Source organism: Rhineura floridana, chromosome 3, assembly GCF_030035675.1.
Source record: "Rhineura floridana isolate rRhiFlo1 chromosome 3, rRhiFlo1.hap2, whole genome shotgun sequence".
NCBI lineage: Eukaryota > Metazoa > Chordata > Lepidosauria > Squamata > Rhineuridae > Rhineura > Rhineura floridana.
This window is the reverse complement of record NC_084482.1, coordinates 214198168-214340784: the sequence shown is the minus strand read 5'-3', so window position 1 is coordinate 214340784 and position 142617 is coordinate 214198168. Positions and strand designations below refer to the sequence as shown.

General features: G+C 45.2%; 5 protein-coding genes and 3 long non-coding RNA genes across 22 annotated transcripts in view; 4 read left to right on the top strand and 4 right to left on the bottom strand.

The window, feature by feature from the left end:
* Positions 1-3653, bottom strand: part of LOC133381538 (zinc finger protein 345-like) — a 14544-nt gene extending 10891 nt beyond the window's left edge. For 2 of the 3 annotated variants that reach the window (XM_061620756.1, XM_061620758.1), the window contains exon 1: positions 3585-3653. The gene's annotated coding sequence lies outside the window, so the exon portion shown is untranslated. Of the gene's footprint in view, positions 1-3520; positions 3559-3584 lie in introns of those variants that run through there. The other variant, XM_061620757.1, reaches the window with a different exon arrangement.
* A 15691-nt stretch (positions 3654-19344) lies between these two features.
* Positions 19345-36534, top strand: LOC133381544 (zinc finger protein 420-like). 3 transcript variants are annotated; one of them, XM_061620776.1, is made up of 2 exons: positions 19345-19467; positions 29915-36534. In XM_061620776.1, exon 2 carries the CDS (start codon positions 29956-29958, stop codon positions 31945-31947), a length of 1992 nt encoding a protein of 663 aa, XP_061476760.1. In that variant the 5' UTR covers positions 19345-19467; positions 29915-29955; the 3' UTR covers positions 31948-36534. The 3 variants fall into 3 exon arrangements, with proteins under 3 accessions (XP_061476760.1, XP_061476759.1, XP_061476761.1); XM_061620775.1 differs by lacking the exon at positions 19345-19467 and adding an exon at positions 21492-21565; XM_061620777.1 differs by lacking the exon at positions 19345-19467 and adding an exon at positions 23540-23612.
* On the top strand, positions 31954-37295 carry LOC133381553 (probable ATP-dependent RNA helicase ddx55). Its single transcript, XM_061620806.1, has 2 exons — positions 31954-32034; positions 36560-37295. The coding sequence occupies exons 1-2, from the start codon at positions 32000-32002 to the stop codon at positions 36990-36992; spliced, it is 468 nt and encodes a 155-aa protein (XP_061476790.1). The 5' UTR covers positions 31954-31999; the 3' UTR covers positions 36993-37295.
* Positions 37296-61623: 24328 nt separating this feature from the next.
* Positions 61624-79661, bottom strand: LOC133381549 (zinc finger protein 883-like). 7 transcript variants are annotated; one of them, XM_061620791.1, is made up of 6 exons: positions 79599-79661; positions 75709-75794; positions 73244-73326; positions 69685-69811; positions 67651-67740; positions 61624-65725 (listed from the first exon to the last, which is right to left on the bottom strand). In XM_061620791.1, the coding sequence occupies exons 4-6, from the start codon at positions 69713-69715 to the stop codon at positions 64095-64097; spliced, it is 1752 nt and encodes a 583-aa protein (XP_061476775.1). In that variant the 5' UTR covers positions 69716-69811; positions 73244-73326; positions 75709-75794; positions 79599-79661; the 3' UTR covers positions 61624-64094. The 7 variants fall into 7 exon arrangements, with proteins under 7 accessions (XP_061476775.1, XP_061476772.1, XP_061476778.1 ...); XM_061620788.1 differs by lacking the exon at positions 79599-79661 and adding an exon at positions 79261-79339; XM_061620794.1 differs by lacking the exon at positions 79599-79661 and adding an exon at positions 79261-79339 and having other exon boundaries at positions 61624-65722.
* LOC133381557 (uncharacterized) lies at positions 79445-86832 on the top strand. The gene is made up of 3 exons (XR_009761695.1): positions 79445-79678; positions 81111-81297; positions 84871-86832. It is a non-coding gene; the product is annotated as an uncharacterized LOC133381557 (long non-coding RNA).
* On the bottom strand, positions 83417-85891 carry LOC133381558 (uncharacterized). Its single transcript, XR_009761696.1, has 2 exons — positions 84847-85891; positions 83417-83836 (listed from the first exon to the last, which is right to left on the bottom strand). It is a non-coding gene; the product is annotated as an uncharacterized LOC133381558 (long non-coding RNA).
* A 21078-nt stretch (positions 86833-107910) lies between the features above and the next one.
* On the top strand, positions 107911-115509 carry LOC133378955 (major histocompatibility complex class I-related gene protein-like). Its single transcript, XM_061613567.1, has 5 exons — positions 107911-107977; positions 109980-110249; positions 112134-112352; positions 113494-113778; positions 115157-115509. The coding sequence occupies exons 1-5, from the start codon at positions 107911-107913 to the stop codon at positions 115507-115509; spliced, it is 1194 nt and encodes a 397-aa protein (XP_061469551.1).
* Positions 115510-124467: 8958 nt separating this feature from the next.
* On the bottom strand, positions 124468-141787 carry LOC133381528 (uncharacterized). 5 transcript variants are annotated; one of them, XR_009761691.1, is made up of 5 exons: positions 141683-141787; positions 132730-132820; positions 131907-131976; positions 130040-130156; positions 124468-124597 (listed from the first exon to the last, which is right to left on the bottom strand). It is a non-coding gene; the product is annotated as an uncharacterized LOC133381528 (long non-coding RNA). The 5 variants fall into 5 exon arrangements; XR_009761690.1 differs by having other exon boundaries at positions 131912-131976; XR_009761687.1 differs by lacking the exon at positions 131907-131976 and having other exon boundaries at positions 132616-132820; positions 141683-141786.
* Between the last annotated feature and the right edge of the window lie 830 nt (positions 141788-142617).

Below are 142617 nucleotides of genomic sequence, written 5' to 3'. Positions count from 1 at the left end.
GAGCATAATCATATTGATCAGAAATCAACACCACAATGCACCTGAATGAAACTTGGGGAAGGAAGAAATAATACACAATATATAGGTAAATAATGATTATGTGGAAAAACAAAACAGAATATGAATGTGCAACTTAACTCTACACAGAAAAATATGCATGATTAGAATCAACTACAACTTTGCTGTTGCTGAATCTTACACTGGCCAACCAGCCATCTAGTTAAAGCTTTCTACATTACCTCAGCTGACCAAACTACCTGGCCATTTAATAATAATAATAATAATAATAAAATTTTATTTATGAGTCGCCTATCTGGCCGAATGAACGGCCACTCTAGGCGACGTACATAACACAGTAAAATACAATATAAAAACAATGACCACAATCAATAATTAATCTAAACACCACCCTTCCAGTTAATAACAACATTAAAAGCTAATCTACCCCGGAGATCCCATAGGCCTGCCTGAACAGCCAGGTCTTCAAGGACCGGCAGAAACCTATCATGGAGGGGGCATGGCGAAGATCGAAAGGAAGGGAATTCCAGAGGGTGGGGGCCACAATCGAAAATGCCCTCTCTCTGGTCCGCACCAGCCTAGCTATTTTAACTGGTGGGACCGAGAGGAGGTCTTGTATGGCTGATCTCGTCGGGCGGCATAATTGGTGACGCTGGAGGCGCTCCTTCAGATAAACTGGGCCAAAACCGTATAGGGCTTTAAAGGTCAACACCAACACCTTGAATTGGGCCCGGTAAACAACTGGCAACCAGTGTAGTTCTACTAACACCGGAGTAATATGATCACGGCGACGGCTGTTCTTAATCAAATGTGCCGCCACATTCTGTATCAGCTGTAATTTCCGGACCGTTCTCAAGGGTAACCCCACATAGAGCGCATTACAGTAGTCTAAGCGGGAGGAGACCAGGGCATGTATCACCCGTGGGAGCAGATGGATAGGAAGGTAGGGTTGCAGCCTCTGTATTAGATGTAATTGATACCAAGCTGCCCGGCTCACTGCTGAAATCTGAGCCTCCATGGACAGCTGAGAGTCAAGAATGACTCCAAGGCTACGGACCTGGTCTTTCAGGGGTAATCTTACCCCATTGAACACCAGGTCTATATCTCCTAACCTTCTCTTGTCTCCCACTTGTAACACCTCGGTCTTATCGGGGTTCAGTTTCAGCCTATTTAACTGACGAGAAGAATATCCCTCCTGCATCCCCTTTCCCTTCCATATTCAGCAAACCTCTTTTCTCTCCTTTATTGCCCTTTACTTGTTATCCTGTTTCTCTCCAACCTACCCCAAAAATCCTCAGGCGCTCCTGGCCTTTCCAACTCATCTCTCAACTTTTCACTTAAAATCATTATTCTTTTAAAATAATTTTTTAAAAGAAAGATGCACCTTCCCGTCTGACTGCTGCTTCTTCTCCCTTCGCAATGGAAGTCAGGCTCCAAAACCCAAGTTTCTCTCCCTCTCAGCCTGAGATTGTTTCCTCCCCCCCCCGCCCTCCACGTTTGCCCCACAGCGTCCCTCTTAAGTTGCTGTCGACACCCAGGCGCATTCACCAGCTGAGCGCTGAAAGGGCCAAGCTGTTGTTCGGCATCTTTTTCTCTTGCTGCTTTCAGGGAAGGCCACCACCATAGGAGAAATTGCCCAATATTTTGAAGTGGTTCAACTCACAGAGGGAGGGGAGGGGGCTTCTTATTGGGTCGAAAGGCAGGGGGCTGATTGAATGAGAGGTGATTTTGGGAAGGGAGAGAGGCTACCAATTCCTGCTTATATTCTGATAGGCAGATATAGATAAACAGATAGAGATAAAATGGTGTTTGCATCAGTGAGCTACTAAGCTTTCTGTGGCTGTATGGGGGCAGTTGTTTTGTTTTATATTTATTTTGGTTTTAAAATGGAAATGGACTGCCTTCAAGTCGATCCCGACTTACGGCGACCCTATGAACAGGATTTTCATGGTAAGTGGTATTCAGAGGAGGTTTATCATTGCCTTCCTCTGAGAGGCAGTGACTGGCCCAAGGTCACCCAGGGAGCTTCATGACTATGTGGGGATTGGAACACTGGTTTCCCAGGTTGTAGTCCAACACTCTAACCACTATACCACACTGTTTTAAGTCACTTGGAAATCTTCTAGTATCGAGCGACCAATAATAATAATATACTGATTGACACTATAGCAGACTTCCCTGGCCACCAAAATGACTCACTCAATGCTCAGAAAAAAACCAAATCCTGCACAATCTTAGGACATGTGCCAAGTTCCAGCTGAAACAGGCTACAGCTTCTAAAGGACTAAAAAACATTGTAGGTGTTGTTAAAACCCCCAAACCTTTTAACATATGCCTGGCATGGGTGTAGAAGGATCAGTCTTGACAAAAAAATTTCCAGCCCTGCCCCTGCACCTAGCACCAAGTGTGGAGGCATTAGTCTTGCCAACTTTTTATCCTGGCCCTGCTCCTGCACTTTTAACACCAACCTGTAGTGGTTAGAGCAACGGACTAGGATGTGGGAGAGCAGGGTTCAAATCCCCACTTGGGCATGAAGCTCACTGGGCGACCTTGGGCCAGTCACAGCCCCTCAGCCTACCTGACCTCACAGGGTTGTTATGGGGATTAAATGAGGAGAGGGAGAGCCATGTACGCTACCTTGAGCTCCTTGGAGAAAAAGGCGGGATAAAAATACAATTAACAAACGTAGGAAGAGAAAGTGGTGAGTTGTTCGCATCAGTTTCAGGAAAAACTTCACTTTAAAGAGTAGTAGGCGTGGGCCAACTGTTTGCTTTGTTCAATTAAGCAACAACCTTAATTCTGGGAGAGATGAAAACTGAGGAGAGCTGGCAGGAATGCATGTAAATAATAGTCTCTTTATTAAAATATCAAGTCTGAATTAAAGAAGGCACCAAGGAACATAAAGACTCTGCCTTACACCAGGTCAGACCCCTAATCTGTCTAGCTCAGTATTGTCTCTTGTTGTTGTAATGTGCCTTCAAGTCGACTACGACTTATGGCGACCCTATGAATCAGCGACCTCCAAGAGCATCTGTCATGAACCACCCCGTTCAGATCTTGTAAGTTCAGGTCTGTGGCTTCCTTTATGGAATCAAGCCATCTCTTGTTTGGCCTTCCTCTTTTTCTACTCCCTTCTGTTTTTCCAAGCATTATTGTCTTCTCTAGTGAATCATGTCTTCTCATGATGTGTCCAAAGTATGATAACCTCAGTTTCATCATTTTAGCTTCTAGTGATAGTTCTGCTTTAATTTGTTCTAACACCCAATTATTTGTCTTTTTCGCAGTCCACGCTATCTCCTTCAACACCACATTTCAAATGAGTTGATTCAGTATTGTCTATACTTAGGGATTTCCAAAGAATACTTCAGATGGGACCCAGCAGTAGGGCTGGATTGCACCGTCAAACCTCAGGAGTCTGCTGACGGGGGAGGGTGCTTAAAGGGGGGTCCCCACTCTCTTCCAAAATCCTCTTCCTCCCGACCCACCGACCCAAATTGTGCACCTTGAACTTGGGGCGTCCTCCATGCAGACCCCATCTCAGCAACCAAAAAAAAAAAAATACTCACCAGCTCACTCCCTGCATTTCTTTGGGGTAGGCGGGACGGGAAAAGGAAGTCCCTCTTTTGCAGTCTTCCCTTCTGCTCTAGGAACGCCTGCTCTTTTGTTGTCGTTATTAACCATTAAAGAGCACACCGGCTGAAGCCCTCTTGGCTGTTTCTCACAGAGGGCCAAGGGGGTCAGCAACTTTCTGGACTGTGGCACTCCTCCACGTTAAAAAATAAAATAAATATCCTGTACACATTTTTTTTATAAAAAAGGAAGTCGGGGTAAAGTTTACGTTCAAGATAAGAACTTAAGGAGCGCTTGCTAAGAGGGGGATGTTGTAAAAGCCATAAAGGGAATGAAACGGACCCTTTATAAAAGAAATTGATGCCCCATATCCTGGGATGTCAGCCAGACAGGTGGGGCAGGGAGCAGCTCTCAAGGCCTGGGGCTGATGAGGGGCTCCTGCACTGTTGGGTATAAATACTTCAGAGCTAGCAGTCAGGGAGGGGATAGGGGGCTGTGGAGCAGAAGAAGGAAAAACGAGAGGAAATGTCCTCTCTAGGCTTTCCTGAAAGTGCCTTCTTCTACTAACTGGAAGATACAGGGAGGATCAATGTGGTCCCTTGATTATTGTCATTGTAATTATAATGTCATTGATAATGGAGAGCCAGTGTGGTGTTACATTTACAGTGTCAGACTGGTAGCTGAGAGACCAGGGTTCAAATCCGCACTCAGCATCATCTACCTCACAGGGTTATTGTGAGGATACAACAGAGTGTGGGGGGGAAACCATGTTTGTACACCACCATGAGCTCCTTGTAGAATATATAAATATTATAATGATGATAATAATAATTATTTCTTTGTAGCCAAGAGAGCTGCCTACTTCTACTTCAGTAAGTACATCAGCACAATCCTGACCATGCCTATTCTGAAGTAAATTCTACTGAATAGGACTGCAGTCGTACTTAGTGTTGGCAGGTCCCTACTGAGATCCTACAGGGAGGGGGAAAGAGAAGAACTAGTCAGACTTATGGCTTGCACGGTCATTTCCCCAGCCCCCTTCCTCTCTATTCCCCACTACCCTATGCCAGCACTGACAGCACGTGCTAGCCATAAGTCAGTGCAAATCAACCACACAGCAACAATACATTGTATTATTATTATTATTATTATTATTATTATTGAAGAAGAAGAAGAAGAAGAATTTACTCTGGATGACCTTCTACTTGCCTAGATATGAAAACTCTTTCGACTGGTCCCATCAAATACATCATGACTCTTGCCTGAATGGTTGCAAAAGGCCTTCATTTTCAGTGCTGGGGAAGTGGATCTGAACTATGTCACAGCTACCCCCATCCATCAGTCTGGACCCAGAAGGACCAGCGGAAGTGGGCTAGCTAGATGTTTTCAGGTTCTGCTGCTTCCAGGGAACAAGTACCTCCCACCCCATGCGCACCTTCTGAGCCCCCCCGGACAGTTCCAAGCCTCCTGCAGGCCAGGCTTTGAAAGATCATCCAGGAGACTGAACCACATGACTTTTAGGGCTATGGTAGCCGATGTGCATCATTAGAGAGAACCCTGCTTTTAAAGCCAGGGGGTGACCTATACAAAGTGCAGGCTGGTGCGTCTGTTAGGGTGAATGGGGCACTGCTCCAGCAATCTCAGTCTGCCCTTAGCCAACTCGCATCTGCCTGCCTACTTACTGACATCTAGCCCAGGGTGTGGCACTGCCTGTCAGTGTCCTCCTCCTTAGTCCCAATGTTGCCCCTTGTAGAACTCAGCAGGAGGGGGGAACTAGAATGAGTTGACTCCACCTGGCCACCTACTGTTTGGAGCATGGCCAATGGTCAGAGCTGATGGGCTCTGGGATCTCACAGCTTCTCTGGGAGACCCAGAGCTTGGAAGTAACTCGTTAGAAATAACGAGTTACTTGTAATTTGTTACTATTTTGCATAACGAGTGGGTAACTTCATTACATTTTGTATGTAACAGAACGGGTGGTAATTTCATTACTTTTGAGAGGCAAATGTAACTTTTTTGCGTTACATTTGGACGTTACTGGGGGGGAAAGCAGGGGAAATCATCTGCTGCTGTGATTGGTGGAATCATGGAGGAAAGATATGTGTCTCAAACTGGGCTTCTGTGCTGTTTAGCTCTTCCCTTGTGCTCTATGGAGGCACGAGGGAGGAAGTGGTGAGTCAGACAGCACTGGAGGGCAAGGAGCAGTAGAAGGCAGAAGCAGCAGAATGGAAGTGAAGAGCTGTGTAGGTGAGTGTATGTGTTACCCTTTCCAGCCTACTCTCCCTGCCCCCCCGCTCATCCCGCCTCCCTCAGCCTGCTCGCCCGCCCCCTCTGCTCTTCCTGGCACCCACTGCTTGTCCTCGCATCTCCTCTGCTTGTCCTTGCACCCCCTCCGCTTGTCCTTGCACCCTCTTTGCATCCCCTCCGCTTGTCCTTGCACCCTCTTTGCATCCCCTCCGCTTGTCCTTGCACCCTCTTTGCATCCCCTCCACTTGTCCTTGCACCCTCTTTGCATCCCCTCCGCTTGTCCTTGCACCCTCTCTGCATCCCCTCCGCTTGTCCTTGCACCCTCTCTGCATCCCCTCCGCTTGTCCTTGCAACCTCTCTGCATCCCCTCCGCTTGTCCTTGCACCCTCTCTGCATCCCCTCCGCTTGTCCTTGCACCCTCTCTGCATCCCCTCCGCTTGTCCTTGCACCCTCTCTGCATCCCCTCCGCTTGTCCTTGCACCCTCTCTGCATCCCCTCCGCTTGTCCTTGCACCCTCTCTGCATCCCCTCCGCTTGTCCTTGCACCCTCTTTGCATCCCCTCCGCTTGTCCTTGCACCCTCTTTGCATCCCCTCCGCTTGTCCTTGCACCCTCTCTGCATCCCCTCCGCTTGTCCTTGCACCCTCTCTGCATCCCCTCCGCTTGTCCTTGCACCCTCTCTGCATCCCCTCCGCTTGTCCTTGCACCCTCTCTGCATCCCCTCCGCTTGCCCTTGCACCCTCTCTGCATCCCCTCCGCTTGTCCTTGCACCCTCTTTGCATCCCCTCCGCTTGTCCTTGCACCCTCTCTGCATCCCCTCCGCTTGTCCTTGCACCCTCTCTGCATCCCCTCCGCTTGTCCTTGCACCCTCTCTGCATCCCCTCCGCTTGTCCTTGCACCCTCTCTGCATCCCCTCCGCTTGTCCTTGCACCCTCTCTGCATCCCCTCCGCTTGTCCTTGCACCCTCTCTGCATCCCCTCCGCTTGTCCTTGCACCCTCTCTGCATCCCCTCCGCTTGTCCTTGCACCCTCTCTGCATCCCCTCCGCTTGTCCTTGCACCCTCTCTGCATCCCCTCCGCTTGTCCTTGCACCCTCTCTGCATCCCCTCCGCTTGTCCTTGCACCCTCTCTGCATCCCCTCCGCTTGTCCTTGCACCCTCTCTGCATCCCCTCCGCTTGTCCTTGCACCCTCTCTGCATCCCCTCCGCTTGTCCTTGCACCCTCTTTGCATCCCCTCCGCTTGTCGCACCCTCTTTGCACCCCCTCTGCTTGTCCTTGCACCACTCCAGAGAGGGTGAAAATTGGGAACTGGCAAGAGACTAGGAGGTAGGTGCTGTCTCATACTTCTGTTTGTGTGTTTTGCTTCAGTTATGTGCCTCTCATAGAGCGACTCTCACTAGGCAGCAAGAGATGACTACCCCAAGCAACTAATTTGGGGCACCATGCAACAAATTATTAGCTATTTTAATTTTTGGTTGTTGTATATTTACTGCCAGGAAGAGGTACTTGTGAGATTTTCTGCCTCAAATGCCAACATAACTTCTCAAGCTATGGTACTCTGACCTTGACTTGGGGGCAGGGCACCATTTGCTCTTCTGCTTCAAGTAGCAAAATGTCTTGGGCTGCACCTGCTTGCAGTCATTTCACATACTGGACAACTAACATGGCTTTTTGGTGAAGGGCAAGAGAGAATAAGACTGTTATCTCAAAAACAGTTGTGCTTGAGGAAAAGATGGCAAACATATGTAGAACTGAACTTTTCTGCAATAATATAGACATTTGCATAGGGTATTTTTTTTCTACTCATGGAATATTAAATCTTTAAGTCCTAAATCCTTTGTCATCCCCTCCCCCTTGTGCACACCCTTTACACTGTCTTTCTCCCTATGCATGTAGGTCAATATGACAACTGGTGTAGTTTGGGAATTAACAGAATGAGAGCTGAATTACAACTCAAAAAAGAACTTCCCTGCTGGTGTCTGCTACTGATGTGGGGGGCATTTTGTTAGGGAGAAGTGATGAGAGGGGGTAATTTGCTGCTGAAACTTTTTATCTGCAACCCCTTCCCTGGCCACTTTCCCCTAGCTGATGGAGGTCAATAAGGAAAAATATGGGGCATTGCACTGGTAAAGTGGCAGGCATGGAAAACAGCCCCTTCCATCTATCTCCTACTTCACCTACCCAAATGCACCCCAGCAAATGCTTTGCACATTGACAGCACACATTTATTTTATTTATTTATTTTATTTAATTACATTTCTAGACCGCCCTATAGCAGAAAGCTCTCAGGGCGGTGTACAACAAATAAAATCACAATTAAAATATGAGCAAGTGTGGAAAAAATATATATATATAGTACAATTATAAAACATTAATAAAATTGCCATTGAGATTTAAATTAAGATCATATTAAGTTTAGAATGTTAAATTAAAATATTTAAAAATTTACAAAATTTAAAAAGCCTGGGCGAAAAGGTAAGTTTTTACCTGGCGCCGAAAAGATAACAGAGAAGGCGCCAGGCGTATCTCGTCTGGGAGGGCATTCCATAGTTCGGGGGCCACCACCGAGAAGGCCCTAGATCTAGTTGTTGATCTCCGGGCCTCTTTATGGGTTGGGACCCGGAGAAGGGCCTTCGACGTCGAGCGTAGTGAACGGGTAGGTACATAGCGAGAGAGGCGCTCCATCAGGTATTGCGGTCCGATGCCGTTTAGGGCTTTATAGGTAAGAACCAACACTTTGAATCTGGCCCGGAAACATATCGGTAGCCAGTGCAGCTGCGCCAGGACAGGTGTTATATGGTCAAATTTCTTTGTCCCAGTGAGAACTCTGGCCGCAGCATTTTGCACTAGCTGAAGTTTCCGAACCGTCTTCATAGGTAGCCCCACGTAGAGTGCATTACAGTAGTCCAATCTAGAGGTTACCATAGCATGGATAACTGAGGCAAGATGCTCCTTGCTCAGATAGGGTCGTAGTTGGGCTACCAGCCGGAGCTGGTAGAATGCATTCCGTGCCACCGAGGCTACCTGAGCCTCAAGTGACAGGAGCGGATCTAATAAGACCCCCAAACTACGTACCTGTTCCTTTAGGGGGAGTGTAACCCCATCTAGGACAGGTCGAACGTCAACCATCTGGGCAGAGGGTCCTCCCACCAACAGCATCTCAGTCTTGTTAGGATTGAGTTTCAGTTTATTAGCTCTCATCCAGCCCATTATCGCGGCCAGGCAGCGGTCTAGTACATCAACAGCCTCACCTGACGAAGATGAAAAGGAGTAGTAGAGCTGCGTATCATCAGCATATTGCTGGAAACGCACTCCAAAACTCCTGATGACCTCACCCAGCGGCTTCATATAGATATTAAAAAGCATGGGGGACAGAACTGAACCCTGCGAGACCCCATATTGGAGTACCCAGGGACTCGAGTAATGTTCCCCCAGCATCACCTTCTGGAGACGATTCCCGAGATAGGAGCAGAGCCACCGCCAAGCAGTGCCTCCCACTCCTAAATCCGTAAGTCGCTCCAGAAGGATACCATGGTCGATGGTATCAAACGCCGCTGAGAGATCAAGGAGAACCAACAGAGTTACACTCCCTCTGTCTTTCTCCCGACAGAGGTCATCATACAGGGCGACCAAGGCCGTTTCTGTACCAAACCCCGGCCGAAAGCCCGATTGAAATGGGTCTAGATAATCAGTTTCATCCAAGAGAGCCTGGAGTTGGCGAGCGACCACACGCTCTAGAACCTTGCCCAGGAATGGGACATTTGCTACTGGCCTATAGTTGTCCAAATTATCAGGGTCCAAGGATGATTTTTTTAGGAGCGGTCCCACCACCGCCTGTTTCAGGCAGGGTGGGACCACTCCCTCTCGTAAAGAGGCATTAATCACCTCCTTGGCCCAGCCGGCTGTTCCATTCCTGCTAGCTTTTATTAGCCATGAGGGGCAAGGATCCAGAGCAGAAGTGGTCGCCCGCACCTGTCCAAGCACCTTGTCCACATCCTCGAGCTGTAGCAACTGAAACTCATCCAATAAAACAGGACAAGACTGTGCTCTGGACACCTCATTAGGATCAACTGCTACAATAATGGAGTCAAGGTCCCGGCGGATGTTCATGATCTTATCACGAAAGTGTCGCGCAAACTCATTACAGCGGGCAATTGATGGTGTTATTGCGTCCTGGGGACCAGAGTGTAAAAGTCCCCGGACAACTTTATAAAGTTCCGCTGGGCGGTTAAGGGATGACTGAATAGAGACAGCAAAGTATTGCTTCTTTGCTGCTCTCACTGCCTTCACATAGAGTTTGGTAGAGAGCTTCACAAGTGCATGATTACAGCCGTCGGGAGTTCGCCTCCATTTGCACTCAAGCCGTCTCCTTTCTTGCTTCATCACTCTTAGCTCCGGAGTAAACCAGGGAGCCAATTGAGCTCTGCAACGGAGAGGGCGCACCGGGGCGATCGTGTCAACTGCCCGGGCCATTTCCATATTCCACAGCATGGCCAGGGTTTCGACAGGACCGTCAATTCTATCAGCCGGAAAATTCCCTAGAGCCATCAGAAAACCCTCAGGATTCATTAGTCTCCGGGGACGGACCATCTTAATTGGTCCTCCACCCTTGCAGAGGGGAGAAAACAGTGTGAGTCTAAACCTTAATAGGCGGTGATCTGACCATGACAAAGGAATAGATGAAAAATCCCTCACTCTCAGATCACCATCCCCTAATCCAGTGGCAAAAATCAAGTCCAGAGTGTGCCCCAACACATGCGTAGGGCCAGTAACAAATTGAGACAGCCCCATGGCTGTCATGGAGGTCATGAAGTCCTGAGCTGCTCCAGATAAAGCGGCCCCAGCATGAATGTTGAGATCCCCCAATACCAAAAGTTTGGGGGAATGCAACAATAGATCCGAGACCACCTCTGTCAGCTCAGTTAGGGAGGCTGTTGGGCAGCAGGGTGGACGGTACACCAACAGAATTCCCAGTCTGTCTCGCTGACCCAACGTTATGTGCAGACACTCTAGACCATTAGCCATCTGGATAGGGTGCCTAACAAGAGGGATGGAACTTCTATAGACCACAGCGATTCCCCCTCCCCGACCCTCGGATCTACCCAGATGCTGAACCGAATACCCAGGTGGGCACAACTGGGAGAGATTAATACCTCCCAGATCGCTCACCCAGGTCTCGGTAATACATTTAGTTGCTTTTCTGGTATTTGCTGCTGAAAGTGTAGTTCCATGCTGGGTGCAGCTGGGACGTTCTGAGTTCATATCTTACCACAGCCATGAACTCACTGGATGACCTTCTGGCCACACCCACACCAGACATTTATGCCACTTGAAATAGTCATGACTTCCCCCAAAGAATCCTGGCAACTGTAGTTTGTGACGGGTGCTGAGTGTTATTAGGAGACTCCTATTCTCCCGACAGAGCTCCAATGTCCAGAGTGGTTTAACAGTCAGCCCCTCTTCTCAGACAATTCTGTGACTGGAGTTCTGTGGGGGGAATTGGGGTCTCCTAACAACTCTCAGGACCCTTCACAAATTACACTTCCCAGGATTCTGAGATCATGACTGTTTAAAGTGGAATAAATGTCTGGTGTGGATGTAGCCTTAGTGGGTCATTTTTCTTTCCAGCCTGCCCATCAATCATATGGACATTAAAAAAATCTGGACTATTATAAAAGTTAGAATTTTATTTGAAACACCTTTCAACACTCAAAAAAGGACTGTCAGTCATTAGAGCAGGATGACAATGGAACCAATTACCTAGGGAAGTGGTAGGCTCTCCAACATTGGAAGCATTCAAGAGGCAGCTGGACAGCCACCTGTCAGGTGTGCTTTAACTTGGATTCCTGCATTGAGCAGGGGTGTGGACTCGATGACCTTAAAGGTTCCTTCCAACTCTACTGTTCTATAATTTTCTGTTAGCTGAGACATCTCTCTCTCTCTCTCTCTCTCACTCACTCTCTCACTCTCTCACTCACTCACCCACTCACTCAGCCACTGAGCATTCCATAACAGAGCATGCTCAGTACTCATTTGGGCTGTTTTGGGAGTCATCCCCTTTCTGTTTTCTCTCTCACTTTTTTGTATTCTGCAACACTTGGGGTTCCCTCTTGCCCACTAATACTCCTTATTATGTGTGGTATGGATGGTGATACCATGGCTACATAAGCAACAACACTTCCAGCCTGAGCTTCAGGAATAGAGGGAATGACACTCTGACCAGTTTAAGTGGTTAGTATTTAAATCTGATTGGAAACTGTTCCATTTGATACAAGGTGGCTATTAAGCATGACCTAAAAGCTGCAACTCCAAGCATACTTACTTGGAAGTAATTCCCATAGCAGTAAATAGGATTTACTTCTGGGAGTATAGAATCAATCCGTAAGAGTCTCCCAGTAGACTCCATACATGTAAGCGCATGGCTTTCCCCCAAGAATCTTGGGGACTGTAGTTTACTCCTCACAGAGCTACAATTCCCAGCACCCGTAACAAACTACAGTTCCCAGGATTCTTTTTGGGGTGGTGATGGAAATGTGCTTTAAATCTGTCATGTGTATGCAACTTTGGTGAGATAATAGCTGAAGGTAATCAGCCCAAAATGATAACAAATAATCAGTAGGCATTCCCAAAGAGTGGGTAAAAAAAAGTGAGAATTACAGAGGCAAACACAGAATGCAGTTAATCAATAAAGTATTCCAAGAGAGAGGAGACACCTTTGTCTCTGCTCTCTCCCTCCTGAGCCATGAGGGCAACTCCCAAACCTGAGTGTTGCGCCTCCAAGTTAGTTAGAACTAGGTATGCATTTCCTATCTACTATGTATTTCTATAAATGAAATAGCTTTTCTTATTTTACTAAGTCTTAAGTCTCAGTGATCTCAGTGCAGGGTAAAAGCCTGCCACTTAGGTAAACGCACACATTTGCACACACACATCTCAGACTGTTGACAATCTCTGCTAATATCTATACAAATTTATATAACATGCATCACCTGAACTCACATGATCTAGAGTTACCTTAGATCTTGCAAGATTTGCAAATGAGAAGCAATAGGGTTTTATATTAGTTCTGATTGTCTATTGGGCTATCATAGGGTATGTATTTTTTGCCTTTTCTATGGCAAAAACTCCAACTTCAGTGGAATTTATGTGATGTGTTCTAATCATTTGAATTTGGCTAATGAATGCTTTATTCTTTCATCAGAACTTAGCAGTAGTACTAAAATACTAATAAAAAAGGGAAAGAGAAAAAATACTTTACATACATCATTCAGCTGTATTGTTAATTATAGATATAGATATAAAGGATAAACGGCATTTTCCAAGCTTGGCATGGAATGCTTGTCATACAGAATTAATTTGAAATGCTGCATTATCATAATCATCATCTTTTCAGGACAGACAAAAGAAAGTCCTTCACACAGTTAATTGAGGAATTCACTCCCACAAGCGGCAGTGATGGCCACCGGCCTGTACGGCTTCAACAGCGGATCAGACAAGTTCATGGAGGAAAAGGCTATCTGTGGCTACCAGCCATGACGGCTGTGCTCTGCCACCATCGTCATAGGTTCTGCACACCAGTTGCGGAAGGCGCAGGAGGGGAGGGAGGCTCTTGCGCTCAGGTCCTCCTTGGGGGCTTCCCGGGGGGGCGCTGTGAGAACAGGAAGCTGGACTCTAGCTGGGCCAGGGGCCGCATCCAGCAGGCTCGCCTTACGTTCTCCTTCGTGTAAACTTTTCCTGGACAGCCTTTTTATTAAACTTGTGCACAAGATTTTATTTTTATTTTTTCACGTGTAGGAGGGACACAGTCCAGAAAGATGCTGAGCCCCTTTGCCCCTTGGTCCTCTGTGAGAAACAGCCAAGGGGGGTTCAGCTGGTGTGCTCTTTAATGGTTAATAACGACAACAAAAGAGCAGCTGTTCCTAGAGCAGACGGGGAGGTTGCCATAGATCCTGGACCTGATGTTAACTAACAGGGATGAATTGGTCACGGGAATTAAAGTGGTCAGTACCTTGGGGGAAAGCGACCACGTAATGCTGGGATTCGTGATTCTGGGGAAAGCCAAAGAAGAATATAGTCAAACATGGACCTTGGATTTCAGGAAAGCCGATTTTAGCAAGCTCAGGGAAATGATGGGTAGGATCCCGTGGCTAGATAGACTAAAGGAAAAAGGAACCCAAGAAGCGCCGGAGTTCATGAAGAACGTATTACAAAAAGCACAATTGCAAACAATTCCAAAGAGGAAGAAAAACGGAAGAAATCAGAAAAAGCCAATGTGGCTACACGGAAGACTGGTGGAGGAGGTAAAAGTAAAAAAGAGCATGTATAAAGAATGGAAGGAAGGACGCATCACCAAGGAAGAGTACCGACGAGCCGCTCAGGGTTGCAGGAATAGCGTAAGGAAAGCTAAAACCCAGAATGAGCTGAGGGAAGCGAGAAACAACAAAAAGGGGTTTTTCAAATATGTTTGAAGCAAGAGAAAGACCAAGGAAACGGTGGGACTGCTGCTCAATGAGGATGGCAAAATGTTGACAGATAACAAGGAAAAGGCAGAACTGCTCAACGCCTATTTTGCCTCCGTTTTCTCCCAAAAAGGGAACAGTGTGCAACCTTGCATCGGTAGCAATCTCAGTAAGGGGTCGGGATTGCAGTTCGAGATTGATAAGGAGATAGTCAGGAAATACCTAGTTAACCTAAATGAGTTCAAATCTCCAGGGCCTGATGAACTGCATCCCAGAGTATTGAAGGAACTTGCGGATGTACTCTCGGAACCTCTTGCCATCATCTTTGAGAAATCCTGGAGAACGGGAGAGGTGCCGGAGGATTGGAGACGGGCAAACGTCGTCCCGCTCTTTAAAAAGGGTAAAAAAGAAGATCCGGGGAATTACAGGCCAGTCAGTCTGACTTCAATACCACGAAAGATATTAGAACAGATAATAAAAGAGTCCATTGGCAACTATCTAGATGACAATGCTGTGATTAGTAGGAGACAGCAAGAAAAAATCCTGTCAAACTAATCTCATCTCTTTTTTTGATCGGGTCACTAGCCTAGTAGATGGTGGAAATGCTGTAGATGTCATCTATCTAGATTTCAGCAAAGCGTTTGACAAAGTCCCCCACGACCCTTTGATTAGCAAACTGGTCAAATGCGGACTACATGGAAATACTGTCAGGTGGATTCACAACTGGTTGGAAAACCGTACTCAAAGAGTGGTCGTCGGTGGCTCTGCTTCGGACTGGAAGGAGGTTTCGAGTGGAGTGCCACAGAGTTCTGTCCTGGGGCCGATACTCTTCAACATTTTTATCAGTGACTTAGATGATGGGGTGGAGGGAAGCCTTATGAAGTTTGTGGATGATACGAAACTGGGAGGGATAGCTAACACAATGGAAGACAGGAATAAAATCCAAAGGGACCTGGATAGACTAGAAAATTGGGCTGAAATTAATAAAATGACATTCAATAAAGACAAATGCAGGATTCTGCATTTAGGCCACAAAAACAAAATGCACGGGTAAAGGATGGGAAATACCCGGCTTAGCAGTAGTGCGTGTGAGAAGGACCTTGGAATTGTAGTGGATCGCAGAAGAGGGCAACCAGAATGATCAAGGGGATGGAGCGACTCCCTTACGAGGAAAGATTGCAGCATTTGGGGCTTTTTAGTTTAGAGAAAAGGCGGGTCAGAGGAGACATGATAGAAGTGTATAAAATTATGCATGGCATTGAGAAAGTGGATAGAGAAAAGTTCTTCTCCCTCTCTCATAATACTAGAACTCGTGGACATTCAAAGAAGCTGAATGTTGGAAGATTCAGGACAGACAAAAGGAAGTACTTCTTTACTCAGCGCATAGTTAAACTATGGAATTTGCTCCCACAAGATGCAGTAATGGCCACCAGCTTGGATGGCTTTAAAAGAAGATTAGACAAATTCATGGAGGACAGGGCTATCAATGGCTACTAGCCGTGATGGCTGTGCTCTGCCCCCCTAGTCAGAGGCAGCATGCTTCTGAAAACCAGTTGCCGGAAGCCTCAGGAGGGGAGAGTGTTCTTGCACTCGGGTCCTGCTTGCGGGCTTCCCCCAGGCACCTGGTTGGCCACTGTGAGAACAGGATGCTGGACTAGATGGGCCACTGGCCTGATCCAGCAGGCTCTTCTTATGTTCTTATGTTATGCAAGTTGAACATGACCCAGCAGTGTGATGCTGCGGCAAAAAAGGCAAATGCGGTTTTGGGCTGCATAAACAGAGCTATAGTTTCTTTGCTGCCTCTATTGCGTCTGTGGAGTGCTGTCCCAGGAGGCTGTTCCAGGTGGTCCGAAGCCTGGTCGGTCCAGTTGCTCAGGAACCCTTGGAACAGTCAAAGGCCTCCTGTGACTTATTAGCAAAACACTTCGCCGATAAAATCGAACACTTACGGAGCTCGATCCCGTGCGCCGTGGACACAGTGGATGAACCAGAGTTGGCCAGTTGCATACCGGTAAATAGGGATCGGTTTCGGCTTCTCCCTTCTGAGGAAGTGGACAAGGTGCTTTCATCTGTGAAGCCAACCACTTGTCTTACTGATCCTTGCCCTTCATGGCTCCTTGTGAGCTGCGGAGAGAAATTGGGCGAGGGGATCAAAGCGGTGGTAAACGCATCCTTGAAAGAGGGTGTGATGCCATCAGCCTTCAAGGAGGCAATTGTAAAGCCCATCTTAAAGAAGCCCTCCTTGGATCCCCAAGTATTTGATAACTTCCGCCCAATTTCAAATCTACCATTTTTGGGCAAGGTCATTGAGCGAGTGGTGGCCAACCAGTTGTCAGCACACTTGGATGAAACGGATTATTTGGATCCATACCAATCGGGTTTCAGGACTGGTCACGGAACTGAAACAGCCTTGGTTGCTCTGGTAGATGATTTGAGGAGGGCATTAGATAGGGGAGAATCCACCTTTCTTGTCCTCCTCGATCTCTCAGCGGCTTTTGATACTGTCGACCACAGTATCCTTCTGCTTCGCCTGGAGAGATTGGGAATTGGAGGCACTGTATTACAGTGGTTCCATTCCTTTCTCTCCGACAGGTACCAACAGGTAGCATTGGGGGAGGAGGTATCAGACCCTTGGCCTCTCAATTGTGGTGTGCCACAGGGCTCTATCCTCTCTCCCATGCTGTTTAACATCTATATGAAGCCGCTGGGGGCAATCATCAGGAGATTTGGGCTGCAGTGTCATCAATATGCGGATGACACTCAGCTCTATCTCTCGTTTAAATCTTCACCAGAGTTGGCTGTGGAGACCTTGTCCAAGTGCCTGGAATCCGTGAGTGGATGGATGGGAAGGAACAAGCTGAAGTTGAACCCTGATAAGACCGAGGTACTACTTGTGGGGGACAAGAGAAGGTTGGGTGACATTGACCTGAAGTTCAACGGGGTGAGACTACCCCTAAAGGACCAGGTCCGCAGCCTTGGGGTTGTGCTTGATTCCAGGCTGTCCATGGAGGCTCAGATTTCAGCAGTGAGCCGGGCAGCCTGGTACCAACTACACCTCATACGAAGGCTGCAACCCTACCTTCCTATTCACCAGCTCCCACTAGTGGTACATGCCCTGGTCACCTCTCATTTGGACTACTGTAATGCGCTCTACGTGGGGTTACCCTTGAAAACGGTCCGGAAATTGCAACTGATACAAAATGCGGCGGCTCGACTACTTACGAATAGTCGCCGCCGAGATCACATCACACCAGTGTTGTTTGACCTACACTGGCTATCAGTTGTTTTCCGAGCCCAATTCAAGGTGTTGGTATTGACCTTTAAATCCCTACACGATTTCAGCCCAGTTTATCTCACGGAGCGCCTTCAACGCCACCGATTATGCCGCCCGACAAGATCGGCCACACAGGGCCTTCTCTCAATCCCGCCAACAAAAACAGCTAGATTGGCGGGTACTAGAGAGAGGGCATTTTCAGTGGCGGCCCCCACTCTTGGGAACTCCCTCCCACAAGATCTCCGGCACGCCTCTTCCCTAAATGTGTTTCGGAAAGCCTTAAACACCTGGCTCTTTCAGCAGACCTTCGGGGTATCCGGGGAGGGTTAATTGTTATAACTGTAATGCCTCCTGCCCAGTTTTAATATTGTTGCAGATGTATTGTTTTATATTGTATTATTGTATTTTATCTATTGTATTTTAACAATTTTGTAAGTCGCCTAGAGTGGCCATTGGCCAGATAGGCGACGAAGAAATTAAATTTATTATTATTATTATTATTATTATTATTATTATTATTATTATTATTATTATTATTATTATTATTATTATTATATTCCGCATTAGTCAGGCCTCATCTGGAATACTGCGTTCAGTTCTGGGCGCCTCATTTTAAGAAAGATATAGACAAGTTAGAGCGGGTTCAGAAGAGGGCGACGAGGATGATAGCCGGTATGGAGAACAAGTCTTATGAGGAAAGATTGAAGGAACTTGGCATGTTCAGTCTGGTGAAGAGAAGGCTGAGGGGTGACATGATTACACTCTTTAAGTACCTGAAGGGCTGTCACATAGAGGAGGGTACAGATTTGTTCACTGCTGCTCCAGAGGGTAGGACTAGGTCCAATGGTTTTAAGTTACAGGAGCGTAGATTCAGACTGGAAATTAGAAGGAACTTCTTGACAGTAAGGGCAGTTCGGCAATCGAACCAACTGCCTAGGGAGGTGGTGGGATCCCCTTCGCTGGATGTCTTCAAGCAGAGGCTGGACAGCTATCTGCGGGAGATGCTCTAGCTGTGGATTTCCTGCTGTGAGCAGGGGGTTGGACTCGATGGCCTACAAGGCCCCTTCCAAATCTATGATTCTATGATTCAAAATAAAAAATAAATGTACTGCCTTCAAGATGATTCCGACTTATGGTGACCCTATGAATAGGGTTTTCATGAGAGGCAGGGACTGGCCCAAGGTCACCCAGTGAGCTTCATGGCTATGTAGGGATTCGAACCCTTCTACTACCCGCTGTGTGTGTGTGTTTAGTTTTAATATTGTTTTAGGCTACTTAGATGTGAAGCAGCCAAGGCCAGCACCTTGTAGGCATTTTTTAAAAAAGGAACTGAAATGTAATTGTAGGGATTACTTTTGAGAAAAAGCAAAGTAATCAGTTACTTTCAGAGCAATTGTAATTGTAACTGTAATTACTACTTTTCGGCCAAGCAATTGTAACTGTAATTTATTACGTTTTAAAAGTAATCTTCCAAGCTCTGGTAGTTTCTATCTTTTTTTTTTTAAAAAAAGGGAGATGTAATGTGAGTAGGAATTCAAGTGAATTAGAAGCAGTTGTATGGGGAATCAGTTGGGGGTGGGACCAGTAGGAAAACGAAAGTAGAGCTCTTGGTTATGCTGCAACAGACTGTTCAGTAAAGTTTGTCAGTGTTTGGAGTTCATTTCAACGCTTGCAAATATTACAGTAACTACCTCCACCTAGTGGTTGAAGGCAGAAAGAGCTCTGTTTGATTTTGCAGGGACTTCCAGTTCTCTGTGGCTACTCGTTACAGTACTTTGATAACAAGCCAACAGGGCCAGTCCCAGGCAGGCCGGGGCCCTTGGGAAACCTCGGCCGCCATCGTGATTGATGGCAACCCTGCGCGCACAGTGCTCGCAGCCACATAAAACAGCAGAGAGAAAGGTAGGTGAAGCATGGGGATGGCGGGCAGCTCTGAAGCTCCTGTCCTGTGATCCGCGGCTGCTGCTGCGGATCACAGAAGGGGAGCAGAGGGGCCCTTGTAGCTCCAGGGGCCCTCAGGCCAGTGCTCCACTTGGCCGCCGTTTAGAACTGGCCCTACAAGCCAACTAGACAAGTAAACATACATCATAGCAACCAAAGAGACCGGAAAACAGAACGGCACTCACCCACTCTCTGTTAATATAGAAAAATAGAATCAATGTTGGCAGCCCAGCACCCCATAGGGAGTGGCCCTGAGATCATCTTGACATGCACAGAAGAGACCGTTTTACAGTAAGGCCAAATGTCTCTTCTCCTGTGCATGGAAAGATGATCTCAGGTGGAACATACCAAAGCGGAGCCATGCAATTAGCTGTGTTGTAGTAGATGAATGTCCTGGGAGAAGGTGCTGTAGCACCGTCCTCCCAAAAGCAGCCTCGGACAATGCATAAGCATCTGTTTTGTAGTTTTTGATAAAAGCCTATCTCAGGAGCAGGGTTGGAAAAGAAGTTGGCAAGCCAAATCCTTTCCCATGTTCAAGTGGTTTAGGCAACAGAAGGCTGAAAGGAGGGAGTTAATTGTGAAAGCCCGGCCTTAACTTTGTTTCAGATTTCCTAGCTTTGTCTCAGAATTGTGAAAGCAAAGAATGACACATAGAATGGTTCTGTTTCGTTTACTAAGAGAGTAGCCAAAAAAGATCTTCCGAATAAATGTATATGCTGAAATGCAAAGTAGTGTAAACAAGAAAAGAGAAGAGAAACAGGTTAGGAAAGCATTTGCAAGATATTTGTATGAAATCCTTAGACTTTGGACTGCTAAGTGTTTACCCTGATTAATGTTTAATTTTCTCTGCTCTATGTGAAAGATAATAGATGCACCTCAGGCTGACATGCTAAAATATCTTGTACAAATATCAAACTGCTTTCTCATAAGTGTAGCAAACTGAATCCAAAAGAGCAACTGGCTCTTAAAAGCTGTAAACTAAAGAGCACATCCATTCATGTAGGTGTAGCCATTTACTGAAAATAGGATGGTTTCTAGATTCTAAATGGAATACGGTACTAATTTCAGTGAGAATGACTACTTCTTGGAAGTAAATACAAAAGATCCCTATAGGTGGCACTGACTGAAATTGACAGTGAAAAAAGTGTTATTACAAAGGCACTAAAACCAATGAAAAAAGGACATGGAAAATGAATAAATTTGAAATAATGAAATGATACCATATAAACTCATATACAATGTAACTAAACATTGAAAATAACATGATTTCTATAGTTCTAAAGGTGTATATTGCCCATTAATGAGGACACTAATGCAAATCAAAGTACAGAAGAATAAGTAATGAATTATTTCCTATAATATTTTATGGAATCTTTTTATTTCATAAATAAGCAACACACATCTCCATCTCCCTCTGTGGTCCCCCATATATCTGAGGTTATCATACTTTGGACACATAATGAGATGATTCACTAGAAAAGACAATAATGCTGGGAAAAACAGAAGGGAGTAGAAAAAGAGGAAGGCCAAACAAGAGATGGATTCCATAAAGGAAGCCACAGACCTGAACTTACATGATCTGAGCAGGGTGGTTCATGACAGATGCTCTTGGAGGTCACTGATTCATAGGGTCGCCATAAGTTGTAATCGACTTGAAGGCATATAACAACAAAACATACATACACACACACACACACATCTCCAAGAATCCACCCCAAACACTTTCACTACTTTTCACAGACAGCCTATTTATTAAAAATGTGCACAAGATTTGTATTTTATTTTTTAACATGGAGGACTGACACAGTCCAGAATGTTGCTGACCCCCTTTCCCCCTTAGCTCTGTGAGAAACAGCCGAGGGGTCTTCAGCCGGTGTGCTCTTTAATGGTTAATACCGACTACAAAAGAGCAGGCGTTCCTAGAGCAGACGGGGAGGTTGCCATAGAGGGACTTCCCTTTCTTGTCCCGCCTACCCGAAAGGAATGCCGGGAGGGAGGACGTCTCTTTCTGCTTGCGGAGGTGTGGGAGAAGCTGCGCGGAGGGAGACCCGAGATCGAGGTGCGCAATTTGGGGCGGTGGGCAGGGAGGAGGGGAATTTGGAAGAAAGCGAGACCCCCTTTTAGGAGCCCCTTTCCATCAGGGGACCCCCAGGATTTGAGGGTGCAATCCTGCCCCGCAGATCCCAGCTCTGCCCTCCTGCTGGGTCCCTTCTGTTTGGAGTATTCCTGGGAAATCCCCAAGGAGACAATCCCGAGCTAGACGGATCCGTGGTTTGACTCGGTGTAAGGCAGATTCTTCACGTTCCTTCTTTCCCTCTTTAATTCAGCCTTGATATTTTAATATTGAGATTGTGAAATACATTCCTGCCAGCCCTCCTCAGTTTTTGATTCTCTCCCAGAATCAAGGTTGCCGCTTATTTGAGCAAAGCAAGCTGGCCCTTTAAAGTAGCAGGGCAGAGAGAATACGTTTGTTTATTGCATTTTTATCGCACCTTTTTGTCCAAGAAGTTCAAGGTGGCATACATGAGTTCTCCCCCTCCTCATTTAATCCCTACAACAACCCTGTGAGGTAGGTTAGGATGAGAGGCAGTGACTGGCCCAAGATCACCCAGTGAGCTTCATGGCTGAGTGGGGATTTGAACCCTAGTCTCCCAGGTTCTAGCCCAACCACTACAGCTGGATGTTAGAAGCACAGGAGCAGAGCCAGAATAAAACGTTGGCAAGAGTTACTCCTCTACACTTGTGCGAGGCGCATGATAAAAGTGCATGAGCACGGTTGGGGGGAAAAAGTGGTCGAGAGTGGTGCTTCACACTCATGCCAGGCTTATGTTAAAAGGTTTTGGGTTTTTTGAAACTCCCACAATGTTTTTAATCATTGAGTAGCTTTAGCCTGGTTCAACTGGAACTTGGCACATGCCTCAATACTGCATTTGATTTTCTTCTGAGCATTGAGTAATTCATTCTAGTAACCAGGGAAAACCACTATAGTGTCAATCTCTATCTCGCTTTCTCTGTATATATATATATATATATGTATATGTGTGCATATCTATGTATATGCCCATCAGAATATAGACAGGAATTGGTAGCCTCTCCCCCTTGCCCAGATCTCCTCCCAGTAAACAGCCCCTTGCCTTTCAAGCCAATAAAAAGACCCCTCCCCGCCATCTGTGAGTTGAAACGTTTCAAAATATTGGTCCTCTTCTGCTTTTCTGGTGCTGGTTGCGGCCTTCCCTGAAAGCAGCCGTAGAGAAAGACTCCCGAAGGAGACCTGGGTCCTTTCTGCTCTCAGCTGGCGAACGAGCATAGTTGTCCACAGCACCTGGATTTGGAGAGTGGGGGAGAGAACAATCTGAGGCTGAGAGGGGGGACGAGGAAGGGTGTGGGAGTCTCATCCATTGTCAAGGGAGGAGAAGCGGCGGTCGGAGTGGAAGGGGCATCCTTTTCTAAAAATCATTTTAAAAGAATGATGATTTTAAATATATAGTTGAGAGGTGAGGTGGAAAGGCCAGACGCGGCTGAGGATTTTGAGGCGGGGGGGTGAGAAATGGGCTACCAAGTAAAGCTCAAGAGAGGAGAGGAAAGAGGTTTTCCGAATACGGAAGGGAAAAGGAGGTTCAGGAGGGATGTTCTTGCCTTCAGTGAAATGGCCATATAGTTAGATCAGCAGAGAAAAGGTTTAACTAGAGGGCGGGTGGAGTTTAGATGGGCCAGTGTAGGATTCAGCAACAGTTAATTTCCCCGTAGCATGTTCTTCTTCTGAGTAGAGTTAGGCTTAAAAGGTTCATGAGTATGTTATTCTGTTTCGTTGTTCTATATAATCATTTTTCAATTATACTATTACATAGTTCTGCCCTCCCCCTGATTCATTCATATGCAACGTACTTTTGATTTCTGTTTGGTCACCACCCCCTGCCTGTTGTGGCAATTCAAGAACCTCATTTTAAATGTTGACTTGAGCGGTTGGACTAAATAGGGCTGTGTACTAATTCGATAATAACTGGGCCTCTTTTTTTCTATGTGGGCTGCGAAATGGCCTCAGAGTGACATTCTGGGTCCTTCCCCCTTTCCTTGGAGGGCAAACAGCCACCGTGCAGCCAGCTGAGGTAGGAGAGAGATCATCGGGGAGGCGGGTTGGGGAACAGCCAAAGTGGGTCCGTCCTTGGCACAGAAGGACTAGTTGCAGGGGGCCTGTCTCTTTACTTCTGGGGCTTCCTCTGAGGGAGTCTGTTGGCTCCACTGAGGTTTTCCCATGAAACTTTGACCACGACCTGTGAAGAGCCTTCCTGAATCAGGCCCAAGGCCGTCTGGTCCAGCATCACAGTGTCCAAACAGATGCCTCTGGGAAGCCCACAGGGGGAACCTGAGTGCAACAGCCTTCTTCCAGAGATTCCCAGGAATGGCTGTTTAGGAGTATACTGCCTCTGACACTGGATGTCGTACGTAGGCCTCAAGGCTAGGAGTCATTGATGGCCTTTTCCTCCTTGAATTTGTCTAATCTTCATTTAATGCCATCCAGGTTGGTGGCCATGCCTGCATATTGTGGTGGTGAATCCCAGAGTCAGCCTCCCCATTTTAGGCAGAATTTGCTGATTCAGAGGGTCTAAGTGGAGAAGGCTTATTCTTTCTTACTTTCCCCCTCTCACATGCTTCTCAAAGTATTTTTACCCATCTTCTGTAATGTATTGGCTGGTGAGCAACTTCACCAGCAGAATAGCTGCCTCTAGGCATGGGGGCTTGTATTCCCCCACCCCAGCCTTAGTTCTCTCTAGAGTTTAGCATTCAGCGTAAGGTGGATCCATGTAACCTTGCTATGGTGTCTTATCAGTGATGCTAGTGAGTGAGGCCGCTTGAGCCTGCCAAGAAGTCAGTTGAAGGGTGCCAAGATGCTCTGTTACTAGCTTTTTGTAGGAAACTGAAGAAAGGAAGGAAGAAAGACGTGTTGTTTGGAGGCTCCACAATTTACCACCTTTTGATGCTTCTGCTGTGTGTTATTCTGCTGCTTTGCTGTTATAAATTATCAACCTGGTGAGCGTCATCTGAGGAGAGTGTAAGTTGGGAATTTTATCTTAATTGCACTCTGTTTTGGACCTAATTGTGGAGACGCTACCGAGTGGCCTTGAAGATCATATTGCAACTGGGGATTTGCGTTCCAATCTGTTCGCAAACCAAAGCAGCTTAGAGCCGTGTTTACAACTGAAAAGCAATTGCAACTGAAAGCAATTTAAAAAGGAGCATTATAAGGAATATCTCAATTGATGGGATAAGACTCTTAGTCATAGCGACAGCTACAGCCATAGCTTTTGAGAAATAAGACAATGTAAGTTTTACCACCGTTTGACTGCTGGGCTATTTCTGTCCTGTGAGGTAAATGCTGCCGGTGATTATCCGTGAGAAACCTTTTTGCAAGCCTATATTTTGTCATCTATGACTCAGCAACTCTGAGGGGAAGAGGAAGAGGAAGCTAATCTAATATTACCCAACAAGAGAACTGACACAGGACAGCTGTGTTGCTTTACGGCGGCCATTGCTTGGCTGGGTTATATCAGTGAAATTCCGTGGACAACCTGCTGTTCTTCTGCTTTAGCTGATACTGGTAAGCTCTGCTGGGCTAACCATTACAGATTCAAGCTTTAAGAAATACAACCATCTACAGACATTCGAGAACATCTGCAAGGAGGGACACCCATCCAATAACATCTATGCATGAGAGATATAGCTGGAGGATATTAATCATCTAACTGGAATTAGTGAAAGTGCCCGGTTTGTGGGCTCCCCCGAGACTGGCCAGACTGCTACGAGGACTGTATTATTTATTTAGAGCAGCGCAGCCCTCTAAAGATAGCTGCCACACCATGAATTGAATCTGGTGACGGCCAGGAAGAAGGAGACATCTCCAGCAGGCAAAACCCTTTCATTGGCTGTTAGTCCAAAAAACTGCTACACAGGAATTTCCATCTACTGCTCTGACTTACCAGCTGGAGAGGAGTGACTTGTAGCAGGGATTTGGATACCTGTTGGATTTAAGATATTCTGGTCCAGTTTTAGGGGTGGGGGGCTTGCCTGATTGGCGGATAAGGAGTGGGGCATGTGCAGACCAGAGGGGAGTACCGTGGGGAGGGTGGGGAGCCATGATATTAAAAGGCTAGGCAGCAGATCCTGGAAAGGTGCGGGTGGCAGGCCACGCCAGTTTAGGGGAACAAGGGATAGATGCATAATATCCATCCCCTGTTCCGGGCCTGTTCGCGACCAGAAGACAACTGGGGGACGCGGGACTCCATCCGACCTTCGACTGCTGCTGTGTAACGCCAGATCTGTCGTGCAAAAAACAACGCTTATCCATGATATGATCCTGGATGAGAATGCAGACCTGATGTGTATTACGGAGACCTGGCTGGATGAGGCCTCAGCTCCTTTGCTTGGGGCCATGTGTCCAGCCGGTTTCCAATACGCACAGCAGCCGAGGGTTGGTAGGCGGGGAGGGGGAGTGGCAGTCATCTATCGGGGATCCTTGGTTTTCGCCAGACCCCCTCTCCATGAGACCAAGTTTGTTGACTGCATGCACTGGAGGTTGGGCCCAAAGGGCAGTTTAGGGATTCTGCTTGTGTACCGCCCACCCCGCTGCACAGCAGACTCCCTGACCGAGGTGCTCGAGGTGGTCTCAGGCGTGCGGATGCTTTCCCCCAACCTATTGGTTCTGGGGGACTTCAACGTGCACGCCGAGACCGTCCTCACTGGAGCCCCTCGAGATTTCATGGAAACCATGACTTCCTGGGAACTGCACCTTAGTAACACAGGGCCCACCCATGTAGCCGGTCATGCTCTTGACCTTGTGTTTGTCTCGGGAGGGGAGGAAAGTGCTCTGGAAATGGGGACTATTGTTTCTAACCCCGTGTCATGGTCAGATCACTACCTGGTGAATATGGACCTCTCAATGCCACACACCCTCCGCAGGGGACAAGGACCTATTAGGATGGTCCGCCCCAGACGCCTGATGGATCCAATAGAATTCCTGAATGCGCTGGGAGATTTGGAGCCGGCTGAAGGACGCCCGGTCGAAACCCTGGTGATGGAGTGGAACAGGGAGATCACTAGGGCAGTAGACCAGGTGGCTCCGAAACGTCCTCTCCCCCTGAATAGAGCTCAGATAGCACCCTGGTATACACCACGGTTGCGGGGTCTGAGACAGGAGGTGAGACGACTAGAGCGCCGGTGGCGGAAATCTCGCTCTGAAGATGATCGGACACTGGTTAGAGCAGCAATAGCGGCCTACCAGGTGGCAACAAAGGCAACAAAGAGGGAATTCTTTGCTGCCTCTATTGCATCCGCAGAGTGCTGTCCCAGGAGGTTGTTCCAAGTGGTCTGAAGCCTGGTCGGTCCAGTTGCTCAAGAACCCATGGAACATTGTAAAGCCTCCTGTGACACATTTGCTAAACACTTTGCCGATAAAATCGAGTGCCTGAAGAGCATGATTCCGTACGCCGTGGATACAGGAAATGAGCCAGAGTCGGCCAGTTGCATTCCGGTCCGGTGGGATCGGTTTCAGCCTCTTCCCTCTGAGGAAGTGGACAAGGTGCTCTCTACTGTGAAGCCAACCACCTGTCTGTTTGATCCTTGCCCCTCGTGGCTCATTATGAGCTGCAAAGAGAGGCTGAGCGAAGGGATCAAGGCAGTGGTAAATGCATCCTTGAAAGAGGGCGCAATGCCATCAGCCCTCAAGGTGGGAGTAATAAAGCCTATCTTGAAAAAATCCTTCTTGGATCCCCAAGAGTTGAATAACTTCCGCCCAGTCTCTAATTTACCATTCTTGGGCAAGGTGATTGAGCGAACGGTGGCCAAACAGTTACAGACACACTTGGATGAAGCAGATTATTTAGATCCATTCCAATCGGGCTTCAGGACTGGACATGGAACTGAAACAGCCTTCGTCGCTCTGGTGGATGATATGAGGAGGGCGTTGGATAGGGGAGAATATACCTTCCTTGTCCTCCTGGATCTCTCAGCGGCTTTCGATAACGTTGACCGCGGTATCCTTTTAGATTGCCTGGAGGGATTAGGAATAGGGGGCACTGTTTTACGGTGTCTCCGTTCCTATCTCTCAGACAGGCATCAACGGGTGGCATTGGGGGATGAGGTTTCAGACCCTTGGCCTCTTAATTGTGGAGTACCACAGGGTTCTATCCTCTCCCCCATGCTATTCAACATCTATGTAAAGCCGCTGGGGGCCATCATCAGGAGATTTGGGCTGCAGTGTCACCAATATGCGGATGACACTCAGCTCTATCTCTCGTTTAAGTCCTCACCAGAGTTGGCTGTGGATACCATGGATGGGAAGGAATAGGCTGAAACTAAACCCCGACAAGACCGAGGTTTTACTCGTGGGAGACAAGAGAAGGTTAGGAGATATAGACCTGGTGTTCAATGGGGTAAGGTTACCCCTGAAAGACCAAGTCTGTAGCCTCGGGGTCATTATTGACTCCCAGCTGTCCATGGAGGCTCAGATCTCAGCAGTGAGCCAGGCAGCTTGGTATCAATTACATCTAATACGGAGGCTGCAACCCTACCTTCCTACCCATCTGCTCCCGCGGGTGATACATGCCCTGGTCTCCTCCCGCTTAGATTACTGTAATGCGCTCTACGTGGGGTTACCCTTGAAAATGGTCCGGAAATTACAGCTGATACAGAATGCGGCGGCACGTTTGATTAAGAGCAGCCGTCGCCGTGATCATATCACTCCGGTGTTAGTAGATCTACACTGGCTACCAGTTGTTTACCGGGCCCAATTCAAGGTGTTGGTGTTGACCTTTAAAGCCCTATACGGTTTTGGCCCAGTTTATCTGAAGGAGCGCCTCCAGCGTCGCCAATTATGCCACCCGACGAGATCAGCCATACAAGACCTTCTCTCGGTCCCACCAGTTAAAATAGCTAGGCTGGTGCGGACCAGAGAGAGGGCATTTTCGATTGTGGCCCCCACCCTCTGGAATTCCCTTCCTTTCGATCTTCGCCACGCCCCCTCCCTGATAGGTTTCCGCCGGGCCTTGAAGACCTGGCTGTTCAGGCAGGCCTATGGGATCTCTCGGGTGGATTAGCTTAATGCTGTTATTAACTGGTAGGGTGATGCTTAGATTAATTATTGATTGTGGTTCTCATGGGTTTTATATTGTATTTTACTGTGTTAATGTACGTCGCCTAGAGTGGCCGTTAATTCAGCCAGATAGGCGACTCATAAATAAAATTTTATTATTGTTATTATTATATATTATTTCGGGAAAGTACCTTGTTAGCTCATTCTGGCAGCTTAGAGAGATAGGTCAAGGAACGGTCAATGTGTAACTCAGCTCACTGCTCACCTGGTCCTTATCTAGCTAATAAGATGGCCTTGCCGGGGAGTGGCTGGACCTTTTGATGCACTGCCATGGATAGCAGCTCCAAGTCTTATCTAAGGCAACTAAGGAGCGAACGCTGCCAAGAAGAGTAGCCTTTAGAGGTCAAGATGATCTGCTGGCTAGTAGTGCTAATTAGCACAATGTCTTCCCACTTTTAGTGTATGTAAACAAGATAATCAATCAAGGGCTATGATGCTTCAAGATCAAATGCTTTAAGATGCTTCAAAGATAGCCATCAATTGTTGTCATTATAGGTATTTGCCAATAGATGTATTTATAGAATCTCGTTTGATGCTTAGCTTGATATAGAACAATTAATCATGTATTCTGCCAAGAAGCGATGATTTAATGTAAGGTAGCAACTGATCATGTATTTGTGCCTTGCCAAAGATTTTGCTCTATAAGTCACTCTTGTTGCCCAGTTCGGGGTTCAGACTGGTCAACGTTCTGTGCAGGCACCTTGCAGTCTGTTCCACTATTGGGTCCGCGTGCACCCTGAAAGTTACTCAATAAACTCTCCTTGTAAGGAAACCTAGAGATCTGTCTTATTGATTCCTTGGTATCTCTCTCTCAAACCTGTAAAGCCTGCAGCCAGGGGCAATACAATACATTCTCTGTGACAGCCCCTAAGTTGAGGTGCGTCCGGCAACTTTGCTGCAAAGTTTTAGATGAATGTTGAAGATGCACCTCTTTACCCTGCCATTTCATACATGTTTTTAATGTTTTATTTTAAAATTGATGTAAGCTGCCCTGGGACGTTTGGGCGAAGAGCAGGTAATAAATGATTAATAATAATGATAATAATAATAGTCAGGCCTCCATTTTCCATTTTCACCTCAGCTTTCTCTGGTCTCCGCCTCACACTGGCCTCCTCAGTTGCCTTTCCAAAATCTGTCACCAAGCAGCTACTGTTAAAATAGGTCTGTAATATAGTTAATATATTTCTTCAAAGTACAAATCATACACAGAGAGAGATATGCACAGCATTTGCGTTATGCTTGCTTTTCTTTTTATCCCATCAGGAGGAGTCTGGGGGATCGTGTCTGAGGGGGAACCATCAGAAATGTTACCAGAAAGACCTGAGGAGCAGAAGATGGAACAAAAATTGGGGAGTCAAGATGGAGTAGAGAGAAGAGAAGAGCAAAATGCAGAAACTGGGGATGAATCCAGAGCTTCCCACAGTGGTGAATGTAAAATTCAACAGGAAACTCATCACCTAAAGGAAATGAGAAGGCCTCCTGAGTGCAGTAAAATCTTAAACTGCCAAGAAGGCCTAAATCAGCGCCGACATATGACTCATAGAGAGGAGAAAGAGCATGAATGCTTGGAGTGTGGAAAGAGCTTCAATCAGAGCAGCAACCTTACTGTGCATCAAAGAACCCATTCAGTGTACAAACCTTATAAATGTTTGGAGTGTGGAAAGATCTTCAGTCAGAGTGGCACCCTTACTTTGCATCAAAGAACTCATACAGGGGACAAACCTTATAAATACTTGGAGTGTGGAAAGGGCTTCACTGTGCATTCCCAACTTACTAACCATCAAAGAACTCATACACGGGAGAAACCTTATAAATGTTTGGAGTGTGGAAAGAGCTTCAGTCAGAGTGGCAACCTTACTTCGCATCAAAGAACTCATACAGGGGAGAAACCTTATAAATGCTTCGAGTGTGGAAAGAGCTTCATTCACAGTGGGAACCTAACTGTTCATCACAGAACTCATACAGGGGAGAAACCTTATAAATGCGTGGAGTGTGGAAAGAGCTTTAGTCATAATGGCGCCCTTACTTCGCATCAAAGAACTCATACAGGGGAGAAACCTTATAAATGCTTGGAGTGTGGAAAGAGTTTCAATCGGAGTGGCACCCTTACTTCGCATCAAAGAACTCATACAGGGGAGAAACCTTATAAATGTTTGGAGTGTGGAAAGAGCTTCAGTCAGAGTGGCAACCTTACTTCGCATCAAAGAACTCATAAATGGGACAAACTTTATAAATGCTTGGAGTGTGGAAAGAGTTTCAATCGGAGTGGCACCCTTACTTCGCATCAAAGAACTCATACAGGAGAAAAACCTTATAAATGCTTCGAGTGTGGAAAGAGCTTCATTCACAGTGGCAACCTAACTGCGCATCACAGAACTCATACAGGGGAGAAACCTTATAAATGCGTGGAGCGTGGAAAGAGCTTTAGTCATAATGGCACCCTTACTGAGCATCAAAGAACTCATACAGGGGAGAAACCTTATAAATGCTTGGAGTGTGGAAAAAGCTTTAGTCATAATAGCACCCTTACTGAGCATCAAAGAACTCATACAGGGGAGAAACCCTATAAATGCTTGGAGTGTGGAAAGAGCTTCAATCGGAGTGGCAACCTTACTTCGCATCAAAGAACTCACACAGGGGACAAACCTTATAAATGCTTGGAGTGTGGAAAGAGCTTCAGTCAGAGTGGCAACCTTACTTCGCATCAAAGAACTCATAAATGGGACAAACCTTATAAATGCTTGGAGTGTGGAAAGAGTTTCAGTCGGAGTGGCACCCTTAGTGAGCATCAAATAACTCATACAGGGGAGAAACCTTATAAATGCTTGGAGTGTGGAAAGAATTTCCATCGGAGTGACGCCCTTACTTCGCATCAAAGAACTCATACAGGGGAGAAACCTTATAAATGCTTGGAGTGTGGAAAGAATTTCAATCGGAGTGGTGCCCTTACTTCGCATCAAAGAACTCATACAGGGGAGAAACCTTATAAATGCTTGGAGTGTGGAAAGAGTTTCAGTCGGAGTGGCGACCTTACTGAGCATCATAGAACTCATACAGGGGAGAAACCTTATAAATGCTTGGAGTGTGGAAAGAGCTTCAGTCAGAGCAGCACCCTTACCAAGCATCAAAGAACTCACACAGGGGAGAAACCTTATAAATGCTTGGAGTGTGGAAAGAGTTTCAGTCGGAGTGGCAACCTTACTGAGCATCAAAGAACTCACACAGGGGAGAAAACCTATAAACGCTTGGAATGTGGAAAGAGCTTCAGTCACAGTGATAAAATTACTTCGCATTGAAGAAGTCATTCAGGGGACAAAACTTATTGTTTGGAGCGTGGAAAGGGTCAGAATGGCACATCAAATCATCCACACGGGAAAAGCCATGTAAATTCTTTTAATATGGAAGACGTTTTAAGCACAATTCCAGCCTTAATGTACATCAAAGGATCCATACCGTGTAGAGCCTTATAAGTGTCTGGAGTATTGAAAGAGGACAGGAGAGCAACCATGGGGTATCACTGAAAATTGAACAAAACCCAGGAGAGGAAGAAACCTCAAGGTGGCAAGTCAAACAGAGAGCCGAAAGTAGCAAGAATGTGCAGTGTTCATATGTTCATTTAGGCCCATTGTATTTCAGGTCAAAAAGATCCTTCTTCAAGGGCAACTTACAATCAAATGCAGACTCCATGAATAAATCATGAGATAATAACACTTGAAAATTTAAATAAGTACAAAACCGACAACATACTTTGTTAGTGGTTTAGTTGTTATCTAAACTTTTAAGGCTTATTACCTTATGATTTATTTATGTAGCCTCTGTTTGATTGTAAGTTGCACTTGAAGAAGGGTCTTGCTGCCCTGAAACATGTCATGCCTGAATAAACATTTGAACAGCACATCGTCCCACTGCTTTTTGCTGTCTGAGACAGGCACCTTGAGGTTTCTTCCTCTCCTGGTTTTTGTTTGAGTATCGAAAGAGCAACAATCCGGATTATACCTTTGCTACATAATTTAAAAAATCACACTGGGAGAAACAATAAGCTCCTGGCTCTCTGGGAACAAGTTTGGTTCCTTGAGACCAAGATGGGTGACCTGGAGAAGTGGAGAGGTTTGTGGATAAGGCGTTCAGGAAACCTATAGCTATGCCCCACTCCCAGGATGGTAGCTGTCTTGCTGTCAAGGAGAATGTGGGCCTTGGGGAAGGAGACCATCTATCTGAGAAGGAGGGAAATGTGTTGCATTCACAACCCAGTAGTAAACTTCCTAGATTTATTATGTGCCTGTGCCCTGGAACTGTTGGTCATGGAACCAACGAGAGGGGCGGCAACCCTGGACACATGAAATGCTGCTGTTGTTTAGAAAGGTAAAGGTGTCCCTGCACTTATAGTGCGAGTCGTTTCCGACTCTTAGGGTGATGTCTTGTGATGTTTACTAGGCAGACTGTATATATGGGGCGGGATTGCCAGTTCCTTCCCCGGCCTTTCTTTACCCCCCAGCATATGCCGGGTACTCACGGAGGGATGGAAGGGTGAGTGGACCTCGACCCCTTTTACCGGAGATTCGACTTCCTCCTTCTGTTGGAATCGAACTCCGGCCATGAGCAGAGCTTTGGCTGCATTACCACTGCTTACCGCTCTGCACCACGGAGGTATGTATGTTATTTACATAAATGTAAAAGTCCAGTTGTCAGGAAAATCCAACATGGTCACATTTGCTTTCAAAAGAGGATACTTCCCAAAAATAACGGGATTGGTAAAAGAAAGTTGAAAGACAAAGTCAGGAGGATCAAATCACTCCAAAATGCTTGGGAGTTGTTTAAAAATACTGTATTAGAAGCTGAAGTGGAGTGTATACCACACATCAGGAAAGATACCTCCAGGACCAAGAAGATGCCAGCATGGTTAACAAGCAGAGTCAAAGAAGCTATTAGAGGTAAGAAGGCTTCCTTCAAAAAATGGAAATCTGGCTGAATGAAGAAAATGAAAAAACACAAATTCTGGCAACAGAAGTGCAAGAAGACATAGGATGCTAAACATTTAAGGAGCACATTGGTAAAAACATAAAAAACAACAAAAATAAATACATTCAAAGCAGGAGACCATCTAGGGAGGCAGTTGTACCCTTGGATGACAAGAAGGGCAAAGATGTGGTAAAACAGGATAAGGAGATTGCAGAGAAGCTCAATGAATTCTTTGCATTTGGTGGTGGAGGATATAGGGCAGATCCTGGGAGTGAACTAACTTGCAGGAAGGGAGTCTGAAGAACTGAGGCTAATAGCAATGATGAGAGATGAAGCCCTATGCTTAATTGTCCAGAGAAAAAATGAGGAATCGCTGGGTTGGGAGGGCATCCACCCTAGAGTTCCCAAGTCACTCCATTGTGAGATTGTTGATCTTCCAAAAATATGGAAGTGTCTCACATCTGCCTCCGTTCCTGAGGACTGGAAAGTGGCCGATTTAATGCCAATCTTTAAAAAGGTTTCAGGGGCAATTCTTGAAATTACAGGCTGGTTAGCTTAATGTTTCTCCCAGGAAAATTGGTAGGAAGTATTGTTAAAGATAAAATAAGCAAGCATGGCTTCTGCAAGGGAAAGTCCTGTCACACTGACCTATTAGAATTCTTTGAGTGTCAATAAGCATATAGATCGAGGTGATCCAGTGGACATAATGTACTTAGGCTTTCAAAAAGCTCTCAACAAGGTACCTTGCCAAAGACTTCTGAGTAAGGTTAGCAGTCATGGGATATGAGATGACGTCCTTCTTGTGAATCAGGATTGGGTAGGAAACAGAAGGAGAGTAGGAATAAATGGACAATTCTCTCAATGGAGGGAAGTAGAAAGTGAAGTCCCTGAAAGATGGGTATTGGGACTAACGCTTTTTAATTTGTTCATTAATGATCTATAGATAAAGGTAAGTAGTGAGATGGTCAAGTTTGCTGATGATACTAAATTGTTCAGGGTTGTTAAAACAAAAGGATTGCAAAGAGCTCCAAAAGGACCTCTCCAAACTGAGTGAATGGGCAGTGAAATCGCATATGCAATTCAGTGTCAACAAATGTAAAGTTACGCATATTGGAGCAAAAACCTTAATTTCACATATACGCTCATGGGGTCTGAACTGGCGGTGACTGACCAGGAATAAGGCCGTGGGGTCATAGTGGATAGCTCAATGAAGATGTTGACCTGCTGTGAAATTAGCAGTGCTGGGTAACCGTGGTGAATCCACCCGTATACCCCGAGAAGGCTGAGGATCCTTTCAACCCCTAATGTTATGGGAAACAATTTCTGCAGGTGTTTGTCTCGTGACCTGACATTTCCCAATACAGAACTGAATCTTCAATAAGAAAAATTAGGGAGAGAAAAAACGACAAATCGGAATGCAGAAAAGTTGGGGTGTTCAGTCCTTTGGGGCTGGAACTTTGGCTCATCATCAACTTTGTACTGATCTTGCTTTTCTACTCTTTATGTACATACATTTCTTATTTTAATATTTTTACTTACTCCCAGGTGAGGTTTATATTTCACTTTTATTTTTCAAACTTTCCCCCTTCATCTCTGTTCTTCTGGAGCCCATCTGCGGGGCCTTACATTCAGCTGGTTCCTTTGAATCCCTGCTTGGATAGGGAGCTGTCCTTTCTTTCTCTTTTCTTAATATTTAGGATAAATGCTTATATACCTGTACCATAGCGAAGCTTTAACTAGTTTGGACTGGTGGAAGGGAGTAAAAGAAAGTAGAATTGCATAATAGTTAAAATTAACATTGGTTTTGCATGCCATAATTGTTTGTAATAGTTAAGTTGCATCTTGTTCTTCTGAGTAAAGTTGACATAGCCATATTCTGTTTTCCAAGTAATGATTATTTCTCCCTTCCCCAAGATTCGATAATGTGCTGTGGATTTCTCTTTGATATTATCATGCTCCTGTCTTTTATGGACTGAAACGTATTTAAAATAAATCTCTCCAAACACGTTTTAGACGCTTGGGTTCTCTTTGATTATCACTCTCCTGCCCGTTGGCCAGTTTAATCTGGAGACCATGTCTAAGCCACTTCCTTCTCTCTCTCTCCCTCTCTCTTTGGAGCAGGATCTCTTGCTCCTCCCCTATAATCCCTCCCCTTGCTCTGGTGCCACTTAATGCTCATTTTGGGAGGAGGAGGCCGTGGGGTAGTGTGCACACTGGCACTGAGCAGAGAGAATCCCACTTCCCTTTCTGAAAATAAAACATTGGACATAATAAAAACAGTGTTATTTGGGGGGAGTTAAAAAGCTGAAGTGAGAAAAGCTAGGGTTTGCAGAAAATGGACCATAACCACCTCTCAGCTCAGAGGAAAGTGATCTGAGCCAGCACCTGTCCGTAGTCACCAGTGAGGTGCCCACTACAACATCTGCTGCAGCTTCGTGGGATCGGTTTCAGTTGATGCGGTCTGATGGCGTGGACAAGGTGCTTGTGACGATGCGGCCAGCAACGTGTCCTCTCGACCCTTGCACTTCTTGGCTTATTAAAGCTTGCTGAGGGGGTTTGACTGAGTGGATCCATGGTGGTCAACGTGTTTTTGCGGGTGGGAGTGGTCCTAGCTGCCCTGAAAGAGGCTGTGATCCAACCGCTCCTGAAAAAGCCCACCTTGGACCCATTGATTTCGAACAACTACTGCCTTTGTCACAAATACCCCCCTTTTAGAGAATGTGATTGACAGGGTAGTGGCACAAGCAATTGCAAGTACTCTTGGATGAAACATTATCTTGACCTGTTCCAATCTGGGTTCAGGCCTGGTATGGGGCTGAATTGACCTTGGTCGCCCTGATCCTACCTTCAGGGTCATTTTCAAAGAATTGCATTGGGATGTTTTGTTTTAATGTTTTTAAAGATGTTTTGTTGTAACCTATTTTAATGCCTTTTTATGATGTTTTATAGTGTTTTTGTTTGCTGCCCTTGGCTCCTGTTGGGAGGAAGGGCTGGATATACTACGAAGAAGATGAAGAAGAAGAAGATGAAGAAGAAGAAGATGAAGATGAAGAAGATGAAGAAGAAGAAGATGAAGATGAAGAAAATGAAGATGATGAAGATGAAGAAGAAGCAGATGAAGCAGATGAAGAAGAAGCAGATGAAGATGATGAAGATGATGAAGATGAAGAAGAAGATGAAGAAGAAGATGAAGAAGATGGTGAAGAAGATGGTGAAGAAGATGGTGAAGAAGATGGTGAAGAAGATGAAGAAGGTGAAGAAGAAGATGAAGAAGATGAAGAAGAAGATGAAGATGGTGAAGAAGATGAAGAAGATGAAGAAGAAGATGAAAGAAGATGAAGAAGAAGATGAAGAAGAAGATGAAGAAGATGAAAGAAGATGAAAGAAGATGAAGAAGAAGATGAAAGAAGATGAAGAAGAAGATGAAGAAGAAGAAGATGAAGAAGAAGAAGATGAAGAAGAAGAAGATGGAGAAGAAGAAGATGGAGAAGAAGAAGATGGAGAAGAAGAAGATGGAGAAGAAGAAGATGGAGAAGAAGATGAAGAAGATGAAGAAGATGAAGAAGATGAAGAAGATGAAGAAGATGAAGATGAAGAAGATGAAGATGATTTGATGGCATGCATGTGCATGCACCTTTAATTTTTTAAAAACAAAAATACAACTCTTGACGTACCAGATTTGCACAATTCTTAAAACTATGAGTGTTGCTCCAAGCCTGGCAAAGGTTTGGAGTCTTGTGTATAAAAGGCTGCATCTTCTTTTTCTTTCCAATTCTGGCACCTGCAAGGTCAATTTTTAAAATAGTTTTAATACACTTGTTTTGTGTAGGAGCACTTCTCTGCAAAAGAGTGGTTTGAGTAAAAAAAACCAAAATGTGCCTTCTACAACAACTGGTGGAAAAAGGCAGGCTGAATCCTTACCTTTAGATTGATAGAAAGAAAAAGGAAGGCCACAGGGCGGGTTACAGTTTTAAAATACAGCATTAAAGCTATTAAAAACAACCTAAAAAAAGCAAAGAGGGATAGGTCCTAAAAATATACATCTCAGGTATTAAAGGCCAGGGTAAAGTGGTGTGTCTTCAGCATTCACAAAAACGACAATGAAGTTGCCAGACTACAATTTCAGGTCTCTGGTTTTCGCCTGGAGACCAGATTTTTGGGGTCCTGTCTGGGTGACTCACCTCAATCTCTGGACTTTCACCTTTCATTTTACAAAAAGTAAAGTTTCTAGGGGTCTGGTTCAAGAGGATATCCACCAAAACGTCAGCACAATGAATTAAGAACAGATAAAAACATCATAGCTTTGGCATGCCTGGGTAGACTTGCCTGATCAAAACTGTTTTTAGCAGGTGCTGAAAAGAGTATCACGAAGCTGCCTAATGTCAATAGTCAGGGAGTTCCAAAGCATAGATGCTCCCACTTTGGCTGACTGGCTGCCAGGATTTTTGTTTGTTTGTTTGGGGTTTTGTTTAACAATCCTGCCTGGTTGTGCGATGGTGAGTGTTCTGCCTTACTCATAGGAATTTTGTTGTGGTTGGTATGGTATTGCATTTAGGAAAGCATCACTGTCTTTTGTTTTTCTATATGCATTTCATTTACCTTTAACCTCACTCCCTTACATCCACAGAAGCAACAACAGTGATTCCATGCACTCAGCTCAACCCCCTTAAACTCACTGATGATGCACCTTGTTGGTTGCATGACAGTTTGTTTCTTGCCCAGTAGTGGACATTCCAGGCAGGGGGTTGTCAGCCCTGCTTGAATATCGATATCCACAATACTGGGCACCTTTCTTCCTACAATGGCCTTCTGGTTACTGACCTAGCCTGAGGATACATAAACCCTTCTTGATATCTTTGCAGAAAATCCCTAGTCAAGCGTTTCCAACAGCACTATGCAAACCAAATCAGAAGTAAGCTCTATTTACTTGTATGGTGCTTAGTCCCTTAGTATTTAGAATTGCAGCCTTCAGGGGCATCCACCTTTCCTCCTGAGTGCTCCCATCTAACATCTCCAGAACACTAGGCTCCTTTCTTCCTACAATGGCTTTCTGGTGACTGACCTGGCCTGAGGGCACATAAACCCTTCTTGCCAGAAGCAGTGAAGGGAGATAAGGAGTGATGTTTAGTAAGTTTCCATGAAAACAATCCTTTGCTTTTAACTGTATATAAATATGGGTGCTAGCTTTTCCTCTGAGGGCCTGATTGGAATATCCCCAAAGCGTTGGCTAATGAAGACTTTTTAACTTCTAAATTCCGACTGATTCTTCCACAACACCCTTAAGAAACTAAATTTCCGATGATTCTGTGTTGGGATTCATGTGCTTCAAACGTATGTTGAATGTGCTTAAAATGCACGGTGTGGATCTGCCCTAGTATGCTGTGCATGCGTTAGTGAATTGAAAGGAACAATTTTAAAAGATACTTTTTTAAACAGCGCTGTAGCTCAGTGGTAGGGCACTTGCTTTGCATGCAAAGGTCCAAAATTCAATCTCTGGAAGAGACTATTGCCTGGAATCCTGGAGAGCCAATGCTCGTCCATGTCATCAGTACTGACCTACATGATGCCAAATGGCCTGAGTCGGTATAAGGCAAATTCCTTTGTGCCTAAAAGAGGGGAGAGACCCCAGGGCCACAGTGACCCCAAAATTTATGTATTTTATTTACAACATTTTTATATTGTTTTATTGTAAAAACAACCTCAGAGTGGGTTATAGAAGGAATTAAAACAATAAAATTATTGGCAAAAATAGTTAAAGACAGGTATTTTAAAACATTCAAAATAATAAAACCAGCAATGAGTTAAAAACATAAAAAAGTAATAGCTTCTACATGCCTGGGTAGGCTTGCCTAAACAAAAATGTTTTTAGCAGGTGCTGAAAAGAGTACAATGAAGCGCCTGCCTAATGTCAATAGGCAGGGAGTTCCAAGTGTAGGTGCTCCCATACTAAAACACTGATTTCTTGCAGGAGCAGACCAAGTACTGTGTGGTACATGTCACATGAAAAGCACACCTTGAACTTGGCCTGTTAGTAAATCAGCAACCAGTGCAGATTTCAGAGCAGAAATATTATATGCTGATAGGGTCTCACTCATGTCAACAATCGTGCCACAGCATTCTGCACTAACTGCAGTCCCCAGGTCAGGTTGTGCTGCATGGGGATTTCTGTGACCTTGGCTGACTGGTTGCCAGGATTTTGAATACAAAGATGTATTTGAAGGCTTAGGTTGCTTACCAGAGAAATACGCCATCAAAATCAATCCACAGATTCCACCTGTAATTCATGCACCTCAGAAGGTTCCAGTGGCACTAAGGGATAAAATCCAAAAGGAACTGACTCGTATGGAGCAATTAAAAGTCATAGTTAAGGTAGAAGAACCTACAGAGTGGGTGAATTCAATTGTGGTTGTAGACAAGCCTGGCCGGGACCAGATAAGAATATGTTTAGATCCAAGAGATATGAACAGAGCAATTTTAAGAGAACATTTTCAATTGCCTACTGTAGAAGAAATTACCAGTAAGCTAGCAGAAGCAGAATTGTTTACTGTTCTTGATGCCAGTAGTGGATTCTGGCAAATTCAGCTAGATGACAACAGTTCAGGCTATGTACATTTAATACACCTTTTGGCAGGTACCGATTTACAAGAATGCCATTTGGTATCTCTTCAGCTCCTGAGGTCTACCAGAGGATGATCCAACAGACATTTGAGGGTATTGATGGGGTCACATGCTACATAGATGATATCCTGGTGTGGGGGAAGACCAAACAGGAACAGGATGAGAGACCGAAGAGAGTTCTGGACAGGTGCCGAGAGAGGAATCTGAAACTGAACAAAGTGAAATGCAAATTTGCCATGACTGAAATAAAATATCTAGGACACATCTTAACCAAAGAAGGGCTAAAACCTGATTCATCTAAAATAGAGGCCATCACTGAAATGCCCAGCCCAAGTAACAAAGCTGATCTTCAAAGATTTCTAGGAATGGTGACTTACCTAGCAAATTGTATCCCAAATTTGTCAACAGTAACAACCCCTTTAAGATAGCTGTTGGCCCAAGATGTTGAATTTTGCTGGATGTCAGTTCATGAAACAGCATTCACACAGTTGAAAGAACTATTACCAAAACCCCTGTTTTGAAGTATTATAATGTGAAAGAACCTGTAACTCTGTCAGTGGACGCTAGTTCTACAGGCTTAGGTGCTGTACTGTTGCAAAGAGGTGCACCTTTTGCATATGCTTCTAAAGGAATGACTACGGCCCGACAGAACTATGCCCAAATAGAAAAGGAAATGTTGGCAATAGTGTTTGGATGCACAAGATTCCATCAATTTATCTATGGCAAAAAAGTGACTGTGGAAACGGACCACAAACCATTGGAGGCAATTTTCAGAAAACCTTTGCATAATGCACCTCCAAGAATCCAAGTTAACACTGCAGAAATATCAATTACCAGTGCACTATAGACCAGGCAAAGGATTAATCATTGCTGATACTCTGTCCAAGGCATATCTTGAACAGGGTGAAGGAATAAGTTCTGAAGAAGCTGAGGTTGCTGTTAACCTCATGTTATCTTATTTACCAATCTCCAACTCAAAACTGAAAGAATTTCACGTGTCTACTGAAAATGATAGCATTTTGCAAATCCTGAAAAATGCCATTTTGCAGGGGTGGCCAGATAGAAGAGTAGAAGTTCCAGAGTGTATACGTGTTTTTTGGATTACAGAAATACACCTACAGTAGATACAGCCTCACCTGCACAACTTTTAATGGGGAGACATTTAAGAACCAGGTTGCCTACCTCAGCACCGTTGTTACTACCTCAGCAGGTAAAAGGTGACATACAGACACATCTGAAGAGAAGACAAGAAAAACAGAAGCTTTACTTTGACAAAGGTTCAAAGCCTTTACCACCTTTGCAGGTTGGTGATTCTGTTAATGTTCGGCAAGATGGAGTGTGGAAACCAGCAAGAGTGACTGGACAAAACATGACTCCAAGATCGTATTTGGTTCAGACTGATGATTTAGTTGTCTACCAAAGGAACAGAAGAGGCCTTCAAAGCACTCCAAGTTGTGAACCAAACATGGATGAGACTACTGAGACTGCAACTGCACCTCCATCAGAGGTAGACCTATCAGAGTCTCAAGACAACGAAAGTGGAACAGCTGTAGCATAAAGTGCCATTGATATACCAGAGAAGATTTTGGACTCTGAGTTACCTGTTACTACATCAAGAGGCAGAGTGATCAAAAAACCAATTTGATACAGACAGTAGTTTCCAGAGCTTGGAAGTAACTTGTTAGAAATATCTAGTTACTTGTAATTTGTTACTATTTTGCATAACGAGTGGGTAACTTTGTTACATTTTGTATGTAACAGAACGAGTGGTAATTTATTACTTTTGAGCTGCAAATGTAACTTTTTTGCGTTATATTTGGACGTTACTGGGGGGGAAAGCGGGAAATCATCTGCTGCTGTGATTGGTGGAATGGTGGAGGAAAGATATGTGCCTCAAACTGGGCTTCTGTGCTGTTTAGCTCTTCCCTCATGCTCTATGGAGGCACGAGGGAGGAAGTGGAGAGTCAGACAGTGCTGGAGGGCAAGGAGGAGTAGAAGGCAGAAGCAGCAGAATGGAAGTGAAGAGCTGTGTAGGTGAGTGTATGTGTTACCCTTTCCAGCTTACTCTCCCTGCCCCCCCCCGCTCATCCTGCCTCCCTCAGCCTGCTCGCCCGCCCCCTCTGCTCTTCCTGGCACCCCCTCCGCTTGTCCTCGCACCCCCTCCGCTTGTCCTCGCACCCCCTCTGCTTGTCCTCGCACCCTCTTTGCATCCCCTCCGCTTGTCCTTGCACCCTCTTTGCATCCCTTCCGCTTGTCCTTGCACCCTCTTTCCATCCCCTCCGCTTGTCCTTGCACCCTCTTTCCATCCCCTCCGCTTGTCCTTGCACCCTCTTTGCATCCCCTCCGCTTGTCCTTGCACCCTCTTTGCATCCCCTCCGCTTGTCCTTGCACCCTCTCTGCATGCCCTCCGCTTGTCCTTGCACCCTCTTTGCATGCCCTCCGCTTGTCCTTGCACTCTCTTTGCATGCCCTCAGCTTGTCCTTGCACCCTCTCTGCATCCACTCCGCTTGTCCTTGCACCCTCTCTGGATCCCCTCCGCTTGTCCTTGCACCGGCTCTGCATCCCCTCCGCTTGTCCTTGCACCCGCTCTGCATCCCCTCCGCTTGTCGTTGCACCCGCTCTGCATCCCCTCCGCTTGTCCTTGCACCCGCTCTGCATCCCCTCCGCTTGTCCTTGCACCCGCTCTGCATCCCCTCCGCTTGTCCTTGCACCCTCTCTGCATCCCCTCCGCTTGTCCTTGCACCCTCTTTGCACCCCCTCCGCTTGTCCTTGCACCCTCTTTGCACCCCCTCCGCTTGTCCTTGCACCCTCTTTGCATCCCCACCGCTTGTCCTTGCACCCTCTTTGCATCCCCACCGCTTGTCCTTGCACCCTCTTTGCACCCCCACCGCTTGTCCTTTCACCCTCTTTGCATCCCCTCCGCTTGTCCTTGCACCCTCTTTGCATCCCCTCCGCTTGTCCTTGCACCCTCTTTGCATCCCCTCCGCTTGTTCTTGCACCCTCTTTGCATCCCCTCCGCTTGTCCTTGCACCCTCTTTGCATCCCCACCGCTTGTCCTTGCACCCTCTTTGCACCCCCTCTGCTTGTCCTTGCACCGCTCCAGAGAGGGTGAAAATTGGGAACTGGCAAGAGACTAGGCGGTAGGTGCATTCTCATACTTCTGTTTGTGTGTTTTGCTTCAGTTATGTGCCTCTCATAGAGCGACTCTCACTAGGCAGCAAGAGATGACTACCCCAAGCAACTAATTTGGGGCACCATGCAACAAATTATTAGCTATTTTATTTTTTGGTTGCTGTATATTTACTGTCAGGAAGAGGTACTTGTGAGATTTTCTGCCTCAAATGCCAACATAACTTTTCAAGCTATGGTACTCTGACCTTGACTTGGGGGCAGGGCACCATTTGCTCTTCTGCTCAAGTAGCAAAATGTCTTGGGCTGCACCTGCTTGCAGTCATTTCACATACTGGACAACTAACATGGCTTTTTGGTGAAGGCCAAGAGAGAATAAGACTGTTATCTCAAAGACAGTTGTGCTTGAGGAAAAGATGACAAACATATGTAGAACTGAACTTTTCTGCAATAATATAGACATTTGCATAGGGTATTTTTGTCTACTCATGGAATATTAAATCTTTAAGTCCTAAATCCTTTGTCATCCCCTCCCCCTTGTGCACACCCTTTATACTGTCTTTCTCCGTATGCATGTAGGTCAAAATGACAACTGGTGTAGTTTGGGAATTAACAGAATGAGAGCTGAATTACAACTCAAAAAAGAACTTCCCTGCTGGTGTCTGCTACTGATGTGGGGGGCATTTTGTTAGGGAGAAGTGATGAGTGGGGGTAATTTGCTGCTGAAACTTTTTATCTGCAACCCCTTTCCTGGCCACTTTCCCCTAGCTGATGGAGGTCAATAAGGAAAAATATGGGGCATTGCACTGGTAAAGTGGCAGGCATGGAAAACAGCCCCTTCCATCTATCTCCTGCTTCACCTACCGAAATGCACCCCAGCAAATGCTTTGCACATTGACAGCACACATTTAGTTGGTTTTCTGGTATTTGCTGCTGAAAGTGTAGTTCCATGTTGGGTGCAGCTGGGACGTTCTGAGTTCATATCTTACCACAGCCATGAACTCACTGGATGACCTTCTGGCCACACCCATGCCAGACATTTATGCCACTTGAAACAGTCATGACTTCCCCCAAAGAATCCTGGCAAGTGTAGTTTGTGACAGGTGCTGGGTGTTATTAGGAGACTCCTCCCGACAGAGCTCCAATGTCCAGAGTGGTTTAACAGTCAGCCCCTCTTCTCAGACAATTCTGTGACTGGAGTTCTGTGGGGGGAATTGGGGTCTCCTAACAACTCTCAGGACCCTTCACAAATTACACTTCCAAGGATTCTGAGATCATGACTGTTTAAAGTGGAACAAATGTCTGGTGTGGATGTAGTCTTAGTGGGTCATTTTTCTTTCCAGCCTGCCCATCAATCATATGGACATTAAAAAAATCTGGACTATTATAAAAGTTAGAATTTTATTTGAAACACCTTTCAACACTCAAAAAAGGACTGTCAGTCATTAGAGCAGGATGACAATGGAACCAATTACCTAGGGAAGTGGTGGGCTCTCCAACATTGGAAGCATTCAAGAGGCAGCTGGACAGCCACCTGTCAGGTGTGCTTTAACTTGGATTCCTGCATTGAGCAGGGGTGTGGACTCGATGACCTTAAAGGTTCCTTCCAACTCTACTGTTCTATAATTTTCTGTTAGCTGAGACATATCTCTCACTCACTCACTCACTCACTCACTCACTCACTCACTCACCCACTCACTCACTCACTCACTCACCCACCCACTCACCCACCCACCCACTCACTCACTCACTCACCCACTCACTCACTCACCCAGCCACTGAGCATTCCATAACAGAGCATGCTCAGTACTCATTTGGGCTGTTTTGGGAGTCATCCCCTTTCTGTTTTCTCTCTCACTTTTTTGTATTCTGCAACACTTGGGGTTCCCTCTTGCCCACTAATACTCCTTATTATGTGTGGTATGGATGGTGATACCATGGCTACATAAGCAACAACACTTCCAGCCTGAGCTTCAGGAATAGAGGGAATGACACTCTGACCAGTTTAAGTGGTTAGTATTTAAATCTGATTGGAAACTGTTCCATTTGATACAAGGTGGCTATTAAGCATGACCTAAAAGCTGCAATTCCAAGCATACTTACTTGGAAGTAATTCCCATAGCAGTAAATAGGATTTACTTCTGGGAGTATAGAATCAATCCGTAAGAGTCTCCCAGTAGACTCCATACATGTAAGCACATTGCTTTTCCCCAAGAATCTTGGGGACTGTAGTTTACTCCTCACAGAGCTACAATTCCCAGCACCCGTAACAAACTACAGTTCCCAGGATTCTTTTTTGGGGTGGTGGTGGAAATGTGCTTTAGATCTGTCATGTGTATGCAACTTTGGTGAGATAATAGCTGAAGGTAATCAGCCCAAAATGATAACAAATAATCAGTAGGCATTCCCAAAAGACATTCAAAGAGTGGGTAAAAAAAAGTGAGAATTACAGAGGCAAACACAGAATGCAGTTAAGCAATAAAGTATTCCAAGAGAGAGGAGACACCTTTGTCTCTGCTCTCTCCCTCCTGAGCCATGAGGGCAACTCCCAAACCTGAGTGTTGCGCCTCCAAGTTAGTTAGAACTAGGTATGCCTTTCCTATCTACTATGTATTTCTATAAATGAAATAGCTTTTCTTATTTTACTAAGTCTTAAGTCTCAGTGATCTCAGTGCAGGGTAAAAGCCTGCCACTTAGGTAAATGCACACATTGGCACACACACATCTCAGACTGTTGACAATCTCTGCTAATCTCTATACAAATTTACATAACATGCATCACCTGAACTCACATGATCTAGAGTTACCTTAGATCTTGCAAGATTTGCAAATGAGAAGCAATAGGGTTTTATATTAGTTCTGATTGTCTATTGGGCTATCATAGGGTATGTATTTTTTGCCTTTTCTATGGCAAAAACTCCAACTTCAGTGGAATTTATGTGATGTGTTCTAATCATTTGAATTTGGCTAATGAATGCTTTATTCTTTCATCAGAACTTAGCAGTAGTACTAAAATACTAATAAAAAAGGGAAAGAGAAAAAATACTTTACATACATCATTCAGCTGTATTGTGAATTATAGATATAGATATAAAGGATAAACGGCATTTTTTCAAAAGTATTTTTGTCTACATTTTATACCTCCTCCTTGGTTTTCCAAGCTTGGCATGGAATGCTTGTCATACAGAATTAATTTGAAATGCTGCATTATCATAATCATCATCTTTTCAGGACAGACAAAAAGTCCTTCACATAGTTAATTGAGGAATTCACTCCCACAAGCGGCAGTGATGGCCACTAGCCTGGACGGCTTCAAAAGCGGATCAGACAAGTTCATGGAGGAAAAGGCTATCTGGCTACCAGCCATGATGGCTGTGTTCTGCCACCATCGTCACAGGTTCTGCACACCAGTTGCGGAAGGCGCAGGAGGGGAGAGAGACTCTTGCGCTCACGTCCTCCTTGGGGGCTTCCCGGGGGGCCGCTGTGAGAACAGGAGGTTGGACTCTAGATGGGCCAGGGGCCTCATCCAGCAGGCTCACCTTACGTTCTTCTCCTTCATGTAAACTTTTCCCGGACAGCCTTTTTATTAAACTTGTGCACAAGATTTTATTTTTATTTTTTCACGTGTAGGAGGGACACAGTCCAGAAAGATGCTGAGCCCCTTTGCCCCTTGGTCCTCTGTGAGAAACAGCCAAGGGGGGTTCAGCCGGTGTGCTCTTTAATGGTTAATAACGACAACAAAAGAGCAGCTGTTCCTAAAGCAGACGGGGAGGTTGCCATAGATCCTGGACCTGATCTTAACTAACAGGGATGAATTGGTCACGGGAATTAAAGTGGTCAGTACCTTGGGGGAAAGCGACCATGTAATGCTGGGATTTGTGATTCTGGGGAAAGCCAAAGAAGAATATAGTCAAACATGGACTTGGATTTCAGGAAAGCCGATTTTAGCAAGCTCAGGGAAATGATGGGTAGGATCCCGTGGCTAGATAGACTAAAGGAAAAAGGAGCCCAAGAAGCGTGGGAGTTCATGAAGAACATATTACAAAAAGCGCAATTGCAAACAATTCCAAAGAGGAAGAAAAACGGAAGACATCGGAAAAAGCCAATGTGGCTACACGGAAGACTGGTGGAGGAGGTAAAAGTAAAAAAGAGCATGTATAAAGAATGGAAGGAAGGACGCATCACCAAGGAAGAGTACCGACGAGCCGCTCAGGCTTGCAGGAATAGCGTAAGGAAAGCTAAAACCCAGAATGAGCTGAGGCTGGCGAGGGAAGCGAGGAACAACAAAAAGGGGGTTTTCAGATATGTTCGAAGCAAGAGAAAGACCAAGGAAATGGTGGGACTGCTGCTCAATGAGGATGGCAAAATGTTGACAGATAACAAGGAAAAGGCAGAACTGCTCAACGCCTATTTTGCCTCCGTTTTCTCCCAAAAAGGGAACAGTGTGCAACCTTGCATCGGTAGCAATCTCAGTAAGGGGTTGGGATTGCAGTTCGAGATTGATAAGGAGATAGTCAGGAAATACCTAGTTAACCTAAATGAGTTCAAATCTCCAGGGCCTGATGAACTGCATCCCAGAGTATTGAAGGAACTTGCAGATGTACTCTCGGAACCTCTTGCCATCATCCTTGAGAAATCCTGGAGAACGGGAGATGTGCCGGAGGATTGGAGATGGGCAAACGTCGTCCCGCTCTTTAAAAAGGGTAAAAAAGAAGATCCGGGGAATTACAGGCCAGTCAGTCTGACTTCAATACCGGGAAAGATATTAGAACGGATAATAAAAGAGTCCATTGGCAACTATCTAGATGACAATGCTGTGATTAGTAGGAGACAACAAGAAAAAATCCTGTCAAACTAATCTCATCTCTTTTTTTGATCGGGTCACTAGCCTAGTAGATGGTGGAAATGCTGTAGATGTCATCTATCTAGATTTCAGCAAAGCGTTTGACAAAGTCCCCCACGACGTTTTGATTAGCAAACTGGTCAAATGCGGACTACATGGAAATACTGTCAGGTGGATTCACAACTGGTTGGAAAACCGTACTCAAAGAGTGGTCGTCTGTGACTCTGCTTCGGACTGGAAGTAGGTTTCGAGTGGAGTGCCACAGGGTTCTGTCCTGAGGCCGATACTCTTCAACATTTTTATCAATGACTTAGATGATGGGGTGGAGGGAAGCCTTATGAATTTTGCGGATGATACGAAAGTGGGAGGGATAGCTAACACAATGGAAGACAGGAATAAAATCCAAAGGGACTTGGATAGACTAGAAAATTGGGCTGAAATTAATAAAATGACATTCAATAAAGACAAATGCAGGATTCTGCATTTAGGCCACAAAAACAAAATGCACGGGTACAGGATGGGAAATACCCGGCTTAGCAGTAGTGCATGTGAGAAGGACCTTGGAATTGTAGTGGATCGCAAGTTGAACATGACCCAGCAGTGTGATGCTGCGGCAAAAAAGGCAAACACGGTTTTGGGCTGCATAAACAGAGCTATAGTTTCCAGGTCGAGGGAAGTAATAGTCCCACTATATTCTGCATTAGTCAGGCCTCATCTGGAATACTGCGTTCATTTCTGGGTGTCTCATTTTAAGAAAGATATAGACAGAGCGGGTTCAGAAGAGAGCGACAAGGATGATAGCCGGTATGGAGAACAAGTCTTATGAGGAAAGGTTGAAGGAACTTGGCATGTTCAGTCTGGTGAAGAGAAGGCTGAGGGGGCGACATGATTACATTCTTTAAGTACCTGAAGGGCTGTCACATAGAGGAGGGTACAGATTTGTTCACTGCTGCCCCAGAGGGTAGGACTAGGTCTAATGGTTTTAAGTTGCAGGAGCGTAGATTCAGATTGGACATTAGAAGGAACTTCTTGACAGTAAGGGCAGTTCAGCAATAGAACCGACTGCCTAGGGAGGTGGTGGGATCCCCTTCGCTGGATGTCTTCAAGCAGAGGCTGGACAGCTACCTGTGGGAGATGCTCTAGCTGTGGATTTCCTGCTGTGAGCAGGAAGTTGGACTCGATGGCCTACAAGGCCCCTTCCAAATCTACGATTCTATGATTCAAAATAAAAAAATAAATGTACTGCCTTCAAGATGATTCCGACTTATGGTGACCCTATGAATAGGGTTTTCATGAGAGGCAGGGACTGGCCCAAGGTCACCCAGTGAGCTTCATGGCTATGTAGGGATTCGAACCCTTCTACTACCCGCTGTGTGTGTGTGTTTAGTTTTAATATTGTTTTAGGCTACTTAGATGTGAAGCAGCCAAGGCCAGCACCTTGTAGGCATTTTTTAAAAGTAACTGAAATGTAATTGTAGTGATTACTTTTGAGAAAAAGCAAAGTAATCAGTTACTTTCAGAGCAATTGTAATTTTAACTGTAATTACTGCTTTTTCCAGCCAAGTAATTGTAACTGTAATTTATTTTTAAAAGTAATCTTCCAAGCTCTGGGAAGACCAGAGGCTCCTCACCACTGGGACAGCACTGGGAAGAGGAAGGTGTGTCATGTGAGCACCCCAACATTTATGGGGAGATAGGCCTGTGCCAAATTCACATTTTGCTCCAGTGTGGACAAGCCCCAAGCCAGCTTTCTCTTTAGTTGGCCCAGAGTTTCATGTCTCAAGGTCTGCACCCATAAGATAAAGAGGGCAATGAGAAGCCTCCTGAGAGCATTTTGTTTTTAATCTGTTGTTCAACAACATTTGGTGGAACACGAATTTAAACACTTGCGTGAACAACTTAAGTGCAGATGGCAGTTTGTTGTTGTTATGTGCCTTCAAGTCGATTACAACTTATGGCGACCCTATGAATCAGTGACCTCCAAGAGCATCTGTCATGACCCACCCTGTTCAGATCTTGTAAGTTCAGGTCTGTGGCTTCCTTTATGGAATCAATCCATCTCTTGTTTGGCCTTCCTCTTTTTCTACTCCCTTCTGGTTTTCCCAGCATTATTATCTTTTCTAATGAATCATGTCTTCTCATTATGTGTCCAAAGTATGATAACCTCAGTTTCATCATTTTAGCTTCTAGTGATAGTTCTGGTTTAATTTGTTCTAACACCCAGTTATTTGTCTTTTTCGCAGTCCAAGGTATGTGCAAAGCTCTCCTCCAACACCACATTTCAAATGAGTTGATTTTTCTCGTATCTGCTCTTTTCACTGTCCAACTTTCACATCCATACATAGAGATCGGGAATACCATGGTCTGAATGATCCTGACTGATACATCTTTGCATTTGAGGACCTTTTCTAGTTCTCTCACAGCTGCCCTCCCCAGTCCTAGCCTTCTTCTGATTTCTTGACCTTTGTCTCCATTTTGCTTAATGACTGTGCCGAGGTATTCATAATCCTCGACAAGTTTAATGTCCTCGTTGTCAACTTTAAAGTTGCATAAATCTTCTGTTGTCATTCCTTTAGTGTTCTTGACGTTCAGCTGTAGTCCTGCTTTGCAGTTATCCCCCTGAGTTAGGAGCACATCTTTTTGCGGGCTCACCAATAATGTTTTGCCACATGTCACTTACACCTTTTGTTCACCTTATTAAGCATGAGCACACATGCGCGTGCACACACATATGGCTGGATCTTGCGTGCAACCCCTGCCTGAAACCCTGGAGAGCCGCTGCCAGTCAGTGTAGACCAGAGCTTGGAAGATTACTTTTAAAAAGTAATAAATTACAGTTACAATTACTTGGCCTAAAAAAGTAGTAATTACTGTTACAATTGGAATTGCTCTGAAAGTAACTGATTACTTTTTCTCAAAAGTAATCACTACAATTACATTTCAGTTACTTTTTTTAAAAAACTCCTACAAGGTGTTGGCCTTGGCTGCTGCACATCTAAGAAGCCTAAAACAATATTAAAAATAAACACACACACAGGGGGTAGTAGAATAAAAAAATTTATCCATAAGATTAACATAATGGCATAACAGAATCTCACATCCCCCCAAGCAATGAAGATACCTCAACTCTTGAAATCAAATTTTACACTTGAAATGCTTTTATAATATGTTTCTGTTATGTCTCAAAAGAACAAGATGCTCAAAGAGCATGTCAGACAAGGAATGTCTTTTTACAGTCATTACGTTGCCACCAGTACTGAACAGGCGTTCTACTGCGGTGCTTGAAGGCATGCCTGTGTTGTGCTGCAAAAAACACCGCAGCACACGTGGAAAGCCATGGAGTGATGACACTTCCCTGCTGGGAGACCTCAGGTACCTCACCAGTTCCTCCTCAGCAGTGTCCACTGCTGACTTCTTGCCCTGGGGCAGAAAGTTAAAGAAGTCATCTTCTAAGTCATCTCCTTCCTGGTCTTTATCTGAAGACTGATCACTGTCCTCATTAAGTACACCCATCTTTATTTCAGCTTTCAGCAAGGCTTCCATTGTGTATCTAAGAAAGAGAGAGGATATGTTAGCACATATATGTTAGGAAACCATCATCTGCTCTTCATTTCCTGATGCTTGTCATGTCCCCTGGTTCAGGGTCCAGCCTGAGCCTGTGGATGATGACATGGAAGGTAGGAAGGTGACCAAGTCACCACACTCATGGGGCAGCACAGCAGACCCTTAAGGATTACCTGCAGCAACCCAAGGTTGTGATGAGGAGCCCCAGGAAGAAAAGGCCCAGCCCCTGCCTACCACCTTAAGCCCTCTGATGCCTCCCTTGAGACAACATTTCCCTTGGAGTAATCCACCCAAAGGGCTTCCCTAATGTTCTTACTTGTTGGTATGGGTGGTGGCCTGACACGATTCCAACCAATCTAGTTTGAAGCGAGGGTGTAGGCAGGCTGCCAGAAGAAGCCTCTTGTCCTCCCAGATAGCTGCAAACCGCTTTCTTAGGGCTTCACGCACACCTCTCAGCAGCTGAAAACAGTATGTGTACCTCTCGGGTTTGTTTTCCAGTCCTTTTAACTTGCGGTCCAGATTGCAGAGTGTTGGTAGCAAATACCCCATGAACATGCCGTTCTCCCGTTGCAGGATATCTAGGGACTGGGCTAGTGGCTCCATAATCTCTGTGTATTCCTGTACCACTTCAATCTCAGCAGCTGTGATCCTGGACAAGGAGCAGCGGTCCATTATGGCATGCATTTTTAGTGGCACAGTTGACAGGAGCTCATGTAGTTGCTTCAACGCATCAAAGGTGGAATTCCACCTGGTCTTATTCGGTACCTTCAGATACACACCACATTGGGCATGGATATACTCAGCAATCTGGGCTGACTGGTTCTGCTTGGACCACAACTTGCTGCACTTTCCCATCAAGGAACGAAACTGTTTCTTGAATGGACCAAGAAGACTACTTTTGGAGGAGTCAGAAAGCATGGCCTCTATGTCTTGTGTTGCCACAAGGTTGAGGGTGTGGCTAGCACATCTCTGGTGTGGTGGTAAAACAAAATCCTCTCCTGAGTCTGCAGCTTCTTCCTCTGCCTCAGGTCCTGTGTCCAGGATCTCACAGATAGGCACAAACTCCACCTCAGCCTCCTCCTCCTCCTGGTTATCACCATCATCGTCACTGGTGCCTGCAGCTTCCACTGGTTCTTTGGCCATGAAAACTCTGAACACTTTCACAAAGTTGGAGCCATTGTCTGTAGTAGTGCACATAACTTTGTTGTGGATCCTGTACTGCACATGTACATCATGCAGTGCTTTTGAAAGGACATCGTATGTATGGCGCCCCTTCAGACGCTTACAAGCCAAGGGCCCGACCTCACATTTCAGGGTAGTTGGGTTGATCCAGTGGGCTGTTACCCCAAAGTAACTCTTCTTGCCATTGGTCCAACAATCTGCAGTGGTTGCTATATATGCCACAGCACCCATTCGGTTTGCAAGAGTTTCTCTCATGTGGCATGCTCTCTTCTCAATTCTGTCTCTCAGAGTCTTGGCACATATGATGGTGAGATCTTTGGGGAGTCCAATGCGAACCAGATTAATGAATGATGGTTTGTCCACAGTCTGAAGTGGTAATGTCTCCTCTACAATGAAATCAATGTTTCTCCTGTCGAGATTGCTCTGGGTGACAGGCTCCCTGCCAGATCCCCACCTCTCAAGGGTTGTCTGCTGCTGCTTCAGCATTTTGGGAGGAGGGGTGTCATGCATTGGTTCAGGAAGGCCATGTCTCCTTGCCTTTATTGCTTCTTCAATTGCTGTCAGCTTCTCAGGGTGTGCCCTCTGAGGAAGAAGAACAAAGCATGAATCCAAGAAAAAATGGAAGAGGAACTTCACAATTTAAACATAAATAGACAATGGACACTCTTTGAGGACCAGCATGACAAAGGCTTACCTCAAAATGTTTCTTCACACAGTAATTGCATCGTACAACAACATTTTTCCCACTCTGGCTCACAAATGTACAAGCTTTCTCAAAGCCAAACCATGGTACTTGCTGTTCTGCAGATGTGGCTGTGGGCAACTGGCACTGCTTCATGCCCTCCTCCTCCTCGTGCACAGGGCCTCCTTTCTGAACCTCACTTTCTAGTTTTGCCTCCTGAGGATCAACAAGCTGTGACTCAAGTGGCTGCACTAACTGACTGCTGCTGTCAGCAGCAAAACCTGCAACAGGCGTCTCTGTAATAAACAAGAGATAATGCTCCTATATGGGTGAACTTCAGCTGTGATGTGCCCCCATCTCTTCCCCATGCTGCAAGATCCCCCAGTCAGAGTGGAAGTAAGCAGGTCAATAGCACAATTAAAAGAGATCCTATTTGCATCATTTTTGCTCACTAAATAACCCTGCCTGGGCCAGTCTAACCTACTATCTCACAGGGTTGTTGTGAGAACAAAATGAGACTAGGGTTCAAATCCCCACATAGCCATGAAGCTCACTGAGTGACCTTGGGCCAGTCACTGCCTCTCAGCCTCATGAAAACCCTATTCATAGGGTCACCATAAGTTGGAATCAACTTGAAGGCGGTACATATATTTTTTATTTTGAATATGATGATTATGATAATAAATATGCAGCATTTCAAATTAATTCTGTATGAGAAGCATTCCATGCCAAGCTTGGAAAACCAAGGATGAGGTATAAAATGTAGACAAAAATACTTTTGACAAAATGCCGTTTATATTTTATATATATGAGCCTGGGTAGGGAACATTTAATCTAGCCTACTTGCTTTCAGCAAGAAGGGTTAAGTGCCTTCAGGCTAGGGCAGTCACTAGAAGGCCACAGCAGAGACAAAGGAGCCTAGTGTTGTGGAGATGTTAGATGGGAGCTTTGGGGAGTAAAGATGGAGGCTCCTGAAGGCTGCAATTCTAAACACACTTACTAAGGGATTAAGCCCCATAGAACTCAACAGGACTGACTTCTAAGTAGATATAGTTTGGACTGTGCTGTTGGTAAACCTTGACTAGGGTTCTTCTGCAAAGACATCCATATCCAAGCAGGGTTGACAACCCCCTGCCTGGAATACCCTGCCCTTATCTTTAATGTGGCTGCTCCAAATGTTTTTACAGATTTGACCCTTTACTTCAGAAAGAGGTCTGAAAAATGAGTAAGAGTAAGAAGTATCTTTTAAAATTGTTCTTTTCAATTCACTCTTGAATGAACATCATACCTAGGGCAGATCCACACCATTCCTTTAAAGCACATTCAACACCCATTTGAAGCACATGAATCCCACCACAGAATCATGGGAACAGTTTGTTAAGAGTGGTGAGAACTATAACTGTGAGGGGGAAATGACACTTCCCAGAATTCTTTAGGGGAAGTCATGCGCTTTAAATGCGAGTTGGATGTGCTTTACACATATTGTGTGAATCCGCTTAATAAATTTTGCCTGCATGTAAATTGTTTTAATTAATTTTTCAAAATGGAAATAAGCTATAAAGTGTAGTGGGTGACCTACTCACCATTTCTCAGCCTATCTGCCCCTCAGGATGAAAACAATGGAGAACCATGACTACCCCAAGGCATACTTAAAATGTAAAGGAAGTATTGTACAACCATAGTATGCAATTGGATACTTATAGGGACACAGCATGACAAAACTGGGTGGAAGTGAGTGGGGTGCCACAGGGCTCGGTCCTGGGCCCAGTGCTCTTCAACATTTTTATTAACTACTTGGATGAGGAGGTACAGAGCATGCTAATCAAATTTGCAGATGATACAAAATTGGGGGCATAGCTAATACCGTGGAAGACAGAAAGAAAATTCAAAGGGACCTTGATAGGCTGGAGCATTGGGCTGAAAACAACAGAATGAAATTCAACAGGGATAAATGCAAAGTTCTACACTTAGGAAAAAGGAACCAAATGCACAGTTATAAGATGGGGGATACTTGGCTCAGCAGTACAACATTCAAGAAGGATCTTGGAATTGTTGTTGATCACAAGCTGAATATGAGCCAACAGTGTGATGTGGCTGCAAAAAAGGCAAATGCTATATCAGGCTGCATTAACAGAAGTATAGTTTCCAAATCATGTGAAGTATTAGTTCCCCTCTATTCAGCACTGGTTAGGCCTCATCTTGAGTGCTGTGTCCAGTTCTGGTCTCTGCACTTCAAGAAGGATGCAGACAAACTGGAACAGGTTCAAAAGAGGGCAACAAGGATGATCAGGGGACTGGAAACAATGCCCTATGAGGAGAGACTGAAGGAACTGGGCATATTTAACCTGGAGAAGAGAAGACTGAGGGGAGATATGATAGCACTCTTCAAGTACTTGAAAGGTTGCCACACAGAGGAGGGCCGGGATCTCTTCTCGATGATCCCAGAGTGCAGGACACAGAATAATGGGCTCAAGTTGCAAGAAGCCAGATTTCGACTGGACATCAGGAAAAGCTTCCTAACTGTTAGAGCCATACAACAATGGAACTAATTACTAGACAGGTAGTGGGATCTCCGACACTGGAGGCATTTAAGAGGCAGCTGGACAGCCATCTGTCGGGAATGCTTTGATTTTGATTCCTGCATTGAGCAGGGGGTTGGACTTGATGGCCTTATAGGCCCCTTCCAACTCTACTATTCTATGATTCTATGAAAATATTTATATAAGCATGACTATCAAATATGTTTATTTATATAACCTGTAAAGATATTTATAGTGCAATCCTATGTTTGCTTACTCAGAAGCAAGTCCCAATGTATTCAATGGGGCTTACTCAACCAGGGAAAACTGCAGCCTCAAGTGATAAGGAACTTGTTCTTTTAACAAGTCCTTTAAGTTGAGACCTTATCCCAGTCTGCGTCTGTGTTGAAATTGCTTTTTAATATGTTTTTAAACTTTTTCTTAAAAAAAATGTTTTTAAAGCTTTTAAACATGTTTTTAAAGATGTTTTGTTTTAATATATTTTAAAGTCTGTTTTTATGATTTTTAAAGTGTTTTTAGTGCTTTTGCTTGCTGCCCTGGGCTCCTACTGGGAGGAAGGGTGGGATATAAATCAAATAATAAAAATAAATAAATAAAAAGGTGAAAACTTTTTTATACTCCCAGGCATTTTAAACTGTATCTTATGTGTATTTTATCGTGTATTTTAACAGTATTGCATTATTGTTGTATTTTGGTGTAGTTTGGTTCCTTGTTTGTTTGTTTGTGTTTTTGATTCTGTTATATCTATTGTATTTTTTATATTGTGCTTGTTTTATTTCTGATGTACACCACCCAGAGAGCCTTTTTGGCTTAGGGCGGTATATAAATTAAATAAAATAAATAAATAAATAAATAATAAATAAACTTCATTCATTTTTTTAAAAAAATGAGTATTAGTATCCTACATAATAAAAACTGTGATAAACCCTGCCTAATTTCTTTAAAAATAGGGTTGGAGGGAGAGAGATTTACAACACAAACACAAGTCTGCACTATGTTTACTCACAAGTCCCATTAATTTACAGCACAATCCTAACCATGTCTACTCAAAAGCAAGTCCTAATGGAGTTCAATGGGGTTTACTCCAGGTACATGCTTTACTCCCAGAAATGGCTTTACTCCCAGAAAAGCAGATATTGGATTAAATACTTTCATATTTCATAGCCCAGGGTCTGACTCTTGGACAGAAGAGGAAAAAAAACATTAAGCCATATTACTTACGCAAACTGCAAAAAACTCAAAGCCACCATATTCTGACGTTCAGCCTAGGCATGCCTGGATCAACAAGTCACAACTCTGGCGTCATTGGCTACAATCATGAAAGGGCGGGGTTACAGCCAGAGCTTTGAAAAGTTACTTTTTAAAACTACAACTCCCATCAGCCCCAGCCAGCATGGCCACTGGATTGGGCTGATGGGAGTTGTAGCTAGAGCATGGATCTGTTTAAAAAAAAGTTGTGTGTGTGTGGGGGGGTTACGTTTTGGTGTATATCTCGGGAATTAGACCACCTAGAAACTTACTTTTTTTTTAAATTGAAGCTGAGAGTCCGGAGAGTAAGGGGTGGTAGCCAGAGAGCCAGAGCCCCCCCCCCAAAACCAGAGACTCCAGCCAGAAACACACATACCAGGGCACACACACACACACACAAATCATTGTCACTCACCTCCACAGCTCTTCGCCATTCTGCTGCTGCCTTCTCTGTTGTCCTTCAACTGGCTTTTTCCTCCGGCGTCCATTTTGTCCTCTCAGATGCTAGCAGCAGGCCCTGCCTATTCACCTCTTCCCTCGTGCCTCCTAACACAGATCACGAGGGAAGAGAGAGTCTGCGCAGAGGTCCAATCAGTGTGAGGCACATGTCTTGTGTTAACCAATCACAGCCAGGAGCTGACTTCCCCTTGTTCCCACCCCCAAGTAACGTCCAACCTAACGTGGAAACGTTAAAATTGCAGCTGAAAAGTAGGGAAATTACTAGTCGTTCCTTTACTTGCCAAATGTAATGGAATTACCCACTCGTTATTTAAAATTGTAACTAATTACAAGTAACTCGTTAAAAATAACGAGTTACTTCCAAGCTCTGGTGTAGACAATGAGCTAAAGGAACCAGTGGTCTGACAAGGCAGGTTCTTATGATCCAGAGGGAACTCGGAAGAAACCAGAATATGTTCCCTCTTCATCACCAGCCCTAACTGGTTGCAAATCCTGCCCCACATCACCCCTGAAAAGGGGCGTGGGTGTTTAATCTTCCCTTCCACCCCTGGTATTCACTGGAACAGCCCATTCCTCAACGTTGGAGTCAGCGCAACCCTCAGAGTAGTTGCTTTGCTCAGTGGCATTAGCAAGCTGGATGCATGCAGGGCAGGAGCCACCCCAGAACAGGGATTAGTTGAAAAAGGGGGTATTTGACCAATAGGGAAAATGGCAGGCTGGTCATTGCCAGCCAGATCTCACTCCATCAGAAACGGAGAAAGGAAAGGTGGCTCCAAGCTCCTCTTTCCCTTCAGCAGTGGCTGTCCAGGATTTCAGAGAGGGGATGTTCCCAGCCCTACCTGGGGTCTGGGGATGCCAGGGATTGAACCTGGGACCTCCTGCATGCAAGCAGATAACATCCCACTGAAGTATGTGGGCCCTTCCCTTAAAGACAAAGTAAGGTCCTAGTCCTCCTGGTCTAAATGGACATAGGAAGGCAGAGCATTGGTCCGTGGAACTCAGTACAGGATACCGAAGCTGAAGGCAGCGGCTCTTCAGGGTTTCAAGGAGGGGGCATTCCCAGACTTACCTGGAGATGCCCAGATTGAACCCGAGCCTTCTGCATGCGAAGCATAGTCATACCCTGAGCTGAAGCCCGCACCAAATCTAGAGGGCAGCCCAGGACATGTGGTGCCTGGGGCAAAGGACCAAAGAGCACACCCAAGGCCAGCATCCCATGCGCAGAAGCTGATTGGTAGGTAAACATTTCCCCAGTTGACCTGCGGCATGTGAAATACCTTTCACCCCACTGTGTTTGTAGCGTTTCCCCTTTTGTGGAGTCTCTGACCCGCACTCCTCACAGGATGCAGGCCAAGCATTTCCCAGAATAAAGTATTTATTATTATTTTTATTTATGTATTTAATTTATATGCCACCCTTCCTCCCAGTAGCAGCCCGGGGCAGCAAACAAAAACACTAAAAACATCATAAAAAGAGACTTTAAAACATATGAAAACACATATTCTTTTAAAAAAAGCTTTGAAAACATCTTAAAATTCCAACAGAGGCACAGACTGGGATAAGGTCTCTACTTAAAAGGCTTGTTGAAAGAGGAAGGTCTTCAGTAGGCACTGAAAAGATAGCAGAGATGGCGCCCGCCTAATATTTAAGGGGAGGGAATTCCAAAGGGTAGGTGCCACCACACTAAAGGTCCGTTTCCTATGTTTTGTTGGGCTCTGTACAACAAGACTAGAACCTTGAACTTGGCCTGGTAACAGATGGGCAGCCAGTGCAATTCTTTCAGCAGTAGGGTGACATGTTGGTGATACCCTGCCCCAGTGAGCAGTTGAGCATTTTGCACCAGCTGCAGCTTCTGGACCAACCTCAAGGGCAGCCCCACATAGAGTGCATTACAGTAATCCAGCCTACAGGTTACCAGTGCATGGACAACGGTCCAAAAATGGTCACAGCTGTTATCAGCCGAAGCTGATAAAAGGCACTCCTAGCCCCTGAGGTCACCTGGGCCTCTAGTGACAAAGATGGATCTAGGAGCACCTTCAGACTACAGACCTGCTCTTTCAGAGGGAGTACGACCCCATCCAAAGCAGGCAACTGACCAATTATCCGAACTCAGGAACCACCAACCCACAGCACCTGTCTTGCTAGGATTCAGGCTCAGTTTATTGGCCCTCATCCAGCCCACCACCGAGTCTAGGCAGCGGTCCAGAGCTTGCACGGCCTCTCCTGATTCAGAAGTTACAAAGAAATAGAACTGGGTATCATCAGCGTACTGCTGATACCTCGCCCTCACTTCAAATTTCCTGATGACTGCTCCCAAAGGCTTCTTATAAATGTGAAACAGGGTTGGGGACAAGATGGTGCCCTGCAGCACCACACAGCACAACTACCAGGGGGCCAAAAGACAATCGCCCAATGCTATTTTCTGAAAATGACCCTGGAGCTAGGATCAGAACAGCTGTAAAGCAGTGCTTCTTATACTCGTCTCGCCAAGTCGGCTCAAAAGGATACTATGGTCAATGGTATCAAAAGCCATTAAGAGATCAAGTAAGAATACCAGGGTCGTCCTCCCCCTGTCCTTCTCCCACCTAAGGTCATCCATCAGGGTGACCAAGGCTGATCCAGACCCTTAACCAGGCCTGAACCCAAATTGGAATGGGTTACAAATAGAGTTCTACTCCATTGCAGAGAGGAGAGGGGTCAAGCAGTAACTCATTGCTTTGTTCACTAAAAATGGAACCTCCAGCAAGTGTGGAAGTCTACCACTGGATAGTGGATGATAGGGATGGGCAGCATGGGGAGGCCATTCGTTATCTTAATGCTCCCTTTGGGTCTTTTACAGCACCTTTTGGCTACCAACTGCTGGAAACAGGTTGGGACTAGATGGCCCTCGGAGGGCCTTGTAGATGCAGTCTACAAACACTTATGGCTGTGATGCCTCGTGTTTTTCACTGCAGGAAGGCCTCAATAAGAGCCAGTGGGATGTTTGTTCTCGTGTGAAGCTTTTCCCGTTCTCAAAATCTTCATGGTGGTGTTGTATACCTGTGCTTCCCAGAGCCATGAAGCTTTTTCAAGGGCAACACAACACAGCTTGGGTTTCCTTTAGAGGAGAGCACTGGAGCTTTAAGGGATCGCATTTAGTTTTGTTTTCATATAGACGAGCTTTACACACGCACACACAGAGAGGCTTGCACTTCAGCTTACTCACAGCTTGCTGTCTGTACTCCAAGCTGCAAAAGTGCTTATGCTCTCTCTCCCTCTGTTGCACACTCACAACCATTTTGCACCATTAACCTGGAATCTGCCTAAGACAAGGACAGGGAACCTGTGGATCTTCAGATGCTGCTGGACCACAACTCCCATCTTCTCTATCTTTTGGCCATTCTTGCTGGGGCTGATGGGAGTTGTGGTCCAGCAACATCTGGAGAGCCACAGATGTTCTCTGCACCTGGCCAAATACAAGGAATAGTCAGCCTCCAGCCTAACAATATGGTTTTTGGTCCTGTCTGCCTTTTCAAGTACAGATTGTGCTGAGCAATTACGTGTGCGCGTGTTTTAAATTTTCCTGTGATTTTTAACTTCTATACGATAAGTCTCCTCAACCCAATTCCTAAGAATCTTCCTTGTCCAAAATGTATAGTGGCCAATCCTTTTTTTAAAATAATGGGTCTGTCTTATATAAAAACAAGTCAAAAGAAACAAACGAAAGTTCTCTTTAATTTAAACAAATTCCATTTCACAAAACTCTAGCTGTAAAAGGGTTATAGCACAAGTCTCATCAAGATCTCATTACTGTCACAACGGCCATCTGACTATTTGGGGCTGGTAAGCCTGTCTTGGCCCTCTAATATGAAACGCCAGCAATGACAGGCCACCCACAAAGACAAAGGGACCAGATCTTGCAACAAGCCTCGGTCCCAATTCTGTCCCCTTCTCTACTTAGGTGACATGATCAGAGGACCCAAGTGGTGCCAGCCATGACATCAAGGGTTCCTGCACTTGCTCAGCTTTAAATGTGATATTATCTGCCAGGGATGCCCTTTCTGCAGCCAACACAGGACAAGCAAGTCTTTACACAAAAGAATAAATCTATCCAACATCACAAAGAGCAATATTCAGGAATATATCAGCCTCCTAGGATGTTCTCTTGCTGACCAGAATGTGGCCAATTGGCACGGAAGGATCTGTCATTTCAGTTCTCTCAATTTCTCGTTTTTCAAATCTTAAATTCACTTCTCTACACTTCTGCAATTTGCAGATTAAAAACAAATCCTCATGAAAAATCTTCAGCATTTTAGTGGGAATTTCTCCTGGTAGACACAACTTTTTGTTTGCGGTTTTGACTAATGTACACATGTTTGCAAGCACCTTTTGCTAATATAATGCATTTGGTACGTTATTTTCACATATATTCATATTTATGCACACTTGTATTTGCAAAAATGCTAAAACATGCATTTTTGTAAACATGGTTTGGTTGGAGAACGGCAATGCAAAATTCGGATAAGTGCAAATTTCAAAGGATGTCTGTATTTCGGTTCTCATACTGTTCCGGAAAGTGCAAAATTGATAAGACTCATCTTTAAATGGGAAATGAGCCAAATTTCTCCCGCATTCCTATCTGCCAGCAATGCCCTTCTGCAGTTGACGCAGGACAAGGTCCTTCCACAAAATAAAAAATGGACACCAATCTGGCATCCAAAGGACAATATTTAAGCCTCTCAGGATGCTCTGTTGCTGACCTAAAAGTGGCCAGTCTTCAACACAGGAACTGCAAAGGGAGACTTTAGTGTGAAACTCCTGAATCACAACTTGCCAAGTTCATGGCTATCAGCTGTAGCTTGAATCACGATCATGGTTTCTATTGCACTGCAGGAGTTAATTAACTGAGCAATGCTGGGGTGTTTGGGTTATTATCAGTGACTGCTGTTGGGAATGGTCAGTGTTTAACATTTAAGGTTACTTTGTCACAGTATTTTCTGGACTTCATTTCCATCAAAATGGAAATGGACTGCCTCCAAGTCGATTCCGACTTATGGTGACCCTATGAATAGGGTTTTCATGGTAAGTGGTATTCAGAGGTGGTTTTACCATTGCCTTCCTCTGAGGCTGAGAGGCAGTGACTGGCCCAAGGTCACCCAGTGAGCTTCGTGGCTGTGTGGAGATTCGAACCCTGGTCTCCCAGGTTGTTGTCCAACACTCAAACCACTACACCACACTGGCTCTCTCATTTCCATCAGACCATAAAGAAGCATGTTTGATTGCCTGCAGTAAGAAGTAAGAGTTTATTTATTCTGCAGTTATTATAATGATCAGAGCAGGACTGGGTGCTTATAGCTGAAGGGTGAAATAGAAAGATAACAAAGTGTTCTGAAAAAAATGGCTACTCTTTTAAAGCACTCACTACACTCACAATTATAGTGTGTTTTTTCTTTTTCATGATGACTGAATGGCAAAGGATGTAAACAGCCCTAGAGGAATAGAAATATTGCTGTGTACACTACAGTTAGCAGCTGGCTGGCTGGACACCTAGGCTGTAACTGAGACCTAATTTCTGATTTTCCCAATATATGTAGCTCAGCATGAGGCCTTTTCGGGGTTTCTGGGCAGAAAAATCAACCCAGCAACCAGTAAAAAAAAATCCAATTGCTTTCCACAATTAGTTCCCAATTGCTTGGTTCGTTCTTTATATAGCAGCCAGTTAAAATGTTTTCCCTTGATTGTCCAACAGGAAGGAAAATCTAAAGGCCAGGAACAAGACTACAAAGATGGACTCTCAAGGAGTTAACAAACACAAACCCTAACAAACCCTATAATGTTTATTTCCTCTCTGCCTTTCTCTAAATGTGCAATATGGACAAGTTTGTTTTTCAGGTGGAATCTAAAACTGAGATACCTAGTGCACCATCAAAGCCAAGCTCAGGAGCTCACCGTCTTTACCAAAGTAGTTCAGTTCATGAAGAATCAGAACACAGGGACAGACCACAGGTGAAAAGGGACTGTAACTATAGGCAAAGTCAAGCTTTTGAGTCTGATATTCCTGGGGATGTCTCTCAAAAAAAGGGTGAGACAATTCAACAGATTAAACTTCATTCATGCAAGATGCTTGCCCCTCACTAGTACACAGATTTTTAAAATTAACAAATGAAATTGATGCAAACATTTATATCAGATGTGGCTAACCTTTTTACTGACCCATCCAGTTTTTTAAAAAGGTTAGGCTTAGGGAGGTATATTGCCTATAGGCTGTGGATTAGTCACGCCTGATTTATACTGTTTCTTCCCTGTGTGGATTCCATGGCGTCTTGTAATGCTTGATCTCACACTGAAGCTTTTTCCACACTCTATATGTTTGCATTGTTTTGCCCTTGTGTGGGTTCTTTGGTGCGTATTGAGATTGCCTCTTCGACTGAAACTTTTTCCACATTTTGTGCATTTAAATGGTTTCTCCCCTGTGTGGGTTGTTTGATGTCTATTAAGGCTTCCACTAGTACTGAAGCTCTTTCCACACTCTGTGCATTTATATGGTTTCTCCCCTGTATGAATTCTTTGATGTTTAGTAAGGTGTGTCCTCTGACTGAAGCTCTTTCCACACTCCACACATTTAAATGGTTTCTCCCCCGTGTGAGTTGTTTGGTGTCTATTAAGGCTTCCTCTAGTGCTGAAGCTCTTTCCGCATTCCAAGCATTTATACGGTTTCTCTCCTGTGTGGGTTCTTTGATGTAAAGTGAGCTGCTGACTCTCAATGAAGCTCTTTCCACACTCCATGCACTTATACGGTTTCTCTCCTGTGTGGGTTCTTTGATGTGAAAGAAGGCTACCACTACGACTGAAGCTTTTTCCACACTCCATGCATTTATAAGGTTTTGTCCCTGTGTGAATTTTTTTATGTGAAGTAAGATTATAGCTTTGACTGAAGCTTTTCCCACATTCCATGCATTTATACGGTTTCTCCCCTGTGTGAGTTATCTCGTGTGCAGTAAGACTCCTTCCATCACTAAAGCTTTTTCCACACATCCCACATTCATATGGTTTCTTCCAGAGTTCTTTGCAGTCCAGAGTTCTTTGCAGTGTATTAAGGCTCCCACTACTGTTGAACCTCTTTCTACACTCCATGCATTTATATGGTTTCTCCTCTGTGTGAGCTTTTGGATGTGCGTTAAACGGGCTGCTATGACTGAAGCCTTTTCCACAGTCCACACATTCGTAGGTTTTGGCCTTTGTGTGGGTTCTCTGATGTGTATGAAGGCTTCCACTGTGAATGAAGTTTTTTCCACATTCCAGGCATTTATATGGTTTTTCCCCTGTGTGAGTTCTTTTATGTGTATGAAGGCTTCCACTATTGCTGAAGCTCTTTCCACAGTCCATACATTTATATGGTTTCTCCCCTGTATGGGTTCTCTCATGTGTAGTAAGGCTTCCGCTATCACTGAAGCTCTTTCCACACTGCATACATTTGTACGGTTTCTCCCCTGTGTGAGTTCTTTGATGGACAGTAAGATGGTGACTGTGACTGAAGCTCTTTCCACACTCCATGCATTCATACGGTTTCTCTCCTGTGTGGGTTCTCCAATGTCTATTTAAGTTTGATTTATCTTTGAATATTTTCCCACACATTGGACACTTTTCACTTTTACTTCCTTTGTAACATTCTTGTGGGATCTGAGGCTCATGGACACTGGCACCCTGAGAAATAGAGGATTTCTTCCTCCCTGTCTTTGATTGGTTTCCCTCCTGCCTTTTCGGTCCCCTTCGATTTCCAAACATCTCTTTTCCCACTTCATGCTTGGTGGCTTCTGATGACACCTCAGGCGGCTCCACATAATTCCCACTGTCCTCCTGGCTGTCACCTGCTTAGGAAAAGAAAAATAACATCCTGTTAAGGGTTCAAGGCAGAAACCAAGGATCCCATAAAGGATCTAGCCCAATTAGCATCTTTTCTTTTTTCAACATTTGCAGGATCCTCCCCATTTTTCTCTGTGCCCCCTGCTGAAATTACCTTTCGAATACTTAATCTCAGACAATAACATGTATTCCACTAAGCTCTAGTGTAATCTTTTGCATCTCGTTGCCATTCAACTTCCACATTCACTTGTAAGTTTTCACTTTATGCATCTGATGAAGTTGGCTAGAGCCCATAAAAGCTACTGGTGAATGAATTTGTTAGTATTTAAGGTGCCAGAAGTCAAGAATAGTCAAGAAATCAGAAGGCTAGGCCTGGGGAGGGCAGCTATGAGAGAACTAGAAAAGGTACTCAAATGCAAAGATGTATCACTGAACACTAAAGTCAGGATCATTCAGACCATGGTATTCCTGACCTGAAAGTTGGACAGTGAAAAAAGCAGATAAGGGAAAAATCAGCTCATTTGAAATGTGGTGTTGGAGGTGAGCTTTGCAGATACCATGGACTGCGAAAAAGACAAATAATTGGGTGTTAGAACAAATTAAACCAAAACTGTCACTAGAAGCTAAAATGATGAAACTGAGGTTATCATACTTTGGACACCTAATGAGAAGACATGATTCACTAGAAAAGGCAACAATGCTGGGGAAAACAGAAGGGAACAGAAAAAGAGGAAGGCCAAAGAAGAGATGGATTGATTCCATCAAGGAAGCCACAGACCTGAACTTACAAGATCTGAACAGGGTGGTTCATGACAGATGCTCTTGGAGGTCGCTGATTCATAGGGTCACCAAAATTCGTAATCGACTTGAAGGCACGTAATAACAACAAAAGGTGCCAGCAGACTGTTGTTTTTGCTGCAAGAGACAAACCCAGCTACCCATCCAAAAATGAATTCCTTTCTGATCCCCTTCTTCCTCAAATAACTCTTTCTCCACGTCTGTTCCTCTCAGCCTCAGTGAGGATCTGGGTCCAGGCATTAGGATCCAGGACTTGGGGGCAGTTGTCTAACACTCAAAGGGAGCCAGATATCAATGTGTGGTCTAAAACCAGGGTGTGTGTGTTCCAAATCAGCAAAAAAAGATCAGAGGGGATAGAAGCAAGGTCATCATCCTAGGCTGTAGTCTTGGAAGAGAGGAGAAGTCTAAGCAATGGCATCACACCGGAGATGAGTCACTTGGGCTGAAGAGCCAGCTCTGAGGCAGAGTTTCACAGGGACTAGTGACACAGACTGGTGCTTAGGATTGGAGAATGGCCTTGGAAATCTGTATATATCATCTCCATTCCACCAAGGAAAGTGGACATCCCAGATACAGGAAAGGGTTATGGAGGAAAAAAAGATCACTGTCAAAGGTGCACCATCCTTGGACTGATGCAACAGGATTGAAAGGATGGACCTTCTCAGCCCTCACCTCCAGGAGTGGCTCACCCAGTGGGACAGAGCCACATCAATAGCCTCCCAGCTGAAGCGTTGCTGCCACTTCACCAGGAGGAGCAGGAGCAAGGTGGTGGCAAGGTCCGGGTTGTGCAGGCACACCAGCGGGAACACCAGACTGGCTCTGGCAATGTGCCCGTATAGCTCTGACTTCACCACTGCCTTGCCCCTCCCAGTAAGTGGCAGCAAGGCTGTTGCCAGGCCGCTATGGGTGTAGCTCTGCCTCACTGAGCAATCCGTTACTGTCCCACCAAAGTTCTGATGAAGGTGACCTCTGGGAAGATCGATGTAGTGAAATATCAACTGGACGTGAGTAGGGACGGTGAAGCTGCATGATTAGTCCATCAAGAGAATTCCCAGTCTGTCTCCAGTGAGATTAAATGCAAGATGAAAACTTCCCAGGCAAGAAATGCCCCCATCACACTTCTCTACGCAGGTACCTGCTGCTGATTTCTCCCCTTCCTCAGAGCTCGGGACAAATGGATCTTCTCTTTCTTCCAGCCAGGAGATGAGGTCTGGCTTGGGCATCTCTTTAGGGAAACAAACAGGCTAGTTACTAGTCATTTTTAATTACAAAATATTAATTGCCCACGGTTGAAAATATAACATTTATCTACACATGGAAACATTTTAAATGTGAAATATTTTTAAATATGACATTTATATGTTTGTCATCTTTTGGAGAGGGGCTGCTCCATCTTCTAAAGCAGCTAGAAAATACGTTTCAGGGTTTAAAGCTGCCTTCCCCAACCTGGGGCCCTCCAGATGTTGGACTATAACTCCCATCATAAGAACATAAGAAGAGTTTGATTGGTGAAACAGGTCAAAGGCCCAGCATAGTCCAGCATCCCGTTCTCACAGTAAGTAACCAGATGCCCCAGTGGGACGGCTACAAGCAGGACCTGAGCACAGCAGCCATCTCCCCACTTGTGATTCCCAGCAACCGGCATTCACAGGCATACATAAAAATGCATACAAGTTGATGCCCATCACCCCATCTTGTAGCAGCAAATTACATTACTCACGTGCTGAGTTGGGTTGCCAGGTTCAGGGCCTGAGACTGATCCTGTATCTTTAGGAGAAGAGAAAGTCAGCCAAGTGCAGGTGTTCTTGCAACGCTGTAATGGGAAAACCCACAAGGTGGAATTCTCCCTCCCCCCTGAAGAACTTTTAAAGATACAAAAGACCTCTGGGAGGCTGGGCCTGACAACCAAGAGGTCTTCTGTATCTTTAATAGTTGTGAAGGGGGAAGGGAGAATTCCACCTTGTGGTTTTTCCCATTACAGCGTTGCAAGAACACCTGCACTTGGCTGACTTTCTCTTCTCTTAAGATACAGGATCGGTCTCAGGCCACGAGCCTGGCAACCCTAGTGCTGAGGGATGAAGCACTTTCTTTTGTCAGGCCCTGTGGGCTGGGGCTGATGGGAGTTGTAGTCCAAAACACCTGGAGGGCACCAGGTTGGGGGAGATGGATCTAAAGGATCATATATTGTAAGAACATACCAATATTAAATGACATTTCTTGCCAAAAGCTCTCTGCCTTTGGACAAGTCCCCCTGTAGCATATAAAATCTGCTCTTTCACTTCTCACAATTCTAACAATGATTGTTATACTTTCTGTACATCTCAGATAACCTTAACAGTGCCATGTACCACCGCATCCATTCTGCTTGTAACCAGAACCAGTGGGTGAGCCATAGAGAGAAAGGCAGCCTGTCCTTTCCTCGTTGATTCCTTCTTTAAAAACCACTTGTTGACATGCAGATTGTTTTCCTTGGGCTTTCCTTCCTTCCTATTTCTTCTAGTTAGCATTACTGTGTGTGAATGATGACTCTGTAATGGCCACCTGTCAAGCCTTAGTCAAAATGGCTTTATTTCCCAGGCGTAATAAACCTTAACTTTCTTTATTCTTGCATCCCCCTGCTCAATTCAGGAACCCTAGTTTAAAGCATACCTGATAGGTGGCTGTCCAGCTGCCTCTTGAATGCCTCCTGTGTTGGAAAGCCCACCACATCCCTAAGTCATTGGTTCCATTGTTGTACCGCTATTTTCTATTAATAGCTTGGATATTGTGTTTTCCTTTAATTCCAGATGTAATTCCACGTTTGCTATTCTTTTGCCCAGAATTTCCTCCCATTTTTGAACATAATGTGGTCCTCTGTTTTTCTCAAAGATGCATAATAGTTTCATGTATTTGGAATAACATTTTTTGGCCCTACACTCACATCAGTGGCAAGAGATAATCTTTACTAGCTTCTCACCTTCAAAATGGGAGCTTTGCGTGTTTCAAAATGGCACCAGCCAAGCTCAAATCCAGCACATCATGATGCAGAAGACACGCCCAGGTCATAGACTATCTCTATGGCATAGCTGCCCCCCTTTTCTATGCTGACATTCCTACAGTTTGGTGGCAACTACACAATAGGAATTCATCTCCTTGAACATCAATCAACCAATAGCAAAGAGATCTTTACCCACAGAGGCTAGATTCCCACAATTCTCCATCAAACCTTCTTAAAACAAAGCTCTTTGGCCTGGATCCAAGAGATCCCACTCCCCCTTGGTGAAATATGCAGTCACCTTCTTGAACGCTGCCAAGCGCTGAAAGAAAAAGAATTCTCTGCTCACAAACAATTTCCCTCCCTCCCACACACACACAAATCATTACACCCAATTTGAAAGGGGAAGCGAAGGTATGGCCAGTGGAGAAGGCGGCCGATCTGGCATGTATTACCGAAACCTGGGTGAGCGATCTGGGAGGTATTAATCTCTCCCAGTTGTGCCCACCTGGATATTCAGTCCAGCATCTGGGTAGATCCGAGGGTCGGGGAGGGGGAATCGCTGTGGTCTATAAAAGTTCCATTCCTCTCATTAGGCACCCTATCCAGGTGGCTAATGGCCTGGAGTGTCTGCACATTGTGTTGGGTCAGCGAGACAGACTGGGAATACTGCTGGTGTACCGTCCACCCTGCTGCCCAGCAGCTTCCCTAACTGAGCTGATGGAGGTGGTCTCGGATTTGGTGTTGTGATCCCCCAAACTTCTGGTATTGGGGGATCTCAACATTCATGCCGAGGCCACCTTGTCTGGAGCGGCTCAGGACTTCATGACATCCATGACAGCCATGGGGCTGTCTCAATTTGTTACTGGCCCTACGCATGTGTCGGGACATACTCTAGACTTGATTTTTGCCACTGGGCTAGGGGATGGTGATCTGGGAGTGAGGAATCTTACATCTATTCCTTTGTCATGGACAGATCACCGCCTATTGAGATTTAGACTCACACTGTTTTCTCCCCTCTGCAAGGGTTGAGGACCAATTAAGATGGTCCGTCCCCGGAGACTAATGAATCCTGAGGGATTTCAAAGGCCTCTGGGGAATTTTCCGGCTGATAAAACTGACGACTCTGTCGAAACCCTGGTCACTCTGTGGAATACGGAAATGACCCGGGCAGTTGACACAATCGCCCCGGTGCACCCTCTCCGCTGCAGAGCTCAACTGGCCCCTTGGTTTACCTCGGAGCTAAGAGTGATGAAGCAAGAAAGGAGACGGCTTGAGTGCAAATGGAGGCGAACTCCCGACGGCTGTAATTATGCTCTTATGAAGGCCTCTTCTAAACGTTATGTGAAGGCGGTGAGGGCAGCAAAGAAGCAGTACTTTGCTGCCTCTATTCAGTCATCTTGTAACCGCCCAGCGGAACTTTTTAAAGTTGTCTGGGGACTTCTACACTCTAGCCCTCCGGATGCAATTCAATCATCAATAACCCGCTGTAATGAATTCATGAGGCACTTCCAAGATAAGATCACTAACATCCGCCGGGACCTTGACTCCAATATTGCAGCAGTTGAACCTAATGAGGTGTCCAGAACACAGTCCTGTCCGGTTTTATTGGATGAGTTTCAGTTAGTAAAGCTCGAGGATGTGGACAAGGTGCTTGGACAGGTGCGGGCGACCACTTCTGCTCTGGATCCTTGCCCCTCATGGCTAATAAAAGCTAGCAGGAATGGAACGGCCGGTTGGGCCAAGGAGGTGATTAATGCCTCTTTACGAGAGGGAGTGGTCCCACCCGGCCTGAAACAGGCGGTGGTGAGACCGCTTCTAAAAAAGCCCTCCTTGGACCCCGATAATTTCAACAACTATAGACCGGTAGCAAATGTTCCATTCCTGGGCAAGGTTCTAGAGCACGTGGTCGCTCACCAACTCCAGGCTCTCTTGGATGAAACTGATTATCTGGATCCATGTCAATCGGGCTTTCGGCCGGGGTTTGGTACAGAAACGGCCTTGGTCGCCCTGTATGATGACCTCTGTCGGGAGAAAGACAGAGGGAGTGTAACTCTGTTGGTTCTCCTTGATCTCTCGGCGGCTTTTGATACCATCGACCATGGTATCCTTCTGGGGCGACTCACGGATTTAGGAATTGGAGGCACTGCTTGGCGGTGGCTGCGTTCCTATCTTGGGAATCGTCTCCAGAAGGTTATGCTTGGGGAGCACTACTCGAGTCCCTGGGTACTCCAATATGGGGTCCCGCAGGGCTCAGTTCTGTCCCCCATGCTCTTTAATATCTATATGAAGCCGCTGGGTGAGGTCATCAGGAGTTTTGGAGTGCGTTTTCAGCAATATGCTGATGATACGCAACTCTACTTCTCCTTTTCATCTTCCTCAGGTGAGGCTGTCGATGTACTGAACCGCTGCCTGGCCGCGATAATGGACTGGATGAGAGCCAAGAAACTGAAACTCAATCCTGACAAAACTGAGATGCTGTTGGTGGGGGGGCACTCTACCCAGATGGTTGATGTCAGACCTGCCCTGGATGGGGTTACACTCCCCCTAAAGGAGCAGGTCCGTAGTTTGGGGGTCTTATTAGATCCGCTCCTGTCACTTGAGGCTCAGGTAGCCTCAGTGGCACGGAATGCGTTCTACCAGCTTCGGCTGGTAGCCCAACTACGACCCTATCTGGACAGGGAGAACCTCGCCTCAGTTATTCACGCTCTGGTAACCTCTAGATTGGATTACTGTAATGCACTCTACGTAGGGTTACCTTTGAAGACGATTTGGAAACTTCAGCTAGTGCAGAATGCTGCGGCCAGAGTTCTTACTGGGACGAAGAAATTCGACCATATAACACCTATTCTGGCCCAACTGCACTGGCTACCAATATGTTTCCGGGCCAGATTCAAAGTGTTGGTTCTTACCTATAAAGCCCTTAACGGCATCGGACCGCAATATCTGATGGAACGCCTCTCCCGCTATGTACCTACCCGTTCACTGCGCTCAACAGCTAAGGCCCTTTTCCGGGTCCCAACTCATAAGGAGGCCCGGAGATCAGCAACTAGATCTAGGGCCTTTTCAGTGGTGGCCCCCAAATTATGGAATGTCCTCCCAGATGAGATACGCCTGGCGCCTTCTTTGTTATCCTTTCGGCGCCAGGTAAAAACCTACCTCTTTGCCCAGGCATTTTAACCTTAATTTAATGTTAATTTTAAATTTAATTTTATTGTATTTTTTATTTTTAGTTGTATTTTAATTTTGTTTTTAATATGTTTTATCATCTACACTTGCTTGTATTTTAATTGTGGTTTTATCTTGTTGTACACCGCCCTGAGAGCTTATTGCTATAGGGCGGTTTAGAAATGTAATTAAATAAATAAATAAATAATAAATGGCCGCATAATCTCAGCAGGAGACAAATCACTTAAGTTGTTGGGAGACTGGTAAAACTTTTTTAAATTGTCTACTCATCCTGTGGAGGCTTGGGGAAAATACAACACAGACTTCAATTATAGTGGGCGCGGAGTCTTAGATCAGCTCTGTCTCCTGAGTATTTGAACAACTTTGCAGGTCAGAGGGGCCTGAAATTGACGAGACTAACATGGCGGTCAGGAAAGTAGAAAGTGGTAACAACTTCCAGTATCAAAAGGAAACAGAAAGAGGAATATTCTTTTAGCCCACCTCCCGCTTCCACACCCACATCTCATCACAGAAGGGAGGCACTGAGGCTGCCCCCTGCATCCCTCCTCGATGATCCCCCTTTTACCTGAGGTGGCTGCACAGCCGTTCTTTATACTCCAGCCCAAAGAAGAGAGGATCCAGATGGTATCTCTGATGCCATTGCAGTAGCTGTGGGAGAGACAACGGAGGAGGCATAAACCCTCAGCCAGCCTTCCCCAACCAGGTGCCCTCCAGATGTTTTGGACTACAACTTCCATCGTCCCTGACCATTGGCAATGCTGGCTGGGGCTGATGGGAGCTGTAGTCCAAAATACCTAGACATCACCAGGTTGGTGAAGGTTGGTTTAGTTATGTTTTTTTCAGTACAAATCAAATTCCATTTAACATCAAAAACAAGCAAACACGATAACTTGACAGCATGATACATAAGAGTATTCCGACAGGGTAAATATATACTAAATAAAAATGTGGGCTACAAAATTACATAATCCACAATTTTTTGAAAACTCTCAGCACAGGTTTGTTATATTCAGATTCATTTGGGCTCCTACTGGGAGGAAGGGCAGGATATAAATCTAATAAATAAATAATAAATAAATAATAAAATAAATTTGAGTATGTGATGAAATTTCACCGATCTGAAGCAAAAAGGCTGGTTTATATATATATTCATTTATTTACTGCATGTATTTATTTATTTGCATATTACTTAATCATAAAAATCTCTAAGCCGTTTACATTTTGTATTTATTTAAAAACATTTATATGCCACTTACTAGATAGAACAAAAGATCTCTAAGTCAGTGGTTCCTGAACGTTTTTTCCTCCCATGGACCACTTGAAAATTGCTGTTAGTGGACCACTTAATAGTTTTCCTGCCTGTTGTAGCAATTTGAGTGTGCTGTGCTAGATGCTATATGATATTTATTTGTATTTTTACAGACATGCCTTGAGCCACCTGAAGGAAGCTCGTGGACCACTGGCAGTCCATGGACCACAATCTGGAAAACTCTGCTCTAAGCGGTTTACACCAGTCTAAAAGATCCATTAAAAATACCAATAACAATTATTAAACAAGGGCAATTAACACAAAATTGAATTCTTTATATGCAATTATTTGGTTGTGTGTTATGTATTGTTTTATACTTTTCTGATATTTGTATGGCAAAGAAGAAATAAAATGTGTTAAAAATACCAATAAAAAACAAATATTGAAAACAGGCTATCTAAAAAAATCAGCAATTTTTAAACACTTAACACTTTAAAGGTTCAAAAAAGGACTTTAAAATATGGCTGAGAAGTGAACAGGCAGCCGATGCAGCTGAAATAATACATAGGCACTAATTTTATTGATAAATATATTTGTATACTGCTATTTTTTGAAAAAAAATCAAAGCCGTTTACAATTTTTTTTAAAAAAAATACAGTGAAAACAAAGGTCCACTATTGTAAAAAGACATCTTATTAATTGCCTGTATAAGCCTGGCAGAACAGAAACGTTTTCAGCAGGCATTTAAAACAGAAGGCGCCTACTGAATCTATTAGAAAAGTATTCCAGAGAAATGGGTGGATGATACTGAAGGCTCCATTTTGTATGGATGTTAAATGAGCCTCACCAACTCGGGGATTGACCCAAGTCTGCTCCTGTAGATTATCTCAGTGATCGAGCTGGGATACAAGGATTCAGGAGGTTCCTAAGATACCATGAACCTAAGTTGTTCAGGGCTTTGTAAATTAATACAAGGCCCTTGAACAGCTCGGTTTTGGACTGTAACTTCCATCATCCCCAACAATCGGTGATGCTGGCTGCAGTTGATGGGAGTTGTAGCTCAAAACACCTGGAAGGCGCTGGGTTGGGGAAGGCCACGAGGCCATCTCTTGGACTCTGTGTGGATAGTGTCATTATATGGATTAGTCACTAGGTGGCGCTGGATTTAGCGGTGTCTAAAGTTCCCTGTCATTCTGTTCTTGTTGGGGGAGCTCTCGTACAACTTTGCGACTGGTGTGCTGTCTAAGTACAGGTTGCCAGCTTGTACTGAGAAGGGTTGTAGAACTGGGGATGTAGCTGAGAAGCGATGTCATTCACGTGTCTGTGCTGGAAACAGGAGGCGATAGAAAGGCATTTTTTGTAAAGAGCATGGCTTCAAAAGAAGATTAGACAAATTCATGTAGGATAAGGCTATCAGTGCTTACTAGCCACAACAACAACTGTGTTCTCCTTCCATGGTCAGAGGCAGTATCCCTCTGAGTATCAGCTGCTAGGAATCACAAGTGGGGAGAGCGCTATTCAACTTAGGTCCTGCACATGGACTTCCCAGAAGAGGCATGTGGTTGGCTATTGTGGAGTAGGATGCTGGACTATGACTGGCCTGATCCTGATGCTGGCCTCGTCTTATGTTCTTATATATTTGAGTTTCATGGATTCAGTTATTAAAAGCTGACTCAGGGCTTTTTGGAGTGGTGGTGGAGATGGTAAACAGACCACATAAATAAATAATATTTATGACTTTATTGTATTTACAAACACACAGCAGGTAGTAAGACACCCACCCTCACCACAGAAGCAACTCTGGCTGCTATAGAGACATGAATATCATCGCATACGTCCATGCATGGACTCCAGGATGGCAGCAATCCTGAGGGAGAAAAAGAGGGATGCAGATCAATAATCAACATATACATATGGCAATACATATGACATATGACATAGAAAAGGCGCCACTCTTTATTAACCGCCCAGGATATGACTCAAATATAGCCCACTTTTTATTTTTAAGGAAACTGATTGTTTTTCACAAGGCAAATCCAAGAGCTCAAAAGGGAATCATTTAGAAGTAGGTTGCCTTTTGATTTTTAGGGTCGAATTAAGTTATTTTGGATGATATAATAGCTAATTGTGTTGTTTAAGCTGAATTTATTTTATTTTTGAGTTATTTTGTAAAATTGTGAAAGGTCACACAGACCGGATATGACATCTTTCTGATCCTTATTAGGTATGTAATAATGTTTGTGATCCATTTCAACATTTCATAAAAAGTTGAAATAAAAACTATTTAACAATCTTTTAACCAGGCCTTGAAGACCCATTTCTTCTCCGCGGCCTTCAATGGCTAGTAAACTAGGACCATAAATGAGAGTTGTTATTTTGGGGTTCGTCTTGAGTTTTTAGTTGTGTCTGTGACTTTAGAATTGTTGCTGAGTGCTTTTTTCTTTTAATTTTTCTTTTTATTTAGTAAAAACATATATTTCAATAACTTATAAGAAATAAGGAAAAAATACAACTGAATAAAAATAAAAATTAAACATACGCACAAAAAGAGGAACAAATTTGGATCATTGTATTCACAATCCCTGGAAAGAGGAAGAGACCTTATCCCAGTCTGCATTGGAATTGCTTTTAAAGATGTTTTTAAAGCTTTTTTAAAAAGATGTTTTGTTTTAATGTTTTTAAAAAATGTTTTAACATATTTTAAAGTCTGTTTTTAAGATGTTTTAGATTGTTTTCAGTGTTTTTGTTTGCCGCCCTTGGCTCCTATTGGATGTAAATAAAATAAAATAAATAATAATTGTTATTGGAGGCTAATAACATATCCTTTTCTTTATTTGTATGTATCAGAATGTTGTCTTCAAGATCTTATGATATTCTTGCTTGAAGCTGAAAGGTTACTAAGAATTCCAGATGATTAATTTTGTTTTTAAGTATTCAGTCAGGGGCCAGCACCAAGGGTCAGCCCACACCACAGCAGGGGTCCCATTGACAAGAGGGCCAGCGTTGGGTAGTGGCTAGAGTACTGAACTGTGACCTGGGACATCAGGGTTCAAATCCCCGGTCAGCCATGAAGCTCCCTGGGTGACCTTGGGCCAGTCACTGCCTCTCAGCCTAATCTACCTCACAGCGTTGTTGCGAGGATCAAATTAGGAGGGGGATGGCCATGTTTCTTTGCCACCTTGAGCTCCTTGGAGGAAGGGTGGGATATAAACATAATAAATAAAAATAACTAAGATTCCCTTGGATCTGCTCCTCCTCCTGCACAATGGCAACCTCCTTTATTCACTCATCCCTCCCTTTGGCCCAGATAATGGTGGAACAAGGAGACAAAAAAGGATCAGGGCGCCGTTACCCGCTTACTCCCTGGCTCTCTGCCTGGCCAGCAAGTATGGCAGCAGAACAGCTGGTGATAATGTTGGTGAGGAGATAAGACTCATTGGGCAATGCACCAGGTGCAGAAGGTCTTGACCAAAGGCCCTCCACACCTTGGAGCCAGCATTGGGTGCGATAGTCTTACATATACATAATGTATTAATTTATTCTGCAGATTGATAAACCACTTCACAGCCAGTAGCCGCTGAAGTGCCCTACAGCAAGACAAAATGAGATAAAGCCCACAAGATTACAGACTCTAAAAGCAATAAAACCATTTCTACAATTGGACAGGCGATAAGAGCGGGGAACCTTTGGCCTTCCAGATGTAGCTGAACTCCAACGAGGCCTAGCAATTTTCAGGGAGGATGGGAGCTGTAGCATGGCAACATCTGGAGGACCAAAGGTTCGCCACCCGCATCATAAAATGACTGGGTCATGCTTCAGGGAAAGCCTTCTTAATCAAAAATGTCTTCACAGGCACCTAAACATCAAGACCCTGGGCACCTGTCTTAATTTCAGTTGGTAACTGATTCCAGATGGCTGGAAGTGCAACACTAACAACCCACTTTCTAATACAAACAGTGGAATAATCTCCACTGAACTCATTGGGATTTACCTCTGAGTAGACACATCTAGGGTTGCACTGTTAGTGATCTATCGCATGGACAATTATAATATATTTGGCTGTAATCCTAACCCCACCTACCTGGGAATGGGACTGAATGGGATTTACATGGCTATGATTGCAGCCTTATTATAAAGAATTAAACAGTAACACATAATAGGATATGCTCTATAGGAACAGTGGTCTTATAATGTATATATTTATTCAAATCTTTTTAAATGTATGTTTCAGATGGATTATTTCTAATAAACAAATAAATATAGTGCTCTCACCTAGCTTACAGGGCTGTCATTTGCATGACTGAGGTAATCAACCTAGACCCCGTTGTATCTTCACAACAACTCTGTGAGGTAGGCTGGACTGAGAGACAGAGACTGAGCCAAAGTCATGCACTCAGCTTCACTGCTGAGCCGGATTTTGAACCCAGGTCTCTCCGGACGTTGCTCAATGAACAGCAACAATAAAATTGTAACTATTACTATACATAAATATATGCATGCACACAAACATATATAGTAGATGTCCAAAATTCAGGGGTGGGGAAATGTTCTGTTATCTTTTTGGCGCCTATTGAAGACCTTCCTCTTTCAACAAGCCTTTTAAGTTGAGACCTTATCCCAGTCTGTGTCTGTGTTGGAATTTCCCTGGGCTCCTGCGGGGCAGCAAAGCACATCAATCAATCGGTGTTAACACAAAAGAGGCAGTTAAGCAAGTAGAAAGGGCCTTTCCCCATGAGGAACAGGGGTCCTGCGAAGACGGGTCTCCTCCAGCTCCAACCCAAAAAAGCACCACAGCCGTCCACCACCACCCCAGATGTGCCCCCAGGGATGCTTTTTCCTCTGCTCCAGGGAAACCCCGCTCCCATGCCTCATATCGAGTGGGTACAGCTGCGAGAGGGGAAGGCAGGAAGGCCATGCAATCCAAACAATGCAGATGTTTATTTTTTGGGGGCGTGGGGGCACTGGATGAGCTTGGATTCTTGGGGGGGGAGAGAAGAGCCCCTCTCCTCTTTTCTAGCAAGGAGCTCTTTCCCCTCCTTCCCCGCCCCCACAACCAAGCAAGGCTGTTTCCTCTGCCCTATATCGCCCCCTCCCCTTATACCCTACGGGGATTGTAGGGTTGGGGGGGCTTCCGAGCGGATTGTGCAATGGAAACCGTGCACTTCTCTCGATTTTGCAGCACGACTGCATAGATCAGGACACGCATACCCCGTCACCGACGATCCTAATAGAGGAATGGGGGGGCACTCTTCCCTCTCTCCCCCCACAAAAGCGAATCCTTGCTGTCTCCTTCTTCTCTCCCCGCACCGTCCCTCCTTGCCAAGGAAACTCACCAGACCTCGATTCTCCTTTCTGCGATATGAAGGGAGGGGGATTCACTATTGTCTCTCCACACTCCCCCCCCCGTAAAACTTCCTGCCTCTCTAGCAACCACAGCTCACTTCCCAGACCCATTGGAGGACTGAGTTTGCACAGGCGATGCCTCCTCTCTCTCTCTCCCCCCCCCATGCCAGCCATTTGGGGTATTTTTCCCCCTTCCCCTCCCCCGGACTTCAGCAGAATCGCTAACAGGAATGAGAGGGAAATCGGGCAGAGCAATCATGCAGAGAGGCGTCGGCAGACTCCGGGGAAGGATCTTTCTAACGGTCCTCCCTCCCCCCTTCCAACCCACCTGGACGGTAGTAGCTCAGTGGTGGAGCACCTGCCTTGCATGCAGAAGGTCCTGGGTTCAATCCCCAGCAGCATCTCCAGGTAAGGCTGGGAGAGATTTCTGCCTGAAACCCTGGAGAGCCGCTGCTGGTCAGTGCAGACAGTACTAAGCCGGATGTCTGACGCAGGATGAGGCAGCTTCCTATATAGGGAAGGGCTGTAGCTCAGTGGTGGAGCACCTGCCTTACCTGCAGAAGGGCCCTGCTTCAACCCCCAATGGCATCTCCTGCCCAAGTAGGGCTGGACACATCCTCTGCCACAAACCCTGGAGAGCTGCTGCCTGTCAGTGTAGAGAACACTTAAGCTAAATGGACCAAGGGTTTGAGTCCATAGAAGGCAGTCTCCGATATTCCTATGCGGCTATACCTGAAGGTGGTAGAGCACCTGCCCAAGTTCAATCCCTGCCATTAGAACTGGGAATGGACCCTATCCGAAAGCGGCTGCCAGTCAGTGTAGATGGTAGGAACGCAGGAAGCTCCCTTTAACTGTGTCAGGCCATTGGTCCACCCAGCTCAGTACTGTCTACGCTGACAGGCAGCCGCTCTCCACGGCTTCACGCAGGGAGTCCTACCTGCCAGGGATTGAACCTGTGGCCTTCCACATGCACTGATCTACGGCCCCTTCCTCAGACACTGAGCCAGATGGACCAACGGCCTGACTCTGCATAAGGCAGCTTGCTGTGTTCCTCATGCTTTCCCAGCCCTGTGTAGTGCCCTGTTAGCCTAAACCTCAGCAGGCAGTGATCTGCTCATGGCAAGGGAGCCCATGTGCTGGTCCTCCCATAACCTGAAGAATACCCATCATTGTAGGAAAAAACGCCCAGTCCAGAGTGTGTCCAGCCACACGCAAATTGTATCAAGTCAAGTGTGACATCATTTGGGATACCTCCCTCCCTCTCATGACACACCACATGCGGGTAGGATTCCGTGGAGCAAAAGTGGTCAATCCTGAGGTGCAGGCACTCTTTGTGACGGTCCTAACACTCTCCGCCAACCTGGTGCCCTCCATGATGTTTTGGACTACAACCCCCATCAGCCCCAGGCTGGCTGGGGCTGAAGGGAGTTGTAGTCCCAAATATCTGGAGGGCGCCAGGTTGCCAAAGGCTGCTGCAGAACGAAATATTATTTTAATTAATTATTTTGCCAGGGAAGATGTTATGGCTTCAGTACCAAGCTAGCTTTTTCTCTTGGCTCTTTGCCCCACTTGGCTTAACATCCAGCCTGACGGAGAGTTTGAGTGGACTCAGAAAGCTTGCTATTTTGGGGGCATTTGGATTGATCATATTTTGCTTTTGTTTTGTTTTCAAAATAAAAGTGGCAGTTTCACCCTTAGCTTACATGTGCAAATGTAACCTCAAATGTTGCCACCCTGGGCTCCTGCTGGGAGGGTGGGATATAAATATAAAAAATAAAATTAATAAATCAAAACTGCCAAGCTCGGTATAAGGCACCTTTCTTTGTTTCTATTTAAACAGCTGTTCCTTTGGAACCACAAGGACTAGAATCTTACTTTGAGGGGCCACAGCTCGGTGGTACAGAGCCCATGCTTTGCACACACAGGTCCCGGGTTCAATTACCAGCATCTCCAGGAATGGAAAATGGAAATGGACTGCCTTCAAGTCGATCCCAACTTATGGTGACCCTATGAATAGGGATTTCATGGTAAGTGGCAGAGCTTGGAAAAGTTACTTTTTTGAACTACAACTCCCATCAGCCCCAGCCAGCATGGCCACTGGATTGTGCTGATGGGAGTTGTAGTTCAAAAAAGTAACTTTTCCAAGCTCTGGTTAAGTGGTATTCAGAGGGGGGTTACCATTGCCTTCCTCTGAGGCTGAGAGGCAGTGACTGGCCCAAGGTCACCCAGTGAGCTTCATGGCTGTGTGGGGATTCAAACCCTGGTCTCCCAGGTCGTAGTCCAACACTCTAACCACTACACCACACCGGTTCACTTGTGAGGCTGGGAATAGTCCATCTGAAATCCTGAAGAGTTGTTGCCAGTCAGCGTAGACAGTGCTGAACTAGATGGCCCAATGGCCTGGGTTGGTATAAGGCTGCTTCCAGTTTTCCCTCCCCTTGACGTTTCCCATCTTCGCTCATGCTCTCCATTGAAATACAGCTGGTTCTAACTTATAAAGCCTTACACGGCTTGGGACCACAATGCCTGGTGGAACGCCTCTCCCAACACGAACCCACCCGTACACTACGCTCAACATCTAAGGCCCTCCTCTGGGTGCCTACTCCGAGGGAAGCTCGGAGGATGGCAAAAAGGGAGAGGCCCTTCTCAGTGGTGGCCCCCAAATCATGGAATGATCTCCTTGACGAGGTGCGCCTGGCACCAACACTGTTATCTTTTCAGCGCCAGGTCAAGACTTTCCTCTTCTCCCAGGCATTTTAGCATATGTTTTAATTGGCTTTTAAATATGTGTTTTTAAATTTGTATATTTGTTTTTAATTTTTTAATTGTTGTAAACTGCCCTGAGAGCTTTGGCTATGGGTTGGTATACAAATGTAATAAATAAATAAATAAATAAGATTTCGCCACGTTAGTCATTTATAACATCTTCCACCATGCACATTCTACTGTTGGTTTATCAGCTGTGATTGGTCAGGAAAACACAACCAATTACACAAGACTGCTGGAAAAGATCATCCTGAGGGTTGGACTTGATCAGGGATGCGGGAACCTGTGGCCCTTTGGGGAATGGCCACAGCTCAGTGGGTAGACCACCTGCCTTGCCTGCCGAAGGTCCCAGGTTCAATCCCCAGTGGCATCTCCAGGTAGGGTTGGGAAAGCCCCCCTGCCTAAAAACCTGGGGAGGCACTGCCGGTCAGAGTTGACAATACTGAGCTAGACCATTAGTCTGACTCGGCATAAGGCAGCTTCCTGTTTGAAACTACAAATCCCATGAGCCATGCTGACTGCAGCTGAAGGGAGGCGTCCAACAGCCGGAGGGCCAGAGGACCCCCATCCCTGAACTGGAGCCACCACTATGTAGACAACGCAACTCCAGCTCTTGTTTGCACTACTAATCCTGAGGAAGTGATGGAAACTAAACCAGGCTTCCCCAACCTGGTGCCTCCAGATTATTTGGATTACAACTCCAACCGGTCCCAGCCAGAAATCAATGAGGCCAAACAAGCAGCACGGCAATGGGACCGATGACCGAGGGAGGTGGTGGGCTCTCCAACCCAGGAGGCCTTCAAGAGGCAGCTGGACGGCCACCTGTCAGGTATGCGTTAAGCTGGACTCCTGCATTGAGTAGGGGGTTGGACTCGATGGCCTCAGAGGCCCCCTCCAACTCTACGATTCTGTGATTCTAAGCTGGATCGGGGCAACCTTCTGGTGACCACATACCGGTGGTGGGCAGGGGCCAGAGACAAATGTGGACAGAGCAATTAATATAAATTTTACTTTTGTACAGTAGGCTAGTTCCTACACCTGCTCACGCACCCCTCTTTATCATCCATCCAGGCAAGCAAGAAGCATGTTCAGAGTTCAAGGGGGCATTCCAGTCAGGCAAAAACACTCAAGGACGATGTGAAGGAAGGCCGGGGAGGGATGCGGCCTGGAGAAAGAGGGTGTGGCTGGGAAGTCTCAAGGGCCAGATGGAGAGGCCCAGAGGACCACATCTGGCCCCTAGTGCTGAGGTTCCCCACTCTTGACTGAGGGTTGCAATTGATTCTGGATGGGGTTCAGCTCCCATTTTAAAATCAGGAATGCAGGTCTGGAATTCTCCTGGATTCAGCCCCACCAGCAGGAAGCGTTACTGGCTGAAAAAAATCAAGCAAGCAAGTAAGACGTTTATTGCATATTTAGACATCACGCAAGCTCAGTGAAAAGAATTCTCTTCACCCTTTGGGGCATTGGTCCAAAAAATAAGAATGACCAATCTGGAAAAAAACAGAGAATTATAAAGAGCAGTTCATTCATTCATTCTTTTAAAAACAAAACTTTTAGGCCGCCTTTAAGAGCAAACTCTCTCCCCCGTGTAGAGTCTTTGGTGTGCACTAAGGCTTGATTTACAAGTCAGTATTTTTGCACATGCAGGGATGTGATTTCCTCGGTGATGTTTCTGTGGAACTGGAATCACATGGAAATCAGCATGTACAGAACCAAGAAGACGTTTCTTACACCATTTCCGGTTTTTTCCAGTCTTCCTTCTCTGCTGTCCACCTTTTCTCTTGCTCTCTCTCACATTACCTGCAGGAATAAGAAGAGAAACCTGATCAGGAAGGGAAGGCTCCTCAAATCAAGGAACAAACCTGATTTAAAGGCTATGTGAATAACAGAAGAGAAAGGCTTGACAGGGATGCAAATCCTGGCATTTATAAAAGAGCCTGTCAATGTGATATACTGTATAGAGGAGGATTGGGGAATCAGCATGTGCTGGCTAGGGCTGGTAGGAGCTGTAGTCCAAAACATCTGGATGGCACCAAGTTGGCAAATGCTGGGGTACACCATAAGAACATGGGAAGCTGCCTTATATTGAGTCACACCACTGGTCCATCTAGCTCATTAATGTCTACACTGACCGGCAGCCGCTCTCCAGGATTTCAGGCAGGAGTCCCTCCCAGCCCTTCCTGGAGATGCCAGGGATTGAACCTGGGACCTTCTGCAGGCAAGGCAGGTGCTCTACCCACTGAGCTGTGGCCGTTCCTCAAAAGGCCACAGGTTCCCGCATCCCTGATCAAGTCCAACCCCAGCTATTGGGGTTATGCCCCCAGCTATTGTTGTAAACCACCCAGAGAGCTTCGGCTATGGGGCAGTATACAAATGTAATTAAATAAATAAATAAGAAAGACTGTTTAAAGTGGAATATTAGTGGAATAAATGCATGGTGTGAATGTGGCCTTGCTCTGTCCCGGGGCCAATCCCTGCCATTTCTGGATAGGGCTGGGAATGTTTCTTGTCTGAATTCCTAGGCAGCCACTGCCGATCTACTGAGCTAGGGAGACCAATGACTGACTCAAGACAAGGCAGTTTTTTATGTGCGCGAGCCTTTCTTTCCACTTCACAACTCCCTCCAAATGTCTTGTGCTTATTCTCACTCACTCCTAGTGCCAAATATTCGCAACTTCTGACCTATGAGGCCCTCTGAATGTTTCCATCCCCCCACCCCCACCAATAAAAAAGGCAACTGGAAAGGCTTCCCAGGGTGAGCTTCTACACATTCTCAGCCCTTCTGAGATCCCAGAATGCAATGCTCTCACTTGCTTCTCCTCTGCTTGGCTCAGGAGGAAACCTTCCACGAGGGCCACCGCCTGGGAACCGGTCTCCGCTCCACATTCCCTCACCCAGCTCTCCACCTCTGTGGGAAGGACAGCCAGAAACTGCTCCAGGGTCACCAAGTCCAGGATCTGAGTCTTCGTGTGTCGCTCTGGCTTCAGCCACTCACGGTAAAGACGGTGAAGTTGGCTGCAAACTTCTCGAGGGCCCTCCGCCTCCCAATATGAGAATTCCCGGAATCGTTGACGCTGTACGTCTGAGCTGGCCGTTTCCACATCTGCTTCATCTGCACTGATCTTTCCTAGAATGCCCTACTGCAGCCACCCTCAATTGCACCAAATCCTCATCCTGAGTCTCCCTCTTCCCTCTGCACTCCAAGGCAGCTTCCAAGATCACCGGAAGATCCTTGTGTTCTGCCAGCTTCTCTTAAGACCAGCGACTGTACATACAGGAAGGGTTTCAAGACCCTGCAAAGCCAAGACACTGTTCTGCGAAGAAAAGCATTACACGCTTGAAGCATGAAGATATTTACATGCAAGACTGGAGCGTTCTAGCCCAACTATCGTCAACCTGGTGCCCTCCAGAAGTTTTGGACCACAGCTCCCATCACCTCCGGTGAGCATGAGACTGTTCCAACTCGTAGTATTTCCAGACTGTCGCTATTTTATAGGTTGGATTCAGTCAGAGATTCAGGCTGCACAATTAAAGGTGGTTTGGCACTCTTGCACAACAAACCCACTCCTCATCCCAACCCCAAATTGCACTTTTTGGGATAAAGGATGGGAAAACGCACTGGAAAGTGTAGAATAATGCTTGCTTGACGTGATGCTGTATAATCTCCCAACAAACAAATCAGAACGAGTGTTCAAGGAATAGCTGCTGCCATCTAGCTTCCCTTCAAACTTTGTGCAAGGAAATCAGGCTGCACACTCAATAAACAGGTTGACCTGGCATTCTCCCTGCAGGGAAAGCAGATGAACTGCAAGCTGAAAGGGGATCAAACCCTGCAGTGGGTTAAAGGTTGGAGAACACACCAGCCTGGGCATTGCTCTGCCCCTAACACCCCCCTTCTGTCTCCCCCCCATCCCTTCTCTTGATTCCCCCTCACCCAACACCTGCCTCCTCCAAAGCCTCCAGCCAGATCTCCTTCAGCCTGCTCCGTATAAATGCAAACCAGTTTGAAACCAGTTTCACTCTACCCGGATTCACACAGGGCACAGAGGTCTTGAGTTCTCCCGGGAAGAGGAATGCCACGGAGGGACTTCCAGGCTCTGCAGTGAGGAGATGGGAAGGAAGAAGCTTCCAGGGGTGGGTGCTGGGAGAGGAAGGTCCCACGTTCAACCCCAGCATCTCCAGGTAAAGCCCCTGCTTGAAACCCTAGAGAGCTGCTGCCGATCAGTGTAGACCGTACTGAGCTAGATAAACCAATGATCTGACTGGGCAGAAGGCATCTTCCAATGAATGAGCCAGGCAGGCCACATCTCCTTGGGGTGAATCTGGGGAGGAGGGAGCCATGGGCGTCTCAGATCTGGAACTGCCTCCCTGCCTTTTGGGGTCCCCCTTCCCCGGCTGGGCTCCTCTCCTCCTGGGCACTTCCAAAGCCCACTCCTCAGCCTCCCATTATTTCCTTCCCTGGGACACCCAGCCGCTCAAAGACCTCCATCCACCCTTCTCCTTGGCTGGATGATGGATCTAAAGGGATTCTCCATGCTCGTCCCTCCCCAATCCGGGGCTGTCTCCCTTCTCTTGCTCCTGCCCCGCCTCCCTGCCTTGCTTGTCTCCCACCCCCACCCAAGGGCGCCCTGAAGTCACCGGAGGGTCACCCGCTAGACTTCGCGCTGCACGCCAACCAAGAGTGGGAGTGGGTGGGCACGAAGTGGTGCCCCCAATACCCTCTCCTGCCTCTCTGGGAATCCGGCCTCTCCTTCATTTTAACCCTTGGAAGGCTGAACATCCTTAACCAGGAGCAACAGCACCAAGTGACGGGGGGGGGAGGGGGGAGGGATCCTGCGTCTTTTCCTTCCCTGCAAGGGCGAGCGGGAGAAGCTGCCGCGCAGTCAAACCATCAGTCTATCTCCAACTCAGTGTTGTCGACACTGACTGGCAGCTGCTCTCTACCGTTTCAGAAAGGAGTCTGTCCCAGCTCTTCCTGGAGATGCTGGGGACTGAACCTGCGGCTGCCTGCAAGCAAGGCAGATGTTCTATCACTGAACTGTGGACCTTCCCCAAAAAACTTAGGCGGCGGGCGGAGCTGTTTCCTACAGGGGAAGTGGGGGGGGGAGGGTGTCGTCGCACTTCTGATCATCCCGGTGTTTCCACTCCCAACCCCCCTTTACTTTTACTTTTTTTCCCTTTGACTAAGTGTGTGTGTGTGTGTGTAACTCTTAGTCACACTAAGTATAAAAAAATTATACCTGCTTAGGATCTCAAAAACGATGCTGTAACGCTGGAAAAGGTTCAGACAAAGGCAACCCAAATGATAAGGGGCTGGAGCAATGATTAAAGGTTATAACACTGTATTGTACAAATAAACAGCCTGTTGGGATTTTTTGGGTGTGTGTGCGTGACTATTTGTAATATTCTATTGTTTTTAAGCCTAAATGTTAGAGATGGTGAATTTTGCAGAGAAGAGGTTGTTTGCCATGATGCATAAAGAAAATTCTACTCCCTCTTAACTAGCCATTAGGTTCACTGGAGAATGTATTATATCATTCTAGCAAGCAAAGCATACGCATCACTGCCAACAGCAGTTGATCTATAAATAAAAAGCAGCAAATACTAGATGCCAGTTCATTTCCAGATCTATCTATCTATCTATCTATCTATCTATCTATCTATCTATCTATCTATCTATCTATCTATCTATCTATCTATCTATCTATCTATTATTTAATTGTATCCCAGCCTTCCTCCCAGCAGGAGCCCAGGGCGGCAAACAAAGTACTAAAAACACTTTAACACATCATAAAAACAGATCTTAAAATACATTAAAACAAAACAGCGTTAAAAACATTTAAAAAAACTTTTAAAAAGGGTTAAAAACATTATTAAAAAATATATTAAGCAATTCTAACACAGACGCAGACTGGGATAGGTCTCAACCTAAAAGGCTTGTTTAAGGTGCTCACATTAGATTTAAAGCTTGGGGGAGGGGTGGTTAGAGGAGAGGGCCTTCTCCGTGGCAGCCCCTAAACTGTGGAATTCCCACCCTACAAAGGTGAGTCTAGTACTTTCATCATGCTGTTTCTGTAGTATACTAAAGACGCACCCTGGCCTTTGACAGAGATATGTTTTTAGGACCCGCTCTATGCTCTTGACTCTAATTTGTTTTACCTGATTTTAATATTGGATTTTTAAAATAAATTGTTGTTAGCCGCCCTGGGACCTCATTAATAACTATAATTTAATATGAATAATTTTGTTTTAATTTTTTTAGTATGACATTTATATCCCGCCCTTACTCCCAGAAGGACCCCAGGGCAGCAAACAAGAACACTAAAAGCACTTTAAAACATATTAAAACAAAACATATTTTTTAAAAAAACAATTTAAAAAACTTCTTCCAAAGCAATTCCAACACAGACACAGAATGGGATAAAGTCTCTACCTAAGGTAACAGAGATGGTGTTTGTCAAATATTGAATAATAGCTGGAGATGCTGAGGATTGAATCTGGGACCTTCTGTGAGCTAAGCATGTGGTTCTCTACCCCATAGGTATATACTTCTAGAATCATAGAGTTGGGCATCTCCAATTCATGCAATTTGGTTCTGCAAAATTTAGTGATCCCTGACTAAGTCCTTTAACTTTTGGCCTATTGTCAAACCCGTCCTGCTGCCTTCTCCTTTCCAGAACACCCCCTTCTGCCCCCACCAAGATTTGTTGCCCCCCTTGTCTTCCCCTAATCTGACAGACTCCACGTCTCTTCACCTAGATACAACTACTAGAAATACTCTGGTCTACTTTCCCCTGGAGCTGGAGAGTGACTGTTAGGCAGGTGGAACTGTTAGGCAAGGAAGCCTGCTCCACAAGCTAGAGGGAGCCCCAGCTGATGAAGCGTCAAGGCCCCAGCTGACAAAGCATCAAGGCGAGTTAAGCAGCAGGGCGAGGAGGCCAGGAACCCCCACTCTGCCCGTCTGTTCCCTGACCTCAACTAAACCGCAGTCCCCAACCCATTGATGTAATAACCTTAAACAAAACTATGCAGGTAAGAAGCCAGCAGGGGTGTGGGGGCTTTCCAGTGTTTTGCACTGCCTGCAGCATGTACAACTATCTGTCTGTTGGACAGAAGTCATGGGTGTGCTCTCGGTGCAATGAGCTCCTGGCTCTCCGGGAATGACTTCATTTCCTTGAGGCCAAGGTGGCGGACCTGGAAAAGCTGAGGGAGGCAGAGAGGTGTGTGGAGGAGGCCTTCAGGGACGTTATAGCTGTGTCCCACTCCAAAGATGATAGCTCTTCTGCTATCATGGAGAACGATGGTCTCGGGGAAGGAGAGCATCCAGCTGAGGAAGAGGGAAATGATCCCTTAGAAGGGACCCATTCCTTGGGGGATGAGCAGTTATCCTCTTGTGCCGAGGATATATCTCCGGGGGGTGGAGGGATCCTTGTAGCAGGCAATTCGATCATTAGGAACATAGACAGTGTGGTGTGTGATGGGCGTGCAGACCACAAGGTGTTTTGCCTGCCTGGTGCGAAGGTTGCGGATATCGCCCAGTCGTTTAGATAGTTTGGTAGACAGTGCTGGGAAGGAGTCAGTGGTCGTGGTGCACGTTGGCACCAACGACATGGGGAAATGCAGCCATGAGGTCCTGGAAGCAAAATTTAGGTTGCTAGGTAGGATGCTGAAAGCCAGGACCTCCAAGGTGGCTTTCTCTGAAATGCTACCGGTTTCACGCGCAGGACCAGCCAGACAGGCACAGCTTAACAATGCGTGGATGAGATGATGGTGTCGGGTGGAAGGGTTTGGATTTGTTAGGCACTGGGGAACATTTTGGGACAAGCCGGGCCTGTACAAAAGGGACGGGCTCCACTTGAACCAGAATGGAACCAGACTGCTGGCACTTAAAATTAAAAAGGTGGCAGAGCAGCTTTTAAACTGACTGAGGGGGGAAACCCGACAGGAGCTGAGGAAGGTCTGGTTCAATTTAATATTGGTCTGGAGGGATTTAATATTGGGAACGATCTATCTTCCCCCTGACCAAAATGCTCAGGGAGACCTTGAGATGAGATATGAAATTGAGGAAGCATCCAAACTAGGAAATGTGGTAATAATGGGTGACTTCAACTACCGCATATGTGTTCTAGTCATGACAAAGAAGCAAAATTTCTAGATATTCTAAATGACTATTCCCTAGACCAGTTGGTCATGGAACCGACCAGAGGGACGGCAACCCTGGACTTAGTCCTCAGTGGGGACCGGGACCTGGTGCGAGATGTAAGTGTTGTTGAACCGATTGGGAGCAGTGACCATAGTGCTATTAAATTAAACATACATGTAAATGGCCAATTGCCAAGAAAATCCAACACGGTCACATTTGGCTTCAAGAGAGGAAACGTCACAAAAATGAGGGGATTGGTAAAAAGAAAGCTGAAAAACAAAGTCCAGAGGGTCACATCACTCGAAAATGCTTGGAAGTTGTTTAAAAACACTCTATTAGAAGCTCAACTGGAGTGCATACCGCAGATCAGAAAAGGTACCGCCAGGGCCAAGAAGATGCCAGCATGGTTAACGAGCAAAGTCAAGGAAGGTCTTAGAGGCAAAAAGTCTTCCTTCAGAAAATGGAAGTCTTGTCCCAGTGAAGAAAATGAAAAAGAACACAAACTCTGGCAAAAGAAATGCAAGAAGACAATAAGGGATGCTAAACAAGAATTTGAGGAGCACATTGCTAAGAACATAAAAACCAACAACAAAAAATTATATAAATACGTTAAAAGCAGGAGACCATCTAGGGAGGCGATTGGACCCTTGGATGATAAGGGAGTCAAAGGTGTACTAAAGAACGATAAGGAGATTGCAGAGAAGCTAAATGAATTCTTTGCATCTGTCTTCACAGTGGAAGATACAGGGCAGATCCCTGAACCTGAACTAACATTTGCAGGAAGGGATTCTGAGGAACTGAGACAAATAGTGGTAACGAGAGAGGAAGTTCTAGGCTTAATGGACAATATAAAAACTGACAAATCACCGGGCCCAGATGGCAACCACCCGAGAGTTTTCAAAGAACTCAAATGTGAAATTGCTGATCTGCTAACTAAAATATGTAACTTGTCCCTCGGGTCCTCCTCCGTGCCTGAGGACTGGAAAGTGGCAAATGTAACACCAATCTTCAAAAAGGGATCCAGAGGGGATCCCGGAAATTACAGGCCAGTTAGCTTAACTTCTGTCCCTGGAAAACTGGTAGAAAGTATTATTAAAGCTAGATTAACTAAGCACATAGAAGAACAAGCTTTGCTGAAGCAGAGCCAGCATGGCTTCTGCAAGGGAAAGTCCTGTCTCAGTAACCTATTAGAATTCTTTGAGAGTGTCAACAAGCATATAGATAGAGATGATCCAGTGGACATAGTGTACTTAGACTTTCAAAAAGCGTTTGACAAGGTACCTCACCAAAGACTTCTGAGGAAGCTTAGCAGTCATGGAATAAGAGGAGAGGTCCTCTTGTGGATAAGCAACTGGTTAAGAAGCAGAAAGCAGAGAGTAGGAATAAATGGACAGTTCTCCCAATGGAGGGCTGTAGAAAGTGGAGTCCCTCAAGGATCGATATTGGGACCTGTACTTTTCAACTTGTTCATTAATGACCTAGAGTTAGGAGTGAGCAGTGAAGTGGCCAAGTTTGCTGATGATACTAAATTGTTCAGGGTTGTTAAAACAAAAAGGGATTGCGAAGAGCTCCAGAAAGACCTCTCCAAACTGAGTGAATGGGCGGAAAAATGGCAAATGCAATTCAATATAAACAAGTGTAAAATTATGCATATTGGAGCAAAAAATCTGAATTTCACATATACGCTCATGGGGTCTGAACTGGTGGTGATTGACCAGGAGAGAGATCTCGGGGTTGTAGTGGACAGCACAATGAAAATGTCGACCCAGTGTGCGGCAGCTGTGAAAAAGGCAAATTCCATGCTAGCAATAATTAGGAAAGGTATTGAAAATAAAACAGCCGATATCATAATGCCGTTGTATAAATCTATGGTGCGGCCGCATTTGGAATACTGTGTACAGTTCTGGTCGCCTCATCTCAAAAAGGATATTCTAGAGTTGGAAAAGGTTCAGAAGAGGGCAACCAGAATGATCAAGGGGATGGAGCGACTCCCTTACGAGGAAAGGTTGCAGCATTTGGGGCTTTTTAGTTTAGAGAAAAGGCGGGTCAGAGGAGACATGATAGAAGTGTATAAAATTATGCATGGCATTGAGAAAGTGGATAGAGAAAAGTTCTTCTCCCTCTCTCATAATACTAGAACTCGTGGACATTCAAAGAAGCTGAATGTTGGAAGATTCAGGACAGACAAAAGGAAGTACTTCTTTACTCAGTGCATAGTCAAACTATGGAATTTGCTCCCACAAGATGCAGTAATGGCCACCAGCTTGGATGGCTTTAAAAGATTAGACAAATTCATGGAGGACAGGGCTATCAATGGCTACTAGCCGTGATGGCTGTGCTGTGCCACCCTAGTCAGAGGCAGCATGCTTCTGAAAACCAGTTGCCGGAAGCCTCAGGAGGGGAGAGTGTTCTTGCACTCGGGTCCTGCTTGCGGGCTTCCCCCAGGCACCTGGTTGGCCACTGTGAGAACAGGACGCTGGACTAGATGGGCCACTGGCCTGATCCAGCAGGCTCTTCTTATGTTCTTATGAACGGTTTGAAGCTTTTTTGAGGGTGAGGGAGACAGGGCATGGGAATATGGGAAGGGGATAGGGTTGCCAGGCTCAGGGCCTGATCCTGATCCTGTATCTTTACAAGAAGGGAAAGTAAGCCAAGTGCAGGTATTCTTGCAACCCTGTAATAGGAAAAACTACAAGGTAGAATTCTCCCTCCCCCTGCACAACTTTTAAAGATACAAAGACCTCTTGGAGGCTGGGCCTGGCAACCAAGATGACTTCTGTATCTTTAAAAGTTGTGCAGGGGAAAGGGACAATTCCACCTTGTGGTTTTTCCCATTACAGTGTTGCCAGAACACCTGAACTTGGCTGCCTTTCTCTTCTCCTAAAGATACAGGATCAGTCTCAGGGATTGAACCTGACAACCCTAGTCTGAAACCCTAGAGAGATGCTGCTAGTCAGTGTAAGCAGTACTGATCTAGTTAGACCAATGGTTGGTATAAGGCAGCTTCCTATATAATAGAGGGGCTGTAGCTCATGGGCAGACAGTAGTGTAGTGGCAACTTCAGAAGTTCAGGGTCCCTTCATGATAGTCACAGCCACTCCTGCACCCCTTTTAATGCCTTCTCCCACAACAACAGGCACCCCTAGGAGCCAAAAACCATGAAAGGGGAGAGTGTTAGCTACTGAGAAGACTCTTCTCAGTGGCAGACTCACCTCTGAGGTCTAAGATCTCTGAGACCCTGGATGACTACACCCCTCTGGCTGGAGCAATTGCCGGGCATGCAGAAGGCTGGGAATGTCCCCTGCTTGAAACTCTGAGGAGCTGCTGCCTGCCAGTGTTGACAGTACTGAACTAGATGGCCTGAGAGTCTGGCTCGGTATAAGGTAGCTTCCTTTATCCCTATTTAAACAGCTCTTCATACAGTGCCATGAGGACTGGAATCTTACTTGAGCATAGCTCAGCAGTAGAGCATCTGCTTTGCACCAGAAGGCCCCAGGTTCAATCCCTGGCATCTCCAGGTACGCCTGGGAATGTCTCCTGCCTGAGGCGCAGGAGCATCTCTGCCAAGCAATATTGACTGTTGTTAATACTGAACTGATAGGCCAGAAAGAAGGAAAGGGGTAGATTTTGTTGTTGTTGTTATGTGCCTCCAAGTCGACTATGACTTATGGCGACCCTATGAATCAGTGACCTCCAAGAGCATCTGTCATGAACCACCCTGTTCAGATCTGTAATTTCAGGTCTGTGGCTTCCTTTATGGAATTGATCCATCTCTTGTTTGGCCTTCCTCTTTTTCTACTCCCTTCTGTTTTTCCCAGCATTATGGCCTTTTCTAGTAAATCAGGTCTTCCCATGATGTATCCAAAGTATGATAACCTCAGTTTCATCATTTTAGCTTCTAGTGACAGTTCTGGTTTAATTTGTTCTAACACCTAATTATTGGTCTTTTTTGCAGTCCATGGTATGCGCAAAGCTCTCCTCCAGCACCACATTTCAAGAGAAAATGGGGTCAGAGAAGTGAGCGGTTTCAAAAAAGGGAGAACAGAGAAAGGAGATGCAGAAGTGAGGAGGGGAAAGAGGAAGGGAGAACCGCAGCAAAACATACAAAACAAAATGCTGCAAATGGAGGAATAGGAGAAGTTCCCCTCCCCGCAACATAAAATCACATTTGCAGCTCAGTCTTCCCCTGCTTTACTCGGACGTTCTGTAAGAACTATTCTCAGAAAAATAATCCTAACCGCGCTTATCCACAAGGAAGTCCCACTGAACAAGTCAGCTTAGATTTGCAGCGCTAGTTCTCATGGTTTATTGCTGCTGAGTATCTCCTAGAGATGCCTGCAAGTCCAAATCCTGACGGCCACTGGCACAGAGCACACTGACTGTCCCACACACCTCCTCACTTGTCATTATGACCCCAGCCAGACCAAGGAAGTTCATGCCTTATCAAAGCTCATTTTCAGTGCCAAGTGTGGGGGAGGGTTCAACACCTTTACCCCATAGGTTGCTTTACCTGCTGAAGGGGGACCTACACACCCCAGCCCTTTATATGGGAAAAGCAACACACATATCTTCCACCATCTCAGCTCCTTTAATTGGCCCAAATTCCCCTCATCTTGCAGCAGGAATATTGTGCAGAGTGTTTCATTTCATTCAGCCCATGGTATTCCCGATCTCTATGTATGGATGTGAAAGTTGGACAGTGAAAAAAGTGGATAAGAGAAAAATCAACTCATTTGAAATGTGGTGTTGGAGGAGAGCTTTGCACATACCATGGACTGCGAAAAAGACAAATAATTGGGTGTTAGAACAAATTAAACCAGAACTGTCACTAGAAGCTAAAATGATGAAACTGAGGTTATCATACTTCGGGCACATAATGGGAAGACATGATTCACTGGAAGAGACCATAATGCTGGGAAAAACAGCAGGGAGTAGAAAAAGAGGAAGGCCAAACAAAAGATGCATTGATTCCATCAAGGAAGCCACAGACCCGAACTTACAAGATCTGAACAGGGTGGTTCATGACAGATGGAGATTGCTGATTCATAGGGTCGCCATAAGTCGTAGTCGACTTGAAGGCACATAACAACTACAAAATGTAGGGAGAAACTTCACACACGGGAATACTAATGTTTTAAGGTTGGATTCTATGCATGTTTACTCAGGCTGCATAGAGCGCATTATTTCCCCACAAAGAATTATAGGAACTGCAGCTTACCCCGCACAGAACTACACTTCCCAGCACCCTTAACAAACTACAATTCCCAGGATTTGTTGCAGGAAGGTATGTGCGTTAAACATATAGGATGTATGCCCGAGTGTGTTCACTAGGGCTTACTCCCCAGGTTAAGACCCTTGTGCTTTTTCTCCTCCTGTATCAGGGTGGGTAGCCTCTTGGTTAAAGTAGACTCATCTGTCCCCCCCTCTCAAGCAAGGTGTTCTGCCCCCTTCCCCTCAAGACCTCACTGGTATTGGTGAGGACAGCAAAAAGAGAAAGAATATATAAAGCAGACACAATTCTGGGGTGGATGGAGTTGAGCCCACCACCAGACGGATGCAAACTGATTGCTCTGCTTTAATCATCAGAGCAATCATATGATAAGGGGAGAGGGGGTGACGCTTCAGGTGATCTGCATGTGAGAGTGTGGGGTGGCCACTTTTGCCCACACCCACTGCAGCATATGGCCCCTGGAGGGTGGGCCAAGACTGAATGCAGCCTTTGCCCCCCCCCAAAGGCTAGCCACCCTGTTCTAAATGAAGGATGAAAAACAGTTCCTCCCCCCCCATTTCCCTTGCTTAGGATTTGGAGGTAACTGTCAAAGCTGGGGAATAATCTACATGCAGCTGAGCACCTCAACTGATGTGGCTCTCAGTGTATGATCCTCCACCAAATGCTAACCATTTCAGATACAATACGGTACACTTTCAGGACATCTTGTTAATGTTTCAATCTCATTAGTTTGGTCTTTTTTCATTGCATTTATTCCTTGTCACGTATATGTCTTCATATAAACATTGTCATATTTGTTTGCGTGTTCTTTAAGTTATGGGTGATACAGTGTAGTTTGACGATCTGTGAAATCATCTCCAATGTTCAGGCTGTGAGTGCCAATCCAGAACAGCACAACCCACCACAGAAGACGATGAGGGAACCCCAAGGATTTGCACAAGCACAGCATATATGTAGAGGGGAACCGTAAAGGGGGGGACCCCCAAAACAGCCCAAAGAGTGCTGAACATGCTCAGTGGCCATGGAATACTGAGTAGGAGTGTTAATGGAGTGGAGTGGCTTGAATTCTTAACAGGGAGCATTTCATCCTGCAACCTTTTGTTGCAGATCCGATTGTAGGAATTCTGCATTGTCTCAGCCAGGAATTCATTGCTGTCTTCTGTAGCATCTCTTATTTCTATGCAGGATGGTAATAACAACAGTGGCCTATCCAACCACAGTTGTAAGGATTGTTGAGATGATACATGCGCAACAGATTTGCTACCTATTATGCCTTTTTTGTATGGTGGCAAACTTAGAAGTGCAAGGTCCTTTTATGATAGTCACAGCCATGCCATTTCACAGCAATGCCCCTTTCTAAGATCATACAACCTTCTAAGGTTATAATCTGGTCAGGTTTGAATACTGCTTTCTGCTTCTGTATCTTTATTCATGTCTTCTCCCAGACGTGCCTAGGAGCTAATCAGTGTATTAGCTATTGAGAAGAATCTTCTCAGTGGCTGACTCTCCTCCTTTCACTCTGGTTGGTTCCAATCAGCAGGAAACAACAAGGAATCATGTTGGAAGATTCTTCTCAGCAGGTGGCACACTCCCCTTTCATACTGATTGGCTCATAGGCTTTTGGAAATATAGGGGCCCTGCTGGGACCTGGCTTCCAAAAAGGTAAGGGGTCTAAGACCCCCTGAGACCCTAGACAACTACACCACTGTTCTTTATCTCCCGCTGAGCTGGTTTCTCAAAACGTTTTCTCTAATCATTCTATTGCGTTGCTCTTACCTGCATTGTTCAAAATAAAGGGTGGCATGAAATGCTAGACCTACTCAGAATAGACCCACTGAAGCTAATAAGCATGACTAACTTAAGTGCATTAATTTCAATGGGTCTACTCTGAGTAAGACTCAGTTGAAGACTAGTTATCGGGGGGGGGGAACCCTTTCCTAGTGCAGAATGCATGTAGTGTTTGTGAGAATGGCCAGATTTTAAGAGAGAGTTGATGGAGAGCAATTGCAGAGGTCCTCGGGAAAGAGATGAATCAGCTTTCTAAATAGTTGAACCGAGAATGTTGAAATGTTTGTCAGACACAAGAAAGAGGGATAAAAATAGTTCCTGCAAGGACATCTAGTTTCATTATATGAAATGTTACCTGCATTTTGCTTCTAGGTGGATATTTAGTTACTCCATTTTCATGTTTTTCTCTTTCCTTACAGTTTTCCTTAGCTTAGTCCAACCTTCGCCAGCCCGGTGCCCTTCAGATGTTTTGGACTACAACTCCATCAGCCCCAGCAGGCATAGTTGGGAGTTATATTCCAAAACATCTGGAGGGCACCAGGTTGGCAAACGCTGGCTTAGTAAAAAGGAAATAAGGACTGAAAACAGGTAGCTATATAAACTTCTGCGTAATTTTTTATGCTTTTTCTATTTCTTGTGTCTGTGATGTGCCTTCAAGTCAATTACTATGTATGGTGATCCTATGAAATCGGCGACCTCCAAGAGCATCTATTATAAACCACCCTGTTCAGATCTTGTAAGTTCAGGTCTGTGGCTTCCTTTATGGAATCAATGCATCTCTTGTTTGGCCTTCCTCTTTTTCTACTCCCTGCTGTTTTCCCCACCATTACTGCTTTTTCTAGTGAATCATGTCTTCTCATGATGTGTCCAAAGTATTATTTATTTATTTATTTAACTTGTATACCGCCCCATAGCCGAAGCTCTCTGGGTGGTTTACAGCAACTAAACACATTAAAACAAATATACAGTTTAAAAACACATATTTTAAAAACAATTTAAAAGACAATTTAAAATTTAAAACAATTTAAAACACATGCTAAAATGCCTGGGAGAAGAGGAAAGTCTTGACCTGGTGCCGAAAAGATAACAGTGTTGGCGCTAGGCACACCTCATCATAAAAATAATTCCATAACTTGGGGGCCACCACTGAGAAGACTTTCTCCCTTGTTGCCATCCTACGAGCTTCCCTCGGAGTAGGCACCCGGAGGAGGGCCTTTGATCTTGAACGTAGTGTATGGGTGGGTTTGTATCAGAAGAGGTGTTCCATCAGGTATTGTGGTCCCAAGCCGTGTAAGGCTTTATAGGTCAAAACCAGCACCTTGAATCGAGCTTGGAAACATACAGGCAGCCAATGTAAGAGGGCCAGAATCGGTTTTATATGTTCGGACCGTCTGGTCCCTGTTACCAATCTGGCAGCTGCATTTTGCACAAGCTACAGTTTCCGAACCGTCTTCAAAGGCTGCCCCACGTAGAGTGCATTGCAGTAATCTAATTTGAAGGTTACTAGAGCATGGACAACTGAAGCCAGGTTATCCCTGTCCAGATAGGGACGTAGTTGGGCCACCAACCGAAGTTGGTAGAAGGCACTCCGTGCCACCGAGCCTACCTGAGCCTCAAGTGACAGAGATGGTTCTGTATAACCTCAGTTTCATCATTTTAGCTTATAGTGATAGTTCAAGTTTAATTTGTTCTAACACCCAATTATTGGTCTTTTTCTATCTGTCTTTTTTATTCGTAGCTCTCCTCCAAAACCACATTTCAAATGAGTTGATTTTTCTCTTATCTGCCTTTTTCACTGTCCAACATTCACATCCATACATAGAGATCAGGAATACCATGGTCTGAATGATCCTGACTTTAGCGTTCAATGATACACCTTTCCATTTGAGGACCTTTTCTAGTTCTCTCATACCTGCCCTCCCCAGTCCTAACCTTCTTCTGATTTCTTGACTATTGTCTTCATTTTGGTTAATGCCTGTGCCGAGGTATTGATAATCCTTGACAAGTTCAATGTCCTCTTTGTCAACTTTAAAGTTACATAAATCTTCTGTTGTCATTACTTTAGTCTTTTTGACATTCAGCTGTAGTCCTGCTTTTGCGCTTTCCTCTTTAACTTTCATCAGCATTCGTTTCAAATCATTACTGGTTTCTGCTAGTAGTATGGTATCGTCTGCATATATTAAATTATTGATATTTTTCCCTCCAATTTTCACACCTCATAAGAACATAAGAAGAGCCTGCTGGATCAGGCCAGTGGCCCATCTAGTCCAGCATCCTGTTCTCACAGTGGCCAACCAGGTGCCTGGGGGAAGCCCGCAAGCAGGACCCGAGTGCAAGAACACTCTCCCCTCCTGAGGCTTCCGGCAACTGGTTTTCAGAAGCATGCTGCCTCTGACTAGGGTGGCACAGCACAGCCATCACGGCTAGTAGCCATTGATAGCCCGGTCCTCCATGAATTTGTCTAATCTTTTAAAGCCATCCAAGCTGGTGGCCATTACTGCATCTTGTGGGAGCAAATTCCATAGTTTAACTATGCGCTGAGTAAAGAAGTACTTCCTTTTGTCTGTCCTGAATCTTCCATCATTCAGCTTCTTTGAATGTCCACGAGTTCTAGTATTATGAGAGAGGGAGAAGACTTTTCTCTATCCACTTTCTCAATGCCATGCATAATTTTATACACTTCTATCATGTCTCCTCTGACCCGCCTTTTCTCTAAACTAAAAAGCCCCAAATGCTGCAACCTTTCCTCGTAAGGGAGTCGCTCCATCCCCTTGATCATTCTGGTTGCCCTCTTCTCAACCTTTTCCAACTCTATAATATCCTTTTTGAGATGAGGCGACCAGAACTGTACACAGTATTCCAAATGCGGCCGCACCATAGATTTATACAACGGCATTATGATATCGGCTGTTTTATTTTCAATACCTTTCCTAATTATCGCTAGCATGGAATTTGCCTTTTTCACAGCTGCCGCACACTGGGTCGACATTTTCATTGTGCTGTCCACTACAACCCCGAGGTCTCTCTCCTGGTCGGTCACCACCAGTTCAGACCCCATGAGCGTATATGTGAAATTCAGATTTTTTGCTCCAATATGCATAATTTTACACTTGTTTATATTGAATTGCATTTGCCATTTTTCCGCCCATTCACTCAGTTTGGAGAGGTCTTTCTGGAGCTCTTCGCAATCCCTTTTTGTTTTAACAACCCTGAACAATTTAGTGTCGTCAGTAAACTTGGCCACTTCACTGCTCACTCCTAACTCTAGGTCATTAATGAACAAGTTGAAAAGTACAGGTCCCAATATCGATCCTTGAGGGACTCCACTTTCTACAGCCCTCCATTGGGAGAACTGTCCATTTATTCCTACTCTCTGCTTTCTGCTTCTTAACCAATGCCTTATCCACAAGAGGACCTCTCCTCTTATTCCATGACTGCTAAGCTTCCTCAGAAGTCTTTGGTGAGGTACCTTGTCAAACGCTTTTTGAAAGTCTAAGTACACTATGTCCACTGGATCACCTCTATCTATATGCTTGTTGACACTCTCAAAGAATTCTAATAGGTTACTGAGACAGGACTTTCCCTTGCAGAAGCCATGCTGGCTCTGCTTCAGCAAAGCTTGTTCTTCTATGTGCTTAGTTAATCTAGCTTTAATAATACTTTCTACCAGTTTTCCAGGGACAGAAGTTAAGCTAACTGGCCTGTAATTTCCGGGATCCCCTCTGGATCCCTTTTTGAAGATTGGCGTTACATTTGCCACTTTCCAGTCCTCAGGCACGGAGGAGGACCCGAGGGACAAGTTACATATTTTAGTTAGCAGATCAGCAATTTCACATTTGAGTTCTTTGAAAACTCTCGGGTGGATGCCATCCGGGCCTGGTGATTTATCAGTTTTTATATTGTCCATTAAGCCTAGAACTTCCTCTCTCGTTACCACTATTTGTCTCAGTTCCTCAGAATCCCTTCCTGCAAATGTTAGTTCAGGTTCAGAGATCTGCCCTGTATCTTCCACTGTGAAGACAGATGCAAAGAATTCATTTAGCTTCTCTGCAATCTCCTTATCGTTCTTTAGTACACCTTTGACTCCCTTATCATCCAAGGGTCCAATAGCCTCCCTAGATGGTCTCCTGCTTTGAACGTATTTATAGAATTTTTTGTTGTTGGTTTTTATGTTCTTAGCAATGTGCTCCTCAAATTCTTTTTTAGCATCCCTTATTGTCTTCTTGCATTTCTTTTGCCAGAGTTTGTGTTCTTTTTCATTTTCTTCACTGGGACAAGACTTCCATTTTCTGATGGAAGACTTTTTGCCTCTAAGACCTTCCTTGACTTTGCTCGTTAACCATGCTGGCATCTTCTTGGCCCTGGCGGTACCTTTTCTGATCTGCGGTATGCACTCCAGTTGAGCTTCTAATAGAGTGTTTTTAAACAACTTCCAAGCATTTTCGAGTGATGTGACCCTCTGGACTTTGTTTTTCAGCTTTCTTTTTACCAATCCCCTCATTTTTGTGACGTTTCCTCTCTTGAAGTCAAATGTGACCGTGTTGGATTTTCTTGGCAATTGGCCATTTACATGTATGTTTAATTTAATAGCACTATGGTCACTGCTCCCAATCGGTTCAACAACACTTACATCTCGCACCAGGTCCCGGTCCCCACTGAGGACTAAGTCCAGGGTTGCCGTCCCTCTGGTCGGTTCCATGACCAACTGGTCTAGGGAATAGTCATTTAGAATATCTAGAAATTTTGCTTCTTTGTCATGACTGGAACACATATGCGGCCAGTCTATGTCTGGGTAGTTGAAGTCACCCATTACTACCACATTTCCTAGTTTGGATGCTTCCTCAATTTCATATCTCATCTCAAGGTCTCCCTGAGCATTTTGATCAGGGGGACGATAGATCGTTCCCAGAATTAAATCCCTCCTGGGGCATGGTATCACCACCCACAACAATTCTGTGGAGGAGTCCGCCTCTTTTGGGGTTTCAGGCTTGCTGGATTCAATGCCTTCTTTCACGTATAGAGCGACTCCGCCACAAATACGTCCTTCCCTGTCCTTCTTATATAGTTTATATCCAGGGATAACCGTATCCCACTGGTTTTCTCCATTCCACCAGGTCTCTGTTATGCTCACTATATCAATGCTCTCCTCTAAGACCAAGCACTTCAGTTCTCCCATCTTGGTTCGGAAGCTCCTAGCATTAGCGTACAGGCACTTGTAAGTAGTGTCTCTCTTCAAGTGTCTTTGGCACTTGTGGTTTGGCTTGTGGTAATTTTGCCCTTCTGAATTTATATCCTGTGCCCCTACTCTCACAATGCCTACTTCTAGGCCTACCCCTTTTACAATTTCATCCTTTCTTTGGTCCTTATCCGAGGGGGGAGGTTTATTCCTAACCGGACCTTCCTCAGCTCCTTCCTCAGCTCCTCCTTCATCTTGGTCCAGTCCTGCTTTCTGTATGATATGTTCTGCATATAGATTAAATGAATAGATGATAAAATACACCCCTGTCTCACACCCTTTCCAATTGGGAAACAATCGTTTTCTCCATATTCTGTCCTTACAGTAGCCTCTTGTCCAGAGTATAGGTTGCGCATCAGGACAATCAGATGCTGTGGCACCCCCATTTCTTTTAAAGCATTCCGTAATTTTTCATGATCTACACAGTCAAAGGCTTTGCTATAATCTGTAAAGCACTGGGTGATTTCCTTCTGAAATTCCTTAGTCTGTTCCATTCACTTCCTAAATCCAGCTTGGACTTCTGGCATTTCTCACTCCATATATGGTAAGAGCCTTTGTTGTTGAATTTTGAGCATTCCTTTACTGCATGGTATATTAAGGCAATAGTTTGATAATTACGATAATTTTATGATGTTGTTTTTGGCACTTTTGTTTGCCGCCCTGGGCTCCTGCTGAGAGGAAGGGTGGGATATAAATCAAATAATAATAATAATAAATAAATTACTGCATTCCATGGGATCCCCTTTCTTTGGAATTGGGATATATATTGAAAGCTTCCACTCTGTGGGCCATTGTTGTCTTTTCCATATTTGTTGATGAATTTTTGTCAAAATTTCGACAGATTCAGTCTCAGTAGCTTGTAGCAACTCTATTGGTATGCCATCTGTTCCTGGCGATTTGTTTCTTCCAAGTATTGTAAGCGTAGCTTTCACCTCACATTCTAAAATTTCTGGTTCTTCATCATACGGTTCCTCTGTGAATAAATCTGTCATCCTTCTTCTAGGATGTTATTTAAATTGTATTTTGGCATTATGATTGCTTTGTTCTTCTTCTTTAGCTTTACTCTGATTTTGGATATTACCAGATCATGATCTGTACTGCATTCTGCTCCTGGTCTTGTTTTCGCAGAAAGTATGGAACTTCTCCATCTTCTGCTACCAATCATATAATCAATTTGATTCCTATATTTACCATTTGGTGATATCCAAGTGTACAGTGGTCTTTTCAGTTGCTCAAAATATGTGTTTGCAAGAAACAAATTATTGGCTTCACAGAATTCAATAGGCCTTTCTCCGGCTTCATTTCTATCTCCTAAGCCCCATTTCCCCACAATTCCTAGTTCTTCTCTGTTCCCTACCTTTGCGTTCCAATCCCCCATGATTATCATGAAAACATCTTGTTTTGGTGTGTGATCAATTTCTTCCTGTACTTCTGTGTAAAATCTTTCCAATTCCTCTTCTTCTGCATTTGCAATTGGGGCATAAACTTGGATGGTGGTTGCGTCATAGCTCTTAATTGTTTTTGCTACATCACTTCTCTCTATTAAAACAACCCCATTTCTTCTTAATTTCTCATTTCCTGCACAAAATATTTTGTCTGTGCCTGATTGAAAATGTCCCATTCCCATCCATTTTAGTTCACTCACACCAAGTATTGTAATGACGATGCGTTCCATTTCTTGCTTGACAATTCCTAACTTTCCCTGGTTCATGCTTCTCATATTCCATGTTCCTATTGTGTGCGTTGTACAACTCCGGACTCTCCTTGCGCATCAGCCTCTGGGCTTTCTTTCGGCTTTGACCCACCTGTGTCATTAGTCACAGCGCTACTCGTACTTGTCCTTTGTTCTTCCCCAGTAGCTTGGTGGGTGCCTTCTGACCTGGGGGTCTCATCTTCCAGCACTATCTTGTGTTGCATTTTGGATACTCTGTTCATAGGGTTTTTGTGGTAAGAGGTAATCAGAGGCGGTTTACCATTGCCTTCCTCTGAGTTTGGATGCATCTTAGTCTGATGTCTCAGCTTTGACCATTCCGCCTTGGGTGCCCCTGCTAGGAGTCTAGCCTCTTGGTGTAGACTCCTGATGGCATTACTCTCAGTGTCTTCAATACTCTCAAACTTCTCACCATGTTAGAGACTGCTAGAGACTTTAAATGTCTTCTGCATTGTAAGTCGTGCTGGGACACACACTCTGAAAAGCAACAAATCATCATCTAACGGAACTGGTGTCAGCAGGAAAGGGTCACATTGAGGAGCTCTGTTACTGTGGCAAGGAGTTACAGGGACTCTAAAATGTAAAAATTAAAGAAGTACAAATACCAAAATTTTAAAAATAAAAAGTAGGTCTGAGGGGCTGGTTCCCCTATATACTGTTCTAAAGGGAAAAGAAAGCAAGCAAGTGGTAGTGGGGACAGCATTCTGGGCTGGCCTCATCCTGCAGACAGTCTCTCTCCAGCTGCCCTGCCAGTGCACATGGGAAACTAGGAAACTGCCTTACACTGAGTCAGACCACATCTAGGTCAGTATTGTCTACACTGGCTGGCAGCAGCTTTTCAGCATTCAGGCAGGAAACATTCCCAGCCCTCCTTGGAGATGCTGGGGAGTGAATGTGGAACCTTCTGCATACCAAGCAGGTGCTCTATACCTGAGATTCATTCTTTGGCAATTACTCGGGGCTGAGTAAGATTGTCTTCCAGGGTAAGGTCTTTAAGAGTGGGTCCGTAAGTGACTGTGGAGGCCAATTCTGGATCCATGCAGCCTCCCACAGTGAGGACATAGGTTTCCAGATGGAAGATGGTCACGATGAGGATTTGCTTGACGTGCCTTCCGCTTAGCTCGTTTGTCCCGTTCGCCCTGTATTCGTGTTTCTTCAAAGTCCATAGCACCTTTGATAATAGCTGACCTCCAATTGGGATGATCAGGGGTCAAGGCTTCCCAGTTCTCAAACCTTATGTTACATTTTTTTAGATTAGCTTTGAGAACATCTTTAAACCTCTTTTGCTGTCCACCGATATTCCGTTTTCCATCCTTAAGTTGGGAGTAAAAGTAGCTGCTTTGGAAGACGGTGATCAGGCATTCGAACAACGTGGCCGGTCCAGCGAAGTTGATGTTGGAGGATCATTATTTCAACACTGGTGGTCTTTGCTTCTTCCAATACACTAACATTAGTCCACCTATCTTCCCAAGTAATTTGCAGAATTTTCCATAGGCAGCATTGGTGGAATCTTTCAAGAAGTTGGGAGTGACATTTATAGATGGTCCATGTTTCACAGGCGTACAGTAAGGTCGGTAATACAATGGCTTTGTAAATAAGCATTTTGGTCTCCCTGCGAATATTCCAATCCTCGAACACTCTACGCTTCATTCAGTAGAATGCGGCACTCGCAGAGCTCAGACGATGCTGAATTTCAGCATCGATGCCAGCTTTTACAGAGAGATGGCTGCCAAGATAAGAAAAATGATCGACATTCTCCAGCGTTGCACCATTAAGCTGGATTGATGGTGCTACAGAGGGATTGGTTTGCACTTGCTGATGAAGCACTTTGGTTTTTTTGATGTTAAGCGAGAGGCCAACCTTTTCATATGCTTCCACAGAGACATTTAGGATAGTTTGAAGATCTTCCTCTGAATGTGCGGAGACAACATTATCACCGGCATATTGAAGTTCTATGACAGAGGTTGTAATTACCCACCTTCCTCTCTGCCAACTCTGCCTGTCTCACCTGCAGTCAGATCAGCAACAGTGAGGCACATAGCTATAGTGATGTAGGTAGTCAGGGGGCTACAGAGCTCTCCCCAGAGGTGGCAGGGCAGTCGTGGCCCTGGTGGGAGAGGCAGCCAATGCTTGCTAAGAGCAGCAGCAACGGCTTCCTGGCAGTCTCACCCCAGCCGCTCTGCCCTTGACGTGGTGACAGGAGGTTTGCCCTGATCTCCCTCGTGTGGTGGCTTTAGAGTAGGTTGGGAACCCTTTTCAGCCTGAGGGCCATATTCCCTAGGGGAGCTGCTGGAGGACTGCGTGCAACACACACTTTTGGGGGAGAATTTTTTAACCTCCTGTTTTGTGCAAGTCTGGTACATCAGAAGACTTGTACCTTAAATATATATATTTTTTAAAAATTGGCCAACTACAGAGGGAAAGACCAGAATGGACTTCAGTTTTCCAGAGCTCAGGGAGGATGGAGAAATATTAACTGAGTGATGGGAGCAACTGCAAATATACATCCCATCAAGCACTGCCCACTAGTGTGGGCAGGGAAACATTGATATATAGTTCAGTTGGAAGTGCTTGTGTGTGGATGAATGTACATAAAAGTATATTGAGAAAAATCAAATTGGAGCTATTCACATCCACATTAACACTTTGGTGAGTACACAGCCAAACTTTGTCATAGTTCAGAATGTCCCCACAGTTGTGAAAACTGTTATTGTTGACATCTGAGTCAGAATTCTGGAAGCAGAGACTTCCTCCTAACTTGAAAACAGCCACTTCATCTTAACTTGGAAACATGGTCCCCTAATCCCAGAACGGTGGGGGGTTGAGGAATTTGCTCTGTGGTGGTGAGAAGTGATGCTGCCTGAACTCAGACTGTCTGACACCCTCTTTGCTTAATCATGCCAGCTTCTCTAGAACTGAATCCAGGCTTCCAAATAAACTCCTTGGGACTGAGTCCCCAGCTCAAATTATCACCTTTTCACACTCTGGTAACAAAACCTCATTCCTTGGAGAAAGGGCCTGCTTGGTGGTAGCCCCACACTTATGGAATTCAATCCAAGAGATTAGATAGACCCAGCACCGCCGATGGCCAGGGATGACAGGAGTTGCAGAGCACAGACCTCTGAAGGGCCACCCGTGCTTTAGTGGCTGATGTGAACTGGGCTGCAGAGATGCTCTTCCAAATTGTTGATCATTCACTGAGTTATAGTTCTGTGGGGGTAGATTGCTTTGTATTGACTTTCTGATGATGATGATGATGAAGAAGAAGCATGGTCATATTTAATGCTTTACAATAGAATTTCTATTGATTGTTTTTATTGCTGCACAATGCTTTGAGAAAAATTGTTTCCTCCCAGTATGAGTCATAGCTCAGGCTGCAATCCTGTTCCACTTACCTGAGAGTAAATCGTATTGAACTCAATGGGGCTTACTTCAGATAATTGTTGTGTTTATGTGTTTTTCTCATTTATGTACAATTTATCTTAAAATTTTATGTCTGACAGAGTCTTCTTATGCATGTGGTCTTTTGGCTGCAATGTCAGAAAAATGACACTTAACCAGAGGCAGATTTCCATCTGTCTGGCCTGGAACAAATTTCCTTCCTCTTTCGCCTTAAACTTCCAGTCGCCCCCTCCAAGAGAAATCTGCCCAGCAACTGTTGACAGCACCAACAGCATATTTTTTTCCTATTGGCAGAATATTTTTTCCCCATGCCTAATCCTTAACTTTTGCAGTGAGAAGAGCCAGTGGAAGCCTGTGGATCCAGATGGGTTTGTTCCGGCGGCATTTCTTGCTCTTTGGGGCTGCTGCCTTTCTGCTGGGGGGCTCTCCTGGTGAGTACTTCCAGGGGCAAAAGCCCCCAAGGGGTGGGGAGTGGGGAGCAAAGCGTGAGTGCAGAATTGGCAGGCAGCATCATTGTGCAATGGGCATCTCTTGGCATGAAAGGGTTAGATTTTAAGGTTTCCTGCCCAGAGTAGAGCTGGAACCCCTTGCAAGTCCTGGTTCCCAGGATTGTATGTTTTGTAAGAGGTCTGGGCAGGGACCTCTTTGCTTCTCTGCCCTGAGCAGCACCTTGGCACACACTTCCAGCAAAGCATTAGTGCCTTTTTAAGAGGAGTGAAAGCAGGTTACATATTTATCCAGTAATGGTGTGCTGTTTTTGTAGTGAATCTGGTTGAACTGATTTGATGGAACTCCTTCATTTAAAAATATTATTATCATTAATTATCAACATCATCACCCCCACCTTTCCTCCAAGGAAGCTGGTGTACATGGTTCTCCCTCTTCCTATTACTACAATCCTGCGAGGTAAGTTAGGCTGAATAAGAGAAGCTGACTGCCCTAAGTTCACCCAGTTAGCTTCATGGCTGAATGCGGATTTGAACCCAGGTCCCAGTCTGACATCCAAACCCCTACACCACCTTTTTCTGGCACTCCATCCTTATTTGTTCCGGTCTGAGTTTCCCCTGCATACTCCCCCTTTCCTGATCGTGTTGATACCGAGTTCAAATGCTTGGGCATATTGAGGGGTGGGGGTGGTGTGTGTGTGTGTGTGTGTGTGTGTGTGAGAGAGAGAGAGAGAGAGAGAGAGAGAGAGAGAGAGTCAGTTACAAGCAATAAATCAAATGACATGAAACAATCCATGAAGCATCTGCGCAGCTCTGTGATTCTCTAGCTGAAAACTCAGCTGTTGTTTGTATGTAGGGGACCTTTTTAACAACTCCCTTCCTCTTTTCAGACCACTTCCTGCTGAGGGTCTGACTTGTAGGGGCAATTAAGGGGCAATTCCTAACCTATCTCCCAGGTGCTGTCAACACAGAGGAATAAGAGACAATAGTAACAATATCTCCTCCCCCATCAAACTATGAGAGACTCTCCTCTCCTCCATGATTTCTGGGTCATCTCATCTCTCTGACGCTCCGAACCCCACAAGCAGATTGTTTCCCCCTCCGTCCTAATTTAGAGCCCACATCTCTTCCTCTCCCTGCCCCCCCTCCAACAACCCTAAATTCAACCCCCACTGTTTCTTTCTCCTTTCTGACCCTGGATCCTACTTCCCTACCCCGTGATTCTATTCCAGTCCACTTTTTGCCAGCCCCCCTCTTTCCCTCCAACTCCATTCCTTACATCTTTCCTCCATCCATGATCCTTATATCAGCCCTGCTCCCATGGCATGAATCTGCTTTGCATGCCGAAGGCCCCCAGGTTCAATCTCCAGGCAGGGCTGGCAAGACTCCTTCACTGAAGCTCTGGAGAGCTGCTGCCAGTCAGTGTAGACAATACTGAGCTAGATGGATCCATGGTTTGACTCTGAATAAGATCGCTTCCAATGTTCCACCTTCTAGAACAGTATCTTTCTCAAACTCCTTCCCCCCTCCAGTCCACTTGAAAATGGCTCACAGACTACTGAATGATTTTTCTTTCGGTTGCAGCAAATATACTGTACACGTGGATATGATTTTTAATGATTTTTTTGTTGCTTCTCTTATTTCTTATATTGCTTCTTATATTATTTCTTATATATCGTGTTTTGTAACACGATAAAATGTACTAGAAGAAATAAAAGGAGCAATAAAAGTACAACTAAAAATCAATATGAATGTTGAATGTGGACATGCGGTGGACCCCCTGAGTGAAGCTTGCAGACCACTGGTGGCCCAGGGACCACATTTTGGGAACCTCTGTCCTAGAAGCCTTTCCCCACCCCTTCGCCCAGGTACCCTCTCTAAGAGGCAGAGCAAAGGACCCTCTTTCTGCCTTCACCGAGGAGGTGGAGAAGCAGGCTTTGAGATGGTTTTGGATGTCCTCAGCTAACTCTGCCCCTCTCCCTTGCAGGCAGCTCCTCCTCACACTCCCTACTCTATTTCTACACCTGGGTATCGGAGCCCAGCCCCAAGCTGCCCCGCTACGTCATGGAGGGCTATGTGGACGACCTGCCCATCAAACGCTACGGCAGTGACACACAACGGATGCTGCCTTTAGCACCCTGGACGAATCAGAGCCTGAACCAAAACTACTGGGATAAATATACCTGGGTGGCAAGAAAATTGGACAAAAGCGCCCTGATCCACGTACAGAAGTGTCAACGCTACAACTGGAGCACAGGTGAGTAAAGGCCAAGAGTGGCACACATCCCCCACCCCATTAGTGTTGCCAACTGGCTGGACTCCAGAGAACCTGCCTGGGCTGCTTCTGCACCTTTAGCAGAGGGCCTGCTGCTGAAGGTATAGCTGTAAAGGCTGACTCAGGAGCTGGCAACCTTCATGCCGTATTCCTCCCTCTCTGGAGCAGGAGAGGCAAGCGGATGCTGTGGCAGAAAGGAAAGACTTTTTTTCCACTTTGCAGAGTTAAAGCCCACGCTCCCTCCCTTACTCTGGCTAGAGCCAGAGAGCGGTGTGATGGCTGTGTGAAGTGTGTGTGTGTGTATCTATCTGTCTGTTTTGTGGGGTAGGACTAAGAGCTGATGCAAAAGTAAAGGCAAGCTCTGCTGGAGAGGGAGGCCAATTTCCACCCCAAGTACAGTGGTCACATGTCCTACTTTATAGAAGAGAATCCTCTGCTTGAAGGGTTCTCCGTCCAAGTGTGATTTTCAAGATAACGAATCACAGGAAGGGAGAGCGGGAGGGGCCTTGGAGTTGCCCATCCACTCTTAGCACCTGGACAGCAGCCTGCGCAGACACACGGGTCACTTGGTCTTCCCCTCTAGGCTGAGATTTATGGTTTCTCTATTTGAATTTGGGCGACTGATCTGTGGCTCTTCAGAGGTTGCTGAACTACAGTTCCCATCAGCCCCAGACAGCATAGTTAATGGTTAGGGGTGATGGGAGTTCTAGTCTAACAACATCTGGAAGGCCACACGTTCCCTGTCCCTGATTTAAATTATAGCAAATTTAGAAAGAATTACATCTACTCATATAAGATGCATATTTTATGCAATGCTTGTGTCTTCTTTTCTGCTCTTTTTTTCTGGCATTGTGTAACTGGCTAGCCAGATCCCAAGGAGGGAGCTGGAAGCTCTCCAAAGCCCCTTTCTTGTGAGAGGGGGAAAAGATAGGATCATATATATTGGCCTCACCCATCTTGGTTGGTCTCCAGATATTGAACTACAGCTGATACATGGGGAGACATTTAACTACAGGAAAATAACTAGAATTACTTTACATACAGCTTGGATTAGTCCATCTTTTTCCCCATGCTATTTAACATCCGTATGAAGCTGCTGGGAGCTGTCGTCACAAGATTTGCAGTGAGATATCATCAGGATACAGATGACACCCAGCTCTTTCTCTCTGTTCCATCTGGATCAGGAGAGATTGTTGAGGCGCTTTGAGGCAGCAATCAGCTGGATGTGGGGCAATAAATTGAAGCTGAATCCTGAAAAGATGTAGGTGTTATGTGCAGAGCTTGGAAAAGTTACTTTTTTGAACTACAACTCCCATCAGCCCAATCCAGTGGCCATGCTAGCTGGGGCTGATGGGAGCTGTAGTTCAAAAAAGTAACTTTTCCAAGCTCTGATCTGTAGGATGTAACCCTGAACAAGTACAAGGGCTCCATGCCTCAAATCCATTTTCTCCTCTCAGCATTCTTTGGATGCTACTTTAGAGAGTGCCACCCTCATATCTGTTTCCCTCAGCTATTCATTCTGAGCAAGACGACATGCGTCCCAACTATTCCTCTCTTTCTCCTTCTCTCGCTCTCCTGCTTCTCTCCACTCTCCTTCTGGTTCCTGATCAAGCCTGCCTCCTGCTCCATGTTTCTGCTTTAGCACAGCACTGTGAGGGGAGAGCCAAGCTCTCCGGCCTCATTTCAGCACCAAGAGTACCTGCCCCAGCCCGACCTTGTTTCCTGCCAGGGGAGCTGTCAGCACCATGATTTAGAGTCATCTGAACAAAGCCATGGAGAGCAAGAAACCACGGAAGCCGAAACAGTGTGTGGGGAGGGGATAGCTGAGCTTGCTCTGGCTCTGATGCCCTTACTTTTCTCTCTCAGGATTTCACACCTTCCAGGCCATATATGGCTGCGAACTCAGTGACAATGGACATGAGAGTTCACATCAATTGAGTGCTTATGATGGGGTTCATACTAAGAGAGTTACTGGCGTATTCCACTATTACATTTGGATTAGGAAATTCCGAGACCTGGGCCTCGGCTGCACTAGATGGCTACAGATGTACCTGAATGATGGGAAGGAGGCTCTGGAGAGGAAAGGTAAGGCTGGGGAGGGCAATTGCTCCATAATCTCCTCTCTTGCATTAATCCTAGACTGATCAGCCAAACTCCATATTATGCAGGGGTTGGCAGGCTGCTAGCTACAAGAGCCTGGGAGATGCTTCGCTCCAGTATTGCCTATAATGTTATTTTTAAAAAGGTTTCAGTTCCTGTACAGGCAAAGCAGGAGGCTAGTAGCATTGATTGATTGATTGATTGATTGCATTTGTATACTGCCCCATAGCCGAAGCTCTCTGGGCGGTGTACAACAACATCTAGTTAAAAGATGTCAATATAGTCAAATGGATTGCCCCAGGGGAGGTGATGTTGTACACTGTGATCACCTTAGCTCTGGTGAGCCAGTGAAGCGACTCTACAACAGTAGAGTGCCCCTTCCAGAGATGGGCCCCTTAATCTATATTTAAACACACTGGCTAAAGTATTGCAAGTGTCACTGGTTTCCACAAAAGAAATGAAGACTAGCCTGACGTTGGGGGACAGGGACTGACAAAGATAGAAATATTTTAGATGAATAAAGGCGGGGACTTACTCCATCCTACCAACATCCTGCCAAGTAGTGTTTCAGCTACACCACTTAGATACCGCTTAGACGGCAGTGGCGTCTGTCGTCTCTTGTCATGATTCACAAGGATTGAATTCCTCAAGCATCTTTAAATACATCTTAAGGCAGCCTTTGCCAACCTGGTCCCCCAGTTTCTCAGCTGTGTTTGTTTTTTTCTTTTGGGATCGTCAGGCTCCTGGTGGGAAGAACAAGCCAGTGTTATCCCAATAGCTGGTGGCTTCATGTCAGCGGGGCAATGAAATCCACTCTGGTTTCCCCCCCCAAGCTATCCAAGGTGCTGAAACCTTTCAGCACCTTGGACACCTCTAGGAAATCCACTGCCCCACTGACACAAAGCCACCAGCCTCCACTGCTCAATAGGAAAGCTTTTTCTTATCCCCCCCCCAACTTTATTGCAGGGTTCCACAGAACCCGGTTTGGAACAGGATGTGGCCATTGGAAGCCCAAGCCTTATGGGGTTGCGGTAGGGATCTTAGGGGAAGGATATCTGTATTTTCTGGGGCCTACCCCACTCATTTTGCCAGCACTCTGCCAGCCACCCCTGTGCTGTTTCCACAGTAACCCCAGCCATGAAGGTGGCACGTAAGATGGGCAATGATGGCTTGGAAAGTCTCATTTGTCGGGCTTATGGATTCTACCCCAAGAAGATGAATGCTACTTGGAGGAAAGATGGGGAGGCCTGGGAGCGGGAGACCTTCTCCGGGGGCATTCTCCCAAATTCAGACGGAACCTACCACACCTGGCTCAGCATCAGGATTGACCCCCAGGACAGGAAACGCTACCGGTGCCACGTGGAACACGCCAGCCTGATGGAGCCTCTGGACGTGGCCTGGGAGGAGACGGGTGAGAAACTGGGGAGGGGAAGAGCCAGCATTTCAGGCTTCACCATAACTGCCCAAAGTGGGTTGCAATAAAATTTATTTATTTATTTATTTATTTATTTATTTCTATCCCGCCCTTTCCCACAGAAGAAACCCAGGACGGCAAACAAAAACACTAACAGCACTTTAAAACATTTCATATAATTATATACTTATGTTTAAAAAGTTAACAAGGCCATACACTTATAAAAACAAGGAAAAACGTTCAGAACAGTATAGCTTCAGCACAAGGCATGGGGGTCCCACAAAACAACACGCCTGAACTGTCCAAGGCCAAGGTAAAGAGGTGGGTCTTGGCATATGGGCAGAAGCTGTGCAATGAAGGTGCCAGGTGCGTCTCCGTGGGGAGGGAGTTCTTCAGTTTATTCGGGGTTGTTGCCACAGAGAAAGCCCTCTCCTGGACCGCCATGCCACACATTTCCAAGGATGGGAGAACTACCAAGAGATCTCTCTCTGCTGACCATAACACCTGAGAGCGTCTGTGCGGATGGAGGCATCTTTCAGCTGTTGAAAAGCCAAGACCCCAAACAGGCAGCTGCACCCCCCCTGCGTCATCAGTCTTTGCAGGAACAGAGATCTTCTTCTGCCCTTCCTTGACTGGCAGGATACCATGTGGTCCTTTAGTCTAGCAGTGAGGAACTTGCGGCCTCTGGCCTCACTAGGCCCACTTGGCATCCCCTTTTGGCCCATGAAGCTATTTTGGCCCAGCCAAGCCCACCTGCCCTGCACCTGACATGATATATGACATCATGTATGGATTGCTAGAGATGCAGCTGGGACAGAAGAGGGTTTGCAGCACTATGCAAACATGAATCACCTAATGTCTTTGTCACCCACCCAGGGGGCGGGAGTTAAGGATCCAGCCCGCCAGCGGAATCCAATCCCTCACCCTTTCCTTACAGTCTGTGTACAACGGCCAAGGGTTTTTTCCAGCCAAGTGGAACAGGCTCAGTAACTGCTTAAAAACTTGCCTGATGTCTGGGGCAATGTCATGGTTCAGCAGAATCCTGGCTTCTCAGCAAGCGCACCCTTCAACGCCAGCAGAGGAACAGGCAGAAGAAGCTTGCCACGGAACCAGGTCAAAGAGCCATCAGGAGCCACTCATGAGGAGGGTTAGACTCTATCTCTTTGGGATGGAGGTCTTGCAGCAGGACTCAGAAGATAAAGGCGACATGGACCCCCCCACACACACACAGCTTCTATGACAGCCCCCTTGGCTATTGTTTTAAGAAGGTTCCAGGGAAGGCAGCATTGATGAAAATGGAAGTGGAGGTGGGGAAATCGAGGGGACTTGTTGATTCATTAGGGGTCTTTTGGGGGAGTTTGTTCCCTCATTCAAGCCCTGTCAATGCTGCCATTTCTGCAGAGCCCCCCCATGGTGAAGGTGGTACGCCAGGCAGTCAGCGGCAGCTTGGAAACCCTCGTTTGCAGTGCGAATGGCTTCTACCCCAAGGAGATCAACATTACCTGGCGGAAGGATGGGGAAGTATTGCAGCAGGAGAAAGACTGTGGGAGCATCATGCGCAACTCAGACGGGACCTACCGCATCTGCATCAGCATTGAGATTGACTCCAAGGACAGGGACCGCTACCGGTGCCACGTGGAACATGCAAGCCTTCTGGAGCCTCTGATTGTGGTCTGGGAAGAGTCTGGTGAGGAATTGCATGGGCTGGGGTGGGTGGGTTGGAAATAGGGTTGCCAGGATCAGGGCCTGAGACTGATCCTGTATCTTGAGGAGAAGAGAAAGTCAGCCAAGTGCAGGTGTTCTTGCAACTCTGTAATGGGAAAAACCACAAGGTGGAATTCTCCGTTCCCCCTGCACAGCTTTTAAGGATACGGAAGACCTCTTGGTTGCCAGGCCCAGTCTCATGCCAGGGACCTGGCAACCCTAGTCGGAAAGCTAGTGATGGCGGAGGGTGGGTTGGTGGATGTGAATGTTGAACTTCACGCCAAAGCTATCTAAGGGTGGGCAAATCCCTGTAGAGCGTCTGCCTCGCATGCAAAAGGCTCCTGGCTCAGTCCTCAGCATCGCCAGGTAGGATGGGGGAAACCCTGCAGAGCCTCTGCCGGTCAGTGTGGACTGTGCTGAGCTAGACAGACCAAGGGTCTGACCCTGTATCAGGCATCTTCCTTTGTTCTTAAGGCAGGTACAAGGGAGAGGGATGAGATGCTCCTGAGGAGTGCATAAGGTTAGCCTGGGAGGGTTAGGGGGACGACTCTAACTGAGCCTCCGGCTTTTCCACATATTATTAAAGCTGCCTGCCTTATTAAAAATGTAGGCAAGAGCATGTGTGTCAGTATGTAAACTGCAAAATCAGCAGGCCGGGTTTTTTTGGAAAATTCAACATACAGTAAAACTATTAAGACTGGTTAGCTGGGGGGAAAAGACTAGAGTCCTGGATACATTTAATCTGAGAGTAATTCCCATTGAACTCTGTGGGACTTACTTCTGAGTAGACATGCATTGGACTGGGCTGCTAGAGTCACTATGGTTTTAAAAAACAGCAACTGAGGACTTATTTTTTTAAAAGCCTGTAATGTTGGGCTCTGGTGTGTCTCCTTTGGGGAGGGAATTGCATCAAATCCCGGCCCAATTAACACTCTAGCTTCTCCCTCCCCTCCCCCCCCGCTTTCAGACACACATAAATTCTTTCCTATGACTGGGGGGGTGGGCAGAGAGAGAGATTGCTTTCGGCTTCTCTTCACACATTTTGTTCCTTTTTCCATTCCATCCTTAGTGGGGCCCATTGTGGGGGGCGTCTTGGGGGCCATGGCTGCCCTCCTGCTGGTGGCTGCTGGGATCATCTTCTACATCAGTAAGTAAAAGCCAAATGCATTTGCTGAATCATGGGACGGGAGGATTGATATGTGGGAGGATTTTACAGGAAACATGGCAGCGGCTCAAATGTCCTGGCAGCAGTGGCAGCTGGTACCCACCCACAAGCCCCTTCCCTTATACATAGCATTTTAGATATTGTCAGAAAGCTACCTAAAGGTCATCTAGCCCACCCTACACCAGATGCAGGGGTGCTTCAGGCCTGGCAACCAAATGCAGCCTGCTCCTTGCAGCCCTGGAGACTCCCTTGGACCCAGGTGTCCCCAGATGTCATTGCTGGACTCCAATTGCAGTCATCCCCAGGCAGCATAGGCAATGGTCAGGGATGGTGGGAATTCTAGTTGAGCAACGTCTAATGACCAAAGATTAAAGAAGGAAGTCCTAGACCATGCCCCTCCTCCAGCCATGCCCCTCATCAATTCTACTCCAACCCCTCCTTGAATACTTTGCCTGGCTGGAATGTGTTCTTGAACTGTGATGATGCCTCTTGTTTGCCTGGATGGACGTGTGTGTGTATAAATCTGTAGAAATGTGAGAGTCGCATCCATTGCTCCACCCACTGCTTCAGAGGGTGGGACTAAATGATCCCGTCCATTTCTGACTTGGATTCTGTTTCCACAGAGAAGCGGTCATGTTCATCCAGAGAAACCTCCGAAGGAATGCCCAGTGAGTGACATCTCTTCGATCAAAGAGTCCTTCATGGGAAGTAATGATGAAGACGAGGAGGCAGGTGGATTGGTTGAGGGCTGGATGTCTCATCCTCAAGCTGTAGAGGCGCTGCTGACCTCACCCTCACACACCCCTCTGCAAACGGTGGGCTAGGAAAGTGGGTCCTTGCTCAGTATGTAGCCGGGCTGCACCTCACATGTGTAGAGATCCAGCTGGGCTAAAGAATAAACTGCACAGAAGCAGGCTGAGGGATGGGCCACACAGGGGCAAAATGTTGTGTGTGGGGTGCTTAGCTTAGTGATAGAGCATCTGCTTTGCACACAGAAGGCCCCAGGTGCAATTCCTGGCATCCCTACATAGGACTGAAGAAAAGTCCTCTTCTGAGACCCTGGAGAGTTGCTGCCAGCCAGTGTTGGCAATACTAAGAACCAGTTCACCGCCAGTTCAGACCCCATGAGCGTATATGTGAAATTCAGATTTTTTGCTCCAATATGCATAATTTTACACTTGTTTATATTGAATTGCATTTGCCATTTTTCCACCCATTCACTCAGTTTGTTTTTTTTTTTTCAATAATTTTTATTCAAATTTTCATAAAACATACAAGACGAAATCATAAAACATTCAAAGACAAAAAACAAAATCAAAAATAGTTAAACAAAAAAAAAATAAATAAAAATAAAAATAAAAATAAAAAATAAAGAGTAAAATATTGACTTCCCATTTGTCAAAGATCAGATCAGTTATAAGTCTATAATATATAACAATCCTGTCTCTTAAGTCATATTATAAAATCACTTTCCTCCAATAGTTATCTTACTTAATCATCAAATCTCATAAACATTACTTTATTCTTTCCACAAAAAGTCAAAGAGAGGTTTCAATTCTTTAAGAAATATATCTATCATTTTTTTTTTCCAGATAAGCATATCAATTAATCCATCTCATTACTAATTATGATAATCTTATTGTCATAACCATAGTCAAAATAAACATTTCAATTAATCCATCACATCAGAATCTGTTAGGTTCAGTAATTTCAGTAGCCATTGTTCTATTATCCCTATTAGTTCCATTTTCCATCTTCCATCTTCAGTAGTCTTGTTAAGTCCAGTAATTTCAGTATCCAATCTTCCATTATCAGTATTCCATAATAATCTTGCTGTCAAAGCCATAGTCATATAGTAAGAGTCTGATGGGAATTACCTCTATCCCAAATATTTTCTTGCCATCCATTCTGAATAGGTTGCTGAAATACTGCTGTAAAATCATATCTCTGTTCTTTTTTTCAAAATACACTGGGTCATCTCTTGAAAGTTTTTCCATTGTTACATGGCTGCAGTTAATTCCATAAATTTTCTCTATATTGGGCTCCATCACATCATTCCAGTCCAGAAGATTATCCATGCCATTGATAACTTTATCTCTAGAATCTTCATTAATTTCTTCAGAGATAACATTGAGTTCCAAACAATAGATTTTATTTCTAAAGTCCATAGACTCCAAATCTTTTTCCTGTTCCACGTTTGTTCCAATCTCCGGGGTCTCCTCTCTCACAGGGACCCCTGTTCCAGTCTCCAGGGTCTCCTCTCTCACAGGGACCCCTGTTCCAGTCTCCAGGGTCTCCTCTCTCACAAGGACCCCTATGTCTTTAATCTCCTGTGTCTCCAAACAATAGATTTTATTTCTAAAGTCCATAGACTCCAAATCTTTTTCCTGTTCCACGTTTGTTCCAATCTCCGGGGTCTCCTCTCTCACAGGGACCCCTTCCAGGGTCACCTCTCTCACAGGGACCCCTATATCTTTAATCTCCTGCGTCATTTTACTCAATTCAATTTTCAGCTCCTTACAACCCTGTCGCAGGTTTTGTTTCGTTATCTCAATCTCATCCATTATTTTCTGAAACATAGTTATTTCCAGATTCTCAGCCACTTTCTTAATTGCCATTTTAAAAGAAAAATATAGGAAAACCACTTCTTATTTCAGCAACAATTGGGTTAATACTCCAAACTTGGTGACATCACAGTATAAACAGAGCAGACAGCCTTATCTCTCCATAGTTAAGTAAACAAAATGCAGTTCCCAGGATCGAAACAATTAATGGCAGTCGTCAAGAAACAGATTCGTCAAAATAAAATAGACCAAAAAGAGAGTAGTCTCAGACAGTATAATATTCTTCAAAATAAAAATCTGGAATAGAAATCCCTCTTCTGTGTATATCTTTAGAATGCAAATCCAGGACAGCTTTTTGCAACAAAAACAGAGATAAGCTATTAATTAGTGCGTAGCAGAGAGAAGTTATGGCTCCCCAGTGAGATGTCAAAAACCGATCAATCTGGCAAATCTCTTTTAAACAGCAACAATTTAAGTCAAGTAAAAGAAAAATATAGAAAGAAGGGTGCTTGCCTGTTAGTGCGTTCTCTCTTAGAAGATAAGATGAACGTTCGCTTTAACAGATAGAGCTTGCTGTTGAAAATCCGTCCCACCTTCGTCGGCTGGACCTCGTCCCATAAATTAATGAGATCTGGTCGTCCCAACAAAAATAGGCTTTGAGGTTAATCTCTTCGTTTCTCCCTACCCGGGAGAAGTTTAATCAGTCAAAAAAAAAAGAAAAAACTGACTGATATATCTGAATAAGCTTCTTTTGAGGCAGGAGCCCGTCTCAAAAGCAGGCACAGGCTAAGTCACCCTTCCCGGAAGTCCACCCATTCACTCAGTTTGGAGAGGTCTTTTTGGAGCTCTTCGCAATCCCTTTTTGTTTTAACAACCCTGAACAATTTAGTGTCGTCAGCAAACTTGGCCACTTCACTGCTCACTCCTAATTCTAGGTCATTAATGAACAAGTTGAAAAGTACAGGTCCCAATACCGATCCTTGAGGGACTCCACTTTCTACAGCCCTCCATTGGGAGAACTGTCCGTTTATTCCTACTCTCTGCTTTCTGCTTCTTAACCAATTCCTTATCCACAAGAGGACCTCTCCTCTTATTCCATGACTGCTAAGCTTCCTCAGAAGCCTTTGGTGAGGTACCTTGTCAAACGCTTTTTGAAAGTCTAAGTACTAAATACTAAATACTTATACTAAGTCTAAATACTGAGCTTAATGAACCAGTGGTCCGACTAGTCACTAGAGAATATTGCTGTAACCAGGCACAGGGAATGTATGGCCCCAGCAGCCAGCATGTCCAATGATCAGGAAAGATGGGAGTTGTAGTCCCACAACATCTGGAGGGTCACAAGTTTCCCTTGCCTGGGCTAAACCCTCCTTTGCTTGGCTAGCAAACAAGATAAGGGGAAGAGGCTGTGAAGGCGGCTCGAATGCAAAAGGTTAGGCCAGTGCTAGAGGATGTCTGGAATGATGAAAAGGGACACAAGTTTTTCTGCTCAAAAAGGTTGTGTATGAATGAGAGAGAGAGAGAGAGACCAGGGGTGTTCACATGTTACACTGATTATACACTTGTTAAATGTATCTGTGCGCAACAATAGTTATATGTAACATCCATCAAGTGCATAGTCAACAGTAGTTGAGCTGTAGGAAGCAACACTTGCGCACTCTTTCAGACAAACACTTGTACATGTATAGACAGCTTGTAGCTGTATTGAGTGCAACATGTGAACAAGCCAAGATGGAGAGGCAGTAAGGAGTAGTAACCTCACCTGCACAGACCCAGAGACCCTGACTTTCTCTTCTTTCCAGCACCAACTGAGCATCTGCCAGCAAGACTGCTTTCAAGGCATCCCATCCCAAAGAGCAAGAGGAACTCTACTTCTCTCTGAGATTGTTGAGAAAGAAGGAGAAACTACCTTTCACCGTCGACTGTATCCTCTAACCCCAGTGGAGTCTGGTCCGTGAGGGCAACCAGGGCTCAGCCCTACCAAGCGGAACACTGAGCAAAACTTTTTTAAAGTTTTCCCCAAAATCTCAACGCCATTCTCTTTCCTCCCTTACACATTCTTCCATTATCCATGTCAGTTTCAGGATCCTGCCACCTGGAGACATTTCTGTCAATGTGCACTTCTCTGGCCAAGCAGCTGCCTGCATCTCTTAGCCAATCTCACTCCAAAGGTATTGTTGTGGCCAGGAGGTCCCACCCTTCAGTCCCTAGGCAGAAAAACCACGCCACAATAAATTTGGATGTAAATGGATCTACTGGCTCTTAGTCTGGTTCTGCAGTTTGCCCCGCCCTCCTTTTGTCATTCCGCCAATCCAGCCACCGAACCTAACCTTAGCAGGTCTATCTATGTCACTGGGCTTATGCAGGCCATTGGGAAAATGTCTTACTGCAATGGTTGGTTTACTATTTCCTGTTTTTAATTTTGATATGGTTTTACTCAAGAAGGATGTGAAACAAGAACAGGGGGGGTAAGGCCTGGTAAGATTCCCAAGGCTAGAGAGGCTTGGAGGGCCATATTCGGCCCCAAGCCTGAGGTTCCCCGCCCCTTTTTTAGAGTGTTGGACTTGGAACTGGGAGACCAAGCTTCAAATCCCTAACAGAAGGCATGAAACTCACTGGGTGACCTTGAGCCACTCTCTCCCTCTCAACCTAACCTACCTCACAGGGTTGTTGTGAGGATAAATGTGGGGGGCGGAGCCAAGCATACCACCCTGATCTCCTTAGAGGAAGAGAGGAGATTTAAAAGTAACCAAATGAACAACAAAACATATTCCTGGTGCTTTTTCTGTGAGAGGTGAGAATGTATCTTTTATTGCCCGCCCCCCATCTCTCCCTCCCTTTCTCTTTTTAATTTTCAGGCACACGCTCTGCCACAGCTCAAAATGTGCTCACGTTTCAGAGATGTGAAAGTCGTGGCTCTTGAGGGAGGAACATTTGAGGGTCAGAATTCCTGGAAGCAGATAATTTCCTCTCAACTTGGAAACGTGGTCCCCCAATCCCAGAAGTGTGGGGGGTTGCGGAGTTTGCTCTGTGACGATGGGAACGTGACGCTGTACACCGCCTTGGGAGCTTATTGCTATAGGGCGGTCTAAAAATGTAATAAAATAAATAAATAAAATAAAATGCTGCCTGGACTCAGACACCCTCTTTGCTTGGCCATGACGCCATCATCTCTAGAACTGGACCTTCATTTCCAAATCAACTCCTTGGGGCTGATTTCCCCAATCATGGAATTCAGCCCCACAAGATATTAAACAGGTCTTGCCCCTCAGTATTTCTCTAGCCTTCCTAGCCTGAGGATTTGGACATGCAGATGATTCAGGGAGGGAGCTGCAACTCACTGCTGTGCCATCTAGGGCAGGATCACCAAAGTCATCCACCTTGCAAGGCAAAGAGTTGGCGTGTCAGGGAAAAGATTCTGAGCTCCCTGCTGTGCTAGCAATCGGCCCAAGTGTGAGCCCTGGCGGCAGCGGCAGGCTGCAGCGAAGCGGGGAGACCCACGCAAGCATCCCCACTTCTGCGAGTCCCAGTAAATAAGACACTGCGACTGACCTTCCAGTTGCCCACCCCAAGCCAAATCTGCCCAGCAACTCATGACGGAGACTCCAGCACTATTGGTAGAATATTCTTCCCCATGCCTAATCTCACTCCCAACCCTTTCATTGTTTATGGATAATAACTCTTTACTGATGCTCTTTTGGGAGCTTCTTGTGACTGAAAGCAGGGTGTGAAATGCTTTCAGTAATTAAACAAAGATCTTGGCTACAGATGCTGGAGGCAGTCAGCCGGCCCTCTTGGGGATGTCCTTTCTGGCAGCAGGAACACTTTGCCTTCCTTGGTGCTTGCTTTCTGTTCTGGGAAATCAGGTGAGAATGAAAAACTGCCCTTTCTCTCTTGGGCAGCAGAGGGCACTGCTGTACCATCAATAGCCACTTTTGCTATGAGACAGAACAAGGCTGCTGAAATAAAGGTGAATAATGATACCTATGGAATATCACACCATGCACCCATGCCCCACTACTTCCAGATGTTTTGGGGGGGCAGGATTCAGTTTCCTTTGAAAAGAAGTCATAGAGGATAAGAATATTAATGGCTACTAGCCACAATGGCTGTGTTCTCTCAGAGGTAGTATATGCCTCTTGAATACCAGTTGCCTGGCATCACAAGTGGGAAAAAACTACTTCTTAAACCGCAAGGGTGTTTTGCCTATTAGTGAATTTCTCTGCTTTTTAATCCAGGAGGTAAGAAATGGGATCCTGTGCAAGTGTCTGAGAATATATTGATCATTTGCATGCTTATTGAGTTCAATGGGATTTACTCCTGTGCAATCATGCTTAGGATAGGTGAAACTGACTTGGGGGAAGAGGAAGGGAGGGAGGGGAGGAGGAGGAGAAGAGGAAGGATATTGGGTGGGTGGGCAGAGGGGAAGCCCCTTTCCAAAAGGAAAACATTGTGAACAGTATCATTGCTTTTCAGCGTTTCCCCCACCTTTCTATTCTACATGTGGTCTCCCACTCAAATTTAAACCAAAATTTAAACCCTGGCCACATCCACACCAGACCTTTATTTCACTTTAGGCAGTCGTGGATTTTCCCAGAGAATCCTGGGAAGTATAGTTAGTAAAGAGTGGTGAGAGTTGCTAGGAGATGCCCTGCTCCACCCACAGAGCTTTAATTAGAGCGGCTGATTGTTAAACCAGTCTGGCCACTGAAGCTCTGTCAGTGGAACAGGAGTCTCCTCTCAGCATCCTTCACAAACTACACTTCCCAGGATTCTTTGGGGAAAGCCATGACTGTCTAAAGTGAAATAAAGGTCTGATTTGAGTGTGGCCCTGATTAGCCAAGCCAAGCAGCTGTGAATCTGGCTTTTAGAACACTGTTAGTCGGTTCTTACTGATCATGTCCAGGCTTATCATTGATTTTAATGTTAAATTTCTTAAATTAATTAAAAATTGGCTAGGCATTTTTAAAACTTTTAAAGATCAGAGTACATTAGGGTCCCGCTTCCCGGTGCTCTGCTTCCCAGTGTTCCACTAATGCGGCGGCTTTCCTCCCCTCTTTAAAAGCCGCTTTTGCGGCATTTTGCGGCATTTTGGCATCATTTTCGCGTCATCTTTGTGCGACGCGTCCCATTAAAGTCAATGGGGTTCCGCCTTATGGCAATTTCCTCTTTACGACGGGGGTCCAGAACGGAACCCGCCATATAAGCGGGGCCCTACTGTATGGGGCAAAGTCAGTAATAGGATTACAGGTACTCTGTGAACACGGCTGATTTTTAATTAATTTCAACAAATTATGAGAACACCACAGTGAAAAAGTGGACAAGAGGAAAATCAACTCATTTGAAATGTAGTGTTGGAGGAGAGCTTTGCGGATACCATGGACTGCAAAAAAGACAAATAATTGGGTGTCAGAACAAATTAAACCAGAACTATCACTAGAAACTAAAATGATGAAACTGAGGTTATCATTGGACTTTGACGCATAATTAGAAGACATGATTCACTAGAAAAGACAATAATGCTGGGAAAAACAGAAGGGAGTAGAAAAAGAGGAAGGCCAAACAAGAGATGGATTGATTCCTTAAGGGAAGTCACAGACCTGAATTTACAAGATCTGAACAGGGTGGTTTACAACAAAAGCTACTGGAGGTCACTGATTCATATGGCCACCATAAGTCATAGTCGACTTGAAGGCACATAACACACACACATGAGAACAGAACACCTGACAAAAAAGTCCAAAAGGGTCTGGATTTTTTTCCTCATTTTACATTTTGAACTCTCAATTCTCTGTGTTGTGTGTATCGCCATGAAAACTTGGAGGGTTGTTAAGCAAGCATTTCTGAGTTCAGGACTATATGTTTTGTAAGAGTTTGTTTTGAAATGAGCTTATGAGAAGCATGAACATAAGAACATAAGAAGAGCCTGCTGGATCAGGCCAGTGGCCCATCTAGTCCAGCGTCCTGTTCTCACAGTGGCCAACCAGGTGCCAGGTGCCAGGTAGGAATAAACGGACAGTTCTCCCAATGGAGGGCTGTAGAAAGTGGAGTCCCTCAAGGATCGGTATTGGGACCTGTACTTTTCAACTTGTTCATTAATGACCTAGAATTAGGAGTGAGCAGTGAAGTGGCCAAGTTTGCTGATGACACTAAATTGTTCAGGGTTGTTAAAACAAAAAGGGATTGTGAAGAGCTCCAAAAAGACCTCTCCAAACTGAGTGAATGGGCAGAAAAATGGCAAATGCAATTCAATATAAACAAGTGTAAAATTATGCATATTGGAGCAAAAATTCTGAATTTCACATATACGCTCATGGGGTCTGAACTGGCGGTGACCGACCAGGAGAGAGACCTCGGGTTGTAGTGGACAGCACGATGAAAATGTCGACCCAGTGTGCGGCAGCTGTGAAAAAGACAAATTCCATGCTAGCGATAATTAGGAAAGGTATTGAAAATAAAACAGCCGATATCATCATGCCGTTGTATAAATCTATGGTGCGGCCGCATTTGGAATACTGTGTACAGTTCTGGTCGCCTCATCTCAAAAAGGATATTCTAGAGTTGGAAAAGGTTCAGAAGAGGGCAACCAGAATGATCAAGGGGATAGATCGACTCCCTTACAAGGAAAGTTTGCAGCATTTGGGGCTTTTTAGTTTAGAGAAAAGGCGGGTCAGAGGAGACATGATAGAAGTGTATAAAATTATGCATGGCCTTGAGAAAGTGGATAGAGAAAAGTTCTTCTCCCTCTCTCATAATACTAGAACTCGTGGACATTCAAAGAAGCTGAATGTTGGAAGATTCAGGACAGACAAAAGGAAGTACTTCTTTACTCAGCGCATAGTTAAACTATGGAATTTGCTCCCACAAGATGCAGTAATGGCCACCAGCTTGGATGGCTTTAAAAGAAGATTAGACAAATTCATGGAGGACAGGGCTATCAATGGCTACTAGCCATGATGGCTGTGCTGTGCCACCCTAGTCAGAGGCAGCATGCTTCTGAAAACCAGTTGCCGGAAGCCTCAGGAGGGGAGAATGTTCTTGCACTTGGGTCCTGCTTGCGGGCTTCCCCCAGGCACCTGGTTGGCCACTGTGAGAACAGGATGCTGGACTAGATGGGCCACTGGCCTGATCCAGCAGGCTCTTCTTATGTTCTTAACTCCACCCAGTTAGGCGGCCTTTTCTTTGAAGAAAGGAGCACTCTGGGGAAATGAAGATGGTGGGAGCAAAGAAGAAGGTTTCCTTGATTCAGTAAAAAATGGTTTCCGTGCTCTGGGTAAAGACTGTGGCCTGTGTGACTGAGTCATCCTTGCGCGTGTGTGTTATCTGGTACAAGCTATACTTCCGCTATGGCGGTTCTGCTAACTGGACCAGATGCCTTTCTGGTGAGATCGCATGCACGCTCCAGTTCTGGAAAGCTACAGCCATCTAGCCCTGTGACTGGCCAGGAGGCCTGGCTCGCTGTTGCTAGGCCTTCACTTATAAAAGTAGTTCTGCTCCTTTGTCCTATGCCTCACATTCTGGATCCTGACCCCTGTGGACATCCCAGGGTTTACTCTAATGTGCAGGCAGACACATTTTGGGTAGTGTTAAAAAAAAGGCAGCGTGAAATACGTTCTTGTGCAGTTGAGCATATGGGATTTAATAAGAAGCGAGGTAGTTTCTAAAAAAGAAATACTGTGGATGAGAAAAGATACAAAGAAATAGAAAATGAAGATAAATATTGGCTCCTTTGAAATCTTCATAACCCGCAAAGTATATTACTTGACTAGTTGGGGGGTGGGCTATGTGCTTGCTGCGTGTGCAGTAGGAAAAGGAGGGGAAAAACTTAAAACCTGACAGCCAGGTGTGGTGTACTGGTTGGAGTGCTGGACTAGGACCTGAGAGACCAGGGTTCTAATCCCCGCTCAGCCACGAAGCTCACTGGGTGACCTTGGGCCCGTCACTGCCTCTCAGCCTAACCCTACCTCACAGGGTTTTTGTGGAGATTCAATGAAGACGGGAGAGAATCACGTACACTACCTTGAGCTGCTTGGAGAAAACGTGGGATATAATTGCAATACATAAATAATAAATCAAGCATGGGACATCCCTGTGCTACTTGGTAGTGCCAGTGGGGGTCAACTGCTCTGTTTGCTCTGTGTTCAGAGTTAGGCACATTAACTTTGCTATTTTGATTTTCTTGTCCTATAACTCCCTACTTTAACTCCTGCATTCTTACTAGGTTATATATATGCATTTCTCACTGGTATACAGATTAATAAATCTTCTGATGGATGACCTTTATCGGGAGAAGGACGGGGGAGTGCGACCCTGTTATTCTTACTTGATCTCTCAGCGGCTTTTGAGACCATTGGCCTTGGTATCCTCCTGGGCCGACTTAGTGAGATGGGTATTGGAGGCACTGTTTTATAGTGGTTCCGATCCTATCTCCAGGGTCACTCTCAGAGAATAGCATTGGGTGACTGTCTTTCGGCCCCCTGGCAGTTGTGCTGTGGGGTGCTGCAGGGTACTATGTTGTCCCCCATGTTGTTTAATATCTTATATGAAGCCCTTGGGAGTGGTCATCAGGAGATTTGGGGCAAGGTGTCAGCAGTACACTGATGATACCCAGCTCTATTTCTCTATAACGTCTGAATTGGGAGAGGCCGTGGAAGCCCTGGACCACTGCCTGGACTCGGTGATGAGCTGGATGAGGGCCAATAAACTGAGTCTGAATCCTAGCAAGATGGAGGCGCTGTGGGTTGGTGGTTCCCAAGTTCGGATAATTGGTCAGTTGCCTGCTTTGGATGGGGTCATATTCCCTCTGAAAGAGCAGGTCCGTAGCCTGGGGGTGCTCTTGGATCCATCTTTGTTGCTAGAGGCCCAGATGACCTCAGTGGCTAGGAGTGCCTTTTACCAGCTTCGGCTGATGAGACAGTTGCAGCCATTTCTGGACCAGGATAGCCTGACCACTGTTGCCCAAGCACTGGTAATCTCTAGGCTGGATTACTGCAATGCGCTCTATGTGGGGCTGCCCTTGAGGTTGGTCCGGAAGCTGCAGCTGGTGCAAAATGCGGCAGCAAGACTGCTGGAACAGGGTATCACCAACATGTCACTCTGCTGCTGAAAGAATTGCACTGGCTGCCCATCTGCTACCAGGCCAAGTTCAAGGTTGTAGTTTTGGTGTACAAAGCCCTATACATCTTGGTACCAGGACACCTAAAAGACCATCTTATCCCTTATATACCCAGTTGATCACTGCGCTCTGCAGGTGAGGGCCTCCTGCAAATACCATCTTATCAGGAGATTCATTCTGCACAATCTAGGAAACGGACCTTTAGTATAGTGGCACCTATCCTTTGGAATTCCCTCCTGTTAAATATTAGACAACAGCTGGTATAGCACAATGGGGAGGAGAACCTGGCTGGGAGTCCAGAGTCTGTGAGTTCAAATCCTCGCTTGTGTCTCCTGGGTGTCAAGGGCCAGCTAAAGGTCACCCCCACAGTGAGTGGCTCAGGGGTTACGTGCCCTGTCACCTGTGCAGATGTGGCCAAGCGGCATAGTCCCAAGGAGCCCAGTTGCACCCCAGCTGGCAGTTGTGGACAAGGAAGGGGCTGGCTTGTGCAGCTGTGGCAAGCTGAGCAGGCCATAGCCAGCTGCGGAGGACTAGCCTCAGAGGGAGGCAATGGTAAACCCCTCTGAATACCTCTTACCATGAAATCCCTTTTCATAGGGTAGCCATAAGTTGGGATCAACTTGAAGGCAATCCATTTCCATTTTCAAATATTAGAAAGGTGCCATCTCTGTTATCTTTTTGGTGCCTACTGAAGATCTTCTTCTTTCAACAAGACTTTTAAGTAGAGACTTTATCCCAGTCTGCATCTGTGTTCGAATTGCTTTTTAATGTTTTTAAACCTTTTCTTTTCTTTTAAAGATATTTTTAAAGCTTTTTAAAAAAATGTTTTTAAAGATGTTTTGTTTTAATATATTTTAAAGCCTGTTTTTATGATGTTTTAAAGTGTTTTTAGTGCTTTTGTTTGCCGCCCTAGGCTCCTACCGGGGGGAAGGGTGGGATATATATAAAATAATTAATAAAGTATATGTGGAGAAATTGCTTGCAAAAAGTGTATACACTAGTCAAAACTTGCTTGTTAGGAAAATTTCACACTAATATGCTGCAGGATTTTAATGAGGATTTTTTTAAAAAAAAATGCAAATTGCTGCAGAAATGTGGAGAAGTGAAATTAAGATTGGAAATACGAGAAACTGAGAGAACCAAATTGACAGATCCTTCCATCCCTAATCTCAAGGGTCATCCAGTGTACACTTTGGGAGTCTCCTGGGACAAGCTGAGTGGACTTCAGGAGTGCTGGCAACATTCTACCTTGCAGGGTTGGTTTTTAACGTGGTAATTTGGCACCTACTACACCAACAAGACTCTGGTTCCCGGGTTTTGGGACCAGTGGTCCTTGACAGTGGGCACACTGGAGTCTTACCTAGGGGTGGAGGGATCTGTCGATTCTGGTTCTCCCGTTTCTCTTTTTTCCTATCTTAAATTCAGTTCTCTGCGTTTTTGCAGCAAGTTGTGATTTTTTTTAATTAAAAAAAACCCTTATGAAAACTCACCAGCGCTTTATGCCAAATTTCTCCTAAGAAACACATTACGCAAAACACAAAAGCTGCATGCGGTTTTTGATTAATGCACATATTTTGGCGAGCAATTTGTCCTAACGCAATGCATATTTGTATGTTATTTCTCAGTAGTATATTCACTTCTATGCACACAAATTCACTGATGGGGCCTTGGTAACAGTTTGGGCCAATCAGGAATCGGTGGTCGGCTTACTCTGGTGATGCTCGTAGGCTTTGTGAATGAAATAGGAGATGGCGATCGCCGTTGCGGCAATGCACAGACACGGAACAACAGCTGGGGGCACTGTGACACTGAGGAACTTAGCTGCACCTGCAAAGAGAAAGCCCAGGTCAGTGCCACAACCAAGCATTGCACTATCCCAACAGGCACATTAATAACCTGAAGTTATGACGACTGTGAGGTACATGTGAAAGAACTTCCCTGAAGTTTATTGCATCCAACTTGTCTCTATGGGCTTGACAGCAGGGCGATGCTTCCACACAGAGGGCTCCTAATGTTACTACTAGGTGTTGGTCTTGGCGCACAAAGCCTTAAACATCTTAGGGCCCACATACTTAAAGGGGGGGCTTCTCCCACCCCAGCTCCACCCTAATACCTACCAACCTGTGCTTTTGAGATTGACACGGGAGGCCCTGTTTGTGATCCTGTCAACAGGCAGGGCCTTGAGAGTGGCGACACCACACAGGGCCTTCCCTGGTTGGGGCCCCGATTGTGGAATTTGGGATGGAAGGGAGAAGGAGATGAGCATATTTATAAACTGCTAGGCTCTTTTCTGGCTCAGGTATTTCCCCTTTTTAGTGTTTTTTCCCTTGTAATTTGCCGTCCTGGAGCCCTTTTGAGAGGTTGGGCGGGCTATAAATAAAATAAAACAAAAAGCACTGGTGAAGTGGGCATCTGAGGAAGCAACCAGCCACAAGAGCAATGTTTTCTCTCTCTTGTCCGAGGCAGTATGTTTCTAAATACCGGTTGCTGGGAGTCACAAGGGAGATGGTTGTTGCACCCAGGGCCTGCTTTTGGGCTTCCCATTGGGGCATCTGGTTGTCCACTGTGAGAAGGGGGTGCTGGACTAGATGGGCCTTTGGCTTGGTCCAGCAGTCAGGATCCTCTTATGTAAGGTTGGGCTCTGGCCCACAGAAGCTTATGCACTGTGCATACACTTTCAGTCCTATCACCACAGACTTAAGGCAGAGAGTTGCCAACCTGGTGCCTGCGGGTGCAAAAAAGTCTTTAGCCCGCCTAGAAAGAAAGTCATGAAGGAAAATGTGCAGGGCTTGTCAGCATTTGTAACCAATGAGTGAAGTCAGAGCTGTGATTACTGAGTGAGCTGTTTGGACACCAGGCAAAAGGAATTCCTGGAGTCCTAAAGAGCATCTGTTTTCCTCTTCCGTTTTATTTTCTGTTTTATTTACCTAGCAATAAAGATGAATCTTTCTTGTGGTGGGTTTGTTTGAAGTTGGACTATGACCTGGGAGATGAGAGTTCTAATCCCCACACAGCCATGAAGCTCCCTGGGTGCCCTTGGGCCAGTCACTGCCTCTCAGACTCAGAGAGAGGAAATGGTAACCCCCCTCTGAATACCGCTTACAATGAAAGCCCTATTCGTAGGGTCGCCACAAGTCAGAATCGACTTGAAGGCAGTTCATTTTCATTTTTTTCGTTCCCTAGAATTAGTTTTCTGCAAATACTACTCCATAAATGTAAAATGTACTGCCTTCAAGTCGATTCTGACTTATGGCAACCCTATGAATAGGGTTTTCATGGTAGGCGGTATTCAGAGGGGGTTTACCATCGCCTTCTTCTGAGGCTGAGAGGCAGTGACTGGCCCAAGGTCACCCAGGGAGCTTCATGGCTGTGTGGGGATTCGAACCCTGGTCTCCCAGGTCATAGTCCAACACTCTAACCACTACGCCACACTGGCTCTCCATAATAAGTGTCAATGGATGTTAAAGAATCCCCTCCTGAAATGGCAAAAGTTTGCAAAGAGACTTAGGCACCTCCCCTGCTGTGCAAGAGCGGATGTGCAGGCACTCGTTAAGAGTTTACTGTATAGTCAACTTACAGTACCGTGTAAAATTAGACAGTGGACCAGAAGCAGCCTCGGGGTGGTGGTGGTGCAACACTTCCCACTTCTGAACAAGAGATAAGAAAAAGGCACGTTTCTTTGAGACTATGCATACTGACTAGAGAGTGTGCATATTGCCTGAGAATGTATAACATGCAGTTGAGATATGCACATCTCCCAAGACCTGTTGGGGATTATGTATGTTGACCGGGGAAATGTGGACAACTTCCTCTTCGTGGAAGGATGATGTGCATGTTCTCCATAAGGCCTGGTGCATCATGTGCACAATGATAGGATGTTCTGTATATTAATTGCTCAACTTATCATTCCCCTTCACGCACACACATACACACAAAGTACCAGAAGCTTTGAGCTTCTAGCTCCTCCTCTGTTCTGCCAGAACAAAACAGAGAAGACCTTCCTTTTTAGGAAGGCCTTTGGTTTTTAATGTCTCTTGTGTTTTGAATATTTTAAACACTCTGATTGTGGCTGCATTTTATTTTCCTCTGCTGTTTTGGGTGGGTTTAGTTTTCAGCTATAAAAAGTGGGTTGTCTCCAGTGCTAACCCTACTCAGAAAAGACCCATTGAAATTAACAGATATGGCTAAGTAAGGTCCATCAATTTCATTAGGTTTAACTCTTAAGTAGAAGTTAGTTGGATACAACATAATATTTTGCATTGTTTACTGCTCTTACTGTTAAATACCTTCAGCTCTCCTGAGGAAAGGCAAAATATAAATGTTTTTAATAGATCAACAGTAATCAGCCGGCCCCTGCATTGTCCATGCAGATGTCCAACATAGCACCTTCGGGGACTCACCCACAGTGGTTTCAATGGCAATTGCCTTGATTATCAGAGGATCAGTCATTTTACAAGCAGCTGAGAAAGCCAGCAGCCTCCTTGCTGGTGCCTGCAGAGAACATCACAGGTTAGTTAATGATAAACAAGACTGTGAAGAGCATTTATCTTTGCAGGTGACTTTCATCCCCAACCCCAAAGCTGACCCAGGACAGGCTGGCTCCTCATGAGCAAGAAAGGTAAGGCTGAGGGTTGGGTGAGAATTCAGCTAAAGTCAGATTTAATACAGGATTTTCAAATAATTTACATATTCTCCATCTTTGTGGACTTTTTTTATGCTGCAATTTTCTGCGGCTGTTCCTCAAACCACATCTTTTTAAACGAATGAAAATGCATTGATATTGTGAACAATAACATTATCAATGTGAACTTCTGTCTAAACTGATGAAATGTGTATTCCCTTTCACTTCAGTCAATGTGTCAGCTCTTCACTGAGACAGCAGTGTCGGTGGGGGTGCAGGCAGGGCTGGAGATTCCTTGGTAATTGCCAGGCCATAAGTCCTCAGCCGGCAGCTTGGCTATAAATCTGCCAGGCTAGCAAGGAGGAAGCAAGATAAGGGCAGAGGCCATTCAAAGCTTACGTGCCAAGCCAGAAATCCAGAAGAGACGTCAGTGAAGGTCCGGGTCTAGTTTGCTGAGAGATCAGTCCAAGTCAAGGTTCAAGGGATAGGAAGACACACAGTGGTCACGCCTGACGTTGTAGTCAGCAACAAGCTGAAGCCAAGGTTTGACTTGTAAGGAGCAGGTTTGTCAGCAGGTGTGAGCCATCAGCATTTTGGTCTTAAGTGGACAGGCCTGCCTCTCTTCTGCCTGACCTTCTGCTGTCTATGTTCTGCAGGTGAGGGGGGAGTATCCTGTTCACTGGCTGCGTCTGGCTGAAGGGCTTCAGCTGTGTCTGGGGTGCTCTGCAGCTGAGGGGGAGAAGGAGCTGGGTTCTCAGGAGTTTCCTCCATTTCTCCTTCTGGGTCTGCTGCTGTTACTTCTGAGTCATCCTCGTCTGATGAGTCCTCTGACGGGGCCATGACACAATGTTGATGGCAGCCATTACAATTATTTGTAATTATTATTCACCCTTATTTCTTTTTTTTTTAACTCAGAGGGGCTGCACAGCAGGAGTCAATTATATCCTTAAAATATTAAGGCTGTAATCCATGGGGACGACCATGGGGCTGTCTCAAGTTGTCACTGGCCCGATACATAGGGCAGGGCACACCCTCAACTGATGGCACTGTTTCAGAGTGGTTCTGGCCTTATCTCCAAGGTCGCTCTCAGAGAATAGCATTGGGTGACTGTCTTTTGGCCCCCTGGCAGTTGTGCTTTGGGGTGCTGTGGGGTACCATCTTGTCCCCCATGCTGTTTAACATCTATATGAAGCCCTTGGGAGCGGTCATCAGGAGATTTGGGGCGAGGTGTCAGCAGTACACTGACGATACCCAGTTCTATTTCTCCATAACTTCTGAATCATGAGAGGCCATGCAAGCCCTGGATCACTGCCTGGACTTAGTGGTGGGCTGGATGAGGGCCAATAAACTGAGTCTGAATCCTAGCAAGACGGAGGCACTGTGGGTTATGGGATTGTACTCTCTCTGAAAGAGCAGGTTCATAGTCTGGGGGTGCTCTTGGATCCATCTTTGTTGCTAGAGGCCCAGGTGACCTCCGTAGCTTGTTGTTGTTATCTGCCTTTAAGTTGATTACGACTTATGGCGACCCTATGAATCAGTGACCTCCAAGAGCATCTCTCATGAACCACCCTGTTCAGATCTTCTAAGCAGGTCTGTGGCTTCCTTTATGGAATCAATCCATCTCTTGTTTGGCCTTCCTCTTTTTGTACTCCCTTCTGTTTTTCCCAGCATGATTGTCTTTTCTAGTGAATCATGTCTTCTCATGATGTGTCCAAAGTATGATAACTTCAGTTTCATCATTTTAGCTTCTAGTGATCGTTCCGGTTTAATTTGTTCTAACACCCAATTATTTGTCTTTTTTGCCGTCCATGGTATCCGCAAAGCTCTCCACCAACACCACATTTCAAATTCTCTTATCCACTTTTTTCACTATCCAACTTTTACATCCATACGTACAGTGGCGTCACTAGGGTTGGTGTCACCCGGTGCGGTAACTCATGGTGTCACCCCCATGGACCTCCTCCCGTACTAGACCATACAGAATCCTTAGTAATGTTTTTTGTACTAATGTTACTCGTAAATCGTAATTCCCATATATCACTGAATGTAATGGTAATAGTAGTGACATAAACAACTAGCAAAATTAAAATTACACCTTTAAATTACAATATCATATGCACAGCCCAAATTCTTGCTCTTATCACTAATGGGATTTAATTATCTTGCATATGCCCATAGTAAATTTTCAGATACTTTCAGACCCTCAGCAATTTTCAAGTGGTCTATGTAGAAGGAAAGTTTGGGAACCCCTGGTCTAAGACACCTGCTTATGTCCCTGTGCTGCTCTCACCCCTCATTTAGGTGCCTGGGATGCATGCATGTGGACATACCTCCTTACAGTTATGGAAAGTGATTCTTAATAATAAGTCTCCAGACACAAAGTTACATAGGTATTTATCAGTTGTTTAGTAGAAAATTCAGAAGTGCAGAGTCCCTTCATGATAGTTGCAGCCACATACACCCTTTTTTACTCCTGGATTAAGAATGAGATCTTTGTTAATGCATTCTCTCACAACAACAAACATCTCTAGGAGCCAATCAGCATGTAAGTGGAGAGCGTTAGCAATTGAGAAGAGTCTTCTCAGTGGCTGACTCACCTCCTTTCACTCTGATTGGCTCCAATCAGCAGGAAAGGCAAGGAAGCCTATTAGAAGACTCTTCTCAGTGACTAACACACTCCCTTTTCATGCTGACTGTAGGATGCTTGGAGACATAGGGACCCTGCTCCCAAAAAAGCAGAGGGACTAAGATCCCCTGGGCGACTACCCTCCTGGTGCTTATGAACATGACCGTAATATATTTTGTGACGTGCAAGTTCGATATTATTTATTAAGTGTGTTTAGGATTACACTGATGGCATTCCCAAATATGTACTTTCAAACAGACTTTGGTTTTCCATAACACAATGTTTGTCCAAGCCTCCACACTTGGGGGGGCACTACTTGCACACCCCTTCCATAAGCACGTCAAAGTTGGATACACACCTAAACCAAGACCCAGACAAAAGGGCACTCAAAACAAAAAGGTAATTACAGTGGCTGAGTAGATCTTGTACAGTGGTTATACTGACTGGGCAGCCACTGTCCTTCATATTTTACAAAATACTTTTTCCTATACAAAGATTAAATTTCTGTGTATGAAAAAGTAATATATGAAGTGGTCTCAATAGTGAGAAGTAAACAAGTGAATGGTGATCCAAATGTTTTTCATTCTCACATCATGAAGCTAGCTGCCAGATGATGTATCACCTTCCCTACGCATGCAGCGTAGACTGAAAAAACAGCACCCAAGCCACCATTCAATACGTGCACGTGTTCTTTCCAACATGAATCTACAGGTCTCAAAAAGTAATGTGTGACAAACACCTTATAACACCTCAAGCACCTTATAACATGCCTCAAGCATGGTCTCTTGTTCTACCAGCATGCCTCCACACCATCACTTTGCCAAAACCTAAGGATAGGTAAATTGCTTTTAGGGAGGTTCACAATTATGAGTTCCTATTGATTTAATCTAAAAATATTTAAAATACATAAAAACAGCCAGGGGAAGATATTGGAGAAATATAAAATAAATACAAATTAAAAAGGGGGGGGGAGGTGAAGAGACCTTAAATGTGCTACTCACCATCTCTCAGCCTATCCTCCCCTCAGGATGAAAACAACGGAGAACCACGACCACCCCCAGGAAGAAGGGCACACTTAAAATGTAGAGGAAAAAATCATCTACAACCATAGTGTGAAATCAAATACTTATTGGGACACAGTATGAAGAAATATTTATGTAAACATGACTCTCAAATATGTTTATGAATTACACAATCTGTAAATATATTTATAGTGCAATCCGATGTTTGTTTACTCAGGAGTAAGTCCCAATGTATTCAATGGGGCTTACTCAAACTGGGAAGTGTGCAGAGAACTACAGCCTCAAGTGATAAGGAACTTGTTCTTTCAACTTGTTCTTTTAAGTTGAGACCTTATCCCAGTCTGAGTCTGTGTTGGAATTGCTTTTTAATATGCTTTTAAGCCTTTTCTTTTCTAAAAAAAAAATTTTTTTTAAGCTTTTAAAAAATATTTTCAAAGATGTTTTAATATATTTTAAAGTCTGTTTTTATGATGTTTTAAAGTGCTTTTAGTGCTTTTGTTTGCCGCCCTGGGCATCCACTGGGAGGAAGGGCGGGATATAAATCAAATAATAAATAAATAAACTTCATTCACCCAACCCAAAATTCAGAATCATGCCACTTTAGGCTGTTTTCCAACTGTTTATTCTTGCTTTATGGTTATTGGATTTTAAATGGCTTTATTTCTTGTTGTGAGCTGCCTTGGTTTCCAACCCTACCTCACAGGGTTGTTGGAAAGACTACACACACACACTGCACATGTATAAATACATACAGCCCATATAATAGTTTATTGTCAAACCAGTTGGTCATTGCAGAAAAATCAGTATTAGTTTTAAAAAAATAAGTATTAGTTTCCTACAGAATAAAAACTGTAATATCTAAGTAAGCCCTGCCTACGTGCTTTAAAATAGGACCGGGGGGGTGGGGGCAGAAAAAGAACACAAACACAATTCTTTTTTACATTCACTCAAAAGTCCCATTGATTTTCAGCACATTCATAACCATGTCTACTCAAAAGTAAATCCTATTGAATTCAATGGGATTTACTCTGGAGATATGGGATTAGCAATGCTTTTACCCCCACAAAAGCAAGTTTTGGGAAGGTTTTCAAAACACTGCCCAGGATCTGACTCCTACACACAAGAGGGGAAAAAACTGAAATGTACATACTTACCCAATTTATGAGATTTTCAGATAAACAGGGGGGGGGGACCACAATTTTCTGGCCTTGCAATGAGGTTTACTAGACACTGCCACAGGTCAAACAAACACTTCACTGATTGGCTGCAATCCTGAACGGGCAGGGTTAATGCTACGAAGTGCTATACAGTAGTTTAAAAAAAGATTTAACGGGGGCTGCTGACGTTTTTATGTATATCTTGAGAACCGGACCACCTAGAAACTTATTTTTTTTTTAAATTAAAGCTGAGAATCACCCCCCTCTGATGGTGTCAACTGGTGCGGTCCGCACCCCACCCCCTCGTGACGCCACTGCATATGTAGAGATCGGGGATACCATGGTCTGAATGATCCTGACTTTAGTGTTCAGTGATACATCTTTGCATTTGAGGACCTTTTCTAGTTCTCTCATAGCTGCCCTCCCCAGTCCCAGCCTACTTCTGATTTCTTGACTATTGTCTCCTTTTGGTTAATGACTTTGCCAAGGTATTGATAATCCTTGACAAGTTCAATGTCCTCATTGTCAACTGTACAGTTACATAAATCTTCTGTTGTCATTACTTTAGTCGTTTTGACGTTCAGCTGTAGTCCTGCTTTTGTGCTTTCCTCTTTAACTTTCATCAGCATTCATTTCAAATCATTACAGATTTCTGCTAGTAGTATGGTATTGTCTGCATATCTTAAATTATTGATATTTCTCCCTCCAATTTTCACACCTCCTTCATCTTGGTCCAGGAGTGCCTTTTACCAGCTTTGGCTAGTAAGGCAGCTGCTACCGTTTCTGGACCAGGATAGCCTGACCACTGTTGTCCACGCTGTGGGTTGGTGGTTCCCGAGTTCGGATAATTGATCACTTGCCTGCTTTGGATGAGGTTGTACTCCCTCTGAAACAGCAGGCCTGTAGTCTGGGGGTGCTCCTTGGTTCATCTTTGTCACTAGAGGCCCAGGTGACCTCAGTGGCTAGGAGTGCCTTTTACCAGCGTCGGCTGGTAAGACAGCTGTGGCCGTTTCTGGACCGGGAATGCCTGACCACTGCTGTCCATGCACTGGTAACCTCCAGGCTGGATTACTGTAATGAACTCTATGTGAGGCTACCCTTGAGGTTGGTCCAGAAGCTGCAGCTGGTGCAAAATGTGGCGGCGAGACTACTCACTGGGGCAGGGTATCGCCAACATGTTACCCCGCTGTTGAAAGAATTGCATTGGCTATCTATTAGCTACCGGGCTAAGTTCAAGGTTCTAGTTTTGGTGTACAAAGCCCTATACAGCTTGAGACTAGGATACTTGAAAGACAGTTGTATCCCTTACAGACCCTGTAGATCACTGCGCTCTGCAGGTGAGGGCCTCCTGCAGATACCATCTTATCAGGAGGTCTGTTCTGCACAACATAGGAAACAGAACTTTAGTGTGGCAGCACCTACCCTGTGGAACTCCCTCCCCTTAAATATTAGACAGGCGCCATCTCTGTTATCTTTTCGGCACCTACTGAAAACTTTCCTCTTTCAACAAGCCTTTTAAGTTGAGACCTATCCCACTCTGTGTCTGTGTTGGAATTGCTTTTTAATATGTTCTGAAACCTTTTTAAAAATGTTTTTAATCTTAGATGTTTTGAAAGGTTTTTTTAAGTAACATTTTTGAATATGTTTTGTTTTAATGTGTTTTAAAGTTTGTTTTTATGATGTGTTAATTTTTTGGTGCTTTTGTTTACCGCCTTGGGCTCCTGCTGGAAGGGTGGGATATAAATCAAGTAATAATAATAATCCAATACATGCCTACTTAGAAGTGAGCTCTACTGTGTTCAATGGGACTTATCCCAGGTAAGTGTGCATTGGATTGTAGCCTAAGTCTGTTTTTTTTTGCCTTTTTAACAAATATATTCATAACATCATTCAAGTTGACATTTTAATATGCCTTGGGCTTACAGTCCATGATGAGCTTAGTTTTTAAAAAACAACACCTCTGTATGTTTCATATACTATCATTTTCCTATTTCAGTACATTTTAAACTGAAAAACCATTACACAAACAGTTGTGTATGTTATGGAAAAAATGTAAGCAAAAATGCTGCAATTACATCTTTTGGTGAATTACATCTTTTGTACTAAGGTATTTTTTACCAAATAATTACAAAAAGTATTTTTGTTACAAATAGTGTTTTACAAATAAATTAATTTAATTTCGTCCTATCTCTGCTTAGGACTTCTTATTTTATCCTAGTTTGATTGTTTGTGCATGCGGGAAGGGACTTGATCACCATCTCCATTATATCTTCCCTGACAAGTTACATGTCATTAGAATGTTCCGAAATTTAAGCAAACTTGAATACTGCTCTGCACTGCACAAACTACATTTAAATTGCCTTACTAGAAGTTATCTCTTAACTCTCTGATATATTGCCTTTTCTTATTTGTGCTAAGAAAACTTTTTTTTTCAATGCAGATGTGGCCACTGCTATCTGATGTGCTTTCCAAAGAGCCTGGGTTTCTTTTGCCTTATTGTTTCATTAGCTTGGATTGGGGTGGGGTGGAAATTAGATGCTTCGCTGCTGCTGCATGGAAGAGCAAAATATTTACACTATCAGTGAGCCAATTCAGTCGTGCCTGCAGTGCTCTAACCAGTACTCCTCACAGCCATATGCTACCACAATGGCTCTCTTACACACAGAGCATGTCTGTTTTGTCCTGGCTATGAGACTAGTGGTTGCTTACAGATTGTGTCAGTTTCTGGGCATCCTATTGCCAGCCCAGCCAAGGTAAGGGACCATCAGCTAAAAGTCCATCCCCCTCCCCCTTCACTCAGTGCTTCACGCGCCCCTCCCCCAAACCCTCAGTAACAAGCCTTGCCTGCCTTTGCTCAAACATTCATGTTTGGATCCCAAATCCAGGCAAATAATTTGACCTTTTGCTAGTCTCGCTCCAGAGGAAGTGACTTAACCGAGTCTGCATCTGGGACCGGAGACTGTGTGATAAGCTCTAGTCCCTTCCCCCGAAACAACAACCCTTGCCTGCCTGTGCTCAGACATTCATATTTGGAGCAATCCCAAAGCCAGGAAAACTAAGAAGATTTTGACCATAAGCCTCATGCAGGAAGGGACTGTTTTGTTTTGGCAAAACAACTAGCTGCAACTCTGCACCCTTACATGGAAGTTAGTCCCATGGAACTCAGAGGGGCTTATTTCAGAGAAGACCTGATTCACTGGAAAAGACAATAATGCTGGGGAAAAACAGAAGGGAGCAGAAAAAGAGGAAGGCCAAACAAGAGATGGATTGATTCCACAAAGGAAGCCACAGACCAGAACCTACAAGATCTGAACAGGGTGGTTCATGACAGATGCTCTTGGAGGTCGCTGATTCATAGGGTCGCCATAAGTCGCAATCGACTTGAAGGCACATAACAACAGCAACAACAATGCACAGGATTGCACTGTTGAACGCTCTGGCTGTCAATCTCTTTTCTCTCTCTCTTTCTGTCCCCCCCCCGCTAATACGATTTGATACCAATGTTTTCCCACCCTCTCTCCGATTCTCAGCACAGCAGTGATCAATCCACCCTTCCCTCCACGCACATCCTCTGTGCTATTCTCTCTCTCTGCCCCCCTCTTTTTTCTTCCTTTCTGCCACCCACCAAATCCACCACCCTTTGCCTTTTCCTGAATCATATTTGATCCTCCCCACCCCACCCCCAAAAGCTAGTCAGTTTCACCGTCATGGAAAGCAAAGCAGTTTAATGTTCAATTTGCTGTAGGTTTACAAAAAGAAAAGAAAAGAAAAGTCAGGAACAGCCGTGGAAACTCGCAGCATGAAAGATCGGTCAGCATAGACTGTTCACACGTCCGCTATGGTGGAAATGCTGTGCCAAACTGGAAATCAGCAAAGTTCTTCCTCACCCCTTCCATTCCCAAACTTTCATAGCTGTTCAATTCTTACCTTATCAGTGCGTGGCAGAAGGAGCTTGCGTGTGTGTGTGCGTGCGCCTCAATTTATATGTCCTTTTTTGGGTAACACCCTCCTTTTTCTAGTGCTCTTTTCTGATTGCTGGATTTTGGAAGGGGCAGGGAGAAGAGAGAGGCCACATTCTGAATTCTTCCCTCCCTCTCTCATGTCAGTGACTGCATTAAAAAAAATCTATTTCCGGGAAATCTTATGAGAACAAAGAAATTAGCTATTCCCCTTTGGACACCAGAGGGCGTTGCAACCCCACTTTTGTTGAGGAAAAGATGGCTGAAGGCGAAATAATGGAATTGTCTGCAAAGATAAAGTTTAAAAAGAGGAGAGAGTGAGAGAGAGCTCTGCAAAAGTACAAGATGTTTTTCTCTTGTTTGGAGCAAAGAACAGCTGTCATCCTGGATAAATATATTTCAAGGATAAAGTAAAAGCAACAGAGAGGCTTGTGTCACCTTAAACTACCGGCCCCCTCTATTTGTATTTTATTGTGGATGTTCTTGACACAACAATACTGCATTAGCAGTGAGTTTATTCTGCTTTATTCATTGTTCTATGATCCAATGCCACAACATTACTGCTGTCCAGAAGGAGTTATGGTGCAACAAAAATAGGACCAAAATAACCCACCAAAAAACCCAGAGCATTTGTGGTACGAACCATTATGGGATTTCAGCAGGAATTTACAGGATATGCACTGACTGGAAACGAACCACTATGCCTGCCCCAAAACATTTGCAAGCACAAACAGTATTGAAACCGGGATTGCGTGTGGCAGCATCATGAGCGCAAATCATCTGGAGGGGCCTTATTGCGGCACATGCATTTGTAGAGTAGAAATGACTTCACCGCTTCATCAGGTGCATGTAATGAATCTGATGAAGTGGACTATGGTCCACAAAAGCTATGCCACAATACAT

Bases quoted from the DNA above. Each gene is read 5' to 3' on its own strand.
- LOC133381544 (XM_061620776.1), top strand. From the start codon at position 29,956: ATGTTACCAGAAAGACCTGAGGAGCAGAAGATGGAACAAAAATTGGGG.
- LOC133381549 (XM_061620791.1), bottom strand. From the start codon at position 69,715: ATGGAGAATTGTGGGAATCTAGCCTCTGTGG. The intron at 67,741-69,684 runs GTAAAGATCTCT...GTTTCCCTAAAG, and splicing joins TGGGAATCTAGCCTCTGTGG to AGATGCCCAAGCCAGACCTC. The intron at 65,726-67,650 runs GTACCTGCGTAG...TCTTTTCCTAAG, and splicing joins AGGGGAGAAATCAGCAGCAG to CAGGTGACAGCCAGGAGGAC.
- LOC133378955 (XM_061613567.1), top strand. From the start codon at position 107,911: ATGGGTTTGTTCCGGCGGCATTTCTTGCTCTTTGGGGCTGCTGCCTTT. The intron at 107,978-109,979 runs GTGAGTACTTCC...TCTCCCTTGCAG, and splicing joins TCTGCTGGGGGGCTCTCCTG to GCAGCTCCTCCTCACACTCC. The intron at 112,353-113,493 runs GTAAGGCTGGGG...CTGTTTCCACAG, and splicing joins GGAGGCTCTGGAGAGGAAAG to TAACCCCAGCCATGAAGGTG.
- LOC133381553 (XM_061620806.1), top strand. From the start codon at position 32,000: ATGGCACATCAAATCATCCACACGGGAAAAGCCAT. The intron at 32,035-36,559 runs GTAAATTCTTTT...GATGTTTTATAG, and splicing joins ATCCACACGGGAAAAGCCAT to TGTTTTTGTTTGCTGCCCTT.